This window comes from Elephas maximus, chromosome 11 (genome assembly GCF_024166365.1).
Source record: "Elephas maximus indicus isolate mEleMax1 chromosome 11, mEleMax1 primary haplotype, whole genome shotgun sequence".
NCBI classification, from domain to species: Eukaryota; Metazoa; Chordata; class Mammalia; order Proboscidea; family Elephantidae; genus Elephas; species Elephas maximus.
The window spans coordinates 29630081-29741321 of record NC_064829.1 but is presented as its reverse complement, the minus strand read 5'-3'; the positions used below and the strand labels follow the sequence as shown (position 1 = coordinate 29741321).

General features: G+C 42.9%; 3 protein-coding genes across 5 annotated transcripts; 1 reads left to right on the top strand and 2 right to left on the bottom strand.

The window, feature by feature from the left end:
• The first annotated feature begins 2180 nt into the window (after nt 1–2180).
• NPC1 (NPC intracellular cholesterol transporter 1) lies at nt 2181–49241 on the top strand. Of its 2 annotated transcripts, none has more exons than XM_049900196.1 (25): nt 2181–2446; nt 12610–12732; nt 14589–14695; nt 16478–16653; nt 22262–22429; nt 23026–23275; nt 25933–26006; nt 26538–26908; nt 28378–28604; nt 30535–30635; nt 32978–33080; nt 34218–34407; nt 35011–35193; nt 35987–36101; nt 38863–38990; nt 39094–39234; nt 40195–40284; nt 40674–40864; nt 41207–41322; nt 42367–42496; nt 43936–44136; nt 45156–45387; nt 46266–46379; nt 47600–47762; nt 48446–49241. In XM_049900196.1, exons 1-25 carry the CDS (start codon nt 2390–2392, stop codon nt 48526–48528), a joined length of 3834 nt encoding a protein of 1277 aa, XP_049756153.1. In that variant the 5' UTR covers nt 2181–2389; the 3' UTR covers nt 48529–49241. The 2 variants fall into 2 exon arrangements, with proteins under 2 accessions (XP_049756153.1, XP_049756152.1); XM_049900195.1 differs by having other exon boundaries at nt 26487–26908.
• On the bottom strand, nt 49023–71100 carry RMC1 (regulator of MON1-CCZ1). Its single transcript, XM_049900197.1, has 20 exons — nt 70940–71100; nt 70286–70362; nt 67511–67595; nt 66631–66687; nt 65329–65415; nt 62661–62801; nt 62068–62171; nt 60750–60839; nt 60308–60413; nt 59465–59576; nt 56444–56488; nt 56124–56177; nt 53813–53941; nt 53023–53129; nt 51381–51500; nt 50983–51060; nt 50526–50630; nt 50361–50429; nt 50039–50264; nt 49023–49112 (listed from the first exon to the last, which is right to left on the bottom strand). Exons 1-20 carry the CDS (start codon nt 71039–71041, stop codon nt 49033–49035), a joined length of 1974 nt encoding a protein of 657 aa, XP_049756154.1. The 5' UTR covers nt 71042–71100; the 3' UTR covers nt 49023–49032.
• Nucleotides 71101–79459: 8359 nt separating this feature from the next.
• RIOK3 (RIO kinase 3) lies at nt 79460–110473 on the bottom strand. Of its 2 annotated transcripts, XM_049900714.1 has the most exons (13): nt 110267–110473; nt 97019–97137; nt 95893–96038; nt 95698–95805; nt 95371–95480; nt 93643–93786; nt 90812–90939; nt 85940–86137; nt 84579–84738; nt 83114–83194; nt 82931–83020; nt 81972–82079; nt 79460–81026 (listed from the first exon to the last, which is right to left on the bottom strand). In XM_049900714.1, exons 1-13 carry the CDS (start codon nt 110309–110311, stop codon nt 80919–80921), a joined length of 1545 nt encoding a protein of 514 aa, XP_049756671.1. In that variant the 5' UTR covers nt 110312–110473; the 3' UTR covers nt 79460–80918. The 2 variants fall into 2 exon arrangements, with proteins under 2 accessions (XP_049756671.1, XP_049756672.1); XM_049900715.1 differs by lacking the exons at nt 97019–97137; nt 110267–110473 and having other exon boundaries at nt 95371–95454; nt 95893–96032.
• Nucleotides 110474–111241: the final 768 nt, after the last annotated feature.

The window sequence follows — 111241 nt, the reverse complement described above, 5'->3', positions numbered from 1 at the left end:
GTTTTCCAGGGGTTATAGTCTCAGGGATTCCTCTAGTCTCTGTTGGACCAGTAAGTCTGGTCTTTTTTGTGAATTTGAAATTTGTTCTACATTTTTCTCCTGCACTGTCTGGGACCCTCTATTGAGATCCCCGTCAGAGTGGTGGGTGGTAGTAGCTGGGCACTATCTAGTTCTTCTGAGCTCAGGCTGGTGGAGGCTGTGGTCCATGTGGTCCATTAGTACTTTGGACTAGTATTCTCCTTTGCTTCGGACAGGATGGGACCAATAGATGTATCTTAGGTAGCCACTTAAAAGCTTTTTAGACCCCAGATGCTACTCACCAAAGTAGGATGTAGAACATTTTCTTTATGTACTATGTTATGCTAACCGACGTAGATGTCCCCTGAGACCATTAGGTGACCACACTTTGAAAGCCACCACATTAGAACATACTACTTTGTCATCAGCTGAACCACCAAGTGCAGGAGTCTGGGGAATGGGGGAGCACACATTTGAATGAGGGCCAGGAGGTAGTCACGGAAGATCCAGGGCTGAAAGTCCGGAGGAAATGCCTATAGTTTCACTACCAGGGCATTCAGGTGGATGTGTCAGGGCTGAGGAGGTGGGGAGGCAAGAGAGCAACTGAAACAGCCTCCGTAGGTAGGGATTGTTGTTAGCTGCCATGGGGTTGGCTTTGACTCGTGATGACCTTACGTACAACGGAACGAAACGTTGCCCAGTTCTGCGCCATCTTCATGACTGTTGGTATGTTTGAGGCCACTGTTAGGGCTATTGTGTCTGTTCATCTCATGGAGGGTTTCCTTCGTTTCCAGTGACCCTCCACTTTACCATACATGATGTCCTTTTCTACCGATTGGTCTTTCTTGATGAGGTGTCCAAAATAAACAAGGCAAAGTCTTTCCATCTTTGCTTCTAAGGAGCATTCTGTTTGTATTTCTTCTAAGACTGATAGAGTAAGGGTGGGCACACAGAACAAGTGTCACCTCCATCGTAGTAAGACCTTGCACTGGTTTTGTTCTTTCATACAGGTGGATAGTCTTTTCCTTCAAAACTGGCTTCCACTCTTGGGTAAATAGATCCTTACTTGCATTTCCTTAACTTCAAAATGGAAAAGACTGATGATTTTGAGTGGTCTGAAGAATTAAAATCCGAGGGAAAATGTTACCAGAAATGTATACAATAAAAAATAAGTGAAATGCAAATATATAGATATGTATATATAAGTGCAAGACTCATGAACAAAGACACGTCTACTTCAATCTTCGTGTTACCTAACTTCACCTAAACCAAAAACCCACTGCCGTCGTCGACTTCACCTAGAGCTTCAAAATAGGCGTTGCAGGCCCCCGCCGGGAGTGTCCCCGCGCCAAAGGGCTCACTGCTACGCTTTGCTCCGCCAGCAGGTGGCGCGGTTCTAACGCTTTCTCCAAACGCGGCTGCGTTGACAGTAAACAAAGTTAGGGTGACTAAGGGGCTCCACCCATCTCCGAGCTCCCGCCTCCCACCCCCCACCCGCGCTCCGGATCTACAGAATCAGGCCATTGTGCGTCATCGCCCCGAGCTGGTGCCCCATTCCTTTTGGCTGACTGAGTTTGGGAGGAGAAACTGCTCCGAGCACTTATCTCAGCCGCCTCCAACCTGTTATTGTTAGCCGCCCTTGAGTCTCACTCACTCACGGCGACTCCATGCACAACAGGACTAAACGCTGCCAGGTCCCGCGCCATCCCTACGATCCGTTGCAGATAAAAACACCGTTGCTGTGGAGTCGATTCCGACTCATAGCGACCCTATAGGACAGAGTAGAACTGCCACATAGAGTTTCCAAGGAGCGCCTGGTGGATTCGAAGTGCCGACCTTTTGGTTAGCAGCCAAACTCTTAACCACTATGCGACCAGGGTTTCCAGTTGCGGACAGGAGAGGCAAAAAGGAAGGAAACCCGTTAAAGCACCAAAATCATGTACTGTTGGCACGACTGCAGAAATATCCTCCGGGTCGGATTCCAAAAGTTCAGCTTGCCCAGGTCTGGGGAACCCCAGAAGCTACCCCCAGCCCCAGCCCCACGCCGCACCCAGGAGGAGACCTACAACGCCGGTACCCGGAGAAATCGCCTGGGCAGTGCCGCACAGTCCCGCCCCCGGCCCCGGCCCCGCCCCCGGCCCCGCCCCGAGTCGGCCCTGGAGTCTCGGCAGCGGCCCCGCCCAGAAGGAGGAGGGACCGGCGACACCTCCTCCCTTCCTGACCTGCGCGCGCAGCTCTCAGCTGCCCGCGCTTGCTCCCTCGCTCAGCCGGCGCTAGGTCCACAAACTCAGCCCAGGGAAGTGAGGCGGCACCCGGGACGTGGAGCCGAACGGACCCGAGCATCTGTGACCAAGCTCCGTGCGGCGGCACCATGAGAGCGCGCAGCCCGGCCCTCAGCATCCTCTTGCTGCTGCTCTGTCTGGCGCAGGTGAGCGGCCGCCGGTGACCCGAGCGGGCTGTGGGGGACGTGGTGGGCCCAGAGTCGGGGGCGCCGGGCCGTGCCCCTGCCTTGCCGCGGCTCAGGCGCCCGGTACCCCCAGGCGGCGCGGGCCCGGCCGGCTCTGGGGAAGTTGGTCGACTGATGGGGTCCCCGAGGTCCCCCACTTCTCTCGTCTGTCTCCTGCCAAGCTCTATTCCCTTGTGATCTGGAAGAGGATGGGTAACTGGGGACAGCTCGTTTGACCTGTTTCGAGCTCGCTTCAGCTGTGATCACCTGATTCTGGGCTTAGGCTTTGGGACCAGAAGGGAGAAGAAGAGAAGATAGAGAAGGGTAACCAAAAAAAAAAAAAAAAAAAAACCAAACCCGCTGCCGTCGAGCCGATTCCGACTCATAGCGACCCTACAGGACAGAGTAGATCTGCCCCATAGTTTCCAAGGAGCGCCTGGTGGATTCCAACAGCCAACCTTTTGGTTAGCAGTCGTAGCACTTAACCACACCACCACCACCAGGGTTTGACCTATTTATTTACCCTGCCTTTTTTTTTCCTGCCACATGTACATGAACTCTTTATAAATTTTTTTACAAGATCTGACCACGAAAACAAACAAAATTCTTTAAGTACTGAATCGGAACAGTCTAAAGTGCTTTATGTAAGTCGGCTTGGTGTTGTGAAGAGTGCAGGTTTCTTCTTCCCAACTTTTCTGTATCTCAGGAAACTGAGGTCCATAGGGGACAATTGAATTCCCTTGTCAGGATACTAGCTAGTGACAGGATGGGACCTGGAACTCAGGCGTCCCACTCCCTGGACCTGCATTCTCTTGGATTTGGAGCCTGGGCATGAGTGCCTCATTGCTGTTTGTGTGTCCAGAGTTTTCCCTTTGAAAACTGGGGTGGGAGTGTTTGGAGGATATAATGCTGATTACACTGGATTAGGATGAAAGAGTGGTGGGAACCATGGTCTTGGGGAACATCTAGCCCAACTGGCATAATATAGTTTATAAAGAAAATGTTCTATATTCTAGTTTGGTGAGTAGCATCTGGGTCTTAAAAGCGTGTAAGCAGCCATCTAAGATACTCCACTAGTCTCACTCTGTCTGAAGCAAGGGAGGATGAAGAAAACCAAAGACACAAGGGAAAGATAAGTCCAAACGACCGATGGACCACAGGTACCACAGCTTCTACCAGACTGAGTTCAATACAACTGGATGGTACCTGGCTACCATGACCAACTGTTCTGATAGGGATCACAATAGAGGTTCCCGGACAGGGCTGGAGAAAAACGTACAACAAAATTCTAACTAACAAAAAAAAAAAGACAGAGACTGGAGAAACCCCAAGAGTATGACCCCTGGACATCCTTATAGCTCAGTAATGAAGTCACAGATTAGATAGGCCCACACAACAAAACGAGACTAAATGGACACACCAGCCCAGGGGCAAGGATGAGAAAGAAGGAGGGGACAGGAAAGCTGGTAATGGGGAACCTAAGGTTGAGAAGGGGAGACTGTTGACATATTGTGGGTTTGACAACCAGTGTCACAAAACAATATGTATATTATTTAATAAGAAGCTAGTTTCCTCTGTAAATGTCCATCTAAAGTACAGTTTAAAAAAAATGGAAAAGTGAACCTCTGGGACATCCTGTTACAGCCGGGGACTGTGCCCTTGTGCCCACAAACCCCCTCAAACAGGAGTGTCAGTGTTGAGGGGTCCAGTGGATCAGAGAGGAAGATAGATTAAGAGGTTCCCTGGACTAGAAAAACCTCTCTTTAAACTTCTACTGTGTGGTTCCTGGGAGGTGATAGGTGATGTTGACCCAGTGAAGGATGAAGAGCCAAGGGAAGAGGTGGCTCCTTCCTGTGTGTGGTTGCTTGGGGAGGGCAGCAGTGTGAGGTTGTACAAGAGCATACTTCTGGTAGTGCAATGAACCCAAGGGCACCTGGTTGGGAAGGAAGGGGTTTGAGGTGAGGTCAACAGGTGGGCCACTCACTAGCTCTGTAGCTTTGAGCAGGTTGCTCTCTCAACCTTAGTCTCTTCTGAGAATAGAGTTACTGGGGTTATTAAGTGACATGATATACGGAGAGACCCCATCACCATACCTCTTGGATAAAAACCAAAGAAATAAAAGGAATTATGTGCCCTAAAGTAGAGCTATTCAGTTTCCCTAGAGTTTTAGATAAAGACCTAATAGGCTTCATATTATTAAATAGCTTTAATTTATCTGAAATCCTTTTAAATCTTTTTATCAAAGTTTTTCACTGGCCAGTTTTTTTAGATGGGCTCAAGTACGGCAACAATCCTGAGGATGGAACCAAACCAAACCAAACCTGTTGCCGTGGAGTCGATTCTGACTGATAGCAACCCTATAGAGTCTCTAGAACTGCCCATAGGGTTTCCCAGGAACGCCGGTGAATTCCATCATTCTGTTGTACGTAGGGTCACTATGAGTCGGAAGTGACTCGACAGCACCTAACAGCAACAACAAGTATCTAAGGCTGGTGGCAGAAGAGTTTCTCTCCTAGGACATTTGGGATAGGTCATCAGAGGTTAGTCATGACTTTTGCAAAATGCCTGGAAGCCTTTAACAAGAAACACTTGTAGTTATTTTAAAAAGTAATGTCCTCCTTGTTGCAGAGGCTTTCAGTATACCTGCAGGTGGATTGGAACCTTGAAGCAGAACAGATTGTGATAGCAGCTCCTGGCTTTGGTCTGAGTACTGTTACAGTTCTATCACAGGACTGCAGCCTAACTGCCCTTCACAAGGTTTGCAGTTCCTTTTAGGGGGATTTTTACCTTTCTTAATTTTTTATTTTTACAGAAAATTAAATAATTAAATAAGTTACTAGACTGCATGGTTTTTACACCTTGTGGTATCCAAATAATGTATGCAGTTTTTTTTTTTTTTTTGTATCTTAGATAAAGGCTTACAGAGCAAAATAGCTTCTCATTAAACAATTAATACACCTATCATTTTGTGACATTGGTTGTCAGCCCCATGACCTGTCAACACTCTCCCCTTCTCAACCTTAGGTTCCCCATTATCAGCTTTCCTGTCCCCTCCTGCCGTCTCGTCCTTGCCCTTGGGCTGGTGTGCCCCTTTAGCCTCGTTTTGCTTTATGGGCCTGTCTAATCCTTGACTAAAGGGTGAACCTCAGGAGTGACTCCAGTACTGAGCTTTAAGGGTGTCCAGGAACCATACTGTCAGGGTTTCTTCAGTCTGTCAGACCAGTAAGTCTGGTCTTTTTTGTGTGTGTGTGTTAGAATTTTGTTCTACATTTTTCTCCAGCCCTGTCTGGGACCCTCTATTGTGATCCCTGTCAGAGCAGTTGGTGGTAGTAGCTGGGCACCATCTAGTTGTGTCAGACTTAGTCTGGTGGAGGCTGTGATAGTTGTGGTCCATTAGTCCTTTGAACTAATCTTTCCCTTGTGTCTTTGGTTTTCTTCATCCTCCCTTGCTCCTGACGAGGTTAAACCAGTGGTGTATCTTAGATGGCTGCTAACAAGCTTTTAAGACTCCAGACACTACTCACCGAAGTAAAATGTAGAATGTTTTCTTTATAAACTATGTTATGCCAATTGAGCTACATGTTCCCTGAGTCAGCCCAGTAATAATGTGTACAGTTTTGAGAAATAGTATATATCTCTCCTGACTGCAGTTTTTATAAGTTTTTCTTGAGGGACTTGGAACATAGTGAGACCTAGGTAGGAATTAAGGCATTGAAATGGCTTTTCCTGAGGTCGAGAATGGGTTAATTTTTTGACCGGGGAGAGTTGAACAACCATCTAAAATTGGAGTGAATGTGGATAATCCTTTCTACTCTCCTTCACCCTTGATTGATGCTTTGATCAGATATTTTACTAACATAAGTAAAGTAATCAAAGGAAAATGAGAGTTTTTATTTTGGCGGGTGGGCAGAGAGAAAAGGACTTGCTGAATAGGTCTTTGTATTCCTTCAGTGTTTGTCTTATTACCCAGAACAAAGAACCTCTCTGGTTTGAAGACAATATGATCTCTGTTTCCAGAGTAATCCATCCCCACACTCTACTCCCCGAAAAGGGATGCTCTTCATGACTTTTTAAGAGGGGCACATACCTACTGCTGAAGCATGGGCATTGGTAGAATTCTAACCTTTCCTGAGGGAGACCTGGGTTCGATGTCTAGCCAGTGCACCTGATGTATAACCACCACTCATCTGTCAGCTGAGGCTTGCATGTCGCTATCATGCTGAATGGGTTTAAGCAGACCTTCCAGACTTAGATGGACTAGAAAGAAGGTCCTGGCAATCTACTTCAAACATCAACCAAGGAAAACCCTATGGATCACAATGGTCTGATCTGCAACCAACCATGGGGATGGTGTAGCACCAGGCAGCATTTTGTTCGTTGTGCATGGGACCACCATGAGTCGGGTGCCAACCTGACAGCAGCTGACAACAACAGTCTGATCTCAGGCGTGCCATTTTGCCCTGCCACCAAGCTAAATGACTTGCTATCAGAACTCTGCCCATTTCCCAAGGCATGGTTCAAATGCTGCATCATCCATACAGTTGTTGTCCTCTTCCCCCAACCAGGTTGCCTTCCCTCTGAAGGGCTAAATCTGCCTGGCACAAGGCTTTGAGTTTCAAGACCTGGGTGTCAGTCTTGACTCTACCTTTTACCAGGGGTGCTCTTGGGCAAGCGATTTATCCTCTGGAGCTTCAGTTTTCTCCTCTGTAAAATGGGGCTAACAGTGCCTACTTCTCAAGGTAGGGTGGAAAGATATATATTGTTTGAATTGAATTACTAGATTGCAAGCTCCTGGAGGTCATGAACTAGATATATTTTAACCATCTCCAAGTAAGGTCAGGACTCTTGACTTTTGACTCTTAATCACCAAATCATGGGGCCTCAAAATGTGTTTTGGGGAAGGTGAAGTGAAGGAGGGATTTAAGAAGCTAATGGAGATCAGAGTTTGCAGTTGGTTTCTGGGTGATAACAGTGACCAGCTGTGGTCCACCAGGCTTCCTTTGCCTGGACTGTTTCTCTTAGTTTCACTTGCTTTTGTGTCAGTCAAATCAATACAATCTATTTTACTTCTCTGATATCAATGCAATTGAAGGAATTCAATTCCAATTCCAATCTGTTCAAGTCAGGTCCAGTTCAACTGCACATGCAGTGCTTCTGATCCTAACCACTAAAGCAGAGCAGATCTCACAAATTACAAGGGCACAGTCCTCTAGACTGCCAAGTCAGGCCAAGACCTCAGACACCAGCTGCAAGCTTGGGGTCCCCATGACACCCTTACTACTGACCTGCTGGGTACGAATTCAGGGTTCTCTCTCTACCCCCTTAGGATGCCAGCATAAGCTCTGAGGTCCCCAGGCCCTCTGATTTCTGACCTTTTGGCTCCCACCAAGCCCTTGGGTTCAATAATGTGCTAGAATGATTCACAGAACTCAGAAAAGCCCTATACTTATGATCACAGTTTTGTTATAACAAAAAAGACGCAAATGAAGATATGCACATGGCAGGCGTGGGGCTTGAACCATGTCTGTGGTCTAATTTATTCAAATTCAAAATATTGCTACTAGGTTATTCATGTTTAGCAAGCTAAGTTGAATGGGTGTTCAACTGGTAGGTGTTGCACTTAGCCAATAAGACATCTCATTTAAGTCATGTTCCTGGCTCCAGTGTGGCTTCTCCAGTAGCCAGTAATAAATCAGGGATGGAATTAGCCTGTTCGCCTGACCCAGGGGTTGGCCTGACCAATGGGTGTGACATTTCATAAGAAAAATCTAGACAGAATATTTCTGGTATCCATTCTCATGGTTTTGGTTTTGTCTTGTGGCTTTTGAGTTATTTTTCAAATTTGTTGGTTAGTTTATAAAAGACTAGTCCTAACTAGCGGTATGGCCTTGGGCAAATCTCTTAAAAAACAACAACAACAAATTAGAGAGTTTAGTTTAAATAAACATTTTACAGATTAAAATGAAAGACTGGACTAGCTGAGTTGATCTAATTCTAAAAATGTTTAACTTAAACACCCTCACGCAGGCCAGCCTGGTGCACACACAAATTATCCTTTGTTATGTGGATCGGTGCACGTCAGGTTAGCTGTAATACAGAGTTCCAGAAATCAAATCCGATAGAGAAGTCAGACCATCCCAGCCTCCTCCCCAAATGTCCTGCCATATTTGTTAGGTCTGCCTACCTGACTCCAGAGGACCCACAGGCAGCTGAGTCTCTGGACCTGACTCTCTGAGCCCCTTCTTCTACCCCCGTCTTGAGTTGCCCTGACTGGCCACGTCAGCCTCTCTCCTTGCTCCAGGGAGAGGCCATAGGGCAGTAGAATCCACTAGTGGCCTCTCGTGCCCGGGTCCCCTTCTTGGAGCTGGAGCTGGCCGTGTCTCCAGGTTCTGCCATTAGCTTTGCCCAACCAGGACAGCAGCAGCAGAAGTGAGGGGACCCAGTCTGCACTGCAGTTGTAGTGGGATGGCAGAGTGTGGGCCTGGGTGAGAGGACTATCAGATACCAAGCCTCTCCTCCCAAAGGAGGAAGTGCGCCATCACTGGACACCGAGAGATGTACTTAAATAATGTAAACGGTAGTCATCGTTTCTACTGGGGAACGAGTTTGTGCAGAAAGAGGGACACCTGTGTAGGATCAGGGTGGATGGGACATTCTCAAATTCTGAGGATACGTCAGTATACAGACTGGGCTGTACCAGTTTGAAGGGGTGGTACCTGGTGCCGCACTGACTTTGGGCTGCTGCTTTAGGCAGAATCACTTTTTGGGAAGCAAACGTAATAGCAGTGAGTCAAGCCCAAATTTCCTGGCCCGAACGGAACCTCAGGTCTTTTATTTTTTTTTTTTTTAAGAACTTGGGATTCGGCTAAGGTCCCACACAGTTGGAAGACATTAACAATAATTCTTTGCATTCAATTGTATAGTGCTTTCTAGTTTACTAAGCGCTTCAACCTATAGTCCCTCATTTGATCTTCACGCCCAACCTGTGAGATAGAGATTAGCAGCTTCCTTTCACAGGTAGGAAAACTTCCCCTTATCCAGGCTAAGGAATATGCACCAGGTATGATCTGCTTCAGGTGTGATCTGCTTCAACAAGTACCTTTATGGAGTCTCCTGAGCGCTGAGGCCCAGAACCCAGGACTCCCGACCTTACTCTGTGTGCACTTTCCTTCCACCACAACCCAGTAAACGTGGAAGCAAAACTTGGCTTTGAAATAAATGATGTAAATTATAAAAGGATGAGCTTTGTGAAAAGGAAGTAAACAGCGTTGGGTCATCTTGTCCGTATGGGGTGAGGTGCTAAGGAAGGGGAATTGAGACTCCAGACACCCGTCCTGTTTGTCATGCCACTGTGGTGTGTTGACTGGGTTTTAGTCATTTTGAAGATGCCAGGTGCCCCTAAAACTCAAGACCTTGCCCTCTTGGTCTGTAGAGAAGTCTGAGAGATCTTGGGGGAGGGGTCTGTTATATTTAAATTACGTGTGAGCATCTGCAGTTTCCTCCATCTCTCTACTTGGCCTTTGCCTTTTCACACTTCAGACCATTTAGTTGGAAGCGCAGAGTTGCAATACTTTCCCTGCATCATAAGAGTAAACAGAGGTTTAAGAATCTCTGGATTTATGGAAACAACAATCATGAATCTCTTTATCAAAGAATAGTGGTAAAACTTGCAACTTCTTCCCAAAGGTTTGGTATTGTGGCTTTCGTTCAATTCTTTTTACTTCCTCATTTATAAAATTTCTCTCCCTTGTGGCCTAAACATATGACTTTTAAGAAGCCAAAAGTCATAATTTATATTTTAAAATAATCTGAAAAATGAATTCAGAGACAATTAAAAGACCCCCTAGTGTTACCAGATGGAAACTGCAAGGTTCTACATGGCACAACTGGTCTCAGCCAGTAAACAATAGACCAAGACGGAAGAGTAGAAAGGCACCTTTATTTAATTGAGCAAGGAAAGGAACAGTTGGGGCTGCTGCTGCCAAGACTGTTTAGCAAGGGTGAGAGGGAAGATTACTTTTAAGGGATTTACAAGTATGAAGTTCATATAAGTTACATTAGCAACATTCTTAATCATAGTGTGTAGGCACAGTGGGTTTTACATACAACTTCATGCATCGCGTGTTCAGAAAATGGCAGTTAAACACCCAGAGGTGAGTAAGTTACTGTGTATGAGGTACTTAATGAACTAAAAGGTTATCCTGAATGTCAGCATGGCTCCTACACCAGTTTCCTCTAGTTTTGGGCAGCAGTTAAGGAGAGGGGAACCAGGATTTTAATGTAAACTATGGGGTGTGCCAAGCAAAGGAACCAGGATTTTAATGTAAAGCTGCGGGGTGTGCCAAGCAAGCTGCTTAGGGCAGTGGAATTTTCCACAGCCTGGGGCCCTCCGTCATATTAGGTTCCTGCACACATACCCACCCTAACCTCCTGGGTGTTTTTTTCTCTCACAGTTTTAGAGCTTCAGGGATTGTTTCAGGATTTGTATCTTGACCCTAAGGAGCCCTTAGGCACAGTGGTTAAGTGCTTGGCTGCTAACAGAAAGGTCGGTGGTTCCAACCCACCAACTGCTCTGAGGAAGAAAGATGTGGCAATCTGCTTCTGTAAAGATTATAGCCTTGGAAACCCTATGGGGCAGTCCTTTGCTCTGTTCTGTAGGGTTGCTATGAGTCAGGTATCTTGATCCTGAGGACCATCACAGACTGAATTAGCTCTTTGCACATATATTAAGGTCGTGTGCTACTATCACTGCCTGGAATCAGTATTCACGCTGTTGCTTCTGTTCGGATTTTTAAAAGTGGCTTTGCCACTAGGCTTGTAGAAGCCAAGATTTTCTTCTCAGTATCCTGGGTTTCCCTGCTGGGCAGACATTGTAAACCAAGGCTCTCCTGGCTCCTAGTGCTATGTGGCATTGTGATGCAAAAGCTTGGTAGTACTTTGGGAACGCCCTTTGGAGCCAGATGCTGATTCACACTAAACCCTCCCTCCCCCTTCTGAATTTTCTGACAGCCTTGTGACTCTCACATGGGGAATATGAGTGGCCCTAGAGAAATCTTTGCATAAGAGATTTTTAGCATTTAAGATTCCTTTGGTGATTTTCCTTAAAGTTGGTACTTTCTTTGTTCTCTACTTCAGTCTCAAGGGTAAGGTGTTCATTCTCGCTCCTCCGTTCTTACTCAGGGTTTATTGATGTTTGTTATTTTGTTCTTCATGTTACTGATGTTGTAGTGATATTAGTTAACTTAAATATGTATGGAAATGTTTTTTCATTATTTACAGCTTATATAGTTTGTTGTGCAGGTGTGCAAACTGGCGCCTTATTAATCGCAAACTCAAATATCATCTTGCTTTCCTCTACTTTGTAATTCTTATTGATCTTACGTGGAACTATAAATTCTTCATACTGGCTAATAAAGTAGCAGAAAGTTGAAATCATGTGAATAAGTGACTTCCATTACCTACCTCTTCACCAACTTATCTGACAGGCCCACTTTGTGCATTTGTTTCATTCTAATTAATATTTTTCAAAATGTTTAACAAGCGCCTCTTGTTGTCATTTCATTTTGAAGGTAAAATTGTTTTCTTAGGTACCATCCAGTCAGTTCTGACTCATAGCGACCTTATGTACAACAGAACAAAACACTGCCCAATCCTGTGCCATCCTCATGATTGTTGCTATGTTTGAGCCTATTGTAGCAGCCACTGTGTCAGTCCATCTCCTTGAGGGTCTTCCTCTTTTTCCCTGAGCCTCTACGAAACATGAAGTCCTTCTCTAAGGACTGGTCCCTCCTGATGACATGTCCAAAGTCTGTGAGACAAAGTCTCACCATCCTCACTTATAAGGAACATTCTGACTGTACTTCTTCCAAGACAGATTTGTTTGTTCTTCTGGCAGTCTGGATTATATTCAATATTCTCTGCCAACACCATAATTCAAAGGCATCAATTCTTCTTTGGTTTTCCTTATCCATTGTTTCGCATGCATATGAGGCAATTGAAAATATCATGGCTTGGGTCAGGCCCACCTTAGCCCTCACAGTGACATTAGAAGGTTTTATAATTCTGCTTGTGTGGGTTCTTTGCGTTGTTGAAAAGGTTTTTTAACCTTGAGGCCCTGGTGACAGTTTTGTGTTGACTTTCTGTAGGTGTTTTCCCAGTCCTGTGTTTGGTATGGCGAGTGCGGGATTGCTGCTGGAGATAAGAGGTACAATTGCAAATATTCTGGGCCACCAAAACCATTGCCAAAGGATGGGTATGACTTGGTGCAGGTAAGTTCATTATCTGGGGCATTGAGAACATACGAAACTGACCAAGCAGTCCTCTATAAATATACCTTCAGTAATATTACAGGATGAGGGGCTTAAATCTTACCCCAGGACCTTCTCTGTAGCACATAATGGCAGAGAAGATAATAACATAACTCCAGGGCTGAATTTTTCATGAACTGACTTTATATCTCTTAAGATTTCACAACAGCAGTTTACTCTTTAGAGACTGACCTTGGTTCCTCAAATGTTCTTGATGAGTTTTACAAAATATATTAGAAGGTAGCCTTTTGTAGTTCCTAGATTTCAGGACTTGAATGGACTCTGCTGCTGAGTAGCTATGACTTCCTTGTCCTCTCTCCATTTTGGTGATTCCTGGGCTTTCCATGAAGAGCCTATGAATTTTGGCTACTACCAGGGTTGTCTTTTTATCATTCCTGGTACTCGGGTATTAGAAAAGAACTGGAAATATCAAGTTGAAGAGACTGATTTTAGGAACCTATATAATGTGGAAAAAAAAAAAATCTTTTTTTTTTAATATATAATGTGAGGTCAAGTTGACATAGTAGATTTTCTGGACTCACTTGCTGCTTTTATCAGAATTATTAAAGGCATTTGTCTCTGCCCACAGTGACTAATGGAAATAGCAGATAGCACTCAGGTTAAACGTAAACACACAAAAAACCCGAGAAGACCTAACTATTCCACTCTTAGGTATATACCTGAAAGACTTGAAAGTAGCAACACCAACTAACACATGTACACCAGCACTTTTCACAATAACCAAAAGGTGTAAACAACCGAAATGTTCCTCGACAGATGAATGGATAAACAGAACATGGTATATACATACAATGGAATATTACTCAGCCATAAAGAGAAATGAAGTCCTGATGCGTGCCGCAACATGGATGAATCTTGAAAACATTATCCTGAGCAAAATTAGTCGCAAAAGGACAAATACTAGATGATTTCATTTATATCAAATAAGCAAGTATTTAGAAACTAAAAATTATTAATGGTTACCAGGGTGGAAGGGGAGGAGGAAGGAGGAGTCATTGCTTCGAGGGCACTGAGTTTCTGTTAACGGTGGCGGAATAGTTTGGAAAGGGATAACAAGAATGGTTGCACAACTTGAAGAATGTAATCAATGTCACTGAATCATACATGTAGAAGTTGTTGAGTTGGCGTGTATTATGGAGCCCTGGTGGCGCAGTGGTTAAGAGCTCGGCTGCTAACCAAAAGGTTGGGATTTTGAATCCACCGGCTGCTCCTTAGAAACCCTCTGGGGCAGTTCTACTCTGTCTTATAGGATTACCATGAGTTGGAATCGACTTGACAGCAATGGGATTGGGTTTTTTTTTTTTGATGTTGTGTATAAACAGGAGCCCTGGTGGTGCAGTGGCTAAACGCTCAGCTGGTAACCGAAAGGTTGGGGGTTTGAACCCACCAGCGGATGCATGGGAAAAAGATGTGGCAGTCTGCATCTGTAAAGATGTACAGCCTAGGAAACCCTGTAGGGCAGGGTTTTTTTTTTTTTTATATTGTGTATATTTGCCCACAATAAAAACATTTTTAAAGCCTAAGAAGAGGTAAAATGATTGTCAAGGGAGGAGAGCAAGCTTGCACAAAAGAAAAAAATTAGTTGTGTCTCTGCTACCTCTACTTGGGAATCCCTAGGTTGTAAATAGTAAATTGATTGCCTTTTAAAAGAATTCTCCAAGAACTTTGCAAATATATATCCTCAGCTTTGTGCACCTGAAAAAGATTACACAAGGGAGATTGTCTTATGTCACTGAGGAATATTTGTCCTTATTCTGTCTCTGCTGCTCTGATGTCTGCTCTCGCTTGCCCTAAAGGAGCTCTGTCCGGGATTCTTCTTTGACAACGTCAGTCTTTGTTGCGACGTTCAGCAGCTTCGGACGCTGAAAGACAACCTGCAGCTGCCTCTACAGTTTCTGTCCAGGTGGGTTGACCACTGTAGCAAACGGAACAAATGAAGTGTTTTTTTAGGTACTTAGTAACTAGTAACATTCTAATTTCATTTGAAAAATTCAGTTTTTTTGTATTATTTTAAGAAAGCAATCTTATAACTTGTCAGAAATAAAGATAAGATAAAGTAGTAACTGTTAGACTTGGTCCTCTTTCTCATTATGTTCAGAGTTGATACTTGGTTCTCCTCTAAGATACCTTCACTCCAAAGGGTATCTGCACTTTGGCCCAGGCTCCTTCAGACTTGAGGCTCTGTGTGCTATGGGAGGAGGGTCCTGGGGTTCCCACTGAGTCTCTGGCCTGGGACCCTCATTGTGCAGTCACATACATCTCCTCCCTCCTCTCCTTCTCTGGCTTGTGCATTATTCTCTCTTGTGGTAAAACTGTGTGCTAGCATCCTGGTCTTCCTTAGAACTGTGCTTTGGTAACTGTTAACAAGTGCCTTCTGGCATAGTTGGCTGGTTTTATCCAAGCTAGTTTCCTGCCCAGTCGCTTCGCTGTGACCACAGCAGCGCAAAGGGTTGCATAATCAACAGTCTTCTCTAGGCCCACACAGCAGCTCTCAAATGTGCAAAAGAACAAGCTCAAGTGCTCTTTTAGAACAGCAGGTTGTGACGTCTTTCTAAAGTTGTCAGACTTAAGTGTTTGTGAAGCACATAAGAGGGGGAAGTGCTTATCTCTGCAGCTAATAAAGCAGCTGACAGAGGACAAGTCGCCTTCCACTGAGGAGACCTGGTTCTTTCCAGAAGTTTAAATTGATAATACAGAATGGAAAACCATCACTAAATTGTTCTTTTGAGACAACACACTATATAATAAATAGATGAAAAAATGAAAATCTAATCAGACCAGTATACCTTGTGGAAGGCAGGTGAACACAGAGGGAGCCAGATTGGAGCCACCCTTCAGTCGAAGCACATTTATCGAGCACCCACCCTCGCTGAGGTGTGATGGGCACAAACATAAAAGATAACCACGTTTTCCCCATGTTATTATCAGAGGCACCACAGCTTTATTTATAAGAGCTAATAATGAGAAACAACCTACTGTGTGAAATATTACACAGCCATCAAAATTGATGATTATGGAGATTTTATGTTATTGCTGTTGGGTGCCATCAGGTCGGTTCCGACTCATAGCAACCCCATGTGACAGAGTAGAACTGCCCCATAGGATTTTTTAGGCTGTAGTTTTTTTTTTTTTTTTAGTCTTTATGGGACCAGATCATCAGGCCCTTCTCCCACAAAGCTGCTGGATGGGTTTGAACTGCCAACCTTTCAGTTGGCAGCTGAGCACTTAACCTTGCTCCACCAGAGCTCTTTAGATTATATGCAGTAACGTGGAAAGAAACTTGTTTCATAGAAAAAGATAGAAAACTGTTTACCCCAAGAGTGATTTTCCATACTGTGGTTACATTATTTTTATATGGTTAAAAATTTTTTTTTGTACAATTTTAAAAAGTACCGTTTGCTTTAGAACTTAGTTCAGATGGTCAAAAAGTAGAGGGCAACTGGTTTTCTGAGTAGTAATTTTGTAATTCCTTCCTTTTGAAATTTGAACAAAATACAGTCACAGCAGTTTTTAAAGAGGTCCCTAACATGAAGTCGTAGGTTTAGAATTAGTGAGTTTAATATATTCTTATGGAAATTCATTTGTCTCTTCACAATAAATTTTATTCTTTGTCAATTTAAAATCAACTTTCTCCTGTGTCTGTTATCTGTGAGATTATATGAAATATGATTTACTTTTTCTTTAGATGTCCATCCTGTTTTTATAACCTAATGAACCTGTTTTGTGAGCTGACCTGTAGCCCTCAACAGAGTCAGTTTCTGAATGTCACAGCAACTAACGATTACGTTGATCCTGTTACAAATGAGACAAAAACAAACATAGAAGAGTTACAGTACTATATCGGAGACAGCTTTGCCAATGGTGAGTAAACTTGTAATTATCCTTTTTTCACAGTTCACCTCAGGAGAGGGATCAAGTTGTTCCTTTCTGTAGTCCTGTCAGAGTGTGGAAAGTGACAATTTTCAATTCCATTGGCCATGAAATGAGAGTTGTTGCTTTGCTTGTATCCTAGGACTTGGGCTATACCTCTAAGATAATCTCCATAAAGTATTTGCTTTAACCCCCTTCCTAACTGTAAGCTCCCCACCTGGAAAATTTCAGCACGTGCAAATTTACTTCTGTGTACCTTGTTTAATAATCATTGGAACTATGTCTGTAGTGGCCATGAGTTGTGTAACTGCGTGAATTACAGCAGGACTGATGAAACAGGGTGGGAGGGTAGACCTGTTTGGTGAAGGAGGAGGAGAGATTTTTTTATTCTACTTTAGATGAAGGTTTACAGAGCAAACTAGCTTCTTATTAAACAATACACATATTGTTTTGTGACATTGGCTGCCAGCTCCAGGACATGTCAACACTCTCCCCTTCTCGACCTTGGGTTTCCCGTTACCAGCTTTCCTGTTCCCTCCTGCCTCTCGTCCTTGCCTCTGGGCTGCTGTGCCCCTTTAGTCTCATTTTGTTTTATGGGCCTGCTTAATCTTTGGCTGCAGGGTGAACCTCAGGAGTAGCTTCAGTATTGAGCTATAAAGGGTGTTCGGATGCCATACTCTCAGCTTTTCTCCAGTCTCTGTCAGACCAATAAGCCTGAGCTTTTGTGTGTGTGTGTGAGTTAGAATCTTGTTCTACGTTTTTGGGAGAAGAGGTTTGGACTATGAAGAAACAGATCACCATCAGGAAAAATAAGCAGATATAACAAATAGGAGACATGGCACCTCAGTAACTAGAAATCCTAGATAGTCTGAAAGAGAGACCATATAATGTTTGTTGAAAATGATCGAAATGAAAGAACACTATGGAAAAAGAATGAGCATATTAGAAATAGAACCAACTGGATCCATTAATGAGCAGCGGTCATTGAAATGGACTAATAGATTAAACAGCATATTAGACACAGCTAAACAAAGAATATGTCTAAGAAAAATCTGCAAAAGAATAGAATAAGAATTTTAGCAAAGTTATTGACTGTAAGCACAATATAGAAATTTAATTGTAATGACCAATTAAAAATGTGACAGAAAAAAAAATGTATAGAAAAAAGATCCCAAGACAACAAAAATAAGGTATCTAGGAAAAACCTACCGAAAAATATAAAGACATCCTGCCAGAATGGAGAGAGCGCAGTCTGTCTAGAGACAGCACAGTGATGTATAGGAAGCTGAGAAATGGCAGGTGTGTAGTGCCACATCACAGAGGCAAAAGGTGGGCCACTCAGTAAATGGGCTGAGGCAATTGACTGTGCGTATTCATCTGATTTTTATTTTTGCATATCATGTCATACTAAAAATAAATTGGTTATAAGGCCTAATGTGAAAAGCAGACTTTAAAATTTTTAGAAACATCCTTGTGACTTTAAGGTAAGGAAGGATTTCTAGACAAGAGAAACTTGCCATCGAGTTGATTCCAACTCATCACAACATTATCAGTGTAAATTGGTACAAGGGGTTGTAAACCTTTCTGAAGAACAATTTTGGAATGCCTGGTAAAGCTGACAATACATATAACCTCCCCCAAGGCATTTCACTTATAGATGCCTGCCCTAGAGAAACTCTTATGCATGTAAACAGAGGGACCCGGGTAAGAATGTTCTTTGTACCATCAATGTCATCATGAAAAATTAGAGACAGTAAATGCTTATTAACAGAAGATTGGTTTTGTTGTTTTATAGTCATGGTCATATAAAAAAATACATAAAATGTTTAAAATATATGAAGTAGGGTTATATCTGTCAAAATGGATGAATCTTAAAAAATGTTGACTGAAATATAAGTTGCAGAACATGTATAGTATACCAAAAAAAAAAAAAGCAAACCCATTGCCATCGAGTCAATTCCAACCCACAGCAACCTTATAGGAGAGAGTAGAACTGCCCCCACAGGGTTTCCGAGGAGCGGCTGGTGGATTTGAACTGCCGATCTTTTGGTTAGCAGCCAAGCTCTTAACCACTGTGCTACCAGGGCTCCGTATAGTATATAGTTTATGTGAATTTTTAAAACAAAATAGAACTATGTATTTATGGATATATGTCATGATAGCATACAAACCTACATGGGAATGACAGCATCAAATTCAGGATGTGGTCACCTCAGGGAAGGGGGATGGGCGCAGGTGGGGCTAGGTAGGGGGCTTCAAATGTATCTATAGTGCATTATTTTTTTAATGTTGAAGCAAATGTAAAATGGTAAGATTGATACAGATTAGTGATGAGTACCTAAGAATTTTATCAGTCTCCATACTTCTCTGTGTGCTTGAATCATTTAATAAAACTGAAAACCAGGTGGTGAACTGGAATATAGGTGTGAGGGAGTTTCCCAGAAAGCAGCACAGAGATATAAAGACCTGGAACCATTACAGAAAGAAGTGGCATGTGGAATTAAATGAGGATCTTCAGAAATAGAAAAAGTAGAGAGTTGAGAAGGGACAATAAGCAAAGGCATAATGGCTGGGAATTTTCCAGAATGAATGAGAGATGAATCCTCAGATTTAAGAAACAAAATGAGTCCTTAAGCAGGATAAATTAAAAAGAATTAACACACCTAAATATAACTTTGGTGGTGGTAGCTGCTGTCGAGTCAGCCGCTGACCCACGGCAACCCCATGCATGACAGAACAGGACTGTCGTAATCTGCAGGGTTTTCATTGGCTGATTTTCAGATGTAGATCACCAGGCCTTTCTTCCTACTCCGTCTTAGTCTAGAAGCTCCAGTGGAACTTTTTCAGTATCATAGCAACACGTACGCCTCCACTGACAAATGGGTAGGTGCACACGAGGTGCACTGGCTGAGAATCAAACCTGGGTCTGCCACATGGGATTCTACCACTGAACCACCACTGCCCCACCTAGAAAAACTAACTATGAACCCCAAAGACAGATATCTTAAAAGCAAATAGAGAGAAGGGACAAATCATAAAGAAAAACTATTGGTGATTTTTCTTACCAGCAATGATAGAAGCCAGAAGGCAGTGGAATAGTATCTTGATGGTTCTATAGGAGATAACGGTCACTCTAGCTGTCTTTTAAGAGTAAAGGCAAAACAAAATGCATTTATAAACGTCTCCTTAAAGTGTAGGGGAAGAAGATCCTAGAAAGTTTTAAGTAAGCAGGGGCTGGCAAATGAAAATTAACACTATAGGACCCGTTACTACTATTTTCTTATGTGCAAAATGTCATTGATACGAATGAACCTTATTTAGTGTGTCTTCTTTTGTTGTTGTTGTTGTTAGGTACCATCAAGTCGGTTCCGACTTATAGCAAGCCTATGTATCACAGAATGAGACACTGCCTCGTCCTGCGCCATCCTTACAATCATTGTTATGCTTGAGCTCATTGATGCAGCCACTGTGTCAGTCTACCTCGTTGAGGGCCTTCCTCTTTTCGCTGACCCTGTACTCTGACAAGCATGATGTCCTTCTCCAGGGACTGATCCCTCCTGACAACATGTCCAAAATATGTAAGCCACAGTCTCGCCATCCTTGGTTTTAAGGAGCATTCTGATTGTCCTTCCAAGACTTATTTGTTCGTTCTTTTGGCAGTCCATGGTATACTCAATATTCTTCCCCAACACTACAGTTCAAAGGTGTCAATTCTTCTTCAGTCATCCTTATTCGTTGTCCAGCTTTCACATGCATATGATGCGATTGAAAATACCATGGCTGGGGTCAGGCACACGTTAGTCTTCAAGGTGACATCTTTGCTTTTCAACACTTTGAAGAGGTCCTTTGCAGCAGATTTGTCCAATGGAGTGCATCTTTTGATTTCTTAACTGCTGCTTCCATGGGTGTTCATTGAGGATCCAAGTAAAATGAAATCCTTGACAACTTCAGTCTTTTCTCCATTTATCATGATGTGGCTTATTGGTCCAGTCGTGAGGATTTTTGTTTTCTTTATGTTGAGGTACAATCCATACTGAAGGCTGTGGTCTTTGATCTTCATCAATAAGTGCTTCGAGTTCTCTTCACTTTGAGCAAGCAAGATTGTGTCATCTGCATAACACAGGTTGTTAATGAGTCTTCCTCCAATCTTGATGCCCTATTCTCCTTCATATAGTCCAGCTTCTCAGCATACCGATTGAATAGGTATGGTGAAAGGATACAACCCTGATGCACACCTTTGCGAACTTTAAACCACTCAGTATCCCTTTGTTCTGTCCGAACAACTGCCTCTTGATCTATGTACAGTTTCCTCATGATCACAATTAAGTATTCTGGAATTCCCATTCTTGGCAGTGTTATTCATAATTTGTTCTGATCCACACAGTCGAATGCCTTTGCATAGTCAATAAAACACAGGTAAACATCCTTCTGGTATTCTCTGCTTCCAGCCAGGATCCATCTGACATCAGCAATGATATCTCTGGTTCCATATCCTCTTCTGAAACCAGCCTGAATTTTTGGCAGTTGCCTGTCGATATACTGCTGCAGCTGTTTTTGAATGATCTTCAGCAAAATTTTGCTTGCGTGTGATATTAATGATATTGTTCTCTAATTTCCACATTCAGTTGGATCACCTTACTTGGGAATAGGCATAAATATGGATCTCTGCCAGTCGGTTGGCCAGGAAGCTGTCTTCCAAATTTCTTGGTATAGACAAGTGAGTGCTTCCAGCATTGCATCTGTTTGTTGAACATCTCAAGTGTCTCCCACTTGTCTGTCAGTTTGTCATACTGTGGGGACTTACGTGTTGCTGTGATGTTGGAAGCTATGCCACTGGTATTCAGATTCCAGCAGGGTCACCCATGGAGGACAGGTTTCAGCTGAGCTTCCAGACTAAGGCAGACTAGGAAGAAGGACCCGGCAGTCTACTTCTGAAAAGCGTTAGCCAGTGAAAACCTAATGAATAGCAGTGGAACATTGTCTGATATAGTGCTGGAAGATGAGCCCCCCAGGTTGGAAGGCACTCAAAAGGTGACTGGGGAAGAGCTGCCTCCTCAAAATAGAGTGTTTTCTTTATATGTACTGAAATAAAACCAAAAAAAGAATAGCTGTTAGGTTCATTCGCACATGACCTCTGCCCTGAAACCAGGTTTCCCATAAATTCCATATATCTCCAGGCGTATATTCTTCCACCCCAGGAGTTTTCTGGAATGCATTTCATTGACTGCAGAGGTACCAGGTTCATAGCTCCTCCTTCCCGAGCCTGAGCTTGCTCTCCTCTGCAGTGTGCAGCATGATCCTTCTCCAAGCTGCTGTAAGAACGGCATGGGGTAACGGAAACCTTTCCTATCTGTGCTTTACTTTTAAGTAACTTGGAATCTGGCCTAGAATATTATTTGCAGGAGAGGCGAGTTTGAAGGTAATCGCACTTCTTCCCTTTGTGTTTCCCGTCCCACCTCCAGCCCGTTCACCTAGCGTGGCTCCTGGTTGCGGGGCACAGGGAGTTCAGTGTTCCCACGTGCACTTCCTTCTGTAGTACCTCACAGATGAATTCAGGAAGCACTGGCTTTCAGTCTTTTCCTTGGGGTTCCTCTTCTAGCCATGTACAACGCCTGCCGGGACGTGGAGGCCCCCTCGAGTAATGACAAGGCCCTGGGGCTGCTGTGTGGGAAGGACGCCAAGGCCTGCAATGCCACCAACTGGATTGAGTACATGTTCAGCAAGGACAACGGGCAGACTCCTTTCACCATCACGCCCGTTTTTTCAGGTGGGGATAAAGACTCCCAAGTTTGCTGCATTTATGATGTTATTCGAAAGCCCAAACCCCATCATCTGCAATAGGAAGATAAACAGTTTCAGATGACCGTTCCTGGAGTGTCTCTCCAGTGAGAGGTAACCAGAGAGAGAAAGTAGCATCCTGCCCCTAATTCCTTTACGGGAGGGCGGTGGGAATGGAAGAGGAAAAGAATTGCCTTTGGGTATTGCGCCATAACTGAAAGAATAAGCTGTTACAACAAAAGGCTGAAAAGTGTTACAAAGGCTTTTTCAGAAGCTCTGCTGTAGTGTTTGACTAACTCCGCCGGGTGGAGACGGGGCATGATTTAAGGTATACCTTGGTGTACAGTGTATTCCGTTCTCAGTGACAAAACCCCATGCGCTAAGTTATTGACGTAACTTAAAATTTTAAGAGGACTAAGCACCAAAACATAATTTTATCAAACAAAAACTGTGGACTTGTTATTCTTATATTTGCATTACATGTTTCATTGTGCTTGTTGTTGCATTTAAATATAATTTAAGACAAATGTTTAATGATTTTTTTTTTTACTTGAGCCATTCACTCAACACAGTTCCTTCCTGTAGATCTTCCAGTGCTTGGGATGGAGCCCATGAACAATGCCACCAAGGGCTGCGACGAGGCTGTGGATGAGGTCACGGGGCCCTGCAGCTGCCAGGACTGCTCAGTTGTCTGTGGCCCCAAGCCCCAGCCCCCGCCCCCTCCTGCACCTTGGATAATCTTTGGCTTGGACGCCATGTATGTCATCATGTGGATCACCTACATGGCGTTTGTCCTTGTGTTTTTTGGATCATTTTTTGCAGTGTGGTGCTACAGGTAAGCAACTTTATTCATCCTCTGTAGCAGGAAGGACAGAATTACCCAGTGGCACTTTTAGCCTTCTACTTGGCAGATGTTGGTTATTTAGAACAGAATAAGTATCTGCATTAATACCCTTCCATGAATTGTTTGCATCCTGCGACTAGTAAATATTCAAAGGCCTCTTTAGATGTTTAAACATTTGAAGTTAGTTAACCACCCATTCATTAATAGAAAGTTCATGTGTGCTGAATCTAATTTAAATCCCATTTTTCTGGTCCCTTGCGTTTCTAATTAGATGTAATACCATACTCCTTTTAGATATTTGCCTCTTGATTTAGGACAGTACTTTTTTTTTTTTTTTCAATGGCTGTGATCTTCAGAAGTTGATTGCCAGGTCTTTATTCCAAGGTGTCCTGGATGGATTTGAACCACCAGCGTTTTGGTTAGTAGCTAAGTGCTTAACAGCTTGCACCACCCAAGGCCTCTAGAACAGTACTTTCTTTTTTTTTAACTTTTTATTTTGAAACAATTTTAGATTTAGAAAAAAGTTTGAAAACAGCACAGAGTTTATACATATCCTTTACTCAGCCCCCTGTAATGTTACAACCTAAAACCCATTGCCGTCGAGTCAATTGCGACTCATAGTGACCCTACAGGACAAAGTAGAACTGCCCCATAGGGTTTCCAAGGAGCAGCTGGTGGATTCGAACTGCCGACCTTAGGCTAGCGCCGAACTCTTAGCCACTGTGCCACCAGGGCTCACAGCTTACATAACACAGTACAATTACCAAGGCAAGAAAAGATCATTGGTAAAATATTAGCTAAACCACAGACTTTATTCAAATTTCACTACTTTTTCTCCCAAGGCCTCTTTACGATTCCAGGATCCAGTCCAGGATCCCGCATCTCATTCATTTTTTGTTTTGTTAATGTCTCCTCCGATCTGTGACAGCCCCTTAGTCTTTCCTTTCCTTTTTTTAAGACCTTGCCACTTAAAGAGTGCAGATTAGTAGGTATTTTGTAGAATAGCCCTCAGTGTGCCTTCACCTGATGTTTTCTCATGAGTAGATTGAGCTTGTGTGTTTTTGGCAAGAGGACACAGAAGTGGCGTTGTGTCCTTCGCAGTGTGTCACTTCAGGGGCACATGACGTCCATGTCTTATTCCTGCTGATGTCAACTGTCTTACCGCAAGTGGATGGCTTCAACAAACAGAAGTTTATTCTCTCACAGTCTAGTAGGCTACAAGTCCAAATTCAGGACATCAGTTCCAGGGGGACTGTCATCAATCTTCCCCTGGACTAGGAGCTTCTCAGTGCAAGGAACCTGGGTCCGAAGGTTCTGGCGCTACTTTCTTGGTGGTGTGAGGTCCACCTGTCTCTCTGCTTGCTTCTGTCTTTTGTATCTCAAAAGAGATTGACTTAAGACACAATCTAATCTTATATATTGAGTCCTGCCTCATTAATACAACTGCCTCTAAACCCACCTCATGAACATCATAGAGGTAGGATTTACAACACAGGAAAATCACATCAGATGACAAAATGTTGAACAGTCACACAATCCTGAGAATCATGGCCTAGCCAAGTTGACACGCGTATTTTTTGCAGGACACAATTCAATCCATAACATCCACTTTGATCTCTTGGTTAAGGAGGTGTCTGCTGGCTTTCTCTGCAGCAAAGTTAACAGTTTTTCTTTTTGTGGTGATCAGTATCTTGGAGGAGATGCTTTGAAACTATACTAATATCCTGTGTCTCCTCAAACTTTGACGCACTGACTACAGCATCTCTTGGTGGATGTTGTCTGCAGCCATTGTTGTGATGTTTGCCTGGTGGTGACATTGCATCTCCCTTGTTCCTTCTGCATTTACTAGTTGGACTTATTCTGTACAAAAAGCTGTCCTTTCTCCCCCATCTATTTACTTATTCAATTATTTACATCAGCATGGGCTCATGGATTTTTTTTTTTTTTTTCTTATTCTGTGGGATGTAACCAGTACTGACATTTATTTTGTTACTCAAATTCTTCCAGTTCTGGTCATTGGGAGCACCTTCTGGTTGGCTTCTGTGTCTACTTGGTATGCCCCCATTCTTTTTGGAGCGCTTTCTTGTTACTTGGCATCACAGATGTTCCAGGCTCATTTTCCCTGACCCAGCCCTGGAATCAACCTTTTCCACAAGAAGCCCCGATTCCTTTTATTATTTAGAAACCCCGATCTGTACGCTAGGTCTGCTCATTGCTACTGGGGAGGATGCTATTGCCATTGAGTTGATTCTGACTCATAGCAATCCTATAGGACAGAGCAGAAGTGCCCCATAGGGTTTCCAAGGAGCAGCTGGTGGATTCAAACTGCAGACCTTTTGGTTAGCAGCCAAACGCTTAACCACTGCACCACCCAGGGCCTCAAATTTTTAAATATAAATGAAGACTACATGGAGAAATGACTCCTTACTAGTTTGTTGAGGTTTTTTTTGATACCTTCTTAAATCTTCTCCTAAGGTTGGTGAGCAAAGGGACCCAGAGCAAGGGAATTTAGAGAAAGAAGACAGTGATTAGGGAAGAGGAAGAAAACAATGACAAAGTAAACTATGAATGGGGTGATAGGAATGTCAGCATAACAGCTGTGTTGTCATTAAGTCCCCTAATTCTACTTACACGCTTTTATTTTCCAGAAAACGGTATTTTGTCTCTGAGTACACCCCCATCGATAGCAATATGGCATTTTCCGTCAATGCCAGTGACAAAGGTAGGCACGTTTGGATGATGTTGGCATGAGTGTCCATTTCTTTCTCATGTTACACACCTGCTAGTGGTGAGCCAGTGTGCCAGTGCTGATGGCACAGCTGTGATCAGGACAGAGATGGCTCTCCCTCTGTGGTACCCACAGTCTAGTCAGGGTGGCAGGTCAGAACCAAGGGAGTAGTGGGCTGGATAAGAGCAGTGAAGGAGAGGGCATAGCTGGCTGAGACCAGGAGTGGTAAGGCAGGGTTGATGGGGGAACTGCTTTAGACAGAGTGGTCCAAGAGCTTCACTGTTCAGAGGAAGGCTTGTGTGTGAGCGTTGATCCTCTGTGGGTAGGGATGTTATTCATTGTGGCAGGTGGGGAAGCAGGTGTCGCTGAGCAGATGATAGCTAGGGCCAGGCAGGCTCTTGTGCATGTCCTCTGAGGGCTGGGGTGGCCGCCGTCTGTATTGGCAGCTAATGCTTTCCCTGTTCCAACTTTCAGGAATGGCTTGGCTCTTAACCTCCACCCTCCCTTCCTCTCCCGCCCTTCCAGGGGAGGCATCCTGCTGCGACCCTCTTGGTGCAGCCTTTGAGGGCTGTTTGAGGCGGCTGTTCACACGGTGGGGAGTTTTCTGCGTCCGAAACCCCGGCTGTGTCGTCTTCTTCTCCCTGGTCTTCATTGGCGTGTGCTCATCGGGCCTGGTGTTTGTGCGGGTCACGACCAATCCCGTTGACCTCTGGTCAGCCCCCAACAGCCAGGGGCGCCGCGAAAAGGAGTACTTTGACATGCACTTTGGGCCTTTTTTCCGCACAGAGCAGCTCATCATCCGAGCCCCCCACACCTCCAAGCACATCTACCAGCCGTACCCCTCAGGGACCGACGTGCCTTTTGGACCTCCACTTAACATAGAGATTTTGCACCAGGTAATCTGCTGTTTGCAGAAATGAGTCCCAGGGAGAGGGGTGGACCCGGTTGTCTCTTGACCAATTGTACTTGATGTGGATTTGGGCAGAATGTAGTGTCATACACTAAAAATTTTAAAGGTAAAAAGTAAAGGCGCTTTTAACTTATTTTTCAAGAAAGTGAGGAACAGGTGTTGAACTTCTTGAAAGCTGTCATCGCCCACTTCTGTATTTCCTTCACGTAGTAGTAGGTCTCACCTTTTTCTTAAGGTTGAGACGAGCAGAGGAGGACTTATGCAGCATTTCTGTATGGAAACAGTGTGTTTTGAAGAATTCACCTCAGGGATTTATGAATTCTTTTTTTCCCTTGGTAGCTGAAAGTAATACGCTAGGACCCAGAGGAGCGAAGCCCTCCTGCTCTTCTGGGGGCTGGAGGAGGGGCCGCTGGGCCGTCACTGATTAACATGCAGGAGTACGTGGGCTGACTGCCAGCTCCTGACCGGCCTTTGCAGGGGTGTGCATTTGAGATGAGATGCCAGCCTGCTTCGCTTAGAAAGGCGATTAAACCTGCCCATCTTCCCCTATCATGCTAGCCTTGGAGTGAATAAACTACATCCCACTTTGTTTTAATGGAATGATCACATAATCATTTTCCTTTAAACATTGCTCTCACCTACCAAACCCCATTGCCGTCACATCAATTCCGACTCATAGCGACCCTGTAGGACAGAGTAGTACTGCCCCATAGGGTTTCCAACGAGTAGTTGTTGTATTCGAACTGCCAACCTTTTGATTAGCAGCCAAATGCTTAACCACTGTGCCACCAGGGCCCCATGCTCTCACCCACAGAAGGTCTAAAACCTTGAAAACAAAAGTACTGTCCCAAGGCGTTCATAGAATTGTTTCTCCACCCAGTGATTATCGGTTGTTTTCCCCAAGTTGTTCAGTTTATATTCATCAGAAAGTTTATCAAGCCACCTGCTTTGTGCAAAAGATGAGCAAGAGTTACTTACTCTGAGGAGCTTGGTCCCTATTAGAAAATATGGCAGTACGCATCAATAGCTGTAGTATGTAGCGAGGCAGCAGGTGAGAAGTTGTTGGTGAGGACGAGGGCCCGAGAATACCAGGTGTCTTGCTCTATCGCCCCTCTGGCCATGTTGGTCACAGCTGGAGGGGGCAGGAGGGGAGCGGTCTCTGTGTTCTAATTTGATGACTGTCTTGTTTGGGTTTGGTACCAGATAGTGGGACCCCCCCACACACAGACCCATCTTTTTGGACGGATGCTACCAAGCAGAGTCTTTGTCCCAGTTTGCTGGACCCTAAGTTGGGCCCTTGGTGTCATCAGACCACACTACACCTTTCCCCGTGCCCCACGCTAGGAAGCATTTCCCGAAATACTTTTTATCTTTTGACCCCTCAGGGCCATCGTTAGTCAAAATCAGAGAGAAATCTGACATTTGTCTGGATTTATTTGTTTTTGCTTTTTTCAGGTTCTTGATTTACAGACGGCCATCGAAAACATTACTGCACTGTATAACAACCAGACTGTGATGCTTCGGGACATCTGCTTGGCCCCGCTCTCACCGTATAACAAGAACTGCACCATTCTGAGCGTGTTAAATTACTTCCAGAACAGCCATTCCGTGCTGGACCACAAAGTAGGGGACGAGTTCTACACGTACGCAGACTACCACACACACTTCCTGTACTGTGTACGGTGAGTATACTGTGCGTGGTGTGTATACTGTGCATGGTGAGTGGCCAGAGATGTGTTTGCTTCTGGGAAATTACACTTCAAGGAGACAGTCATTCATGTATCCCCTAGATATTTGAATTCCTGCTGTTGCTAGAAGGTGCTAGAAACATAGCCATAAACAGACAGATTAAAACCCTGCTCTCTGAAGCTGACATTCTAATGCGGGGAGACAAAGGATGAAAAAATAAATATATAATACAATGTGGGATAGAGAGGGTGCCGTGCAGGAAGATAAAGCAGGATATGGAGATAAAAGCAGTGGAGTGTACTGCTATAGAGAGAGCGGGCAGGGAAAGGAAAGCAGGAAGCCTCGAGAGGGACACGTGCTCCAAGCAGAATGAGCACCAAGTACAAAGGCCCTGTGGTGGGCGTGCTCACGTGGTACATGATGAAGGAACAGCAGGCACCCCTCAACCTTGAACCCATGCCCCAGTTGATAACGCACAGCTTTGTGTCCCACACCACCCTCTAAGGTTTTGTTGAGCTAGTTTCGTAGTACAAAACTAGAAGCCTATAGTGCTTTTTCTTGCCTTTCACATATAAATTTATATCATGATATCAAGTTCACCTTCAAGTACACTGCTCACCTAACCACGTCTCAGAGCTGAGCCCTCTGACACTTGTCCTATTTGGTGACCTCAGGTTCTGAGTGTTTGTTGTTAGACTATGACCCTCAAGGCCATTGGGCTGTTTATTTTGTGGAAGCCACCTGTAAAAAGTTGAGCTGTACTGACATAAAACAATAAGTACATATCTGTGTGCCCTGAACCAGAGCTCTCAGCAAGGTGGATGGTAAAGGGAAAGCATGGTAAAGTTGGGGGGAAAAAATTTGAATGTTACATGATTTTTATATTTGGAGAAAATATTTACTTTCTGTTATTATACAAAATAAAAATAAACAAAACATTTAGGGGAGAGGTGATGGGTGTTTTATCAAAAGAGGGCGTGGTTTTACTAGGTGGAGAAGCACTGCCATAAACAACTCCCTAGCGTCAGGAATGTGTTTGGTTCCTAATTGTTCCTGTGCGTGTCCTCCATGACCTCAGGTCCACCTTCAGCTCCTGCCTCTGTCCTCACCCTGCAGCCTTTTCTGGACTTTTTCCCCAGGGTGTCTGGCAGGAACCATAAACTCAGCCCTCCCCTCTCCCCCCCACCACAGGCCTGCTTGTCTCCCCGCACGCACCCCTGTCATTTTCTGGCAGCAACATCTACCAGTTTTTGGTACGTGGAGCTTTATCTCTACATGATCCCTCAAATCTATGATGGGGGCAGAGTCAGACCCTGGGCTGAGGTGGACTCGGGCCCCCAGCTTCAGCCCCGCAGGCTGCTTGACTGAGATGGTTAACTTGCCCCCAGGGGCACAGCCCCATCTTCTGTCAACCCTGAAGGGTGGTTGTCTGCATTAGGTGTGAGAACCTCAGTCCTGAAATGGTGGCTCCCCCTCCCATTGGTTGTCTGTCTTTCTTTTGCTACCGTGGTGCCAATCCTTAGGTCTCTTGTCTGGGCCATTGCAGACCTACTGACTGGCCTCCCTACTTCCTGTATCTTTCCCACTTCCTGACCCTCTTCCACCTTACCTCCTCCCCTTCCTGCCCCCGCCCCCCGCAGTTATCTTGTGATATCCCTTCCCTCAGATCTCTTCATTGATCCAGTGCCTACAGGGTAAAAATTCAGACTACTTAGCATAGCATTTAAAGCCTCTTTTTCCAGTGACAACAGGTTTTTTTTAAGTGCGTGTACAGAGCTGAATTATTCAACTTAGTGACCTCAGGGCTCCCGTTGTGCCTAGGCTATAGTAAGCCTCATCAAGCGTTTGTTGTATAAATGTTTAGGTCTCTGTGATGTCTTAGACTTGCTCTAACGAGGAGGCATTTTCTGGACTTTCTGGCAGGGCTCCCACCTCTCTGAACGATACAAGCCTGCTCCACGACCCGTGTCTGGGTACGTTTGGTGGACCCGTGTTCCCGTGGCTCGTGTTAGGAGGCTACGATGGTAAGCCTTTTCTTTTCTTGTTGTTGTTCACAGTCAGATGGTAATTACAGAGATTTCAGGAACTGAGCCCTCTTAAATTCCTTATCTCTTGAAACCCAAATATCTCTCTTTTGGCTTTGGCTTTGGGATTTATTCTGGATTTTAAAAAAGTAGATTCTTTGTTCTTAACCGTTTTTAGGTCACCTGTGTCTTTGAGAAGCTATTGAAAGCTAAGAACCCCTTTCTCAGAGTAGTGTGGTTATGCACATCCCCTTACTGGGCTGTGCGGTGTCAGGGAGTTCCTAGAACCCTTGAAGCTCATCTGTGGAACTATGTGGGGTCCATGGACCTCAGATTAAGAACCCCTTTAATGGGGAAGAGGGAATATGTGAGGTGTGGGGAAAAAGAAGCTAAGCTGATGGATTTGTTTTTTCTTCTAAACCAGTTGGTTAAGAATTCAGAGGCTTTTGTAGTGGAAGATGTTTTTATAGTTGTGTTGCTAAAGAACTGGTCCCTGTAGCTCACTGGGACGGGTTGCACTTGGCATATGGGGTGAAGGTTCATGTGACATCTTTGGCACCTGAAGCCTAATTACAGACAGTTCAACAGGTTTTTCTCCAGCCCAGTGAGTAGGCCAAATGTACTTTCTCCTCCTCCGCCAGTGGGAGAGAAGGAGTTGTGACTTATATTTTTAACATTTATTGTGCCTCATATGGAGCTCTGGTGGCACAGTGGTTAAGAGCTCGGCTGCTAACCAAAAGGTCTACAGTTGGAATCCACCAGCCGCTCCTTGGAAACCCTATGGGGCAGTTCTCCTGTGTCCTATAGGGTCGCTAGAAGTCAGAATCGACTCAAGAGCAACCAGTTTTGTTTTGTTTTTTTTTGGTTTGGTGCCTCATATGATAATATGGCATTGCCAGTCAATGGGGAGAAGACAGTGTTGGCAATGGGCTAATTATATGGAACAAAAAAATAGATTGGAGCGCTACCTTACTCCTTACACCAGAAAGAAAAAAGAAAAATTCCGGGTGGATCAAAGATTGAAATGTAAGAAGTAAAACCATTAAATAGCTAGAAGAAAACACGGGGGGATTTTTTATCTTAAACTGGAGAGGACATTTCCAAACAAAACACAAACTCAGAAGCTGACAGGAAAGACTGACAAATTTGACCACATAAAAATTTAAAATTCCTGTGTGGAGGAAAAATACCATAAAAGTAAAAAACAAATGACAAATTGGAGAGGAAGTATTATTATAAAGGACATCCTTAATATATAAAGAGCTCTTTTTTTTTTTAATCAACAATCCAGAGTAAGAATGGGTAAGGAAATATAAAAGTTAGCAAAAGAAGAAATAAATGGCTTTTAATTATATGGGAAAATACTTGACCTCACTCCTAATTAGTGCAAGGCATTTCATTTGTTTTTCTACTTGACGGATTGGCAAAGATCTAAGAGTGATAAAATCCTGTGTCGGTGAAAGTGTGGGAACCTGTGTGTCGTTGGTGGAGGGTAAATTGGTTACTACAGCGTCAGCACCAGGAAGGCAGGGATTGTTCTCTCTCCTGTTACTCACTGATGTATCCCTAAAGTAATGCCCAGCACAATAAATATTTTATCAAATAAAGGAATTAAAAAACCTTCTTGGGATGACACTTTGGGAGAGTTTATCAAAATGAGGAATACACACAACTTTTTGATTCAGTGATTGTAAGAATTTATTCTACAAATATGTACTTCACATATTTAAAAAATACTTATAAGGTTATTCTCAGTAGTTTTGTTTGTTATACCAGAAAAAAAAAAAAAAGGAACAATGTCCATGGAGTGGAGATTGGTTAACTTATAAAAGAATAGGAAACTCCTTATGTACTAAAATGGAATCGTTTCCATGACATGTTGTAAATCTAAGGTGCAGAAGAGCACGTTACTGTCTGTGTAAATGAGGACGGGCAAGAGCGAATATGCGTGTTTGCTGGCATGCGCACAGAGTATCTCTGGAAGGCTGCACAGGTGGTCACAGTGTGGGAGGAGAACGGCCGGAATGGAAGGGGCACTGGGAAGGAGAGAGTCTTTTCAGTGAATACCTTTCTGCTTGGTTTGTAATTTCTACCATGCATGTATTGTGTAGTTTAAAAAAAAAAAAAAAAAGGTATTCTTTGTGAATTATAACTTTTTCTACCTCAGACAGAGAAACCTTTTTCTTCATTAACTGAACTACAAAGGCTGTTTCTGTGAACTCCTTTTCGTACTTGGAGCTCAGGCAGTGGCGTCAGCAGCTGTGTGGCCATCTTCCCTCGTGCTTATCGAGTTTTCTGCGTGCTCGTAACTCTCCTTTTGATGTCACACTTTTCCTTTCTAGATCAAAACTACAATAACGCCACCGCCCTCGTGATTACCTTTCCTGTCAATAATTACTACAACGACACAGAGAAGCTGCAGAGGGCCCAGGCCTGGGAAAGAGAGTGAGTTGCTAACAGGGGTCTAGACACACGGCCCTTCCTTTGCTAGAAGCCGGACACTTGCAGCGAGTGCTTACTTGGCTCTACTGAGTTAACCAACCTCAGATCTAAGAGACAATCATTTTTCATTGACACTAGTGATGCTAAGAAGAAGAAACTTGTAAACAGATATCTATCACAAGTATGCCAAAGTATATGTATGAAAATATCCTTGCAGTGTTTTGTAATAACAAAAACTAGGAGCAAGCTGAGTGTGCATTAGTGAGGCAGAAGTTAAATTAAGAATGTCATTGTTGCACAATAGAATATTATGCAGTCATTAAAGTGAGCAGGGAGCCATGATGGCACAGTGGTTAGCATTCGGCTGCTACCACAAAGTCGGTGGTTCAAATCCACCAGCTGTTCCATAGGAAAAAGATGTGGCAGTCTGCTTCCATTAAGATTTACAGCCTTGGAGGCCCTATGGGGTAGTTCTACTGTGTCCTACAGTGTTGCTAGAAATTGTAATCAACTCAGCCACAATGGGTTAAAGTGAGGGAGCTAAGCAGCCCAAGATGTATTAAATAAAAAGCTGCAGTCAACACGTTTAGGTAAATATATACTATACATGCTGTCTGTGCTTAGGAAAAATATCATGAGTATGACCCGAGAGATTAACTGTGGTTGTTGCTTCTAGGGAGTGGGAAGAGGGGACTTAGGAGGACAAGGGCCTTTTACTCTTCACTTTATGGCCTTTGGTTTTTTTTACCTTTTGTTCTGTGGGCAAGTTATATCATTTATGATAATATACTTCATTTGAAAATCTTTTTTTGAAAAAAATAAATAGGGCAAATGTGAGCCAATTTATTTTGATGAAATATGTATAACGGAACATTTACCATTTCGACCATTTTTACGTGTACAATTCAGTAACGTTAATTATGTTCACCATGTTGCCCAACCACCACTTATCCTCAGCCTGCTCTGACGGTAGCAAACTCAGCGTGTCTGGAACTGTGGCTGTGATCTGGTCTCAGTCTACAAGACCCTAATGTGGGACAAAGGTTAAGTAGGCTTAACCTTTGTGTCATCGAAGTTGGGAAGATGTTTCTCATTTAGCTGTCACTAAGTTTTCACTACAAAGTGTTACTTCTTCTTTAGGTTTATTAATTTTGTGAAAAATTATGAGAACCCAAATCTGACCATTTCTTTCACTGCTGAACGAAGTATTGAAGATGAGCTAAACCGTGAAAGCAGCAGCGATGTCCTCACTATTGTCATTAGCTATGCCATCATGTTTTTCTACATTTCCGTTGCCTTGGGGCACATCAAAAGCTGCAGCAGACTTCTGGTAAGCGGAGTGTGACTGTGAGTGTCTGTGGGTTAGAGAGAAATGACACTGCATGACATATCGTATTTTTGCCCCCGTTGTTGTTATTAGGTGCCGTCAAGTTCCTTCTAACTCATAGTGACCCTGTCTCCTATCACTGTGTACAACAGAACGAAACACCGTCTGCTTCTGCACCATTCTCACAATTGTTGCTATGCTTGAGCCCATCATTGCAGCCACTGTGTCAGTCCCTACTTATTTTGCTCTTACTTATTCCTAATTCATGATGTCCAGAACTGCCTTAAATGCCCCTGTGTTTTAATTATATGCAGCATCTCCGTTTCCTGTACCTATTTCCTTCAGTTCCAGTGTTTTGGCTTATCTTAAACTTCACATTTAAATCACATAATCTAGCCTTTTCTGATTTGTCCACTTGATCAGATAAGAACGTGAGCTCATAAAACACTCTGCCAGGAAACCTGGAAATGTTTCCTATCTTCTCAGGAATGAGAATTGTGCCTTTTACTGCAGATTGGATAAAAAAGAAAGAAGTAAAACTGAGCCCCTTTTAATGCAGCACGTGGGACCCTAAACAACCCCCTTTGTCTGTGTTGCACCTCCCAGGTGGACTCGAAGATCTCACTGGGCGTTGCAGGCATCCTGATTGTGCTGAGCTCAGTGGCATGCTCCTTGGGCATCTTCAGCTATGTTGGGATCCCGCTCACCCTCATTGTGATCGAAGTCATCCCATTCCTGGTGCTGGCTGTGGGGGTGGACAACATCTTCATTCTGGTCCAGACTTACCAGGTGTGTTCACACGTTCTCACAGCGCTGGCTACCTGTCCAAGCCTCCGGGTCTGTCACTGGCCGTTTGGCTCCAGGCAGAGTATTTGTGAGTGTGGAAGCAAGGAGGCTTTCTTTCCTCTCTCCCCATCACGGAGCTTAAGAAGACTAGTATCCTTGTCCTGAGCATTTCAGGACCAAGAATTTCATCCCCTTTGGTTGGTGGAATAGACACAAAGTGAGAATTTGGATTTGAAATAGTATCTTTTTCCCATGTGTGCAAGAAGAGCTAACAAGCTTTTGGAAAATATTTTGGGTACAAGTGCTACTAAAATGACTCTTGACATAGTATAGAAGAACTATACATTTGTTCAAAGGTGCCACTAAAAAGAAAAAGTCAAGACATGCCCCTCTGTTGTAGAAAATGGTCTCGACCGATTGGTTCCCCCACAGTCCCCTTGTCCATAGCCCGTCGCCTGAAGTGGAGGCGCAGTGGCGTGGCACAGGGTCCTTGGATGGTCCAGCCACTTGCAGCCTGTGTGCCGTGCATTTTTTCTGATAATGTAATCAAGTCTTTCCTCGAGTTTCTCAAAAATTATCTAGCTCAGGAGTGCAGAAATGCTCTAAATGAATTAGCATGAGAACTTTGACCTCCCCCACCAAGGTTTATATGCTTGTAAGCATATACTATAAGCAGATGCTGCTGATCGTTTTTAGCTACTGTTGAGTTAGCCCAAGGCGGCAAAGAGCATGACATTGGTATTTAGGGAGAGACTTTAACATGGCAAAGTTCATGTACTTTTGTTTGGTTTTTTAGAGAGATGAACGTCATCAAGGGGAAACGCTGGAGCAACAGGTGGGCAGGGTCCTGGGGGAAGTGGCCCCTAGCGTGTTCCTGTCATCCTTTTCAGAGACTGCGGCGTTTTTCTTAGGTAATTACTCTCTGAATTCTGCCAGCGCTGTAGTCGGCTGAGCCTGGGAGACGCAGGGGAAGCTGGTCGCCTGAATATGCCCTTTGAGTTGCATCCTTTTCTGAGGTTTATTCTATAATTGGAAGGTATCACTTGGTGGGCCACAAGAAAAACTGAAGGTAGTATCTGGGGTATCTCTTCGCGTGTGTCTTTCTCACATTAAATTTCAGGACAGGGTTGATGTTGAAGTTTAAAGTGATGAACACCTAGAGCTCATTTTGCCACTCCCTTCTTTTGACACTCAGGGCAAATGTTGCAGTTTGGAAATGGCATTCTTGTGTAGCCACAGAATCTTCCTCAATACACTACAACTGTCAAATCCATAGACATCGGATTGCAAGATGAAACCTTCTTGCCATTGTTCTCATAGCCAGTCTTCCTCCTCTATCCACATAGCTCAGTGGGGAAGCAGCCTCATTAATGAACAAAACCAAAAACCTGTGGCCACCGAGTCGATTCCAACTCATAGTGACCCTATAAGACAGAGTAGAACTGCCCTATAGAGTTTCCAAGGAGTGGCTGGTGGATTCGAACTGCCCACCTTTCAGCAGCCAAGCTCTTAACCACTGTACCACCAGGGCTCCCCTTAGTGAGCAGAGGTTCTTAGATCTTACTTTAATACAAGGAGCCAGAGTAAACTTGGGGTGGGTGTAGGGGCCAGCAGCACTTCAGTTCTTCTTGCACATAGAGAGATCTCTAGGTAGACTTGTGAGTATGTTATCTGCCCCATTTCTGAAGGGTAGTGAGAGACAGTGACTACATCCTCTGAGGAGGAGGCTAGATGTGATCACTTAAGTCCAAAGATTTGCAGCCTGTGACTCCAGCTGAAATGCCTGCGTGGACACCAGGTCATCTGACACAGGGCCATTGTAGGTGATGTCTTCAACACGGACACACCGTTAAGAGATTATTCTTCATTTCCACAGAGCAACGTACTTTTGAAACCTGCAAACCTTATAGTCCTTTTGATGGATACGTTGGTGCAAAACAAAATCTTTTTCCCTCTATTATGAGTTAAGGCATCTGATGTTGGTTCAGAGGATTAAGGGTTTGTGTCCCTTTGTGGTTGCTTCCTTAGGAGCCCTGATGGTGCAGCGGTTAAGACTTGGCCATTAACTGAAAGGTTGGCAGTTCAAACTCACCCAGCAGCTCCATGAGAAAAAAGACCTAGCAGTCTGCTTCCATAAAGATTATAATCCAGAAAACTCTATGGGACAGTTCTACTGTGTCACATGGGTTCACTATGAGTCGGAATCGACTTGACAGCCCCTGACAACAACAACACTTATAAGAAAACCGGTGCAAGTGTGATGATAAATTGCAGCACGCACTCTGCTTTAGGGTGGAGTGACTCGGATGACAGTAGCAGCAGTGGGGACCACAGCACCCGGAGCCTGCATGTCCACTCTAACACAGACAGGGTCTATTGCTGGCTAAGTGCTGCTGGGGCTGATATTTTTTCAAGTGAAGCTGTAAATCTAGATTTTTGTGTACAGTTTCATTTTTAACTATTGGTTACTTAAAAAATTTTTTTTAATCTTAAAATAGCTCAGTACAGTGTGGGCCAAGCAGTCTGGCCCATGGGCTGCCAATTTGCAGTTTCTAAGTCTTACCCTAGTGCTTTTGACTTGGAGCCCCTCGTTGTAACTAAACCAAGAGGCTAATGTTGAATAACAGCTGATAGATCATGTTTCCCTCTCTGAATGAAGGATAGAAGATACTACAAGAAATGGCCTAAAGGAAGAAAACCAAAGACACAAGGAGAATATTAGCCCAGCGAACTAAAGGACCACAGAAACCACAGCCTCCACCAGCCTGAGCCCAGAAGAACTAGATGGCTCTTCTGTCACCACCAACCTCTCTGACAGGGATCACAGTAGAGAGTCCCAGGCGGAGCAGGAGAAAAGTATAGAACAAAATTCAAATTCACAAAAAGAGATAGGACTTACTGGTCTGACAGAGACTGGAGGAACCACCAAGACTATGGCCCCCAGATACCTTTCTAACTCAGAACTAAAGCTACTCTTAAAGCCCGCTTTTCAGATGAAGATTAGGCAGGCCTATAAAACAAACAATATCACACATGAGGAATGCGCTTCTTAGTTCAATCAAATATACGAGACCAGATGGGCAACTCCTGCCCGAGAGCAAGAAGAGAAGGCAGGAAGGGACAGGAAAACTGGACAAGTGGACATGAGGAACCCAGGGTGGAAAGAGGGAGAGTGCTATCACATTGTGGGGATTCCAGCTCATGTCACAAAACAATATAAATTTTTTAGTGAGAAACTAACTTGAGCTGTAAGCTTTCACGTAAAACCACAATAAAATCTAAAACAATTAAAAGAAAAAAAGAAATGGCCTATATTAATGGTTCTTGAATTATAATGTGTATAAATTTGCCTGTGGAGCCTTTTAAATACCGTAGAATTGGGGTTGAATTTTCACTGTGTCTTGATTCAGTAGGTCAGGGTTGGGACCCAGGAACCTACCCTTTTAACAACTCCGTGGTGGCTCTGGTGCTGTTTCCATTTCTTCTCTCAGTTCTGAATTGATATCCACATAGACTTGTGCCACACACCTTTGAAGGGGGCAAAGGTCTCAGGGGCTTGGCCTGTCTGGCTGCTTGTTTCCATGTGTACGGAGCGCACGTGTGAGTGTGGAGCGTGCATGGCCTCCTCTGCTGTCAGTGGACGTGGTGCAGCAGCCTTTCTCTCTCCTGTAGGAGGCTTGTCGGTGATGCCAGCCGTTCATACTTTCTCTCTCTTTGCGGGAATGGCCGTCTTCATCGACTTCCTCCTTCAGATTACGTGTTTTGTGAGTCTCCTGGGATTAGACATTAAGCGTCAAGAGGTAGGTTGTTGTCAGGACTGTAATCTATTTAATTAGAGCCAAGAATCTGGATGAAGTAGGCAGATGCTGTACTGTGTGACCTCGGTACTCTGTGTCTCCTCAGAAAAATCGGCTGGACATCCTTTGCTGTGTGAGAGGCGCTGACGACGGAACAAGTGTCCAGGCCTCCGAGAGCTGCTTGTTTCGGTTCTTTAAAAACTCCTATTCCCCGCTTCTGCTTAAGGACTGGATGCGGCCGATTGTGGTACGAGCGCATCTGTGGCTTTTCTCTTTCTTCTCCCCAAAGCAGATTTGTCACCTGCCTTCTAAGAAACCAGACAGCTTGTGAAGGTGCTTCTGACAGCTGTTAGATACATATACAAAAACGTGCTCAAATATATAAAATGTTTTTCTAGCTACTTTTTATCAGTAAGAGATTTTGTTTGTTTTAACTTTTTATTTGGAAATACTTATAGATTCACAGGAAGTTGCAAGAGTAGTGCAGAGAGGACTGGCTAGCCTTCTCCCTGTCTCCCCAGTGGCTGCACCTTACGTAATTACAGTACAGGAATTTGACATTGGTACAAAGTGTGCATATAGTTCTGTGTCGTTTTTATCACGTGTGTAGGCTCCTGTAACCACCAGTGCAGTCGCCACAGAGCTGTTCCATCACCACAGTCATCGTCTTTCTTCACCCCTTTGTAGTATCACCCACTGTCACCCCTAATCCCTGGCAACCACGGAGGAGCCTTGTAGAGTTTGATATTACTGAATGTAGCCAACAGTGATGACCTATCACCTCTCTACTAAAGGACATAAATTAGTTTCTAATAATAAAGTAACATAACATTTATTGAACACGTATAATCTGTTGGGTACTGTGCTAAAATCTGGATTATCTCACTTATTCAGACAACCGTCCGATGTGGTAAACCTCTTGTCTTTCCTGTTTTACTGATAAGGAAATAGGGGCTAAGAGAGTTTAGGTGATTCGCCCGAGGTCACTCAACTAGTAAGTGGCAGAGCCAGGATTTGAACCCAGGAAGTTCGACCCTTAATTCTGTGACCTCAGCAACTACTTCATACTCCCCTTTTTATCTGCATGTCATTTAAACTTGCTTTTCAGTTTAGCCAAGTCCTAGGGTTTTTTTCTATTTCAGATTTTGTTCTTAAATTCATGATGACGCTAAGCACTCTCTGTCTCATAACCCATTTCTCATTCCAGGTAGCCATTTTCATGGGGGTCCTGTCATTCAGTATCGCAGTGCTGAACAAAGTGGAAATTGGATTGAGTCAGTCTCTTTCAATGCCAGATGTAAGGTGCTTTCTTTTTTATTTTAACTTGTTTAGCTGATAACATGCGTGCAATTGTTTTATAGCATGCATGCGATTGTTTCAAGCTAATGCCTGCTTCTAAACACAAGTGCTGACGGAGTCTCCAGGGCATTGAGAGCTACCACCAGGCTCTGCACACACGGCTGCCTTGGAATTCTGGACTCTCAGACAGTCCCTGGGCACAGCCATGGACTCTGAGCAGCCTGTCAGTTAGGTTACTAGATGCTCTCCTACTTGTGGCACTACAGGAGGAGCACGCTGGGGCCCCGGGGAGGACTGGCTGTGTGTCCACCTAATTCTTAATCATCTTGCTTAGTTACTATCAGAACTTTAGCGTTACTTTTTTTCTTTTCCTTTCTGTTTCTCTAGGACTCTTACGTATTGGATTACTTCAAGTCCCTCAGCCAGTACCTCCATGCGGGTCCTCCTGTGTACTTTGTCCTGGAGGAAGGGCATGACTATACGTCCCTGAGAGGACAGAACATGGTGTGTGGCGGCATGGGGTGCGATAACGATTCCCTGGTCCAACAGTTATTTAACGCGGCTGAGCTGGACAGCTAGTAAGTCCCATCGGTCTCGTACCACAGCTGGTACTCTCCGCCAGAGAGCCCACTCAGGCCTGAAATTGCTCACCGCAAATGGATTTTCTTAGAAAAGTTGGCTTCATTCAAAATATGTGTTAAATCTAGGTTTATGTGAACAAAGCCTCTAAAAGGGCTAGTTTACCACTTGGTACTTTGAAGTTTTTCCATTAAGTGTTAATGTGTTTTTGTTTTTGTTTTTAATTTGACTGGGTAGCGGTATAAAATGTAGAAGAGGAAGTTATATTTCAAGAAAAAGCACTGAAACTAAAGACCTCCCCCCATGGGGCCAGTCAGTAAATGTTTTCTCTTTTCCTCTAGTACCCGAGTAGGCTTTGCTCCCTCGTCCTGGATTGATGATTATTTCGATTGGGTCAAGCCTCAGTCATCTTGCTGTAGAGTCTCCAATATCACAGAACAATTCTGCAACGCTTCAGGTACTTTCATCTGTTTCCCAAATATTTCCCTTTTTTTCTGGAAGAAGTTTAGCATTATAATTTAAAAATCATTTGCCTTTCACCTCAGTTTGTACCTATTTATTTGCAGCACTGGATCTTAATCCCTTTGTCATTATCGCGTTTCTTAGTCTCACACTGAAAAATGTTGCATTGTTACTGACCCAGACAGCCACATCTGCTGGGCTGCAAGCGACCTGTCATTCCGTGTACAGGGACTCTGATCTGCAGAGAAGGCTTCTCACCTTTTCTGATTGTACTGATGGCCTCTCTCGATTGGTTTCTCACCTTAGCCTCCCATAGGGTTGCTTTCCTTTTATTAATTTTTTTTTTCTATCACTGTTGACCTATGTTTTGTTAGAATGTTGAGGTTTTTACTAAACTTCTTAGTAAAAATATGGTAACCTTGGGCTCTGACGATACCAATCGTGGTTGTCACATAGTCTGCGTGAGATGAAGTTGGTGTCTCACCTTTATTAGAGTATGACAGTGACGTGGAGATGAATAGCCTTTGGTTAAGGGAAAAGTTTCAGGAAAATAATTTCTCTCGTTTCTTTATCAATATTTTAAAGTGTTGTTAAGTGACTCACGAAAAAAAAAAAAGACCAGACTTAATGGTTTGACAGACTGGAGAAACCCCTAGAGTGTGGCCCCCGGACACCCTTTTAGCTCAATAATGAAGTCACTCCTGAGGCTCACCCCTTCAGCCAAAGATTAGACAGGCCCATAAAACAGAATGAAACTAAAGATGGCACACCAGCCCAGGGGCAAGGACGAGAAGGCAGGAGGGGACAGGAAAGCTGGTAATGGGGAGTGTAAGGCCGAGAAGGGAAGAGTGTTGACATGTTGTGGGGTTGGGAACCAGTGTCACAAAACAATATGTGTATTAATTGTTCAGTGAGAAGCTAGTTTGCTCTGTAAACCTTCATCTAAATTACAATAAAAATTAAAAATAAATAAAACGTTAAGTGAAATCTAGAGACCTATTCTTCTCACCATTGGCTCCTCCCTCCGTGTTTACACCAGTGGTCGACCCTACCTGCGTGCGCTGCCGGCCCCTCACCCCGGAGGGCAAACAGCGGCCCCAGGGTAAAGACTTCATGAAATTCCTGCCCATGTTCCTTTCTGACAACCCCAACCCCAAGTGCGGCAAAGGGTAAGTGACACTTAAGTGTTGCAGATACACGGCCACTTCACCTTTAATTCGTAGTAGAAAACTAGGTGGGGAGAGGCTTGAGGTAAAAAGCAGTTGTACGGGAAAGATCCTCTTTTTTCCCCACCTGACCCTGCGCCAGTCCTTCTGGGAAAGTAGAGAAACCTAAGACTCCTTTTTAAGAAAACTCCTCCTTGTTTTCAACTGATTTCAGCCTAGCTTGAGCATCTATTTCCTGTGCGTCCCTCTGCATCCTGAATGTATGAGTGGATGTAGGTTCCCGGAGGGGCAGGGAAGGAGAGAGGTGAGCACAGTGCTATTTCAGAATATGAAAGACCTCGGTCGTTAAATTATATCAATGGGCATAGGGGAGAGTATCTTGCCTTGGTTATGTCATCCTGGGTTAAGGTGTAGATTGTCTAGCCCCACCCATGCTCCTTGCCAGCCTGTCCAGATATGTGAGGTGATGGGCTGTCTCGTTGCCCCATCCAGCCCCGGCAGCCAGTTATCCATGGGAGCAGGATATCCTGGCATAAAAATAGTGACGGTCACTGGAAGTCTGTGGGGGTCCGTTTGGAAGCTTTTGTAGGAGGAAGATGAGTATCCACAGGTACATTAGGTAAATCCTGGACGTGCCTAGTTTTCATAAGAACACACTCTTGACCAGAGCCACATCAGTTAATCATTTATATCACCATCTTCTTTGGAGACCTGTACTAGGTACCATGGGAAGACTAGCCCTATAAATAAAATAGAAATGAATCCTTCAGCTTGGTTGGCTCGTAAACTTGAGTGTTTTTCCTCCATAAAACAAGGAAGAGTACCCGTAAGAGCGCGTCTCTAACCTTTGTAGCCTGTGTTGAAGTGACTTCGTTTTTTATGAAGGCAATAGCCACCTTTTATGGAGAGTCTCTATGGGCCAGTATCGGGCCAGGCATCTCACCAACATTATTTTATTTTATCGTCCCAGCGGCCCTCGGAGTAGGTGGTATTACACCCATTTATAAAAAAAAAAAATTTTAAGCTGAAGCTCCGATGACGTGACTTTGCCCAAGGTGATGTGGCTGAAAAGTGGCAGACTGACCCAAGGTTGTTTGAGTTCAGAGCCCTTGCTCTATTACGCAACATTACTGAGCTAACTCCGTCTGAAAACACACGTGGTTGCAAGCCCAATTAGATACTGAAACAACAGCTGCTAAGCGTAGCTTATGGCATGTTAAGTTGTACTTTGGTAGATTTTCAAAAGTGACTGTACACACGCCATAGAAGCCCAAAGCAATAAAGAAAAGCCAGTCTAGGAGAGAATAAGCGAAAACCTCCGTGGTTCCCTTATCAGCAGGCCTTCTCTGACCCCTGGATTTATAGTTGAGTCTGTGATTTCACTTGGCCTTGAGTGCTCGTATCCTGCAGATCTTTCTGACACCCAGTGACTCTTCTCTCAGGGGACATGCTGCATATGGTTCGGCAGTTAATATCCTTGGTAATAACACTAGTGTCGGAGCCACATACTTCATGACCTCCCACACAGTGCTGCAGACCTCTGCAGACTTCATCGATGCCATGAAGAAAGCCCGATTGATAGCCAGTAACATCACCGAAACCATGGGCCGTAAAGGAAGTAATTACCGCGTATTTCCATACAGGTAAAGTGGCCTTTATGACTGAGGGCTTACTCGGGAAAGTCCAATAATTGGGGGTGGGGTCACCCTTGGCAGGCCGATGATAACTCTGCCCCCGTTGTCTGGGTTTTGACTCTTGCCTGTGCCACCTTGAGCACAGGTGAATTATATCAATGGACCTTGCCAGCTGGTCAGGGAGGGTCAGTATCTTGAACACTGACTGAGATCTGAGTGCTGGAGACAGAAAACATAATCTCTGTGTGCTGGGCCTCACAATTTGAAGGAGACTTACCACAAACTAGCACCAAGGAGGGACAGGTTAATTCTGGGAGTGGGGGCACCTGGGGACCAGGCAATCCTTCACAGAGAGGGCAGGCCTGTGCTCCTGGCAGTTACTGATTGGGATCCCTGGCGGATGGTAACTTGGGCTGCACCTTTATGTAGACTTGTTTTTCATTTATTGGGTTTTTTCCCTTATAAGCAAAGTTATTATATATGAAATAATGAATTTAGAAAATAAAGAAAAGTAGAAGAAACAAGTGATTTTTTTTTTTTCCCCTCCATTTCTGTGATCTGGCGTAAAGGCATCCTGACTCTTCTTGGACAGGAGGACGTTCTCAGGGTGGGCGTCCAAGTCTTGGGAAGAGCTGGTTAACTCTGCAAAAAAAGAAAGCATTGTCTCCTCAGGTCCTCCACAGACCCCATTTGGCCTAAGGTAGTTCTCAGGATAAATCAGGACTTGTTTTTTGAAAATACCATGGAGTCTTCTTAGAAAATGTCTATACAGTAGCATAGACTGGGCTTATGAACAATAACGTCATATGAAATCCACATTTTGAATCATTCTTAGGCCCTTCCACAGGTCTTTAGTAGCTGTCCAAGATCCAGTTGAATTCCCTTAGGCGAGTCTTCACCCAGGCAGGTTTTCTGCAAGGTTGTGTCAGAGTGGTTTCACAGTTTTGCAATAGTAGCAGGATCAAAAGTAGAGCTTCCACAGGTGATTTATGAGCTTTCACAGCATTTTGCTGCCCTCCTTTCCGCAGTGTGTTTTATGTCTTCTACGAGCAGTACCTGACCATTATTGATGACACCATCTTTAACCTCGGCGTGTCCCTGGGAGCGGTATTTTTGGTGACCTTTGTTCTCCTGGGCTGTGAGCTGTGGTCAGCAGTGATCATGTGCGTCACCATTGCCATGATCTTGGTCAACATGTTTGGGGTCATGTGGCTGTGGGGCATCAGCCTGAATGCTGTGTCCTTGGTCAACTTGGTTATGGTGAGTCCTATTCCACTCTCAACTTGTCCCTAGCTCCTGTATCATTTATGTGAATTGTTTTCTCAGATTCTACATAAACTTTAGAATGGGATAGAATATCAAGTCAGGCTCTTCCTCTTGGCACACACGAAGAGATGGGATGAACACTAGATGGAGTCGGGATTTGGAAGGGCGTATCCGGGAGCAGACACACATCAGAGTTAATTTGTTTTGTTCAGTTTTTTTTTCTTTTTATCCCTTTACTCGCAGCTAGAGTCATGTGGTTCATGGTGAATATAACAGTAGAGATGTGACGTCATGGTCTAGCTTGGGCATTCTGCCTTTATTATTCTGAAGGGATTGCTAACGCAGGTAGCCTTATGACAGCAAGGTGTTCACTTTTTACTTAGAAAAATGGCCCCACCCTGTGGGGCTTCCTGACCAGTACTTTTGCCTCCCCTGCAGTCGTCAGGTGCTTTTTAATGGAATTAAATTCTTGAAGTTGTGAGCATTAGAGGTGTTACTGGAAAACAGGAAAGTGTGTATGTGCTTTCAGATATCAACACTGCCTTGGTGGAGTGGTAGTAAGGCCAACTAGAGAAATGACAGCGTGCCCCTTGGTGGGGGCTAGGGAACCTTAAAAGGGTCTCCACAGCTTCCCTAATCAAAGGTGAATATGTTGTAGAAAACTGGAGCCCTGGGCTCTGTTTGGAAGGTTCCAAAAGTTTCCTGGTGCAGTTTAAATTGGGGTGATGAGAGCTTTGGGTTATAAATCAGAGAGGGTAGTCAGGGCTCCTCGACCACCCCGGGTCCCCTGGTAACCCATACTCTAGGAAAGGCAGGCTGCTTAGGACTTCCAGCTGGAAAAGAACAGCCATAAAGGAGGCACTTTCTTGCAGAGCTGTGGCATTTCCGTGGAGTTCTGCAGCCACATTACGAGGGCGTTCACCGTGAGCACCAAGGGGAGCCGCGTGAGCCGCGCGGAAGAGGCGCTGTCACACATGGGCAGTTCTGTGAGTACTAGGGCAGGACGACTCGGGCACAAGGTCAGCACACAGTGCCCAGCTAAAGGGTTGGGTGTTTCTCAGAAGAAGAAACTTTAAAATTCAGTAGTTAAGACAATTTGGATCCTCAAATTAGAAGGCAGCTACTGAGGTTTACTAGTTTTCAGGCTGGTCATGGAATAGCGGCATCGTGTTCAGACCTGAATTCTCTATGACTTGTCTGTGAGAATTCTCTGTAGGAGGCAATATAGCTGAAGCAAGAAAATAACAGAGACATTAGACATGAGAGAACTGGAAGTCTTTTTCCATTTAAAATGCAGGCCAGTAACGCGTTAGATCAGCAAGGAGCTATATACCATGTTCCAGAACCCAACGTGCAAATCGAAGGTGACATCTGGAGTATCTTCTTGGTTTGACTCTCTCGGTTTAGCCTGTCAATTAGGATGTCAAGTCTCAGGCATCATGCGTATTGTTAGAATAACAAGTAAAACTTGTTTCACAACAATTTTACTTAATAGATACTACCTCAATTTAGAGGCTGTCTTAGTCATTTAGTGCTGCCGTGACAAATACCACAAGTGGATGGCTTTAACAAAGAGAAATTTGTTTTCTCACAGTCTACTAGGTTCCAAGTCCAAATTCAGGGCGTCAGCTTCCAGGGGAAGGCTCTCTCTGTTTGCTCGGGAGGAAGGTCCTTGTCCTCAATCTTCCCCTGGTTGGGGAGTTTCTTCAGGTGCAGGGACCCCGTGTCCAAAGGACATGCTCTGCTCCTGGTGCTGCTTTCTTGGTGGTATAAGGTCCCCAACTCTCTGCTTGCTTCCCCTTTCTTTTCTCTCTTGAGAGATAAAAGGTGGTGCAGGCCACACCCCAGGGAAACTCCCTTTACCTTGGATCAGGGAGGTTATGAGTGAGGGTGGTGTTACAATCCCACCCTAATCCTCTCAACATAAAATTAAAATCACAAAATGGAGGACAGCCACACAATACTGGGAATCAGAGCTTAACCAAGTTGATACATTTGGGGGGAACATAATTCAAGCCATGAGAGAGGTAGAATGTGGTATCATATATGCAGAATACTCAGCCTTTGCTTTTTTTAATACTTATTTTAAAACCTATATTAATACCCCAGTCCTTTGGGCCTTGAATATGAAGAAATGCCTGTGCGAGGCAATGTTCTAACTGTAATTGGCTGTAAGAGTTGTTCCTAACACTGTCTTTTCTTTTAGGTGTTCAGTGGAATCACACTAACAAAATTTGGAGGGATTGTGGTCTTGGCCTTTGCCAAATCTCAAATTTTCCAGATTTTTTACTTCCGGATGTATTTAGCTATGGTCTTATTGGGAGTCACTCACGGATTAATATTCCTCCCCGTCTTACTCAGTTATATAGGTAAGAGTTCTCACTTGTGGAAGGGTGGATGCACATTATGAAGGAAAACGATGGTATCTTGAAGCATTCTTTTAAATGTACTAAAGGTACTAACAGTCATTTGATAAGTGGTACTTAGTAAAAAAAATTCCATCCCAAGAGAAAAAAAATCTATCCGGGGCTTCGTGCTTGTCCAAAGTATTTCATTTGTAAATGGCTAACACTTTTTCAGGAGGCCTGACTGACTAGTCTGCTTCACAGGGCCCCTAAGTCAGAGCTGGTGTGAGTTCTAAGGTCAGCAGGCCAGGGCAGCGACTCTCTGCTACTGAGAAGAGACGACGGCCAGCATAAACCAGGCCAGGTCCTCACAGTCCAGGAGCTAACAGCTTTGGTTTCCCTTACTGACGTACCGTTCTTAGCAGACACCCGCCTCCCTGCTACCAATCCTTCTGCTCTTTTCACTTCTGTGGCCACACCAACTTGCATAAATGGCACAGGTTTGAAAGGGGAACAAATACCATCTGCTTAACTTATATAGCTCTGTAAACTTAGTGGAAGCACTGAAACGGTAAGTTGAGGAAAAAAACTTTTTTTTTTTTAAATCTCTGGGGACAAGAAACAGTGGTTCTGTTACAAACCAGTATAGATTATCTCCTTTTTTCCTGAAGAAATGACACCAGAATTACTCTTTTCATCCCTCATAGGACCATCGATAAATAAAGCCAAAAGCAGCGCCACTCAAGAGCGATACAGAGGTACAGAGCGGGAACGACTCCTCAATTTCTAGCCCTCTGAGAAGGCTCGGTGACTTTGCCCTGTGTCTAAGGGTCAGTTGGCCTACCACTGGACACTTGCAGCATCGCAGAGGCGAGTCGAACCCTGGCTGTTACCGAACATCGGGCTGTTGAGCAGCTCCGGACGTAGTGCTTTTAAACTCAGGAATGCAAGTTTGACACAAGCAGTATTACTAAATCTGAAGGCAGCCGCAGGGCACAAAAGCCTCTTCCAGCTTGTCCGGGAAAGCAGCTTAGGCCTTCGACAAGCTCAAGGTGACAATGGCAGGGCTGTGGACATGGCGTGCTCACTGACACTGTTTCAAGGCCAATCAATGCAATTTCTCTCCTTTTTTAGGAGGAAGCCATCAAACTAGTCCTCTACCATATTTTTAGTAACAACTGATGTTGTAGAGATACTTTACTATAACATTTTGTAGTTTAAAGAGCTTTATTAATGCAATAAATTAACTTTGTACATATTTTTGGGGGGGGGAAACACTAGGAAGTGATTTATTTCAGAATGTGGTAGGCCTCATTAGAGCTTGGTCTCCAAAGACTTGTTTGAAAAAAGCCACGTGTTCTTCACAGTGTTCTCCTATAAAGGAAAATACAGGCTGAATCAACAGATGTTACATAAAAAGGAGGAAGAGAATGAGCCCTTTGTGACTCCTAGATGTTTACTGGGGTTTAACTTCTTTTTCCTTAATGAAATATTTTTCCTAAGCTTTGCGTTGCCCTTTCTATTTAAACACACACACAGCTCGTGACACAGCAGAATTATCTGGGTACCGTCACCGGCCCCAGCAAATCACCCTCTGCTCTGAGACAAAGCGAAGCTAATGGCAGACTGACCTGTCACTGTGGTAACTAAAGGTCATCCTGCACTGCATACTAATTAAGCCATAAAAAGTTCACTGATCTCAAAGTCATGCTGATGGTTTGATTGACAAGTCACATGTTCCTCCCCCATCTTAAGGAAGATACCTTAGATCGCAGAACTATTTGAAGATGAGAGTGATTAAGCCAATATTTCCTGCCTAAAACTGCAACATTAAATCCCAGGCAGTTTAACCCCCTTAGCCACCATTCCATCTTAACTTACTGCTTTTTCAGAAAGAGATATTCCAAGATCCTGTCAGACAAAGGCTATGTCCAGACTGCCTGGGTTGGTCTTAAATGCCCCTACCCAACAGCACTCCCACTGTAGGCCCCAGGACATTAGGCAAATTCTTTGGCATTCTAATTCATGCCCCTGCAGATAATGGCTGGGATGTAGGCAGGCTGTTGGGAAATCTAATGGTAAAAATAAGCTAACCCAGAGCTCCTCCTTGATACAGTGTCACTATGAGTCAGAACTGACTCGATAGCAGTGGGTTTGGTTTGCTTTTTGAGCTCCTCCTTACCATCTTCTTTAACAAAAGGCAGTATCCTGAGCTGCACGCTGGCCTGCTAACAATGTGACTTGTTACTATTTGGATCTGTGGTTGTCTCCAGGACTTTTCATTGCTACTGTCTTCTTACCTGGCGTGAAATTAGGGTTCCCTCGCAACCGCTGGTTTCGTTGTTCAAAAAATCGGAATATAGTATAGAAAAGCATGTTGTCTTCGGTCTGCTTTGCAGCATCTAAGAACTTTCGGGCAGAAATGTTGTCATGTCCACCAATGCCCCGGATGAACCGTAAGGCAGCTAACACTTGATGTTTGGAGAGAAGCACTTCTACTATCTCATCATTTGCTGTTGAAAGTCTCTAAGAGTGCAAGACAGAGGAGAGAGAATGCGAGGTAAAGTCAAGCAACAGGAGTAGACATTCTGGTAGTCCAAGACCCTGAAGTACCAGAGTTACCTTCAACATATCCAGAGACAGCTGATGCGCAGGAGGGTAAAAGCTCTCTAGGGATAAGAGCAGACAAGCCTGAAAGAGAAATTTTGGACTGCTTTCAGCTTAAGATGTTGGAAGGATCTTAGGTGTAACCACTACCAGGGCAGTGATCTGGTGAGACACACATACCAGAGGCTTTGAGTCACTGAGGACGTGGTACTGCAGGAACTGATGCAGCATGTAGAACAGGTTGTGCTGGACGAGGGTTTTGATGACCAGTTCATGTAAGTAATGCTGAGGACAAAGTGGAAAGTAGTAGAGATAGCTGCCAAATTGTTCAACTACCACAGAGTAGGCTTGTTGAGGACTGCAGCTATTCTAACTGACGGGGGTAGAAGTTTTCAGTTATCAAGTGAAGTGTTTTCAATGTGCAGGTTAAAGAGCCCACCCTGATACTATACTGCTATATTGCAACTAAAAACAATGGGATCATGTCAGGAAAGTCACTCAGGATCCCGATGAGGTGTGCAAACCCTCACAGTGTATCAAAGATAGTCATCTTCTAAGTGGATAGCGACAGTGCTTTTTTAAAAACAAAACTCTCTGCTCCTCTAACTTGGGAGGACAGTTGTTGATTTGAAGGTACCTGTACTGCAATCTGAAACTGGTTTAGAGAGCGAATATATTCCATCAGTACAGCTATCACAAACTTATGAGGCATCTCCTACAGAGAAAAAAAAAGTTCTTATAAATACCAAAGAGTTGCCAAAGGGCCACATGTAACTTGTTAACCCACCTCCCTTTTTTCCACGTTAAGCTGGTTTTGCACAAATCCCTTCAGAATCGTCCCTCCCTGTTCAATAATTATTGCATTGGTTTAGGCCTGAATACTAGAAGCCAAACTATTAGTGCGAGGCCCTCACCCAAGATAACTCTGCTTATTCTAATCACGTTATGGGTGGTACCAGTTTCCCTCAGTTCCCTTCAAATAGATCTTGGTTTCGAGAACCCTTAGTCCAGAGGAGGTAGAAAGCAGTGACCGACCTTCTTCTCGGTGAACACAGACAAGACGTGCGTGTACATGTCAGACTGGTCAACAACTGCTTGCGTCCGCACGGGCCTTTTTAGAAGTGGATTACTTCGGCTTTGTCCTGCTTCTACTGCCTAAAATAATAAATACACAATGGGATCTTAATCCTCCTCTGGGTAAATGGGGCTGTTTACACTTAATCCAGAAAGACTGAGTTCCTAATGAAGAAGCTGTGAACCTGGGACAAGAACAGGAGATGGCACTCCCTTCACTACCTGGATAAACCTGTCCTGTGTTGGCGGGTTAGAGTTAGGCAGTCAGAGCTGGTCATCCTGAAAACACCCATTGTTCACAGGGGACGAACTACAAAAGCCTAAGTCACCGTTTTTCCTTAAGATACATCCTACTTACACCTCTTAAGATAACTCCCTAATTTTCTTAACCATTGACTAATCCAGCACTTGTTATCGAATAAAAATGAACTGTCCTGCTGCGTCCTTGTTTTATTTTACAATAGATGAATACCTCTTGTAACAAGTCTGTCTGGATTTTTAAATGGTAAGGAAGAACTCCCCAAATACTGCCAACTAGGAACGCTCTGAGAAGACCCTGACTGCTTTACCTAACTTTTAAAAGCGTGCATTCTCATGACCTAACGATCTTGTCACAACTCAGGTTCCGCGGTGGGTGGGGGGAGGGGTGGGTGCCTGCCTAGGAAGCTCAGATGCTGCCAGCGTGGACCTGTGGGCCACACTGAGGGGCAAGTGTGTATGAAGCCTAACAGCCACTGCAGAAGAAAAGCACAGAAAATGCCATTCAGGATCAATTCCCACAGCTTCACACACTGACAGCTGTACCAAGAGATGGGTATAGACGCACGCAGCCATCCCTCGTGTGGGACCGAGGACCACGACAGAGACACGCTCCAAGGAAAACTGGCCTTTAGAAGCCTGCTGTAGACCTATGAGCTTAGAATTTGGCTAATGGGGAGTGAGGTTCCGGCACTTTTTTGTTGTTTAAAAGCCACTTGCGATTTTAGCCTTGGAACTAATCAGATCCCCGAAACGAAATAATTCATTCCAACTCATCTAAAATCTCTCTTCTTTCTAGCTTCAGAAGGTATGATGTATTAATATTAACAGCTGACCTTGGTAATAAGCCATGTGGATTTTCAGCCCTTCCTGACAAGCATTTGATGCTTACTACATGAAAAACAGTGCTAATATGTAATCATCATCCTAGTGGGATACTGAATTCCAGGAGAAGTCTTATTTTTATAGTTACTACATTCGAAAAGGGAAGGAAGATGATGGGGCAAAACAATTATAATTCTAATTCACTAAGCCTAGGCTCTGGCTTGGCAGAAAGATGTATAAAGTAATACAAAGCTGAGACCCAGTCTCTTATCTATAAAACGGGCAGCCCGGGGATCAGGCTACATGTCACGTAATAATACAGGACATGGACGGCATGTTGAGTGAGATGCAGCCACAACTCATGGGACGCAGGGACCTGGAAAACCTCACTTCCACCACTACTGCAACCCGCCCTCTGGCAGGCATCAAACCTCAGGGATGACACTCTATCATGGCCTTATATTTAATTACACAGACACACAGGGGAGGGGAGCCCTCTGTCACGGGACATACAACTTACCATGGTATAATTCTGCTCGGCATCCAAGTACTTTTTATACTCATGATTGAGTTTATCAAAAACAGTGGCTATCACAGGCAGTGTCGCTCTGTCTGACGCACTCAGCACTGGAAAGGACACAGTGTTCACACAGATCAAACTGGCTTCGTGTCAACTTTATAACTCAAACCTGCTGCTATGACAAAAATAACTCTAATGTACACACCCCTTTACAGGGCGTATGAAGAAATGTATCTTAGAGACCCGAAACCCAGAAATCACTCACACCACCTTTCTGGTTACTAGAATAAAAGAGCTATGGCAGCTATCAGTAGAAGGTTCCTAAAGTAGATCTGTTCAAACAGATAGTGACTTGGATTCTTAAAACGACAAAAAAAAGTTTAAAGCTAGAAGAGGTAACCTACTCATGTGTACCTGTTTAGGTTTACTTTAACCTGGAACCATCCTATTTTTCTACGACTCATAGCAACCCTATAGGACAGAGCAGAACTGCCCCACAGAGTTTCCAAGGAGCGCCCAGCGGATTCAAACTGCTAACCTCTTGGTTAGCAGCCGTAGTACTTAACCACTATGCCACCCAAAAACCCAGGGTTTCCAAAATCTCTATAAGCCATTTTTATATTTAGCAGTCTCTATGAAGAAAAATAATCCATTCTTCAGTGAAGGATGAAGTTAGAGGTGATAGGCATAAAAATGTGGTCCACCTCCCAATAAAATGTATTGGGTAGCACTAGCCTATTACTGGAATCAGACCAGCATGGACCAGTGGGGAAGGACCTCATCACCTTACTCTGTGAACAGACAGACAGTATGACCATCTTGCATTCTTTTCTCTGGAGGAGAAAGTCCATCAATCTTCCTTTATCTGGCAAGAGGTTTACTATGGGCTGAAGCTTCACTTGGAGGTTCCACAGGTAACCTGGATTTAAGAGGCAGCAAATTTAAAAGTATGAGGCAAACCAGAACTGAAGTCAAAAAAGCGGTTCCCAAAAGGGCCACATAAACCAGAGACTCCATCAGCCTGACACCAGAAGAACTAGATGGTGCCCGGCTACCACCAATGACCACCCTGACAGAAAACACAACAGAGAGTCCCTGATAGAACAGGCGCAAAGTGGGGTGCAGAACTTAAATTCACATAAAAAGACCAGACAATGGTCTGACTGAGACTAGACGAACCCCAGGAGACATGGCCCCTCGACTCTTATGTTAACCCGGAACTAAAATCACTCCCAAAGCCAACTCCTCAGACAATGATCAGACTGGAGTATAAAGCATAAAATAATACTCATGAAGAGTGTGCTTCTTAGTTCAAGTAGATACACGAGACTAAATGGACAGCTCCCGTCTGGAGATGAGATGAGAAGGCAGAAAGGGGTAGGAGCTGGCTGAATGGACACGGGAAACCCAGGGAGATAAGGGGGGAGCGTGCTGTCACATTATAGGGATAGCAACTAGGGTCACATAACAATATGTGTATAAACTTCTATATGAGAAACTAACTTGAGCTATAAACTTTCCCCTAAAGCACAAAAAATAAAATTGGTTTCAAATAAAAATTTTGAAAAAACAGCTAATTAAATTGGTTTTAATTCTTAAAAAAAAAAAAAAATGCAGTTCCCCTAAACAGTCGTAGGAGAAAAGATGGCAAAGCACAGTGGCTTCCTATACCAAAGCAGTCTAGGATAGTCTGGAACACGCCTCACAACAGAAGGCCAACCTTCTCTAAATGCTTAGTTGATTCCTTTCCATAAAGTAACCTCTCCACTCAAAGGTGCATCAGTGGTTGTTGCTGGGTGCCACTGAGTCAATTTCGACTCATAGCAACCCCATGTGACAGAGCAGAACTGCCCCATAGGGTTTTGAGCGGATCAAGAGCTGCTGGGTGGGTTCAAACCTCTAACCTCAGTTAGCAGCCAGGTGTTTATAGCTCCCTAAATATAGAGGGTACTGGCAGCTCAAGGCAGTACCTTCCTCACACCTGTTTCCCTTTTATCCTTGAAGGTAGAAAAAGATGCTAACATGTGGCATTAACTTCAGTCCTATACTGTGGTTTCTCCCCATCAGTCCAGGAGGTAACTCTAGGGGCTCTCAACACAATTTCAAGATACTTCCCTTCGTCAATTCATGAGTCTACAGAATGCCCACACTGCTGGGTAAGCAGGCACAGGCTCATACAGCCTTTCTCAGCTGGGGTTCCATGACAGAATTCAATCCTACATGAAATGTGATCTGAGTGATCAGTTTCTCGATTCTCCCAAGGTTGGTACATAGCTAGAATCGTTCCACATGCAAAGGAGAGCAACTGACTCATTGCCCACAACAGATGCCTAGGGCATCTAGCCAAACCAAACCTGTTGCCACTGAGTGGATTCCAGCTTATGGTGACCCCATATATTGCAGAGTAGAACTGTTCCATAGGGTTTTCTTGGTGGAAGAAGATTGTCAGTCCTTTCTTCTGTGACACCACTAGGTGAGTTTGAATCATCAACCTTGTGGTTAGCAATCCAACACAAACCATTTGCACCACCCAGGGGCCCATGCCCAGGGCATGAGGGCTTAATTCTCTCCTGGATAAAGGCTGGCCCAGTGCATAAGACAGGAACATAAGGAGAAGACAAACGACTAACGCAGAAAGCACTCTAACAGAGAGACAAAGCGATAGGGAGTTACCCAGGAAGAGACAACCACCTGAGGATGCATCACCTGAGGTGAGAAAAAAACGCCACTTCCTGGGCATGCACAAAACATCCAAGGGCACAGGCCCTTCCAGGAGTGCTAACGGAAGAACAGAGCAGGAAGGGCCTTGCACACCGCACTGTAGGGCCTGGCTTTTCCAAATGGTCAGCCAGTGAAGGGCTAAAGGCAGGCGCTGGCCACTCTTAGTTGTTGTTTTAATTATAAGAACAATACATGTTCACAATAAGCTATTATACACGTGATAAAGAACAGAATAGAAGATGAAAAAGAGTTCCATTCCCAAGGGTGGGGGGAGAAGTCATTTCTCACATTCATTCCCCTCGGAAACGTCACTGGCTACTACTGTCATCTAAGGTCCCCAACGCTGTTTTCTAACGTGATAGATGTCCCCTCTGACCTACCTTGGCTTGCACTGATGATGATGTCAGGTTGGAAGACAATCCAGGATGAAGAATCTACATGCTATAGGAAATTCTGTCCCAGAAGGTAATGACAACAAAAGGCAAACCCCATTTTAACAGCACTCGCCCTGCCCCTTATTGGTGGGGCTCCTGTAAACAGCCGGCCCCAGATGGTCCGGAAAGCTCCCCAGGGGACGGGCTCCCAAACCCATCACAGCTGACTTGGGTAGGGCCTCCAGGCTACGCGTTGTAGAATGCTGGGTGAAGAAGGTGACAGGCTTCACATCTGCAGACAGGCCCAATGCTTTTTTAAAGGATACAGAGCTTACAGGGAACAGGAGACTGGCTGGTCATAGAAGCAGGACCTACAAAGTGAGAAAACACCATGTGCAGGAACTAACGGTGCAGGCAGAGGGGCTGCAAACGCTAGTACCAAGGTGCAGAGTCTAATAATTTTGAAGGCGTCAACAAATGTTTATTTAACTGTAGTTAAACAAGGAAGACAGGAACTGTGTTCCCCTCTGACACATGGGAGGAAGGGGAAGAGGGTAGAGAACAATCTAGGGACTGATCCATGAACATGTCTTCCCCAGAAGGGGAATGCATCAAAGCCTTGCTTCAATGGGAGTAGTTTTTCCTTAAGCAAGGATGACTCATCACCCCTTACACCTGCACAATGAAGAGCTGAGAAATTCACCTGGATGATTCAAAAGCAAACACCCAGGTAATCGCTGGGAATATTCAAATTAAAATGTTCTGCGAGTTAATTATCTAAATAATTAGCTCCATTCCCACTGCACAGGCATCAGTCTGGGACACAGACCCACAAAAGTCTCACCTCACAGTGACTCAACTACCAGTCCTGCAGCCCGCAGTGAACTTGAGAAACTCGCCCTACAGACCAAACATGATGTCCAGTTCTGTTCCAACTACCCAGCTACCATCAGAAGACAGGTTTTGATCAGCTGGTGGGAAAACGTGAGCAGATCACCCAAAAGCAGGACAGAGCCGAGTTGACAGCTGATAAAAGAACACATCCACCCTGAACCTAGGCATGACAGTCCCCACGGTGGTTCTCAGCCCTGGCTGCCCTGGAGGGTGATGTAAATACTCTGAGAGCCTCGCCGCTTTAGTTTTCAAAGCTCCCCAGGTGACCCTAATGCGAAGCCAGACTGAGCACCAGCTGACTAACAGGCCAAAAACAAATGAGGGGAAGAAAACCGCAGCTGGCTCTTCCACCCTGAGCAAAGCTGCTGGTTTCACATCCCCTACGGAAGACACACACTGGGGCTGGGCCTGTTACTAGGATGCTGCTACAAGCCTCCGAGGGGCTTACAGTCTAGCAAGGAAAAAACACAACAGAAAGTCATTAGCCTTATAAACAATAGGAGGAAAAGTTTATTAGTGGTCACCAGGGCCTGGGGGATGGGGGACTGCTAAAGGGGCACTGAGTTTCTGTTCAGGGTGATGGGAAACTTCTGGAACTGTACAGTGGTGATGGTTGTACAACATGGTGAATGTAATTAATGCCAATGAATTGTACACTTAAAAAGGGTTAAAATGGCAAAATTTCTGTTACATACATTTTACCACAATAAAAATTTTTTTTTTAAAAGCCATTACTGTTAAAAAATGCTTTACCAATCCACACTCTTTGGAAGCCCAGTGTCAATGGAATCTGCAATTCCTCCTACTGATCCTTGCTCCAACTGTTACTTTGACCACACCTGGCGTCTGTTTTATTGTAACCAGCCAATTAGAACCTGATTATCTTCTACTGGTCCTATATAGCCAGAGCTGAAGGTCTGAAGTGTTTAGAAGTTATTTTTTTTTCCCCAATTCACCAGCAGGTTACTGTCACACCATGTGAGCAGCAGATGCAAGACAACCACCTGACACCATCAGACCTTTTCATGCTGCCATTATTATCCAGGGGGAAAGAAAAAACTGGAAAGAACGGAGGCCAAAAGACCTACTCAGAGCCTCTGTGAGAACCAGCTCCTTCCTCCCCAACTCTGCCAGAAAGTTATAAAGATTCGGGCTGATCCCTCCATTGGCTGTAGGCACAAAGGCCAGCAAGACACTGCTGAGCAGCCAGTCAAAGTAGGCTCTAGCTAGGCCACCAGCCTGAGCCTGATTATGAATCCCTCTGGGAAAGGTCCAGGAAGTCTTGACTGCAGGCTGGGCAAACCCAGCAAATGTTCTTCAACAGGATTCCTTTTACTAACAGAACTTTGCTTCCAGAGTTCCAAATGTAAACCTTCTGACTATGGTTTACAAACAAACTAAAATACCTTAATGCTGGACTCCACTCTCCTTTAAAGAAGTAAAACCAAAACCAAACCCAGTGCCATCGTGTCAATTCCGACTCATAGCGGCCATATAGGACAGAGTAGAACTGCCCCATAGAGTTTCCAAGGAGCGCCTGGCAGATTTGAACTGCCGACCCTTTGGTTAGCAGCCATAGCACTTCGCCACGACGCCACCACGCCACCAGGGTTTCCTTTAAAGGAGTAGAGGGGTGAATACTGTGTGAGTTTTATTTTAAATTGAGAAAAGGCAAAAGGAAACTAAACGGTTTCTTCCCTGGGTCCTGAAATCCTGGCTTCCTCTCTAACTCCCTACCCCATCCTTTTTCAGGTGGAAGGACTGATCCAGAATAACCTTGGAATCACAGCCTTAAGCACTGACCATACCATCAGTCAGAAAAGGATGCGGTATTCACTATGACACAGAACGTAAGAAAGATGGGGGGCAGTGACGCCAGGTAAAAATAACAGCCACAAGCAGCCAAATTTAGTTTCAGGGTTACAGAGCTCCGGCAAATAGAACCTATCAAGACTTATTCAGCATTAAAAAAAAAAAATCCTTCAGCTTCAATGAGTAATCAGGACTCGCCATTTTAAAGCTCAGAGAAATCATTCTACTTTCTTCCTTAAAAGAAGATTCACTTATCTTATGAAATGCTTTCACAACAACATAATTAAGTAAAGTTTTTTGAATTAGCAGGAATTTTTTGTTTTTTTAGTAACCCACCCCATTGCCCTCGAGCTGATTCTGACTCATAGCGACCCTACAGGACAGAGCAGAACTTCCCCATAGGATTCCCAAGGAGCAGCTGATGTATTCAAACTGCTGACCTTTTGGGTAGCAGCCAAGCCTCTAACCACTGCACTGCCAGGGCTCCTTCTTTACTAAGTAGAACAGAATAATCAAATAAACAGGTCTGGGGTCTCTGCGCACCCTCCTCTTGCCATTCTGAACACAATCCCCAAAGATCACGGTAAGAGCATAAGACGTGGCGGGGGAGCCACAGTCTCGTTCCCAGGAACCCGTCTCACCTGCTGCGGGGATCTGGTAGGGCTGAATGGAGCGTGGGGGAAGCACGGGGTGGTGGACGGTAACCGCCCCGTCAAACTCGCCCCTCAACTTGATGTCAAATATGACAGATGTCTAAGGTACAGAAAAAGAAAGACTGTGACTGTCCCTGTCGTTACATCAGATCTTGCTGTTCGGCTCAGTTTACAGAGTCTGTATCTGCGTTCCTTCTGGCAGACCTACTAGCTCTTACCTGAGGAGAAATTTGCCACATCACCACCACTCCATTTTACCTTTTTATTTTCTCTCACAAACATTTCTTGCATTTATGACATGTTTCCTTTGACGAGCTCAAAGTGATGTAAGCAGATCTTTTTCACTTTAACTTTCGACACCTTCATCAGTCAGACACACATATGGGGAGCACCACCCACCGGGGGGGCGAGAGGTAAGTGCCTTGTTACTGCCATTCACCCAGTGAACACAGTTAATGGCCTAGAAAAAGCAGGACCGATTTGAGTTCTCGTGGGCCACGCAACCTCGAAAGTATCACCCTTTACAATCACAAACTCATGGAACACATTGTTCTGCAGCAAATTCCTGGTTTAGGTGATTCAACCAAATAATTATCTGAGATGTCAAATCTCCTCAGGTGCTGTTTGGCTAAAACAATCAACTGATGGGGAATCACTGCTTTTTCTAGACCATTTAGAATACCAAAAGCAAGTTTCCACCTGGAAGACCAAAACTTTTAGCATAAATAGTACTTTCTAGTCTTTGTTCACAATGTTTTGCAATTTTCACAGCTCTTTTAAGCAACCCTAACTTGTACAGACACTGATGGGAATCGCTTGCACAACTCATACCTCCGTGTCCTGATGGTGAACGACGACCAGGTTATCTACCACGTTCAGGGCAAACTTTCCCGTCCTATTTAACTTTAATATGTGCATCTTTTTACAGGCACCTTCTCTGCAGAACAACAGAAAGGTCAAAAAATTGATCAACCAATGAGACTGTGTGGGCAACTCCTGTCCAGAGGAGAGATGAGAGGGCAGGGGGGACAGCAGCTGGCTGAATGGACATGGGGAAAACACGGTGGAGAGGAGGAGTATGCTGACTCATTAGGGGGAGAGCAGCTAAGAGTACATAGCAAGGTGTGTATAAGTTTTTGTATGGGAGACTGACTTGATTTGTAAACTCTCACTTAAAGCATAATAAATAAAAAAAATATATTAAAAAAATACATCAACCAGCTTTAGTTCATATTTTAAAATCAGACAAAGAGGGAAGAAAGCATTACATTACCGTGGTAGATGATACAGGACTACCTCCGCTCCTGTACTATTGGAAGTCCGAGAATGATGCCTCAAGAAGAGAACATATAACTGTCCATATCTAATTAGAAAACAGACAGACATAAGACACAGTCAAACAGACATAGTCATCTGCCCATTTAAAATCCCTCCACTGTAAATGCTGAATTACAGGGCCATGGTTAAGTAACGTTTGAGATACTCATTAATAATATATTTTGCAGCCAACAAAATGTTTACAAAGGAAGTACAATTAGTCAGAAAAAGCCTATTATAAAGTTAAGTGACAAAGGGAATGCAAAACTGAATACAGGTTGCTCACAATTAAAAGAAAAACACAAACCTATGTACAGTCAAAAAAAAAACTGGAAAGAAACGCATATTGTTAATGGTTATCTTTGAGTGATAAACTAAGTCCATTTCCATTCCTCTGATCTTCTGAATCTGAAAATATCATTCCTATTCATTTTTACGGCTCCATCTAATAAGCGTTGCTATGAGCAGTTCCTGAGCGCATGCTCTGCCCCAGGGGCTTTCCTACAGTGTTCCAGGAGAAGGCTGTGCTGGGCCCGCTACCAGATAGCTGCAGGGAGGGGAAGCCAAGGGGAGGGGTACCCAGGTCCCACCTCCACTTCAGATAGGACTGCTCCCAGTTCACCTGTTTTCTAAACTGGGATGCCACAGTAATCCTTTAAAAAAAAGAAAAAAGCATTCTACTGCTAAAAATTTTTAAAAGCACTGTTTTAGGTCATAAATCAGAAGTAATTTAGAAGCATAATTTGTTAACTGTTCAATCTGGATTATGGGGAGATGGTTCTTTGTACTAGTCTCCATTTTTACGTGTTTGAAATTCCCGTAATACTTTTTAAAAACTGAGACATCAGCTCTTCCAAATGAAAATATACTTTCCTACATAAGTAATTCAGTTCCACGTTACATTAAAAACATACTGTTTTCTTATTTTGACCAACTATAAAATTTTAGCAAAAAAAAATCCTTGATAAGATTCAATTCATAGAATGAAAAAAAAAATTCTAAAATTGGATGAATACCTAAGAAATAAATTGGTTTAATGTTCTCATTTTGTCAGCCCAGGAAGGGGAAAAACCTTCCTTAAGACCACAAAGCTGGTAAAATTAAAGAAGAATGTCATCACGACAATAGGTTTGTGACATTCCTAAAACCCAGCCACACGGCAGGCAAGGGGGAGCTGCGAACTCTGTGTTCTAAGGGCCCTAAGGACAGGCCTCTCCGCCTGGGACTACCAGTGAAAGCAGTTACGACAGGGCGCTCTCCCGACACAGACATACATTGTAGCCATTGCAATATCCCTCTCAGAAAGGCTAAGTTTCGTTGCCTTAGGTGCAGCTGGTAGTTCAATCTCAAACTTGGGCAGCTTCGACATAGTGACAGCCTGTTCAGGGGGGAAAAAACAGTTTTAGGAAAAGGTTGTTAGAACCCTTGAGGTATTCTGGAGCCCTGGTGGCGCAGTGGTTAAGAACTCAGGCTGCTAACCAAAAGGTCTGCAGTTCGAATCCACCAGCTGCTCCTTGGAAACCCTGTGGGGCAGTTCTACTCTGTCCTGTAAGGTCACTGAGTCAGAATCGACTCAACGACAACGGGTTTCTTTTTCCTTTTTTTTTTTTAAGGTATTCCAGCATTCTCTAACGACAGTGAGAACGTACACATGGTGCCCTTCCATCCTTTCCAGCATCCCCCTACATACGGTACAGGCCTTTAGCACAGCGGGCTCATTCCGGAGGTAAGGGGATGGGACTGGGTGCCCTCTAGTGGTGTGAAGTGGTGATGCTATCGTTAGAGGAACTCGCTTGACACATTTGGATGGAAGAGGAGCAGGGCAGAAGGAAAAAGTAGTTTTTTTCAAAGGGAGGCTCACTCTTACCCTAAAATAAAAAGGCTGCAGGACATTGCCAAGGACTGTGGTGGACAGCAGAATCACGGCGCTCTCGGGGCAGTACATGTACCAATTCACGTTGATGTTCTGGCTCTTCAGGAGCTTCAGGTTCCGTTTCTCTGGTAAAACCTAAGGCAGAAGTCAAGAAACAAAACCTACTTAAAAACACAAAATGTCAGAAGACTGGCACAGTAAATTAAAATTTAAAAAAGACCACCAAGAAGTTCAATAGGAAATTATTTTTTTACTAATTACAGCTACCACTTAAGCTCCGTGCTTAGCGCTTTATGTATCTGAACGCATTTATTCTTCTCAACGACCCTCGGGGGGGCCATCACTAGCTCCACTTGACAGGGTAAGAAACTAAGGCTCAAAGGGGCTAAGGAATCTGCCAATTTAACACAGCAATGAAAGCTCCTGGGGCTTCTCGGTACCATATGTGAAAGGGCAAGGAGTAACAAAATTCTCATTCATACCAGAAACTGTCAAGACAAACCAACCGCTCCAGAGCACAGGGCACTGAGCCCCCACCTCCCAGCCAGCAGCAAGCCTGCCTGCTGCCTGGTCTCCACCTCAACTCCAGGCTGCACTAGCTCTGAGACGGGGCTCACTTTTTCTAACAGATGTATTCGTGAGACTCTGCGCAAAAATTAGTTTATCACCAAGGTGCATTTTAAATAAATTTTTGCGTATTCTGATACACTAAGTCACACTGTATAGAGCCCCCTACTCCCAAGATATTGATGCTTACAGAACAGTGCACTGAGGAACTGATGTAAAAGCCAGGGTGGGGAGGCACGGGGTCAGTTCACGATCTGAGTACAATAAAGTAAGTATGCACTAGAGAGACAGCACAGAACATACAGGGTTTTGTTCCATTGTGCATGGGGGCCCCATGAGTCAGGGGCTGACCTGACGGCAGCTAACAACTATGACGACAACAGAGTCCTCTCTTTTTAATGTACTTCTTAATGTAAAAGATCTGAAGACCATCTAGATGACTTTCCCACTACAGAGAACAGAAAGATGTACTTTTAAATGATTACTGGAGGGAACCCTCTGTAAAGCAAACAGTCCTTCCCACAGATTCTATTTCTGTACCTGAGATCTGTTTCAAGTTTGCTTTACTTCTGCTGGCCATTACAGACTGTGATGACAGCCCAATGACACAGCGCCATGGCACTCACATCCTGTGTTTTGTGTACACAGTTGCCATCTCCTCCAGCCCTGTAATTCCAAGTCATGCTGCTTTCATGAGGCCAACAGACTCAAAGGCTGAGAGAGTCCTAACGCCCATGACATTAGCTCCACTTACAGGTCTCAGAACCATCTCAACAGGTCAGGCCATTGAAATGTATTAAAAGACAGAACAGGCAGTTCACAACAGAGGAAATACAAATGGACGATGAACATATGAAAAGATGCTTAACCCCTAAATCATGAAAAACGCAAAGTACAATATATTTCCACCTCTCAAATTGGCAAATGTCTATTGAGTAATTATACCCAAATCTGGCAAAGGTGTGGGAATGGAGACTGCTACATAGCTAGTGAAAGTGTTTAAGTTTCTGGAAGAAATTTAACAATATCTGTTCAGCTTTTTAGACGTTCAGACCTACCTTGCAATTCCCTTCCAAGAAAGAGCATACTCACCCAAAAATATAAAGAAATATTTACAAGCATGTTCACTTTATAATTGTTTGACATCACAAAAAAGTGAAAAGTGAGACGTCCATCCATAGGGAGCTGGTTAGATAACTTACGGTACAGCCGCACAAAGAATACAGAAAGACGTCCAAGATACTCCAATACCAAAATGCCAGCCCCACAAGTTGGGACACGAGATTTCCATTTTTTAAAATAAATAAATTCGTTAGATGGAGGAATAAGCACCAAAATAGTCACAATAGTTATTTTTAAACTAAGTGAGATGAAGTCTCACCATCCTAACTTCTAAGGAACATTCTGGTTGTACTTCTTCCAAGACAGATTTGTTCATTCTTTTGGCAGTCCAAGGTATATTCAGTATTCTTCGCCAAGACCATAATTCAAAGGCGTCAAGAATTCTTCTTTGGTCTTCCTTATTCCTTATTCACTGTCCGGCTTTCACATGCATATGAGGCAACTAAAAATACTATGGCTTGGGCCTGGCGCAGAATGCTCCTTAGAAGTGAAGATGGTGAGACTTCACCTCACTTACTTTGGGCATGTTATCAGGAGGGACCAGTCCCCAGAAGAGGACATCACACTTGGTAAAGTAGAGGGTCAGTGAAAACGAGAAAGAGCCTCAATGAGATGGATTGACACACTGGTTGCAACAATGGGTTCAAACATAGCAATGACTGTGAGGTTGGTGCAGGACCAGGCAGTGTTTTATTCTGTTGTACACAGGGTCACTATGAGTCAGAACCAACTCGCCACCACCTAACAACTGTCATTTCTAATAAATTATAGGCGACTTTTACTTTTCGTGTATCTTGGTAATGTTTGAATTTTTTTTAATATCATATTTATAACTAGGGAAGAAGATACAAAGCCAAGCAAAAGAATATAAAGCTCTAGAATCCAAAAATATCTATCGAATGCTGAATTCAAAAGACTGCCAAGCTGCTATTCTTGAACTTTCCCCAACAAACATAAATAATAAATATAATACCTGGTAAAATTCAATTCCCTGATCTGTTATAAAGACAATTTCAGTAGAACTGGTCCAGCAGAATCCTAGTATGTTGGCATTCTTGGTCTGAAAAGAATTACAGAAAAGCTGTTTGTTTTTTTTTTAATTAGTAAGAAAAACTTATTTTTAGAACTTTCCTCCCAAATAAGTAAAACCTATAAATTAACGTATAACTCTCTTCAAAAGCTTAAAATGCTCTGCTGTTTTTATCACTAGACCCTTAGCAAAAGTTACCCAGATCTGACTACTCATTAGCAAACCAACTTTCCTTTTAAATACACTTAGCCTGGCTTTCACCCTTCACTGAAGTATCTGGATCTTAATTCCTTCCAGCCAACAGGGCAGAGGAAGAAGCCTGAGGTTTGTAGAAAGGTAAGTAAGCAGAGCTTACAGGCATCAACTTCCACCTTTAGGAACCAGAATACAGTTGGCATTTTCTTAGTCAACTGCATGATAAAAACTGGCAATATGAAAGTATAAAAGGCTAACAGTTTTCAGTGAGGACTGACCACAATGGGGTGAGGGCCCTGAGACCACACTGGGCTCACGTAACGACCAGAAGCAGAAGCACCACGAGCCTGAGGCTGGTGGAGGCCCAGAAGACAATGACAAGGTCCCACGGAGAGAAACTGCAGGTCGTCACGCGAGGGGCTCAGTCATTTCACTGAGGGGCCCTTCCATAACAAGAAGCCCACCTGAACCCCATGCAGCAATGCCCTTACAAAGCTGCAGAAAGCCAGCCTGTCCACGAGCAGCTTCTGTTAGCTCCCCAGGGTATCACACTCCCAGTCTGAGCTAAGCTCCCTAGCCTGGTTTATTATACCCAGCAAATATGATTAACGTGGATTAGAACCTACGCCTAGGGAAAGAAAGGAAGGAAGGACACAACAAGGACGACACATCGAGGGAAGAAAACATCATCCAGAAGGGAGAAGAATTCCTCATCCAAAAGCCTCCACGTGAGGTGGCTCTGGAAGGAGTCCGTGTTTGCTGGTGTGGATGCAGGGCCAGCTGCCCAGAGAACTGAGGGCTGAGGCCACAGCAGCAACTGACTCAGGCCGCTGCGGATGACAAACACCCATCCCCCATGTAATCCTCCCAAATGCATTTCAGAGACAAGGCAACAGGCTCAAAACACTAAGAATCGGTCCGAAATTGCAGAGCTGACAGTGGCCGGCCTCAGCATTAGAACAGTTCCAAGTGTGCACTCCATCACCACATCACACTGTCACAGCCACCCAGCGCAGACGCGGCCCCCCAAGGGAGGGTCCCTGCCCCTACCTTGCACTCTTGTGTGTACTCCAGCTGAGAATTATCAGGCATAAAATTAGAAAAGTCCTGGAAGAAAAAAAAAAAACACACATGGAGAGATTTGGATTGAGCAGCATACCACCAGCCTACCTGGGCGCACAAAGAAAACGACAAACTAACATACGAGTGATCAGGAAAAAAAATCTACAGACACTCAAAGACAGGAAAGGTAAAAGGACCAACTTGAATAACTGCTCTCCTTAACAGCAGCAGGTTTATAAATCAAAATTTAAAAAAGACTAATCCAAATATCCGGTTCATTCAGTTAGAGTTTAGAAACTGATTTTGAAAATTCATTCCCCGAATGGTTGAGTTTGGAGAAATACATCGCTGCACTGTACAAAAGGTAATCCAGAACTTTTAACAATTAACACTGACGGAAGAAGTTAGCACTGCCTTGTCTCCACCTTTCCCAGCAGTGTGTCTCTACTTCACGGTGCTGGTGAACATTCATAAGGGCTAAGATGCCAACAAGCCTCTCCAACTGATTAGCCATTCCTATTCCATCTATGCAGAGACACCAGAAGTAAATAAATGGGAGTTACCAGGCTAAGGGTAATACGTAAAGTAGCCAAAAATATACCTCACGTAATCTGTGTTGCTAGCTATCAACTAACATAAAAGATGAGATTCCAAATTACTAAAAACAAAAAACTTAAGTCAAAAAAAAAAAAAAGGACAAATTAAGGACAGTCTTATCCATTCAAAAGTCTTGCTCATCTTGAAAAATTCTATAGTCTCAAAAAAAATAATAACTGGTTCTGTTAACACTGGAATTTTGTAATCTCTTCTCTTCCCAATGTACTTCTAGTGTCTTTTTCTTTATGCTACATTTAAAGATATGTCTTACCACAGTCTTTGAGGTCCTCTGAACAGCCAATATCTTATTTTCTAAAGAAAACTTAATGCATTTCACTTCTCCTTTGTCTTCCATTCTTTAAGAAGAAAAAATGTATTAACAGTTACACTTAAGAACACAATTCTAGCTACTATCTTTTTTTTTTGAGAAGACAAAAGGCAAAACAAATATTCAGGAAGCAACTAATTCCAGTTTAAAATTAAAATTACATTTCTGAAGCTACCAATTGGACCTCTTTTCAACAAAATCCAATGGGTAGCTAACTTGCTGGAAAAATTCGCAGTATTACAGACAATAAAGAATTGAAGAATTGACATCACAATGCACTTGTCATCTATGAATTATTTTAAAACCTACTGCTGTCAAGTCAATTCCAATTCATATCAACCCTACAGGTCAGGGCAGAACTGCCCCACAGGGTTTCCAAGGAATGGGTGGTGGATTCGAACTGCTGACCCTTTGGTTAGCAGCCAAGCTCTTAACCACTCTGTCACAGACATATGTATATACCCACACTGTAATCTTCGGCACAAATTGCTGCCATCTTTCTCCATCATTCCTCCCAGCGAAACTTCTGGAAAGAAGTCTACAGAACCAACCAGTCACAATTACTAGGTGGCTCACAGTGCCTCAAACACACCTCAAACACGTGTTCAAAAGTGAACTCAAGGAAAATTTTTGACGGTATGGATATATTCATTATCTCAATTGCGGTGATGATTTTTTATGTCAAAATTCATCAAACTGTATAAGTAAAATCTGTACAGTTTATCATGTGTCAATTATATCTCATTAAAACTTTTTTTAAAAAGTTAACTGAGTATCATCTCTCTCAAACCCTACCCAGCCCCTAAATCTGGATCATTACAGGGTTGCTCTCATTTCCACATCTTTCTGACCAACCTGTCTTACCCATGACATCCCTCGACTGCCTGTGTAAGGCCCGTCATGCGGCCTTGGCTCCAGTCTTCACTCCCTCTGCCTCAGACTACTGCCGGTGTGTATTAATGGTCCTCTTGACTCTGGTATGCTCCCAACTACTCCACCCTCAGTGCTGCTGATGGCACTCTTCCCAAAGCCTGATGATCACACCCACCTTACAAATTCTCAATAAGAAGATAAAGCCCTGATCCACAGCAGAATATGTACAGTCCAACCAGCCCCTGCCAGAGGCCGCCAGCACCCCTTCCCCGCACAGGCACCCTGATCTTCAGTCGCACAGACCTGCAGTTCCCCAAATACCCTGCATGTTCACCTCTGCGCTTGGTGTTCCTTTGATCTAAAAGGCCCGCCCTCTTCTCCACCTCCAGAAAACCTTTTGTGCTTGAAAACCTTGCTGGAAGGCCTCCTCTGTGAGGCTGTCCCCCTCCTGGGCTTGCCCAGCCTACCCCAAAATAAATGCCACATCTGTGTTCCCACAATCCTTTGAACATAGCTCTATTACAGCACTTATCACACTGAACAGTACTGGCCCACTCACTCGTCTCCCACACTGACTTGAGTTCCTCCAAAAAGGCCAGGCTCATCCCAAACCTTCACTGCCTGGTGCCTAGCCCAGGAGCTGCAATCAGTGTCTGCCTAACAAGCGACAAGCAAAGAGGTTCATTTTGGTTCCGGTGGATTTATTTTTCCACTTCAAAAGCTGTTGCCTACTCTGGGCACCTCCATTTCAAACACGAGGTCCCCGATCTTCCTGGGGACACGCTCTTGTGCTTGTCAGAGAAGGAGTCCCAGTTTTTGGTTTGGAACCTACAGCTGTCCGTGTACACATCTTTCTGCTACTAGGAGAACAGGCACTCAGCACTAAGAAAAGACACAACTGATGTGTGGGGACCAGCAGGAAGACGGCTGGGGAGTCAAACCACACAATCATATCTGTGGTGATTCCATCTGCGATTTTTAAATCACCTGCACATACCCTTACATAGACATCAGAATAAACAGCCCGGACACTGCTGAGGAGTGAGGCAACTTAAGTGTAAATGAGTCACATTTAACTGCACATATTCCTGATGTTATTTGTTTGTTTTTTAACATAAAAATGTATGGCTCTTCTAGTGTGTTTAGTTAATAAAATAAAAATTTGAAGTCTTAAAAAAAAAAAAGCTGGTGCCTATTAACACAGGCCAACTGCTAAAATATTTTTTAAAGTCACCACCAAATGGAGGGCCTACATTGCACTCTTCCCTTCTGTAATCATAGGAGTTAAGGCAGCTAGATATTTTACCTGTTAAATTAAGGCACTTCTGAAAATGAAAGAGCTGCTACTTATAATTACATCGATTCAACTCTGTAAACTGAGGCATCTATGGCCTAGACTATAGCGGAAGCCACGATTCTCTTAACAGACACAATTACTGGGACACACTAAACTAGGACCCTCCTCCACCTACTAAACACTTTGGAGTGACCTGGGCTAAACAAGGAAATGAAGACCCTCCCCAGAGCAACAAACCGCAAATGGCCACACAAGGCTCTGGCTTGCTCATTTCAAGTACCCCTACTTTGGCATATTCGGCTTCACCAACCAACAGGGAACTACCCCACACATTTAACACTGACAGAAAGTTCTAGTATCTACCAAGACTGCACAGCAGGTGTCTGCTTCCCTCTCCCTACAGACAGAAATCTGACACACGCACTCTTCCTTCAAACAGCTCAGGGGAGGCAAAGGGTAAATTTTCAAAACCACCTTCTGAATGAGAAACAGAAAAACACCATTTTGTTTGCATGTTGAAATTACTCTAAAAACGTCAGTACTGTTACCTAAATGAAATGGGATTCCTATCCTCTGGTCCTTTTACTACAACCCCTGTAGCGCCACCAGATCGGACAGCAAAAACCTGAGAGGGAAAAACAGCAATGTTGTTAGTGGTCTGAACTTGGAAAGGAACTGGGCACATATAATAACCCGCAGATGGCTACTGCTGCTACACACCGCCCCTGGCGCAACTGAACTCGTGTGGCTTGCACGTATCAGTCTGCAGTGTTTGCTCGTTCACATAAATGTTAAGAAAGACCACGTCAAGTGCTGCCCAGGGTGCAAGGACGGGCCAGGAGGTCCTCGAGGCTCCGAGTCTGAACGCCGGCCCGAACCCTGGCGCCCTTTACAAAATTTTGAGAATAATGCAAACCTCAAACCCTTAACTTCAAGTTTGATAAAAATGAGTAAAGACAACAAAAGATGCTGAAAAGGCCCAGGGACCACGGGGCGGTGGCGCTGCTGGGGCCCTGCTTTCCCTTTCCACGAGGCAGCGCCGGCCCAGCCCACGGCTTCCTCTCGAAGGCCCGGGCCTGATCCCTCGGGCGCCGGCTTCGCTCGCGGGACGCCCCCCGAGGCGCCGGGAAGAGCAGGAGGCCGCAGCCCGGGCCTCGGCGGCGGGGAGGAGGCCGCGGGGCCGCTGCTGGGCCCGCCCGGACCTGCTTGTTGGCCTCATCGAAGAAGACGCAGTTGACGGGGTTCGCCTTCTCGAACTGCACCGGCCGCTCGCTCAGCTCCAGGTAGTAGTCCTCCTCGCCCATGGCGGGCGCGGCGGCGGCGGCGGCGGGGGGCCCGGGGGCGGCAGCCAGCGTGGAGCGGCGCGGGCGCCCGGCGCGGGGCGCGGGGGACAGACGGCCCGGCTCGCGGCGGCGGCGGCGGCGGAGACCCCGGCCCGGCGCGGAGGCCGCTTCCTGGTGCCACGCCCCCACCTCCGCGGCACGTGACCCGCGGCGCTTCTGCGCTTAAACCGGCGACGGCCGCGGGCGGCCGCGGGGCCCACCGGTTGTCACCGCCTCCTCCCGCTCTCCGGAGGGCAGGGTCCCCAAGTGAGGCTCGCAGGACCCGGCCAGGGGCGACGGCGGCGTTATCCCGACACCCGCGCGGTGCCGAGAGGGCAGGTGGCGGCGCTGCCGGCCTCCCCATCTCGGAGTCCCCTGTGCGCGCTCCCTCCTCGCCTTCCCCTGGGCGTGCGGGGCTGGGCGTCCGCGGCCGGAGATCCGCCCCGCTAGCTTCGCTGCAGGCCCGGGCCTGGCGGTCTGCAAACGCTCATCCTTTACTTCCGCGGGGGTTATCGGGCGCCTCCCGGGCCGCAGGCGCCCTGGTGGCACAGTGGTTTAGAGCTCGGCTGCTAAGGTCGACAATTCGAATCCACTAGCCGCTCCTTGGAAACCCTATGGAGCATTTCTACTGTGTCCTATAGGGTCGCTATGAGCCGGAATCGACTCGATGGCAACGGGTTTTTCTCCCGGGCCACGGCTCCTGCTCGCAGTCTAGTAGAAGAGGTGAGCGCAATGGTAAAGAGCCAGGGTGCTGTGCGCGTGTGACAGGGGCACGCGAGAGGAGACAGCGAGGGGGGAAGGCAGGGGTCGCGTCGCGATGCCCCCCAGGCTTCTCTTCTGAATCACCGGCGGACTTTGCGCCATGCTTTGAGACGTTAGGCCTGAGAGGGTTGGCAGGGACGTGGGCAAGGGCAAGAGTTCCGTTTTGGACACGTGAGTCTAAGCAGAAAGGGTATCTAGACGGATGGATATATATAGGTCTGAAGCTCATCAAAGGAGCCGCTGGGACTGGAGGTGTGAATTGGGAGTTACAGGAATATATAAATGGTATTTGATGTCCTAGAATTGGATGAGACAGAGGCATAAAGTGACCAAGACATGGAGTCAGTAAAGGACAAGAAGGCCCTGCCAGAGAAGGAGCAGGAAAACCAGGAATATGTGCTGTCTCTGATGCTGAGTGAAGAAGACACTGTTTCCAGAAGTAGGGTGCAGTCAGCCTTGACAAAGGCTGCTGAGAAGCCTAGTAATGTGAGCATTGAAAAGCATCCTCCTTACTTTATCCCCTGGAGCCCTGGTAGTACAGTGGTTAAGAGCTCAGACTGCTAACCAAAAGGTCAGCAGTTCGAGTCCACCAGCCACTGCTTGGAAAACCTGTGGAGCAATTCTCCTCCGTTCTATATGGTTTGATATATGGTCACTATGACTTACCAGCAATGGGCTTGGCTGGTTTGGTATATATGCCCAGAGAAGACCCTGGTGCTTCCATGGGAGACCATAACTGAAGGGAGGGAGGCAGAAGCCACACTGCAGATGATTAAAAGTGAGAAGGGGAAGTGACAGCCAGTGAATGAGCAGTAGCTGACTGGAGAAGCTTGTCTCTGAGGGGAATAAAGAGATTGAGGCTGGAGGGGAGAAGGCAGAGGTGGAAAGATAGAGCAAAGCTGTTCTATGAACCACTTACATTTGGGGTGGAGCACAGGAATCTGCATAACTGCAAAGAGAGGTAAAGACTGAAGATGCAGAGAAGAGAAAGCATAACTGAGAGGTGGAAGGGGATGGGACCCAGCAAACTTGTACAGGAATTGATTATAACTGTAACCACATGGAAGCAGGAGGCTGGGAGATTTAGGATTAGGAAGATGAGGGATTCCTTTCTCTAAAACAAAAATAAAACCTGCTGTTAGGGTCTCTATGAGTCGGAATCGATTCGATGGCACTGGGTTTGGTTTTGGTTTGGAAGTCTCATGTTGTTATTAGTTGCCATGAAGTTGATTCTAGCTCATGGCCGTGAGTAAGGCTCATACCATTTGGCAAATACCATAATACTTGCTCCCCATCCTTGTCTCTGTTATCATCTAATAACTGGAGTAATAGATCCTTCTCCCCAAGCCCGGTCATCACCTGTTAGCGTCCATGTGGGGGGCCCACCCCACACCCTGGCCTTTCAGCCCCATCACTGTCTCCTTCCAATGACCCGATCCTCCACTCTGCCTCCACCTCACCTTCCCAGGGCCCCATGTCCCACGCTGGAATCATTAACTCAAGCACCCTGCTTTCCAGCCACACACTGCCATCCCTCCAGCTTGCTCCCCTGTGACCTTTCTTCAACATCAGGGATTTCAACTCATAGCAACCCTATACAATGGAGCAGAACTGCCCCCTAGGGTTTCCAAAGACCAGCTGGTGGATTCGAACTGCTGACCTTTGGTTTAGAAGTCTGAGCTCTTAACCACTGCACCACTAGGACTTCAAATGTTACCAGGACTCAAATTTTCAGGTGCACAATATTAGCTTGGAAACCCTAGTGGCGTAGTGGTTAAGAGCTACGGCTGCCAACCAAACGGTCAGCAGTTCAAATCCACCAGGTACTCCTTGGAAACCGTATGGGGCAGTTCTACTCTGTCCTATAGGGTCGCTATGAGTCAAAATGGACTTGATGGCAACGGGTTTGGTTTTTTTTTAGTTTTTAATACTAGCTTCCACTACCCATCGGTCAGTTTGTCCTATTGTGATGGTTTGTGTGTTTCCATGATACTGGAAGCTATGCCACCAGTATTTCAAATACCAGCAGGGTCATTCTGGTGGGCAGGATTTAGCAAAAGACTACAAAGAAAGGCCTGTAATCTACTTCTGAAAACTAGCCAGTAAAAACCCTATGGATCACAGTGGAATACTATCTGATATAGTGCTAGAAGATGAGCCCCTATGTTGGAACCAAACCAGAACCACCCACTGCCATCGAGTTGATTCATAGTGACTCATAGCGACCCTGTAGAACAGAGTAGAACTACCCCATCGGATTTCTGAGGCTGTAAATCTTTATGGAAGCAGACTGCCACATCTTTCTCCCAGGGAGCGGCTGGTGAGTTTGAACCACTGGCCTTTCAGTTAGCAACCAAGCTAACTAACCAGTGCGCCACCAGGGCTCCCCCTAAGGTTGGAAAAGGTTGGAAGGCACTCAAAATACACAGCGGCCGAAACAATGGACTCAAGCATACCAACAATTGTGAAGGTGTGCAGGATCAGGCAATGTTTTGTTCTGTTTTACATGAGGTCGCCATGAGTTGGCAGCTAACAATACCAGCTTGGGAGGCACCATAAATGACAAACCAAAAGTAGAATTAGGTGAGAATTTTCTCGTATCGTCTTTGTACACCACCAGATCTGGCCTGGTATCATATCTGTTATCAAGAGGATTTATCCGTTAGCTTTTCCTTTGTTACTTTGGCAGGTGCTTCCTTCCTCATTTTGGTTATTTATGTAACAAAGTTTCTGCTGTTTCTTCAGTAAAGCTAGAGGTCTGATTGTTTCTTTTCATTGCTCACATGTCTTTTCACTGCTCTTGATTTGCTTTGCAGAGAAAAATGAAAGTCCATTGTATAAATTCGAACAATCCAAATGTTATTAATATGTACAATTCACTTTTATCAGAAATAGAAAGTTTCATTTTTAAGGTGATTCATTAAACAATCTCAAAACATTGTCCTTATAACTACATTTAGTTGTTTTGAATATAATTTAAGCAAACTTTTTTTAAAAAAATCTGGTTTTACACCCATCAGGGGATCGGTAGGCATCTCACCCTAGTCTGTGACTCTGGTGGAGTAAAATCTTTGCTTCTGGTTCTTTGGGATGCATACCTAGAAGTAGAATTGTTGAGTCATTTGGTAATTCCATGTTTAACTTCTTGAGGAACCACCAAAAGGCTGTACCATTTTACACCCCACCAGCAATGGAAGAATGTTCTAATTTCTCTACTTCCTCACCAATACTTGTTATTTTCCTTTTTTTTATAATAGACATCTTAGTGAGTTTGAAGTGGTATCTTGTGGGTTTGATTTGCATTTCCCTAATGACTAATGGTGTTGAGCATCCCTCAATGTTATTTTAAAGCTTAATTTTCTAAGATCTTGACCATGTTATCTACTGAGGTGCCTGTATCAGTCAGGATCAGCTAAATTATGCTGTGGAACAAACAACCCCCACATTGCATAAGTTTAAAATAAAGGTTTGTGCTCTGTGTCCACTGCAGGTAGCTTTGTGGCAGTATATGGTAAATAAGGTTAAGAAACTAGATTTTGAGTCATTTAGACCTGGATTTGAATCCCAGCCCTGTCACTGAATAGATGTGAGTAACTCTTTATACATTTGTTTCTTCTCAGTGAAATAGGGAAACATGTTGTTGTAAGAATTAAGTGAGGTAATACATGAAAATCGCATACTATACATAATAAAAAAAAAATACATAATAAGCATCCAGTAAATGATTTATTACCACCACTTGACATGCACCTACAAAACCATTAAACCTTACTGTTAACATGACACCCAAACCAAAAACCATTAAGGGAAAGAATGATGGACAAGAGTACATAAAAAATTAAAAATATCTCTATAGAAACAGCAACAATAAAATAGCAAGCACTTACATAGCACTTAGAGGGGGCAGTGGTGGCTCAGTGGTAGAAATCTCACCTTCCATGCAGGAGACCTGGGTTCGATTCCCAGCCAATGCACCTCAAGAGCAGCCACCACCCGTCAAGCGTGTTGCTTAAGTCATTGAACAGGTTTCAGTGGAGCTGAACTAAAAGACTAGGAAGAAAGGCCTGGCAATCTACTGCCCCCCAAAATCAGCCGATGAAAACCATATGTATCACAATGGTTCAATCCCATTGTACATGGGGCCACCATGAGTCAGGGGCCAACCACAACAACAACATATTGCACTTACTATCGTTCTATGTGCTTTATATAGTTTTTTAACCCTGAGAGGTACTACTTTATGTTCATTTAACAGATACGGAAACTGGGACTTACAAAAGTTAAGTCAGTTGCTCAAGATCACACAGCTGGTGGGTGGTGGAGCCAAGATTCAAACTCAATTTGAACCAAAGCCTTTGCTCTTAATGCTCTTCTGTGCCGTCTGAAATGTCTACATGACTAAGTAAAAACATTAAACAACGAGAAAAGGTATTTATAGCAGTGCAATATAAATATCTGTAGTATTACACAACTGTTTACTAGCCTAAATATAGAAAAATCTCCTACAGAATAAGTCATGAACAACAAGTAAAATGAATAACCCCAAATAAAAATGGGCCACGAATCTGAACAGATGTCAAAAGAAAAGATACACAAATGGCCAAAGCACATAAGACATGTTTAACCTCACTAAGGAAATAAAGGAGCCCTGGTGGCATAGTGGTTAGGAGTTTAGCTGCTAACCAAAAGGTGGGCAGTTCAAACCCACCAGCCACTCCTTGGAAACCCTATGGGGTTTCTGTCCTATAGAGTCACTGCAAGTCAGAACTGACTAGACAGCACCTAACAACAGTGAAATAAAATGATGAAATTTTGTCACCGATCAGGTTGGCCAAGGTTAGAAATTTAACATCCGGTATTAGCAATGTGATAAAGAAGCAGGAGCTCTTGAACTTTCATGAAGGCACTGGAGAGCTCCCAAGGCCACTAGAACTTGAGAAGCCAGGACCTGAGGAGAAGTAAGCACAGAGAGGTGGGTCTGACACTCGGTGATTTGTTAAGGGCTGACTTAGAAGCTGAGACACTGAGAGCTGAACAGAAAGGCAAAGATAAGAAGCTGGGAAGCTGTTAAAAGTGTATTTTAGACACATTCAGGGCTGGTGATAAAAACTGGCCTTCAGAGCCTGCCGAGGAGCAGTCCTGGAAAACACCAGGCTTTCCACCGGGGCCCTGAGGAGACTCTTGACTAGGAGTAGGTGAGCTGAGCATACCAGTTACTGTCCAGTCAATTCTGACTCATGGAGACCACGTATGTTTCACACTAGAGCTGTGCTCCACATGAGAAGTGGATTGCCAGGCTGTTCTTCTGAGGCACTCCAGGTGGGTTCAAACACAGTCAGCTTTTCAGTTGGTAGCTGTTTGTGCCACCCAGGGTGATGGCCCTGCCCTGACTGCCCCTTAGTGAATCAGCAGTAACTCACCAGTTTTCCTTCTTATTTTACTAGGGGCCTTTTTCCTGAACTACCCAAACAGCTCAGTGTTGACTTCTGGTGTTTAAGATAAGCGACTTTACATGCTTGTTTTCCTCCTGCAGTAGCTAAAAGGTTTCTAAAACCTAAACACAGCACTTTTCAGGTTTTTGTTGTTGTTTTGTCTTGTTTTTCTTCTTTGGCACACTATATGACAGACGTCTGGAAGAATATTTACCAAAATTGTATAGTGGTTCTCGCTGCTTGGCAGGTTTTCAGGTGACTTTCACTTTCTTCTTTGAACTTTCTAAATCCTTTTTAGGTTTTGAAATGAACATGAATAATTTTTATAAAATGAGTTGTTTTAAGGATGTATGGATGTATTTACTGTAGATATTGATTACAGATCAGTGTTTCCCAACCTGCTTTTCACTTCACTTGTTTGAATTCACGTCTCTTGATAATTTCCTATTTGCAGGAACATGTGTACATAGAAAATAACGGTGGCGGTGCTTGCCTTGCACTGTGGGTGACTGGCTTCCTTTTTCTACCTTCGGCACTGTTTGACTTGCTTAAATGAGCAGGTATCACTGACGCTCCTTTTCCCTTTAGAAGCTAGCCATCAGGTCCTGAGTCTTTTCCCCGTGAAGCACATTCAGGTTTTTGGCCAGGCCGCATACAACATGGTTTTCAGTCCAATCCTAGTTGCTTTCCTTTAAGTACATTCTCATGCCTGGACCTATTACAGCAGCACTTCTCAAACTTTTTGCCTCAGGGTACCTTTTCACTACTTTCCAAAAAACATCGAGGATCCCAACGAGCTTTTATTTATAGGAGCTATATCTATTGGTATTTACCATATTAAAAATTAACACAGACAAATTTTACAAACATTTAAGTCATTTAAAGACATTCCAGGTTTTCCTCATATACTTCGAATAAAACAGTACACCGCACTAGACGCGATACGGGAGCAGGTATGAGAATTTAGCCGTCTCTGTTAAGCTGGACATTAAAGAGATTTGCAAGAATGTAAAACAATGCCACTTTTCTCACTACAGTTTTGGAAAAATAACTATTTTTCACTTAAAAATGTTCTTTAACAGGTAAGGGGCTTATTGTTATTTTTACTATTATATTTGATCTTAACTCCTCAAAAAGCTATGTTTAGGTGAAATCTGAAAGGCCTAGGACAGTGAAATAATGCTGTCCCAAGTCTAACCTTATAATATTTTTTAATTAGGAAACAAATCGGAAATCAAAGAATAAAAACATGAGGCTTCTCAATTAGTAAACTGGTACCTCCAAGTATAAAAAACTTTCCAAACTTCAATTATTCCTTAATTTCTATGTAAACCCTACAAAAATCCAATAGAAATATATATTCAAAAATATAAGTATTGAAGTTTGAAAATACAATAAGCTGTTTCCCCCCTCAGTGTCTGAAGTGCTGGAAAACTGGAACTTCGAAAGGTGCAAACAATAATATCTTCTCGTGCGCAGAGCCTAAGTGAGCAGCAAAACCACCACATACTTCCTCTAACATATCTCAAGAGGCTCCTCTTAGGGAGTCTACCACGATCAACACTTCACCATCAGCTGCCTCACTCGATCCCACTTTTTGTTCAAAGATTTTTTAAAAAGAGAATAATGTAATACATGCTTAGGGAAAATAATTGCCAGGGATGTATGCCACACTATGAACATGGAGTTTTGGAATACAAGGGATTTTAACATTTCTAAATTCCTGTAATATTTAAAATCAAATGAGCATGTCTTACTTTTTTTTTTTTTTTTTAATAAAAAGGAAACTGGCTAAATGGCAATGGGTTGGTTTTGGATGGTTGGTTGGCAGTGAATTATCTTGTTGAAATAAAAATTCCCTAAGCATAGTCACCCTTATTTTGATAACCTATGGTATAGCTCATCATATATCCACTTGCATTAAAGACAGACAACATATCCCTATTCCCATATTTTATGTATTTTCCATTTGTATTTATTTATTTAGCAAACCAACATTTTCCACTATGTGAATACTTTACTCTCAGATCTATAAGAGAGGAAAAACCTGTTTGTAATGTGAAGTAGCCCGTTTAAGAGTGAAATCTAAATAGGAGAAGTTGAGGGGAAAAAAGCTGCTTAAAATAGTATTGCTTACTTTTATGCAGAGAGTAACTAGTGCCAAGACTTAATAAGAAACAGGAAGAAAGCACACAAAGAACCAATCTAAAATGATCTCTTTTTTTAATTTTTTTAAAAGCACGTTCACAGCACACTCCAAGAATGCCACACGGCAATGGTTTGCTGCTCTTTGTCAGAGTATGTTAGAAAACAAAGCAACATTTAAAGGGTAAAGGTTTTAAAAATGAGATAGTTAGTTCTCTGAAATATCTGTCAATGATCACCAGTCACTGTAGTAAACATTTCAGAAATGTAATGAATATCTACCCCAATCACACTTCTCTGAAATGCAGTTAAAAACTATACAACAGAAACAAAAATAAATATTTTCCGAGAAAGAACATATTTGGTATTTTAAAATGTTAAGATGTTTAGATGTTTTTTCTTCCTATCATCAGGCAGAAAGGCTGGGCCTTTAGTGGTAACGGGAGGAACCATCGTGTTGTAGTTTATAAACTTCAACCTAACAAACCAACGGGACAAGACCAGTGCTGGCTTTTCTCTTAGAAGTGGCGTCCAGTCAGTACCAGGAACGGTTAAAAGGTCAAATAATTCAAATTCGGTGGTTAATATGGCACCCGAGTTGCTTTAAACATACTTTTTCACATTTGATTTATTTAATATTTTTAATTTGCTTGCCATATTTCTCTCAAAATCAGTAAGTATATAGTTTGAAATGTAATCTGAACTTTGTTTCATTAACTTCCTTAAAATGTGTCAAACATGGTTAAGTCTTACATTGTGTCCTTCCAAATAATTTCTTTTCTCATTATAAATGCAAAGCAGCTACCTTATCCTAACCATTTTACCTAGATGTAGAAAAGCTGTAAGTTAAATTAAAAAAATTTCTTTTTGCAAGATGTTCTTATGTCTTTATCTTTTTCAGAAACTTCTGATGCCTTTTCTTGGATATAAGTATGGAAAAAGTAGCATGCCGTTCCTTCTCATGAGGTGCCAATAAAAAGTATATTGCTTATGTCTATTTCCCTCAGCCATTGTGAAACCAAACTTCCATTTATAACACCCACTAAAGAGAAGAAATTTTCCTTTAGAATCATGGTGACATTCTGGAAAAAGAACTGAGAAAGATGCACTGCAGAACAGCATGGGGAAAAAAGCAAAAATGTTGTGACAAAACCCTCCCCTGTAAACACATCCGTCCTTTCCTCCCACAGTGGGAAATAATAACTAAGTTTTAAAAATTCTCATGAAAACATTCTATACCATGAATCGTGTAAAATCAGGCAGATTTCAGACAGATAATCTTTAGGTGTTAAAGATTTATCCTATTCATAAGATGAGAGGTAGTGACATTCTGTTCTCTCAATGCTAAGCTAAAAATCCCACACATCTGGCACATGGGTTACAAGGAAGAAAAACACAGAAGCACCATTGTACACTCCTCATGTTTCGTTTTTTGGTATTCCACGTCACCCGTAACTTCAGTGCCATTGGCAGCTGACAATCACCACCGTGTTAACAATTAAAGGCAGCAGGCGCTGGTGTTATTCATCATGTGGTAATGGCGGACCTCCATCGTCTTTAAAAAACGAAGCAGCCTTTCTTCCATTCTTCTGAACATGATCTTCGTTCATTTTCTCCAAAGCTTCTATCTGTAAAATTAATACATTCATTTGTGTCAAAATGCTACTTTACAGAAACTATACTTCAGATAGTATTTCTACTCTCCTAAAAAGGGACATTCCTAATGATGCTGACCTTGAATTAGAATTACAGTGTGTGTGGGTATGTATACATGTGTACTCCTCACACAAACATATATGTTATTGGTTTGATTATTATTACCAGAGTCAATACATACAGTATTTTTATCAAGTTGGCAATGGAATCAGGTATGTTTGACTATGTAGTGTACAAAGCCTTCAGGAAAGAGGGAAAAAGGGAATTCCAATGTTCACTCAACAATAGTAGCATCAATTTACTAAGCAACCATACTGTGCTGGATTTCCCATCTTCCTGTTCCTTCTCTGGCCTTAGCCTGGTCAAACTCAAGTCATAGTCGGAAGTTTTGCAACAGACTATATAATCGTTCTCTGAAACTGCCTGGTATAATACTGGGATTAATTAGCTGCTGTTTCGGTTTTTAGTCTTTGTTCAATTTTATGAGAGCTTCTCCAGAGGAGGATTCTTTTATGGCTCTGTAAGTCCAATACTGTGATGACTAGGTATCTCCAAGGATGACCACTTCTAGCCTTCTATGTTCGGTTAAGGACAAGGGGCCCTGTGTTACTGCTTTTGTGTCACCAGAGTGCTTACCAGCAACTTTCTCAGTCATAAAATAGGGAAAATAAGAGTTTACTAGAAATGTGGTACTTGTCCATCTTAACCAAACTGAACTTTTTGAAGTGTGTTTTGCCATATGTTTATCCTCAGATTTAAGCCTAGAAAGGACCAAAAACAACATCTCAAGAAAAGAAAAACCTCATTAATTTTATTTTTGAAGGGAAGAAAGGATAAAATGAACTCTGTGTTTTTAGTTACCTACTCTATCCAGTTCCCCATGACCAGGAAGGTAAAAATGGCTGTACAATACTTACCTCAGCTAAGAAATCAACTTCATTATCTGCTGAGATGTTTAAGCCTGAAACAGCATTGAAGAGTTCTCGTTCATTAAGGGCTTCCTTTACTCCTCCCTTCTGGAAAAACTAATAAAGACATACAAGAAAGTCAGTAAGAGATACTAACAAGGTTGTCTCACAAATTAAAAATAGGGAACAGAATACTTCTAAGACACCACTGAATTCCTTCCAGAATTTTTAGACCATTAATTTTTCCAGTTCACCTCTGCTCACGCATGTCCCATACTGGCTTTTTTGTCCTTTCTTACACACCAGTTCTGTCTTCTAGATTTAGTCTGTTGTACTGCACCTTCCACAGCTATAAAAATGACTGGTATATATATGATTGCCTGGCACTGCTTTGAATGTGTAGACCCTATACATTCACTAAATCCTGTTAAGATTTTCAATTTATAAAGTTATTCAGTCATTTAGAAAAACCATGCCATCTGAATCTATTGCTAACAATTCATTTCCCTTAAAAATGGCAAGTAAACTTGACCCAACTGTGTGATTACTGAGTTTTAACTTCCCTCAGTAAGCGATCAGACACCTGTCCCATTAAGATTATCCTCCTTTTAATGATCATACTCATGGCAATAAGTATGCAGCTTTACTATGTGCCCCTTTCATTTAAGCACTTTGCATTAAATTGGATTAAGGGTATACTTGCTTAAATGTCTGCAACCAAAAAGAAAACGTATTCCCTTGAATATTTAATTCAACAGCTTAAATGTGAGGCATGGGATCAAATTCTTGCTGAAAATGAAATCTGACAAATCTGATACAATTTCAAGATCGTAACCTTATCTGGAAAGCAACCAGTATCCCTTCCTTCAATTTCTAAGAATATGATCTACCTTCCTTATCTTGGGAGTGAGAAAATATTTGGGCCTGTTCCATCCCACAGAAAAGGACATGCTCGTTGCCATGCCTACCTGTGAGACATTCCTACAGTCACGGAACAAGAACTCGAGGCCGTGAGGGTGGGTTGGTTCCACAGACTGACTGACATCAATCAACCAGACCTATTAAAGTACAGGGTATACACTGATTTATTTACATTCAATAATTTACATTCAAGTCATTGAATCTGACCATTAACAGCATATGGTTCTCACCTTTCCACCATGCCACAGCATGTTATACTCACTGAGGTCAGCATGGACAAGTGTGCATTCGTTATATAACTGCTGCATCATCTGTGAGGAGGTACCGCAAAGATTTAAGAAATGAAGGAACACTCAGAATTTACCTACACAACTAAAATGTGTATATCAATCAATATTTTCCATAAAAGCAAGAGTAAAGAATTTATTTCCTCTTTTTACCTTGCACAGTTTAGGAGTGGGCTTTTTTAAGGTAGGGTAGGGGAGCAGTGAGAAATGGAGGGGAAGAGCAAGCTGCGTCTGCAGCCTCTGGTCCCTTGCCCACATGACAGCAAGATCAGGAGGCTACGGGAAACGCTGGATTCTCCTACAAGTAAGATGGCAGCCCTGTCTCTGGTCAATGATCTTATAATGTTGAGCCACTAATCAGAAGACCTAGGTAAGCCACATCCTTTCACAAAAGGACAAATGTCCTTTCGACACCTCTATGGGATATATACAATTCCAAGGTGGAAAAGTACTTCCTGCTAGACATAGTGGGAAAGAGATATTCTTATAAGTTAAATAGCATTATATGTTCATTATTGATGATAGTGACCCCTAGCCGTATAGTAGAAATCAACATTAACACATTTGTTTCTCAGACATAACAGAAGCAAACAGGGAAGGTACTTCACTACTTTATCTCTTTCCCAGCCATTTCACCTCCCAAAGAAGTCAGAAAAATGGACTGAAATTTATGGTCATTGTTTTTCCTAGTGGATCACCTCTCTAGCTATATTTTAAAAAATTAATTTGTATAACATTTTCATATTCATATCAGCTGCTACATGACATGATAGCTCCACACAGACTGTGTAGAAAGTACTTAAGTTTCTCCACTGTTCGATTAAAACAACAAAAAAGAATAATGACAGTATTGGGAGCATTTTCTTAAGCTAGAAGTTCAAGTTGAATGCAGCTGCTGTCCTGAAAGCGAAATAACTTGCTCAAGCCTTCTGACATGTGCCTTCCAACACCAGCGCCACCTGCGAGGATAGAGCAACCCACTCCCTGCCATTTTCAATTTTGATCATCACTTTATTACGAGACCAAATCTGCTTCCATCTAATTTTCCAACAATAATACCAGGTATTTCCTTTGCTGTGAGAGCTACAGCACACGAGAAGGCATACAGAGCGACCAGGCAGATGTGTGACACCAAATTTTCCTTACCGAAGCTTTGTGAAGAATAGCTTCATGCCTCTACGTCTAATGCTTTCACTTGTGCCCTTAGTCCATAAATTTTTCAAAAACAACTCAAGACACTCATAAATTGATATAAAAACAATGCTTCAGTGTTAACATTCTTTCACAAACTTCACTTTGTCCTTGTTGTATCACCTTGAAATGATACTATTTTAGGAAATCTTTTTTTAAAGTTTAGAAGAAATATTTTGAAAAGGTGGTATACGTAGTTTTTAAAGGCACAACTTACATGAAGAGTTTGATAGTAGGCTTCTTTCATTTCTTCATTACTGAGCTTTACTTCTTTTAATTTAGGAGCGGGAACTTGATCATGGCCAATAAAAGACATAACTAAAATGTGTTTCTTGAGCATTACAACTGTTGGACAAGGAATTCCAGCTCTCTGCATTCTATACAGAAAGAGATGATTAAGAATGTAAAGATCAGACAAGGAAAATCCTTCATTTATTCAACACATATCTAAGCAAGGCCTGCAATAAGCCAGCACACTATACTCCACCCTAGAGGTGTGGGAATAGAAAGACAGGAAGACAGCCTCTGCCCTTAAGGAGCCCACGGTCTGGCAGAAATGACAGACAGGTAAGGAGGCGATTAGAGCACAGTGTGAGGCACGCACTGACAGGCGTGGGGAGGGGCTACGGGAGCACACAGCATCAAGGATGGATTATTAGAAGAACAGGTGCAAGAACAGGAATTTGCCAGATTGAGACAGTGAGAGGAAACACTGGTTAGAGGAAGTAATTTGTGTAAATGCATGGAGGTGTTCAAGAGCACAGCCCATTCTGGGAATATATATAAATCAGTATAGCTGGATCCTTAAGTAGGAGGCTGGCAATGTGAGTTGAAGCTATAGAGGGGCAGGCGCCATATCACAAAAGGACACTGAACTTTATAATGAAGGCTATGGAGAGCTGTTGAAATCAGACTGAAGGGCAGCAAGACCTCTTAGGAAATTCTACATAGAAGTTTTATAAGTACAGAAAGCAACTATCTTTAGAAAAGAACAAGCTAAAATTAAGCTTTCAACAGATTAATGGGAAAATTTGTTAACGGGAAGGATTATTACTCAATTACTTGGATGATAAAACAAACTCCTTGGTAAAAATAAATTGCTTAGAATATTGAGAAACAGCCTCATAAATTAAAGCAAAATGCAGTTTGACTCCTAAGATCCCATCCCCACCAAATTACCAAACACTAGATGCAGTAAACATTTTCTGAAACAACAAAGGAAATCATTACTTAGACTAAACCTAATTGGAAGCTGGAGTTTTTGTTTCTTAAGGAAGACAATTTAAAAATAGCATTTGGGTATATGAAGAAATGTCTTAGGCAGAAATGCCTTAGTTTTCCTCAACATTTATCGAGGAATGGAAAAAAAGACTTTTTTTTCCCCCTAAAAGTATGAATTCAGGTTATATACATGGAAATATGTTTCTTACAGAAACCCTTATTTAACACCAGAATTTCAAGGTCTTTTGTTATTTCTTTAAATGAGTTTAAAAGAAAACACAGGTTTTCTGCCTGGCTAGGCCCTGACACAAACAGCTCACTACCCAAGACCACTTCTGGCACAGTGATTTTCTTTACCTTGTGAGATTGTGCATTTCTTTCTCTGCCCACATGCGGATGATCTTACGTGGATTTAGTTTACTGAAGCGGTCTTTAAACCTGAAATCATCTTTAATATATTTGTCACGATTCTTAAACTCATTAAGGGTTGTTTTAAATACCTTGATGGCACATTCTGTAGGTACAACTTTACTATCTTCCTTTTCATCCTCCATGCTAAGTGGAAGAGAAAAAAAAAATGCAGTCAGTACGAGTTGCCAGCTCATGAGTAAAACAATTTCAAAATAAAGATTCTATGATACTAGATCTACCTTCTCTGAAATCCACATCTATATATGCACGCTTTTGGACCTTCATAAGACCTTGGGTTTGGGTTTTGTTTTTAAAAAACACATTTTCTTTCAAATAAATTGTCAACCACTTTTCAACAATCCATAATACAATGTTCTTCACTTAATCACTATGGAATCAAGCTTGAGGAACAATGATGACAAAATGCTCTTTGTAATAGGCTCTGGTCTACCTGGGATGGTTCAGGTGCAAAATGCAATAAAAGCAACAAAACAGGGTGGCTTTTTGTAACTTTCAATCCTAGCAGATATACAGGTGAGAAAAGAGGTCCCTGCCCTGTGAGTATGCCTGCAGGGGCAGGAGAGAATAAAAACAGTTCATGAACAGGACAGTTCACTTCAGATTGGAAAGCTAAGGCCAGGTTTCGTGGCCCAGGTGGTACCTGAAACAACCAGAAAAATGGGTAGGATCTGAACAAGTGGAGTCACAGTATTAACATATGTGGAGGTGGGAAACTATAGGACATGTCTGATTAACAGCAAACACTACAGTTAAGACTTGGCTTGAGAGAGAAAACAACAGAAGTTGGAGCTGCAGGGACAGCATGGGGCCAAACGTGTGAAGAACCCTGAATGCCTGAGTGAGAAGCCTGGATGTACTCCCAAAGGTAGTGAGGAATTACCAAGGGCTTTTGAACACTAGACTATCAGTGACACACTTCAAGAAGATTTATCTGATATTTTTTCTTGCCTTGGATGGGAGAACAGGGACATCCCTTATACCATTCATTGCTGTATCTCCAATACCTAGAAGAGTAACGGCACATGGTAGCTGCTCAAAATACTGGTGAATGCACGAATCAATTTTCAGGGAGACAAAACACAGACACTATAAAAGGGAGAAATTTCCAATAATTTAGACATTATAGAGAGAACAGGCTGGATTTTAAGGTGATATGGTCCTTGTCATTGAAATAGTTTAAGCTTACAGTGGATGAGGCTCTTTAGAAAAAACCATAAAGAAGATTCTTTACTTGGAAGGTCCAGGATACAGTCCAACTTAGGGGATTCGTCCTGCCATTCCCTTTAAAAACTTCCTTGTTTCCTTGCAAATCACATATCCCTCTGTCTAGCTTTTAATGCCCCCTTCTGTAATTTCTAGTTTCCCTATACAGCTTTACTTCCTATTATTTCTAAACACATACTTTCTATGCCAATCTCCTTATTGCTTAAACTTTACTCCTCCCATTCTGAGTCTATCTTTTTTAAAGAATTAAACATTACAGACAAGGCTAAGTTTCCTTTGAATACCACCTCAGGGAGTCTCATTCTCACCCCCCACTCCTCTAGAGCCAATTATCATGAGTTTTATAGTATCTTTCTAATTCTTCAATTTAAAAAGATACATGTATAAGTGTACATACATAACCAAAAACCAAACCCACTGCCATCAAATCGATTCTAACTCATAGCAACCCTATAGGACAGAGTAGAACTGCCCCACAGAGTTTCCGAGAAGCGCCTGGTGGATTTGAACTGCCGACCTTTTGGTTACCAGCTGTAGCACTTAACCACTAAGACACCAGGGTTTCTATAAGCATCTATAAATATTCATATGTATTATTTCCTACATCACTTTTAAAATCTTAATAGATGGTATACTGTACATATTCTGCAACTAGCTTTTTTTCACTCGGCATTGGTTTCTTTGGCCTATTTTTAAAATCCAGGTTGAGATCTAACTTCATCATGACATCTTCCCTGAAATGTGCCTGGCTATCATCTTGTTCTGTTCTCTACTCCTACAGCATACAGCCTCACATAACTGTATTCTGTTACACAATTATCTTTTATTGACCATAATGGTTCCTGCTATAATGTTCTCCTCTTGGCTATGGCATAAGCTTTTTGACTTACATGTTATTCCCTGAAAATTCTAGCACATGTTGCTTTTTACAAGAAGAGACATTTACCTTTAAATATATGAAGGGATGTTAAACTAGAAAAGAACTATATTTCCAGAGAGCAGAATCTGAATCAAACTACTTCCTTTACACCATATTCTCCCACTGACTAGCCCCCCTTTCTCTTTCTAACTACTTTCCCTTCCAGAAAGTTCATTTAGCCCTGTGGCTTTAACTACCATCGCTATACTGACAATTCCCACACTTCTATGCCAAGAATGACCTTCACCAGAACTTCAGGCTCATTTATCCAATTGCCTACTTGCCAACGCTTGGATGGGGTAGTACAAGCTAATAATACATTAAGATTTAAGGCGTATTAAGTGAAAAAATTAAGATCTTGAATACAGTGTAATCTCTTTTTATATAAACAAAATAAGATATACATAAAAATGTCTGAAAGACTAGCCTAAAACATGTTAACAGCAGTTATCTTTGGAGAAAAGATCTATGGGGCAAGGGTAGGTATGACGAAATTTTTTTTTAATAGATTATTTTTCATTTTAGTCCTTTAAACTTTAATTTACCACCGTGTGCCATTAAGTTACATTTGCCTGGTTTTGGGGAACCATGAGCCGAGGCTTGGAAAGAGGTAAAACTTACGGTAAGGAAGAAATAAATGCTTGATAAGATTAATGTACCAGGTATTATCAAATATGATCTCATTTATGCCTACAATAATCCTATGAGGTGAGGTTCAATTTTTAGATGAGGTTCAGCTTGAAAAATTTAAGCACATATGTTAAGAGCTTTATCTTAATTTTAATTCTCTTCATTTTGAAACTTAACATTATAATTCAATATATAAGTTTATATCTTGTTTAGATAAGGAGACTGGTTAAGGAGTTAAAACACCAAAGGCAAGGACTTGACTATAATTATTTGAATCCCCTAATTACCCAATAAAAACCCTTTAAACCTAAAAGAAACTGGAACAGCTTCTGCCATCTCTTTGTAAACATTTTTGCCTTTAAACAATGTTAAGGTAAAGGAATAATTGAGGTGGTAAGCTTTTTTGGTTTGTAGCAATGGTAAGTAACCAGGTGATTTCATTTTACTGGTATAAATACATTTCTAAACAGATTCCACTTTTTAAAACTTTTCTCTTCCCCATACTATTCTTTAGTAATCTCAGCTCTTGGGACAAAAGTGAGTGGGTAAAATCCAGAATGTGGTAAGATTTTTAAAAGATATTTCCTTAAATAATGTAAACATTATTTAAACGTGGTCCTTCTTAAAGTGAGGATCAGAGTTATGCAGGAGGAAATCAGTTACTGATCTCGGCATGTCCTCCCATCAGCCAGGTATCAAAGGGCCCCATGGCAGAAACAGCATGGGTTTTGGGTCAAACCCAAGTTCAACTCTGCTCTGCCACTTATCAGCTGCCGACCTCCAGGGAGGTCCTTCAGGTCTTGGTTACTGATCTATAAAATGGGAACAATAATACTTTCCAGGGTTGTTGTGTGGATTAACATCTGGTACAAAGGAAATATGGTAGCTTTCATCATTAATACCTTAAATCCTTCTCTCCAATAATATAATATAAACAGCAGGCTGCAGTATCTCTGATGCAGAAATAATCTTTCATTGCAACTGGGCTCTCAATTAAATCCACTGCCATTGAGTTGATTCCGACTCATAGCAACCCTACAGGACAGAGCAGAATTGCCCCATAGGGTTCCCAAGGCTTTACAGAAGCAGACTGTCACATCTTTCTCCTGTGGAATAGCTGCTGGGTTCAAACCACAGACCCTTCAGTTAGTAGCAGAGCACTTTTAACCACTGCACCACGAGGGCTCTTTGGGCTCTCAGTTAAACCAAAAGCCAAACCCACTGCCATCAAGTTGATTCCAACTCACAGTAACCCTATGGGACAAAGCAGAACTGCCCCACAGGGTTTCCAAGGAGCGCCTGGTGGATTTGAACTACCAGTCTTTCGGTTAGCAGCTGAGCTCTTAACCACTGTGCCACCAGGGCTCCAGGCTCTCAGTTAGGCCCTTTTTATTTAGATGCACTTTGCTTCATTGTAGTTGACTGTGATGAACAAAAATTGTTACTGCAAGATATGGACACAAGTGTGTGTGTGTGCAAGCGTGCACGCGTGCGTATGTATGTATGTATGTATATATGTATAGGAACACTAATTCCGAAAGGAATCAAAAAAAAACCTGGGACTGGAAATTTTAGCAGCCCTGAAATTTTCTTCCTTATGTTTGTAAGAAATGCACAACAGGGAAAAGTTAAATAAACAGTTATATTCATGCGATTGCTCTCTAAACATTGTTTTCAAAGAAATGTTAATATGCGGTTCTAAACTCAAAATATAAATTTGAAAGAGGAAACAAAACCTTATGTTGTATGACTCCAATAATGTAAAAAAATATCTGCACAGAAAAAAAGACTAGAAGACACTATGCAAAATTATTAATGGGTATCTCTGGTTTATCTCTGGGGTAAGATTAGGTCGACTGTGTTTTTCTTTATACAGCCCTATACTGTCTAGGTTTTCTATAACACTTTAAAAATTACTCTGGGTGCCATGCAGTGCTAACTTAGATTTTATGTAAATCCACTAGTACTGGGGAGAAGGGGCTAAGCTTTTGTCCACAAGATAGTATTTTATTTTACTCATTTACCTCCCTCCATATGCATGAAAGACCACAGATTCTTTTCCTGTGCTAATGCAGCCAGTGATTGTCTCCAGCATTCCAGAGTTGACCATTTTATACATAAGTAAACGTGTTTTAGGATCAACTGCTTTTTCCTGTAAAAGATAATGCACTGTAAGTGAAAATGACTGATCAAAAAACAGTTTCTGAACTATTTTCAACATTTTTAGTTTCTTTTTACCTTTATTATTTAACTTACCTAGTTGTGTATATAAAAGGCTCTTACAAGAGTGCTATCAAGATAAATTGATTTCCATAAACTGTAACTCTAATATATTTGAAAGTGAATATATAAGAACCACAGAAAGTCAGAAAACTAGCTCAGTCAAAATCTTATTTTCCTCCCAAAGTGTAAATAGTTCTCCTAATGTACTTATTATTAGTTTGTTTTTCTAAAGGGTTAATAAATTATTTATTCTCTAGATATTAGACATTATCATCATTACTGTAAAACATCAGACTATTAAGTTATTAGAAAACCAAAAAAAAAAAAAAAAAAACCAAACCCAGTGCTGTCAGGTCGATTCTGACTCACAGCAACCCTACAGGGCAGAGTAGAACTGCCCCACAGAGTTTCCAAGGAGCACCTGTCGGATCTGAACCGCTGACCTTGTGGTTAGCAGCCACAGCACTTAACCACTACGCCACCAGGGTTTCCAAGTTATTAGAAACATGTCAGTAATGTAATAGGAAATGATTCTTTTTAAAAAGCATCCTGAAACAGGAGGTGGGGCCAAGATGGTGGAGTGGTCAGGCACTTTCTGTGGTCCCTCTTACAACAAAGGCCCAAAAATACAAGTGAATCGATTATATATGACAATCTAAGAGCCCTGAATATCAAAGGCAAAGTGGAGGAATCAGACTGAGCGGCAGGGGGAGGGAGAGACGGTTGGGAAGCAGCGAGGAGTTGCCAGACCTGACCTGGTGGGAACCAGTACCCCGAAGGCTTGGTCAGCTGTGCACACAGTGAGGCAAGCCGTGGCATTCAAGCTGTGTTTTCCACATCAGGAGAGACCAAACGGCAGAGCCTGCTTAAGCCTCCGGAACCAGTGAAAAGCAGTGCTCAGTCAGCAAAATATAAGTATATGCTTCTAACCTACCAAGAAACTCCCCTTTAGGAAGAACCTCCCCCCTATTTACCTGACCCCCCCCCCCCGCTCTGCACCAGGTCCCAGGCCAGCTTCAGAGACTGCTGCATCCCCTGCGTCAGAAACAGGACCTGTCACATGCCCTGCGCCATTCTCCCAGCCTGGGGGAGGAAACGAATTAACAAACACGAAAAAAATAATCTGCTGGCTCCCCTAAGCTGGGGACTCGGGGCAAAAACAGCTCCTTTACCCACACATAGGCATAAGGGGTCCATGGACTTTGAATGCCTTTCACCCCTGCCTAGGCCTGTGTGGGCCCATTTCAACAGAGTAGGCCCTCAGTAGCACAGTAAAACAGGGCATATACCTGAAGCCTAACTTCGACTGTACCACCTATATGGTGGAATGGCAGGTTCATGAGATTTGACACTGCTCTGCCTATTAAGCAGGATCCTCACCTACCCACATCAGGGGCCTGAGGACTGGTGGCTCCACCTGTACCACCTAGCCACCCACGACAGGGGTCCAAGAATAAGTGGTGCCTCTCAGTCCTTACAGCCAACAGCACTGGATGACCACAGTCCAGCTGCAAAGCCCACCCACCTATGCATTCTAGGGAACAGGGACACAGTTCCCTCAGGGGCTGCTATCAGCCCCCTGCCTTGCTCAGCATGTGACTCCCTACTGCAGCCAGATACCTGTGCCTACACCAATCACCCCTGCCGTTCTAGGAGTGTAGATGAGAGCCTGCACCACACACTTGGTAACCAACTACCAGACACCTGAGCCGAATCCATACAAGAAAAGTAAACAAACTTCTGGGTTCTTATACCTAGTAACAGATCTAACCCCCTGGTGTCAGGACGTTAGAGCTTCAAAGTCACCAATAATCAAACTAGATCACATGAGCAGCCTGTTTGGGCATATCAAAACAAAACAAGAAGCTAGGACACAATAAGCAAACATAAAATAAAGAAATAACTTATTGATGGCTCAGAGACAACAGTCAATATCAAATCACATAAAGAAGCAGACCATGATGGCTTCAGCAAGCTCCCAAAACAAAGAATCAAGAAATCTTCTGGATGAATGGAACTCCCTGGAATTACCGGAGGTAGAATACAAAAGATTATTAATATACAGAGCTCTTCGAGAGATCAGGAAGGAGATCAGGCAAAACGCAGAACAAGCCAAGGAGCACACAGACAAAGCAACAGAGGAACTTAAGATTATAGAAGAGCATAATGACAAATTTAACAGGTTGCAAGAATCCATAAAGAGACAGCAAACAGAAATTCAGAATATTAACTATAAAATTTCAGCGTTAGACAACTCAATGGAAAGTCACAGTAGCAGAGTTGAGGCAATGGAAGTCAAAATTAGTTAGACTGAAGATAAAGCACTTGACATCAACTTACTTGAGGAAAAATCAGATAAAAGAACTAAAAGAATCCTGAAACATCCAGCTGCAATAAAAACTACACAGTCCAAATTAATTATGACCACTAAAATGTTAGTTTTGAATAAGTGGTTAGCAACGGTTATATTAAAACTGAAAAATCAAATAGTAAATCCATGTGGATATTAATTTTTGATGTGAAAGCCAATCACATGAACAGATATCAAACATGGAGATTCCCCCTCAAAACAATAAGTTTTCTAATATAAATCTTTCCATTAAAAAAACAAACAAAACTTAAGAACACTTACTGCAGTAGAATGTTCTTTTTTCTCATGGAGGCGTGCACTTCGACGTTCTTCTGAGTAAGCATGTTGTTTTAAAGCATTGAACACATGATTTGATAGTTTTAAATCCATTCCAATTCCATCTCCTACCTGAAACTCGGGTGCAAACTGCCAAGAAAAAAGGAAGAATCATCTGAATACTTCAAGATGAGGACAGAATAAACAAAAAAGATCAGTCTTTACTTGGAACAGGTTTCTTATTCCAGAAATGACTGTGCTACAAAAGCAGAACCAGAGGTCTTACAGAGAAAAATAACTCACTTATAACCCTAATAGAAAAGGGAACAATACCATCTAATAAATAGCAACCCCAAAAGGGCTTTCCCATAGGACATAAAATTGAACAATTTAACATATTAATCTTATTCTAGGCAAAAAAAAATCTAATTACATCTGAAAACAAAGGTCTTTCAACATATGCTTTGTACCTTGCTTTTACAACAGCCAAAGGACAATACTGTATTTTGAAGGCTATGCCAAATCTGACTAAAGAAGTACAATGTCATAATTAACTATTTTTGAGGAGTGTGTTAGTATAGCAAGCTATGCCCACTCCATGCAATTATGTTCTACAGCTGCACTGTCCAAATGGTAGCCACATGTGGATATTTTTTTAATTAAAATTAAATTAAAAATTCAGTTCCTCAGTTACACCTACCATATTTCAAGTGCTCTATAGCCAAACGTGGGTAGTGGCTATCATAATGAACAGCATCAGTATGGACTATTTCCATTATCACAAAGAGTTCTATTGGACAGTGCTATTCTAGAGTCAGATCTGGAATATTTCTAGAACTGATATAATTTAGTAATATGCTTCCTTAACAAGCATGTGTGTTCTAAAGTCTCAATGCTTTATTTTAATCACAATATGTAATAGAAAGAATGCTTTTTTGTTTAAGTACATTTTTTTCCTGATACTGTAGGGGTAGTTCACACCCGAGATAAAAAATCAAAAAGGTTCAAAAAGTATACAGGCAGTCCCTGAGTTATAAACGAGACCCGTTCCTAAGTCTGTCTTTAAGTTGAATTTGTAGGAAAGTCAGAACAGGTACGTATGGTTCTTACTTAGCATCAATGAGTCAAATGTTTGTCTTAATATATAGTTCATATTTTACCTTTCTATGCATATAAAACATTTAAGAAACACTTCCAAACTGCACAATGTTTTCAGGAACGTCACAAAGCACTGCATGTGTTTGTTATTATGAACCATTGTATTTAATGCAAACCTTTAATATAATAGGCTTTATGGCAGTGTGTACATAAGTGGGAGCTGTCAGTGAGTTGGATGTTTTTAACCCATGGACTACCTGTGTGGTAAAAAGTAATTCTCCCTCCCAATCCTATCCCCCGATCACCACTGTTGTCTGTATCCTTGGTTAGTGATACTATTTTATGTAAAATAATATGCTGAAGATTAAATATACTACTTTCATAAGAACTATTTCTTAATTTTAGAATCAAGGTAAATCAAATTATTTTTAAGATTATTGTAGAACTTTATTGTGGTACTTTATATTCTTATTAGTAGCTGAGTTTTTGTGGTGTTGCTATATTGTCATCTAAAACATCTTTAGAAAGGAAAAAAGGATATTTTTAGAAATTTAAGATATCATACTTAAAGTCATATACTTTTAACTTATTCAAACAAAACTTTCAATTCAGATATAGATACTTTCTGGAACTTACATTTTCCATTCTTGCTGTATTCTTTCTCCCACACACTACTTCATCATGTTTGGTGGTGATGTCTTTTCCTTTTCCAATAAAACCCTTTTTGGGAGTAGGAACTGGTTTCACTAAAGTTGATTAAGACAAGCCAAGTACATAAAAATAGCAAAGGCTGTATTGCTACATTCAACAATGTCTGAAAAGACATTTGAATCTAACAGAGTAAATTACCAAATGATAGATTCAAAGATACATTTAGTACAAAAGGGTTCACTGGAAAATTAGTCTTCCTATGCCCCCAGCCTGAACACCCCCACCCCCCAAAATATTTAAAAGCACTGATACCTGGTACGTAGGGATCATCTCGAGTATCCTGCCAGTCAACCTCATCTTCAGAGCTATCACTGTCTTCATAAGGATGCACTTTTCGATAATTTTCAAAGGAAATGGAAACTTAAAAGGCAAAAATAGTTGAAGATTCATTTAGGAGCATGTTATAAGCACTTTCTACCACCCAATAGGTCCCAAAAGTCATAGTACCTTTGCTATCTCCATTGAATTTTTTTTCTTCACGCCTAAGCTGTGCATCATATTCTCTGTCAAATTCCATCTGTAGCATCTGAGCCAGCATTAGGTCACTGGAGGTGTCAATGTTTTCTCCAGTAATAAATGGTCCTTCGGCAGCACTATCAAAATAAAGCAATACAAACTAATATAATGTGCTTGTGTAAACAGTGGCTACTAATTATGAGAGTAGGATATGCCTTTCCAATGTTAAAATTCTACTGAAGAAGCAACGGGAAAGAGCTCCACCAGGCCATTCATGCTTCCCTGCCTGGCTTCCCACATGCACCTGTGAGAGCACCAAATAGAATTAAGAAAGCTACAAGAGAAAGCTAAACCCATTGCCTTCCTAGTCGACTCTGACTCATAGTGACCCTATAGGACAGAGCAGAACTGCCCCATAGGGTTTCCAAGGCTGTAATCTTTACTGAAGCAGATTGCCACATCTTTCTCCCACAGTGGCTGGTGGGTTTGGGCCACCGACCTTTCAGTTAGCAGCTGAGTGCTTTTAACCACTGCACCACCAGGGCTCCCACAAGAGAAAGCTAAAAGGTCTATAACAAAATCCAAACTGAGACCATCAATTCACTTGTGTTGTGTTCTAATAAAATGACAGATAAAATAGTTATTAATAACTATAAACACTTGCTCAAAACTGTACCCCACCTCACTATTTGTTAATTTGGAGATTAGCTAGTTCAACTGCCACATACCCAGACCAAAGCCACCACCATCAAGTCGATTCCGACTCATAGCGACCCTATAGGACAGAGTAGAACTGCCCCGTAGTTTCCAAGGAGCGCCTGGCAGATTCAAACTGCCAACATTTTGGTTAGCAGCTGTAGCACTTAACCACTACGCCACCAGGGTTTCCAACTGCTGCATGGGCATGACTAAAACACAGAGAAACTGAGTGGTTTGCCCAAGATTATACTGAGAACCAGTGACCGAAACAGTACCAATAGACTTACAGCGCTCTTTCTACTGCACTGTTTTTCTAAAAGTATGTCTTTATCACTTGTCATGACAATCACTAAACAAATTCTAAAACTTTGTTATAATAAGCTGCTGATAAAATAGGTTCTTGGTGAATTTTACTTACCCACCAACTTCAGGGAAAGCAGCAGCTTCTTCTTCTAATTGTAATTCTTTAGCCAACTGTTCGCTCATTACATCAGCCAAGGAACAAGATACTGTATTTTGAGGGACAGCCCATGGACACTATTTTGGGGGGGAAAAAGGACAACCCAATTCATAAAATTCATAATAAAGATGTAAAGTACCTCCCAAACTTGGAAATGAGATTATCTTATTATTTGAATCATTAGTTAATTGCAGAAATCATCTTAAAAGTAAAAATACTTCCCAGCTCAAATCTAATCAAGGATAAATTAAAATTAAAAGCTAAAACAGCCAAAAGCTCTCTAACCTGCTTAGTAGGTATACTCTTAGAACTGCAAGCAGCACCAGGCTACTAGAACATCACACACTAGCCAATGTGTTCCTGTAACCTCCCTTGTTCTGATTCCATGTGCACCAAGCACCCTGTTGCTTATAAACTGGCTTCCCAGGTGGGTTTTCTTATAGGAATAGACTACACCAGCTAGCAGAACTCAAAACGCACTTGAAAGTTATATCGCATTTTAATTTAAGCACTGTGGTTACTCCATCAGTCTTCTAAGTGTACAAAATGTACGTCACCCCCTCAAGACATCTTGGATATGCTAAGACACAACATAACAAAGTGACAGTTTCTGAACTTTAGAAGCTGAGAATCAGACTCTGGGAACAGTGTGACTACAGCAGAGTAATACTCTGTGAGCCTCTTCCTGAGCAGAGAGCCACCAGCCTTCCTCAGTGGCATCGCTATCTTACCAACCCCACAGCAACCCTACAGGACAAAACAGAACTGCCCCATGGGGCTTCCAAGGCTATAAATCTTTACAGAAGCAGGCTGTGTCTTTCTCCCATGGAGTGGCTAGTGGGTTCGAACCGCGAACTTTCCAGTTAGTAGCCAAGTGCTTAACCACTGCACCACCAGGGCTCCTTATCACTATCTTACCAGTACCCATTGCCGCCAAGTCCATTCCAACTCATAGCAACCCCTAGAGGACAGAGTAGAGCTGCCCTACAGGGTTTCCAAAGAGCAGCTGGTGAATTTGAACTGCCAACCTTTTGGTAAGCAGCACGAGCTCTTAACCACTGCACTATCAGGACCTATATTACCCCTCTTGAAATACAACTGCAGGTTTATTTCACAATTCATGATTTCTGAGAAGGCAAGCTTTATTTAGTAGCAGCAAATCATTACATTTTATAGTCTAGCAATTAAGACCAATAATATTGATATCACTGCTGATGTCAGATGGATCTTGGCTGAAAGCAGAGATTACCAGAAAGACGTTTACCTGTGTTTTACTGACTATGCAAAGGCATTTGACTGTGTGGATCATAACAAATAATGGATAACATTGCAAAGAATAGGAACTCCAGAACACTTAATTGTGCTCATGCAGAACCTGTACATAGACCAAGAGGCAGTGGTTCAAACAAAACAAGGGGATCCTGTGTGTTTTAAAATCAGGAAAGTTAGTGTGTCAGGGTTGTATCCTTTCACCATACTGATTTAATCTGTATGCCGAGCAAATAATCCGAGAAGCTGGACTACGTGAAGAACGGGGCATGGAGGAAGACACTAACAAACTGCGATATGCAGATGACACAACCTTGCTTGCTGAAAGCAAAAAAGGCTTGAAGTACTTACTGTTGAAGATCAAAGTCTATAGTCTTCAGTATGGATTACACCTCAACATAAAAGAAAATAAAAATCCTCACAACTGGACCAATAAGCAACATCATGATAAACAGAGAAAATACTGAAGTTGTCAAGGATTTCATTTTACTTGGATCCACGATCAATGCCCATGGAAGCAGTAGTCAAGAAATCAAACGAATTGCATGAGGCAAATCTGCTGCAAAAGACCTTTTTAAAGTGTTAAAAAGCAAAGATGTCACTTTGAGGACTAAGGTGCACCTGACCCAAGCCATGGTATTTTCAATTGCCTGGTATGCATGCGAAAGCTGGACAACAAGGAAGACCAAAGAATTCATGCCTTTGAATTATGGTGTTGGTGAAGAATACTGAACATACCATGGACTGCCCAAAGAATGAACAAATCTGTCTTGGAAGAAGTACAGGCAGAATGCTCCTTAGAAGCAAAGATGGTAAGACTTCATCTCACATACTCTGGACATGTTATTTATCATGATGGACCAGTCCCTGGAGAAGGACATCGTGCTTAGTAAAGTAGAGGGTCAGCGAAAAAGAAGAACCTCAAGGAAATGGATTGACACAGTGGCTGCAACGATGAGCTCAAATATTTCAATAATTGTGAGCATGTTGCAGGATCAGGCAGTGTTTTGTTCTGTTTTACAAAGGGTCGCTATGAGTCGGCACTGACTCAAAGGCACCTCACAACAATACTGCGCAATAATCTAAGTATCTCTTGAATCCACTCAGCTCTCTCCACCTCCTATGATTCTAACCCAAGGTGCCATCATCCCATCACAAGGCTCCTGGCAGAGGCCCTTCATCAATCTTTCTGCTTCCAGTCTTGCTTGTCCCCCCCTTCCCACACTACAAAATGGCAGTTTTTCTAAAATGCAGATCTGATTGGTTCAGTTTCCTTGCTTAAAGCTCTTTTATTGTTTCCCGTTGCCTTAAGATGGAAGGAATACACAGAGTCATTATACCAAAAAGAATTAGTCGATATTCAACAATCTCAAGAGGTTGCATATGATCAGGAACTGATGGTACAGAAGGAAGAAGTCCAAGCTGCTCTGAAGGCATTGGCAAAAAACAAGGCTCCAGGAACTGAAGGAATATCAATTGAGATGTTTCAACAAACAGATATAGCACTGGAGGTGCTCACTCGTCTATGCCAAGAAATATGGAAGATAGCTTCCTGGCCAACTGACTAGAAGAGATCCATATTTACGCCTATTCCCAAGAAAGGTGACCCAACTGAATGTGGACGTTATAGAAAAATATCATTAATATCACACGCAAGCAAAATTTTGCTGAAGATCATTCAAAAACGGCTGCAGCAGTATATCAACGGGGAACTGCCAGAAATTCAGGCCGGTTTCAGAAGAGGACGTGGAACCAGGGATATCATTGCTGATGTCAGATGGATCCTGGCTGAAAGCAGAGAATACCAAAAGGATGTTTACCTGTGTTAAATTGACTATGCAAAGGTATTCGACTGTGTGGATCATAACAAACTACGGATAACATTGTGAAGAACAGGAATTCCAGAACACTTTATTGTGCCCATGAGGAACCTTTACATAGATCAAGAGGCAGTTGTTGGACAGAACAAGGGGATACTGATTGGTTTAAAGTCAGGAAAGGTGTGTGTCAGGGTTGTATTCTTTCACCATACCTATTTAATCTGTATGCTGAACAAATAATCCGCCAAGAAGCTGGACTACATGAAGAAGAACGGGGCATCAGGATTGGAGGAAGACTCATTAACAACCTGCATTATGCAGATGACACAACCTTGCTTGCTGAAAGTAAAGAGGACTTGAAGCACTTACTAATGAAGATCAAAGACCACAGCCTTCAGTATGGATTACACCTCAACATAAAGAAAACAAAAATCCTCACAACTGGACCAATGAGCAATATCATGATAATCGGAGAAAAGACTGAGGTTGTCAAGGAATTCATTTTACTTGGATCCACAATCAACAGCCATGGAAGCAGCAGTCAAGATATCAAAAGACACATTGCATTGGGTAAATCTGCTGCAAAGGACCTCTTCAAAATGTTGAAGGGCAAAGATGTTACCCTGAAGACTAAGTTGCACCTGACCCAAGCCATGGTATTTTCAACAGCATCATATGCATGTGAAAGCTGGACAGTGAATAAGGAAGACTGAAGAAGAGTTGACGCCTTTGAATTATGTTGGTGAAGAATATTGAATGCCAAAAGAAAGAACAAATCTGTCTCGGAAGAAGTGCAGCCAGAATGCTCCTTAGAGGCAAGGATGGCGAGACTGTGTCTTACATACTTCGGACATGTTGTCAGGAGGGATCAGTCCCTGGAGAAGGACATCATGCTTGGCAGAGTACAGGGTCAGCGGAAAAGAGGAAGACCTTCAATGAGGTGTACTGACACAGTAGCTGCAACAGTGAGCTCAAGCATAAAACAATTGTAAGGGTGGTGCAGGACCGGGCAGCGTTACGTTCTGTTGTGCACAGGGTCGCTATGAGTTGGAACCGACTTGATGGCACCTAACAACAACAGTTGCCTTAAGGATCAAGCCCAAATTCATTCCTAAACATGCTTACAAGGTCCTCTGTGATCTGGTCTTTCTTCTTGCTGTTCTCTCAATACTTTAACAACTTTTTTTGTTCCTGAAATCTGCTATCCTTTCTCCAGCCTTTAAACTTTCACTTCTACTGTTCCTACTATCTAGAACACTCTTTCTCACCCTCTCCCCAACCCAGCTTAATTTTAATCAACCTTTAGTTCTCAGCTTAAACATCACTTTTTCTGCAAGGCCTTTCATGACCAGTCCAGATTATGTTCACCTGCTGTATGCTGTCACACCATCTTGTACTTCCTCTACCTTAAAAATCATTGAACTTTATAGTAATCACTGCGGTAATTTCTGTCTCCCCTCTTTGAAGGTAAGGTTGTATATCTTGTTTGCTACAGGAATTAGAGTATCAATCTTGGCATCTAGCCTAGCACATCGTTGTGGTTAGCTACAACCCCATAAGCGCCACCCCATGACTGACTGTGAATCCTATTGTAATCCATATGGTTTATCACTGGAGGACTTTTTCAGAATTAGATGACCAGGCCTTTCTTCCTAGTTCATCTCAGTCTGGAAGGTCTGGTGAAACCAGTTCAGCACCTTACCAACACGCAAGCCTTCACTGACAGATGGGTGGAAGCTGCACACGAGGTGCACTGGCCAAGAATCAAACCTGGGTCTCCTGCATGGAAGGGAGGAATTTTACCACTGAACCACCACTGCCCTCAGCCTAGCGTGCATTAAGCATTAAGTGGATGGTTGTTGTGTGAAAGGATGTGACTAATAAACAAAATACTTGAATTTCAAAAGCTAAATGTTCTATCAGCAGGCCTCAAACTGTGATCAGGTTATGAAAGAAATTGTGCTCTTTCCTAATTTATAGAAAAATAAAAATTCTGTCAATGGATAAGAATTTTTTCAATTTTTTCCTCCATGTTATTTCTCTTAAAGTTTTCCCTTCTGCTACTCAGTATCTAATTTAGAGTATTGCATATGATGATATTTGTTTTAGTGACATATTTAATCAGGTTTAGCCAGTAAAGGCCCTAAAGCTGATCTAAGGGCCTGTTGACGTGACTCCCAGAGACAACTGATAAACTGACCCTTGTTTAGGTTCCATAGCCTTGAGGTTCAGGAATTTACGTGGCTCAAACTGTTAAGGTAGAGTGCTCAAGAGTGATAAATGACAACTAGGTTTACACCTGAGTGAATCAGAATCAAGTTTCATCTAGTCTCACCCTGAGTCTGATGAGGTACATTAGCTCCCAGCACTTATCTACCCTAGCCTATTGTAGAATTATTCCACCCCCATACAAGGCTAGATCCGGAGAGAACAGGGAGGCTTCCTGAATGCCTGGTGAAAAGCTCATTCACTCAGATCTCATCAGCAATTAAGTACGCTCGTTGTGATGATTCTGAGGTCTGAACCCCTCTGTAACCCTGAGAACACAACTAATCTTCTGGCCACAAGACTCTGCTGACTTCGTTCCGTATCCCCTAGGTAAGTAAACCCTACTTATGCATGTAGTTACTATGCTGGTCTTTTCATCAATTTGAACTAAGCCTGATAATGTATACACCTGTTTTATATTAACTATAAAAACACTAGGGAAAAGAGCAAGATGTTGTTTGAGCAAAAGATGTCATTTTATAATAGCCCTTTTAAAAAGAACATCTTTCTTGTATCTTAATATTTTGGAAACACCCACATTTCTGATCCTCAGCATAGTGAGTACGGAGGTTAAGTGGCTACATAGGCAGACAGACTGAACACAAGTGTTTACTTCTGCTCTCTCCTGAAAAACCAACTAAAATTAGTAAAGGAATAAAAAGATATAAAACCATCAAGGAAGAAGAATAAGAGACAAAATAGGAGTGAAAAAGTAGGAAACTGGAAGGCAGAAGGAGAACTTAACAGGCAATGGGGGAAGCTATGAAAGCAAGCGACTCACACTGCAGGCGGCCAGAAAGATTTCAGAGTTAGACACGCTGTTGTTGTTTTGTGCCGTCAAGTCAACGCTGACTCATAGTGACCCTATAAGATAGAGCAGAACTGCCCCATAGGGTTCCTTGGCTATAATCTTTACAGGAGCAGATTGCCTGGTCTTTTCTCCCACAGAGCAGCTGGTAGGTACAAACCAGCAACCCTTCTGTTAGCAGTTGCGCGCTTAACCACTGTGCCACCGGGGACACTAGGTACCTTTAAAAAGGGAAGGTGTGAGTAGGACTGACTGTAGGAAAATTAGTTAAAGCACTAAGTAAGACATTCGAAACCCAGAATCTCTCCCCAATTCCATTCTTCTCCCATGCCAGCAGAAATCTGAGGTTTATGCTCTGGAGAAGCTGAACGGCACATATGCCCGAGACTCAGAGCCATCAGGCACAGACGATCATAGGGATGAAGTGCCAAACTGAAAATGGGGTAAACAGCAGTTGACACACACCAGTGACAATCCCAAATCCATTCCCATGCTTCCAGGAAAATGCCAGCAACCAGACTTACATCTCTCAGACAAGAAAATGGATGATTCTTCGTGGAGAAAACTGAAGAGCCCCAATACTGATGGCTGGGGTTTCTACAATGAAACAAATCACCTAGACCAACCCAAACAGAAAAGCCCATCGTTGACAAACCTCATCCACGACCTCTGTGTTTCCAATCAGCTTTTCAGTGCCTCATAAAAATATATAGCCAAGAATCACCAGATATTTGAGAAAAGCCTCCGGGACAGAGAACTCCCAATATATACAGACACGTGTCCACCACCACCACCACCAACAGAAAACAAACTCAAAGGAAATAGAACGTGCAGAGAAGAAAATTTCAGTAAAAACCTATCATTAATTAACATCAAAGAATCAGGAAAAGATATTACAACCATTAAATACACACAGGTTTTCTTTTTAAAGAAATGTTCAGAGGAAAAAAAAAAGGGCTTAAAAAATAATAGAGTAGCAATCACATAATTTATACAATTGTCCAAACTCATTAAATTGTACATTTAAAACTGGTGAATTTCATTGTATAGAAATACCTCAATTAAGTTGATTTTTAAAAAAAGGATAGCAGAAATAAAAACTTCAGTGCAGTTAGAGCAGCAAGCTAAGAAAGCCCCCTCCCCAAAAAGAATAAAAAGGCAGATAGAAAGGAAGAGATAAAAACACAAAAATGTAGAGGATCAATCCTGGAGAACAAAAATCTAAACAGGAGTTCCAAAAGGAAAGAACACAGAAGCAGAGAAAATCATGAAAGAAATAAGTCAAGAAATCTAGAATAGAAGGACATGAGTCTCCATATTGGAAGGAGTTTAGAGAGAGGTGGATGTGTTCATACACATATCTGGGGTCAGGATGGGAGTTTCAGAACCAAATTCTCAGATTCCATAATAGGAAATAGGTATTAACTGCAACTGGAAAAAACAGAAGTATAAATATTACTCATAAATAAAGGAGTAAATTTCAAAAAAAAAAAAAAACAGCTAAAAAGAAGCCAATTACGGGGCAGGAGGTGGGACATGGAGCTACTGTTTTTTGATATAAGCTTTACAGTAGTATTTGATTTTCAAACTTTGTACACATATAACTGATAAAAACAAAGATGAAATATATACATTTATATATATATTCTGAGTATAACTTAGAAGTTTGGCTTATATAGGACCAACTTCCAAAAAAAGATTTGCTGCCTCTGATATTCTTCTAAACTTTCCAAGAGTGAGTAGTAAATATGAGTAAGGAACTGTTCTACCCATGCTATTAAACCAAGCATGTCACGAATCAAACTCACTTTCCCCCTGAAAACTGATTTTCCTTTTCATCGTCTCCATTCTGTAACTGGCACTGGCACTCTTCCAGCCCCCATGGAAGCCTCAGAGCCATCTCTGACACCTCTTCTTCATCCCCAACATCTAGACACATGCTCTGTTGGTTCTTAATTGAGAAATTATTCCTTTTCTTCCAGTCACATGTTGAAAGCACAGACCAGATACCACTCCAAGCCTCTTTAATCCCACATTTAAATTCCTATGATAACCATTTTGTTTCTAGCTCCCCATTCATTCCATATATTGCTAAAAGACTACTTTTTCTAGAACACCAACCTATGTTCCTTTTCACAATTCCCCAACCAGGGCCAAGATCTAATTCTAATTTGTTTGAACCATCAGGTGAAACCTGTTTCCACATTTAACTGCTCTGTCGTTTTAATTCCTTTGAGCCACATATTACAGTGAAATCTGCTATCCGATAATACTAATCATCTATTATGAGTTGGAATCAATGTGATGGCAACTGGTTAACTGGTATATCACCAATAACTTTACCTCTAGCCACAGTTAATAAATCCACGTGCACCTTTTGCAAGTTCCTTTCCAAAAATTCTTGTAAGAAACTGAAAAACTAAGGAAGCCTACAGATTCTGTAATCACATAAAACTGGACTAGTACACTGCGCCTTAGACTAAAAATACTTAGTCTGATCTGTTCCAAAGTCCAAGTTCCAAAAGGCAAATGAATGTGTATTCTCTACCTCAGAATGCTCAATCACATTTTGTAATGACTAACAGCCTAACAGATAACAGCTGACTCTTCATTATATTTAATTCACTCAGTTAAATAGATTATTCACAAAGATTAAGTCTCACAACAACTGAATAGTTCCAATGTCATCCCCGTTTTACATATTTAGAAACTGAGACACAGAGAGGTTATTTATAGTCCAAGATTAAACTGTAGATGGAAGTGTTGAGGTTTGAACCAAGGCCTCAAGAGGCTGCACTCTTAGCAGTTTGCTAATCACCTTATTCCGGAACATGAAAAGCAAATTGCCCTACCCTCAACAGTATAAAATTGAAACTTCTCAGCAATGAATACTCTTTACAACTTGCCCTAATTTTTCCAGTCTCATCTTTCACATGTCCTACACTCTAGCAACACGAATTATTTCCTAAATACGGCACCTTTTCACCCTTCCATTCCTTCACACATGTTCTTCTCCTTTCTCTGTATCCCCCAGTTAAATGTCACCTCCTCTTAAGAAGGCTCTCCCCTATCACTGTTAATGCAGGACCATCACTGTAGTAGAGTTGTTAAGGTATGAGCTCTAATAGAGCCTGAGCCCTTGAAGGGTGAGGCCAATTCATCCCCAGAGAGCAGCATACGGCTTGGGACTTGGGACGTAAAGAAGCACTCAAGTATTTCCTGAGTAATACATGCCAAAAGGAAACAATGGAGATATTTAATGGAACTGCCAGGTTTGTCCCCAGGCTGTAGAGGTCTGGTGCCTTCTACATTCCTACTACCCAAACGTGCTTTCCTCCACCGTCAAGTCTGCCCCTTTGCCCACTCACTTCTTGTGCTTGCTAGTCTTTTGCCAGTGGTCCGTTAATTCTGCTAAGGTGTATTAGCTGACAATTCCATATAAGAGGAAAAAAACGATAGGCAGTAATTTTATTATTTTAAGGCAAATATTCACCTACTTCCCAAGACAGACTGAATAAGAAGAAGAAACATGTAGAGACCACAGATCGCACTAAGACATCCCGATGTCCCACTGCTACTGATCTTCTCTGCTCCTCGGAGCCTCATACTCTAGAGCTGTACTTCCCCATACCTCTGCTGACCAGTTCAGCTGGGCCACCTCACACTGAGGCAATTTCCTACGGTGAGGGTAAAGAAGTAGAGATTTCGGAAAGGTTGTCAACACTCATTTTGAAGTCAAATTCAACTCTTCAAACCAGCACTCAAAAGTCCTCCATAAGCTTGCTCTATCCCAGCTATCCGTTCTCATTTCCCAATATTCACTTCATCAACATAAACTTCCCATAGCATCACCATTTTCTAATCACGCAGGCAGAAGATCAGATCTAGGCAGAACACTTAAGTGGGTAATTTCACTTCTCAAGGGTCTCTGGAAAAAGTGATCTGGATCTACACAACAACACCAATCCATTTCAAAAAACAAAATTTTTATTTTAGAACAGTTCCAGATTTATAGAAAAAATTGCGAGTACAGAGTTCCCATATACCCCATACCAAGTTTCCCCTACTATTAACATCTTGCATTTGTGTGGTAGATTTGTCACAATTCCTGTTGCCTTCGAGTCCATTCCAACTCATAGCGACCCTACTGGACAGAGAACTGCCCCACAGGGTTTCCAAGGAGCAGCTGGTGGATTCGAATTCCGGACCTTTTGGTTAGCAGCTGAGCTCTTAACCACTGCGCCAACAAACCAATATTGATAAGTTATTATTAACTCAAGTCCATACTTTATTCAGATTTCCTCAAACTTTCACTTCATATTCTTTTTGTCCTAGGATCCTATTCAGGATCCACATCAAATTTAGTTTCACGTCTCCTTAGGCTCCTCTTGGCTGTGAGTTTCTCAGACTTTCCTTGTTTTTGATGACCTTGACAGTTTTGAGGAGCCCCAGTGTTGCAGTGATTGTACTGCTCAGCTGCTAACCAAAAAGGTCAGTGTTTCGAATCTACCTGCTACTTCACAGAAGAAAGCTGTGACAGTCAGCTTCTGTAAAGATTTACATCCTTGGAAACCCTATGGGGCAGTTCTACTTCGTCCTACAGGGTTGCTATGAGTCGGAATTGACTGGAAGGCAACAGTAATTGTGACAAATGGGTTTGGTTTTTGGCTTGACAAATTTTGAGGACCACCATGAATTCATTTTTACAGCTCCCTTTCCAAGAAACCTCCTCACTTTTGCCTACAGTTTACCAATCCTTCTATGAAGACTATAAACTCTTTGCCCATAATTGCAGTTCTGCATTTTGTAACTTGCACCCTGGGACCCTGGAGTGGGGAGGTCTCCAAAAACCTGTAAAGGAGTCTTTGAGTTCAAAATTATTTTCATAATAATACTAAGACATTATCTGCCTTTTCCACTCTTATTCTCTCAAGAGAATAGAATGGAGTTTTCCAGAGACTTCATACCATGTGATGACATCATCGCTCTGATGATGAATAGAATGTATGTTTATATATTCTTGTGTTTTCTAAAAATTTCTAAGGTAGTAGGTTTAGGATACAAATGTGTACATTTTTGGAGATTAACTCAGTTTGTTCTCAGTCCTTCTACCATGCTCTCACTACCCATTTTAAATTATACCTGCTATAATCTACATATCTGTGTAGATGGATTTTCTTCATACTGCAACCAGACAAGAAACAGGTGTCTCCTATTAAACCCACTGCTGTCAAGTCATTCTGACTCATAGCAACCCTACAGGACAGAGCAGGACTACCCCAGGGGGTTTCCAAGGAGCAGCTGGTGGATTTGAACTGTCAACCTTTTGGTTAGCAGCCGTAGCTCTTAACAACTTCACCACCAGGGTTTCGTCTTCTATTAAGCCAGAGGTTAAGGAGATTTGCAAAAATGTAAAACAATACTACTCTCTTCACTGATTTTTGTTTGTTTTGGAAAATAAACTTTTTTCCATAAAAATGTTTATGTTAGCATATAATGACTTTAATATGGCAAATATATTTTAAATTTCTCAGTTTTAATTTTTAACAATAAATATCAATAGATTAATAGACGTAACCTTCATACACAAAAGTGCTCCTCAATAATTTTTAAGCATATAGAGGTTCCAAGCCCAAAATATTTGTGCATCACTGACCTATAACATTTTTTCCATTTTTTCAAAATCCTTCTCAAATCTCCAGCTCCTCCATGAAGGCTTCTCTAGTCACTGCTGTCTTCCATGAGGTCAAAGAATAAAGGATTAAGTGGTACTTGTGGTCTCTAACTGTTTTGCCTGTCAAAATGTTTTTTGACATCAATATACCCGGGGTCATTTTTGACTGAATGACTAAAATGGAAATTTAAGGCTCTGATGGTGTGAATTAGATTGGGATATTACTGATAATATTTTATTAGTAAATTAGTTTTGTAAGTGAAATTTGCTGAGGTTAGAATGTATTCTGAGCAGAGCTGGTCTCATGTGGCATCTTTCCCAGCTTTCATAGATGTTTAAAGGAATTTAACGTGAAGACTATGTTTTTCCTAGTATCAGTAATGTCTACTGATCTTGACTTTTTAAATAGGATCTTAGAAGAAAATACACGCAAAATCACAGGTAAACAAATTTGCCAGTGGGTTACCTTATATTCTCCCTACAGTTTTAAGACAAGTTTAATAAAATTAATTTTCTTTCACTTATTCGCTAATCATTTTCCCATTTTCTGTTAAGATGTAGGCTGAAGATCCAACAAGATTAACAGGTGACCCTTTAAAAGGAACAAAGGTTGTGTTAACATATAAAGAACAATTATGAAGCTAAAAAAATATAATTCCTTCACAAACTTAAGTAACACTTTATTAAAGTGCCCTTGCTCTCACACAAACTCAGTAAAGCGGCAGAGGAGTCTTTTCATCCTTCTAAAAAGTATCGTGAAAAAAGAGGAGCCTGAAATCAATTGCGAAACAAACGTTTTTAAGTTTGCCATTACGGGAGAAAGTTTAAACATTAAATCACAGGCAGGTAATGTGAATTCAGAACCGTTCTGAGTTATTAGCGACAGGAGAGGGAGGGTGTGCCTGGTTTTATCTTTCACTACTTCAAAAACAAGAAAATATCGAACTAGGATAACCATACTTGTCAACTTAAGGCAACAACTTCCTAAACCAACTTTCTGTGTACCGCTGGGTTTGACTCACTTGGCCCGTGAAAAACAAGGTCAGGCCTGTTTTCCCTCTAACATAAACATCTGTAAGCGCGTCCTACTCCATATGTTTTACAGAGATTCAGAAAGCAAGGTGTAGAACCGAAAGAGATCGAAAACGTCCCGAGTGGCCTTTGGAGCGGTAGAGGCCCTGCCCCACTCTGCCCAGCCGCCCGCAGCAGCCCTGCGGCCGGCTCGCCACTTTCCGTGATGGCCAGGGTCCCGCCCTGGAACCTTCCCAGACGCTCAAGGAGCCGCCTTCGCGCCCGCTGGCCCCTCCAGGCCTTCAGAGAAAGAAGCAGCCCGGGTGACAGGTAGGTCAGGCCCGGCCGCCACTCACCGCTGCCGGCCGGGGTTCAGGAGACGCCACTCCAACTAAATCCATGTGGGGGAAGAAGCCAGCGACAAGAACAGGGTAGAGTCGGGGCAGGACCGGGAAGCGGGCTCCGCCGAAGGGGAGACAGGCAAAGGGTAAGGGGGGAAAGGCAGCTGGTGCCGGAGCGGAGGTGACAGATGGCGCCGACGGCGGCCGCGTCCGGAACTAACCTCTTCTCTTCCGCCCTCACGGTTGGGGCAATCACTTCCGATTGGCCGCCCGGCCCTCGCTAAGTCACCTTTCCCCGCCCCCGGGCGGGCTGCACTTCCGGCCGCTGGCCGTTGGGATTCCGAGTGCAAGGTCCAGGTGGCCAGGCTTGGAGTCGTGGTCGCTGGTGCAGGGCAGGGCAGGGGCCGGGTGTGACGTCCCTTGTCCAAGGACCTTCCTTATCTCCGCACCGCCTTCCTCATTCTTCCTCCCCAACAGCCCTTAGCACTGGATCTAGTCAAACTAGGCTAGACTGTGTGGATTATAAAGAAACGAGGCTTTGTTCATTCATTCTTTCCCCAGTGAAATCTAAACTGAGAAGGTAACAGACGGAAAATAGCAAGTTCAGAGAAAGGAAAGACACTGAAAAAGACAGTCGGTTTTTGTTGCTATTGCAGTTGTTTGGGGGCGGGGCGGTGAGCGTGAAAATTTGTAAAACAACATTGAGCAAAAATCAGTCTGTATAGTAAAAGTTTTGGTTCAGTATTTTGTAGGGAGATTCTTAAAAAGTGACTGTGTAAAAATAACTAAGCCTTACATTTCACTTACTGTGTTTCAGGCATTGTTCAAATTAACTCGTTTAATCCTGAGAATAACCCTAAGGAACAAGTTCTATCATTATCGTCATTTTACTCATGATGAAACTGAAGCACAGAGAGGTAAAGTAACTTGCCCAAGGTCATCCAGCTAATAAATGACAAAGCTAGTAAGTGTCGAACGAACACACGCATT

What these genes read in the sequence shown, in the direction of transcription:
- NPC1 (XM_049900195.1), top strand. Translation starts at nt 2,390, where the DNA reads ATGAGAGCGCGCAGCCCGGCCCTCAGCATCCTCTTGCTGCTGCTCTGT. An exon ending in GCCCAGGCCTGGGAAAGAGA is followed by an intron (nt 33,081 to 34,217) that starts GTGAGTTGCTAA and finishes CTTCTTCTTTAG; the next exon opens with GTTTATTAATTTTGTGAAAA. An exon ending in AAAGCTGCAGCAGACTTCTG is followed by an intron (nt 34,408 to 35,010) that starts GTAAGCGGAGTG and finishes TGCACCTCCCAG; the next exon opens with GTGGACTCGAAGATCTCACT.
- RMC1 (XM_049900197.1), bottom strand. Translation starts at nt 71,041, where the DNA reads ATGGGCGAGGAGGACTACTACCTGGAGCTGAGCGAGCGGCCGGTGCAG. An exon ending in TGTCTCTGGATATGTTGAAG is followed by an intron (nt 50,265 to 50,360) that starts GTAACTCTGGTA and finishes TTGCACTCTTAG; the next exon opens with AGACTTTCAACAGCAAATGA. An exon ending in GAACCCTAATTTCACGCCAG is followed by an intron (nt 49,113 to 50,038) that starts GTAAGAAGACAG and finishes TTTCCTTTATAG; the next exon opens with GAGAACACTGTGAAGAACAC.
- RIOK3 (XM_049900714.1), bottom strand. Translation starts at nt 110,311, where the DNA reads ATGGATTTAGTTGGAGTGGCGTCTCCTGAACCCCGGCCGGCAGCG. An exon ending in ATACAGCAAGAATGGAAAAT is followed by an intron (nt 93,787 to 95,370) that starts GTAAGTTCCAGA and finishes TTTTCTTGGCAG; the next exon opens with TTTGCACCCGAGTTTCAGGT. An exon ending in AAGTTGATTTCTTAGCTGAG is followed by an intron (nt 81,027 to 81,971) that starts GTAAGTATTGTA and finishes TTAATTTTACAG; the next exon opens with ATAGAAGCTTTGGAGAAAAT.